The sequence below is a fragment of the Juglans microcarpa x Juglans regia genome, chromosome 4S, assembly GCF_004785595.1.
Source record: "Juglans microcarpa x Juglans regia isolate MS1-56 chromosome 4S, Jm3101_v1.0, whole genome shotgun sequence".
NCBI classification, from domain to species: domain Eukaryota; kingdom Viridiplantae; phylum Streptophyta; class Magnoliopsida; order Fagales; family Juglandaceae; genus Juglans; species Juglans microcarpa x Juglans regia.
In genome coordinates, this window is record NC_054601.1 from 20,181,886 (window position 1) to 20,326,064 (window position 144,179).

Below are 144,179 nucleotides of genomic sequence, written 5' to 3' on the forward strand. Positions count from 1 at the left end.
GCCCCAAAACTTAGGACCTATTTGGGATTGAGTTTGAAAGTTTAAAAATTACTTTTAACTATTTAAAAGCTCTTTTAAAAATAAAAATGATATATTTGATAAATTTATGAAAAGTACTTTAATCACCTAAAATTGTTGAAAGTGTACTTTTTTAAAAAGCACCAACTTTAAGCTTTTATAAAAAAGCTCCGGCAGATAACTATATATTTTTAAAAAATTAATGTAACTAATTTTAAAAGTGTTTTAGATACATGTTTATCAAACAGGGAATAACTTTTGAACTATTGAGTTTTGAACTATAAGGCTTAAAGTTATAAGCTATATCTTCCACCACAATCACAAACATGCACTTAGTTCAAGATACTAGAACATGCTATCAACCTATCAATTGATCTTGGCCAAAGCTTAAAACTAAGAAAAAATCTATTTACAAGTTAGTTTGCTCATTGACACTCTAAATGCATCTCTATGTAAAATCTAAAAATACTAATTGGTTTTTAGATTTATATATATATATATATATATATATATATATTGAAAATACCATATTAAAAAGCATCATTTTAAGTAAATGATGAATCCATGATGCGGGGGACATAATTAATTGATCACATACTCCACATAAATAGATCCCATGCATGCATATAAAAGGCTTAAATTATCTAATTTAAGCTTGCAAAAGAAGCGATGAGATATTATATGTACATCGATTATTGAATGGTTAATTAGAAGCTCATTCTCTCGAGTTAGATTGTTATATTTATACCTAAAATTTCACAATTTAGAATTAGAGTTAAGTCTACGTACAGTTCTCATTTAGGGATTACTCATATAAGCTTATACAATTATGTTTAAAAAAAATTTAAATTACAATAATATCTTTTTTAAAATGATATTTTTTTTTACCCCTATTTATCAATGGACTGCATACGTAGTCCCTCACTTAGAACTGTAAATAAAATTTCTCTTAAAAATTAAGCACCTTATTCCATCGGCACAATTGGCCGTGTCACAAAATAGACAGTTGCCAATCAATAATAAATTGACACGTGCACTCTTAGTCCACATCAGCAAAATTTATTAAAAATCTTTAAAAACTCTATGTTTAACTACTAAAAGAATTATCATTTTTAAGAAAACAAAAAAGAAAGAAAATCCCCCGCGGAATTCCTTTTTTTGATTGCAAATTAAAAAATAAAATAAAATGTTGGACGGTGGTGCTTAAACTTGAAGTATTAATTTTGACAATCGATCACTCCCCAAATTAAACTACTTAGAAATTGCAATATACCCATTTTACCCTTAAGAAGTCCAGAGTACCTATAAACTTCTAAAAAAAATACAAAAGACCCTTATTAAATTGATCATAAATAAGTGTTTTATATATATATATATATATATATAAGAAATAGTATTTTTCATTTTAGAACATTAAGAAATTAAAAATAAATAAAAAGTACACATTTTTCACTTTTTTTTCGTTTATCAAGAGTGTTTATGTAAAACTTTTATGGAAGGAGCATATTGCATCTATTTGCTAGTTTGAGGGAGTTATTGTCAAAATTGAAAGTTTGGGGTTGAGTTATTTGATGGTAGTTTCGAGGGATCTCTGTTTTTATCCCTAAAGTTTAAAAAAAAAAAAAGGAATATTAAAACCCTAAATCAAAAAATAAAAACCAAAACAATAATGGCTATTAAGCCAGCCATGTCTACTTGCTTGACAACTACCATATTCTCTCGTTTGTTTTCACGACTCTTCTCTATTTATCTCATCTTATCTAATTATTATGATTTTTTAAAATTTTCATACAAAGTAAAATAAATAATTTAATTTTTTTAAATTTTAAAATAAAAATAATATTAAAAAATATATTTTAATAATATTTTATTTAATTTTTAATTTTAATTTTAATGTATTTCATTTAATATAATTTTATCTCACCTATAAAAATAAACGAGACAATATTCTAGACAACACTCACGATCAGGCCACCTCAAAAAGGTATCCCCTGAGGCCACCTACATGGGCAGTCATATTGGGTTTGTAATTTTTTTTTTTTCGTTTTTCATTTAAAATGTTTTTAGCTTTAACATTTTATTTCTAATTTTATTTATTTATTTATCTTGCTTAGGGTATTAATGCTTCTTTTTTTTCTTTTTTTTTTTTTTTATCTTTTAGGTATTTATTTTATTTTATGCATTTCTTTCTAATTGTAATATATTCCTATAAAATTATAGTTAAATTTTGTTTTGCTTTTTATATGGCTTCCATATTTTAAGTTTAGTTTTTTTTTTTTTTCCCCCCTTACATGAACCTTTTTATCTTTATATTTTCATCCAACATGACAGATTTCCTCATACGAATGGTTCTATAACGTGGCAAATGAGAGACGCATGTAAGTCTTGTCAACTAGTTAATATATATATATATATATATATATATATATATAATTACAAATATCACATATATCATAATTACAAACATCACATATATCATACGTGATTAGTCCTAAAGTGGAAAATGAGTCACAGGTTAATAATTCCTAGATGGACTGGTCATTTTAATTTGAGAAATACTAATTGTCTACAAATTTTTTTTATAAAAATAAACATACATATTAATATTGTTTGATATAGTACGTCAAATTATAAAATTATTTTTATTATAAACTAAATATAATATTATATTAAAAAAATTATGTCAATTTGTAAGTTTATTTTTATAAAATTTTTTTATGACAGTAACCTTTCATTTTTATAATTTATAAACATTATACTATAAGCGGTGACATAAGAAGATTTGAAACCTCAAAAAATCACTATAGTATTTTTTATTTAAAAATAAATTAAATTTAATATAATGATGACCCACTTGTAATTTGAATAATAATAAAAAAAAAAAAGATTTATGGTTTAATATGATTTGATTCGAAAAAGTGACTACAATAATAAGAAGTTGATAAAGATGTTGGAAGAAATTCAGGACAACCTCCATTCACAATCAGCCACATATGGAATTGGACATCTCAATGCAAAACAGTTGTATATTGAATGAAAGAGACGTTTGTGGTAACAATCATAGTTGCCATGTAGACCATCTGTCTTGATGTATGTAGTGTATTATGCATGTCTATTACCCCAAAAGTCTACTCGATTTAAAATATAATAATAATAATAATAAATATTGCATAGTAGTGTTTGTATATCTTATCTTATATCTTATAGTGTTTGTATAAATCTCATCGAGTCTAAACATACTTTAAAGAGAAAAGTTACAAGCACAAAGAAATTATAAAAAAAAGTAAATCTACGAATTGACATGATTTCTTATAATTAATTAGATCTACTTTACAATCTAACGTGTCGCATCTAGCCACGTTATTTTGTGAGTTTATTTTTGTGTAATTCTTTTATGACTAAATTACTTATCTTTCCATAATTTTATGCCACCTTTTATAATTCATTTAGAGCTCTCAATATCAAATTAGTGTCTATGGACATGCATAATGGACTTTAATATTGAATAATAAGATATCTCTATAATGTGTCTATGTCTCTCTAAATAATCAAAAGTATATTTATTAAAAAATTTAAAGAATATTATCGTAAAGGTCTTCCATCAATTACCCCAACTATTGCCATTCTATTGAATGGTAGGAATATTACGACATCATCATTTATACTTTTGGGCCACGATAAATAGTTGGTCTTTCACGCAAAGTTGAGTTTTAGAAGCAAGGAAGGAACCTAATAATGGTCGAAGCACATGGTGTGTCATGCATGACTCTCTAGTTTGGATTTAAAGATGATTTTAGATGAATTAAATAAATTATTATTTTTTAATAATATTATTATTTTAGTATTTGAAAAAATTAAATTATTAATTATATTTTGTATAGTAATTTAGAAAATTTGTAATGCTGAGATGAGATGAATTGAGATGAGTTTTCAATTCAAACCGGGACTTAAACGACCATAGCACAACCACAATTAACTTTTTGTCATTCTAGATATAAATTTAAAGTGTGAAAATCTCGTTATTTTTTTTTTAAAATAAGATCTATAAATAAAAATTAATTTTTTTTATATGAATCTCAAATTTATATATTCTTTTGAAAAGGAATGCATGAGACTTATATATTTTAAGATTGTAAATATCATGTCTCTAAAAGAAAAGTTTAAAATTATAAACAATTGACTAAGTATATATGAGATAATTGAACCGTCTCTTTGTGTCAACTTGACAAAAATCAATCACAACCAAACTGATGGCTTTGATAGTTTTGTTGCACTCTATTGCTTTGCTTCTCACAATTTCTTGCGAGTCAATCGCACACCAAGATCGAGTAGAAGGACACATGAAGTACGTCTACTGTGCCCACCACACATTATATGTAGTTTCCACTCCTATTCATTAGAATATATGATCTCCTAGCTAGCTCTATATTGATATTGAAATATTATATATAGAAGCCACTGTTTATTGAAGCTAATTTTGCACACATTAGGTGTCAAAATATACACCACATGTTTGAGAGGAAAAACGAGAGAGAGAGTAGAGATGAGAAAGAGAACGAGAGAGAGAGAGCGACAACAGAGATGAGAGAGAGAGAGTGGAGATGAGAGAGAGAACGAGCGAGAGATGAGAGAGAGAGCGAGACGAGAGAGAGAGAGAGAGCAGAGATAAGAGAGAGAGAGCGACAGCAGAGATGAGAGAGAGAGAGTGGAGATGAGAGAGAGAACGAGCGAGAGATGAGAGAGAGAGAGCGAGACGAGAGAGAGAGAGAGCGAGAGCAGAGATGAGAGAGAGAGCAGAGATGAGAGAGAGAGACGGGAGAGAGACGCTGGTGAGAGAGAGATGAGAGAGAGAAGCCAAAGGAAGAAAAAAAAACAATTGGATGAGAGGCATTCACGTAGTGTGTGCATTGTGTACACCACTACAGTGGATGCCGTATAGCACTTCTCATTGATATTATCTGCCACCATTGTCAGATCGAGATAGACATTGAAAGAGGTCATCATCTTCATTTCTTGATATTCCCTTGGAATTTATATGTATACATATATAAATATATATATATATATATATATATATATATATATATTATATGGTGGCATGGCTTACAAATGAGCCAACGTTTATGTCAAATATATATTTTTAAAAATTTTATATGCAGTCACTTTTATTTATTCTTTGTGATTGATTGCTTCACTTTGTTTAATATAAAATAATTAATTTGACTAATCACATCAGTGGAGTGTATAAAAAATCTATAAAAATGACTGTATGTAGCAGAACTTATATATTTTTTTATACTTTTCATTTCCGTGGCCAGCATCTCACGCACGCCATTGAGTAGGATATAATTATATGGGAGTCTTTTTTTTTTAGGAGGAAATTAAAATGAAATTATAATTTACATCCTCGTACGACATAAGACACTTGAAGATTTATGAAATAATAGACTGAGTAATACAATCTAACAAGCAAGAAATATAGATTTCCAAATTTTTTTCTCCATTAAATTTTAATAATTTTCATTTAAGTTTCGGTTTTCCAAACATCAGCTCTTTAGTAGTCAAATTTAGGTCCAATAGGAAGAATAATGATATGGTCACTATCCTATTACAACTTATATATTACTCTTTTTGTATTTAATTATTTTTTACTTAATGATTAAGAAAGTGAGTATTAGTAAAGTTATATATATTTTTAATTTTTTCTTAGTGATTAAAGATGTTAAAAAAAATACTTAAAAGAAAATGATAAAAAAAATTGAAATATACTTAAGTAGTAGATAGGTAGTAATAAGGTAGTAAACCTATCAATACTCCATAAGAATAGTTTATATAAATTATGGCCAAATAAAGGCTCTCCGTATTTCTTTCTATGGATTTCCTTTTTCCATTTTCTTAATAGAAAATATTATATAAACTTAAAATTTTACATAAGTAATCATAGGTGCTCACATGTCAGTAATTAAAATTATAAAAATCTTAAAATTCAAAATAAAAATTAAAAAGTGATAAATTAGGAGTGGGCTCCAACTCTGATGGAGTCGGAGTGCCCACCTTCGACCTTTGACTCTAATTAGGTTTCGAGGTCAAAACACCATCGGACTCTGGCTCCAATTGGAGACGGAGTTCGACTCCGATCAAAGTTCAGAGCTCAAAGTAACAGCTAGGTTTTTTTAGGCACGGTTTCGTTTTCACGAGCACCTTCCCTGCATACACTGGTGCCATTTCACAGTGTTCCACTCCACTATAATCCATTCCATTTTACATTTACAAGCAACACAACAGCCAACAACTAGACTCAAAACAACTGTTATAATGTAAAACATCAAATAATTCCAGCCAACCCAACATCATGGCAAAAAATAAAAGTTGTGAAAATTAATTAATTTAGGGCTTGGAGTCTCGGACTACACTTACAAGTTACGATGTTGCAAAGTTTGAACGGCGCAGATGACGGCAAGATCACAACGACAAACAAGAACGAACCAACAGAGATGGAAGAGAGAAGATTCAGAGAATCAGAAGAAGGAAAAGAGAGTGAGGGGAAGAAGGAAGGAGAGTCCTGCGTTTTGGACCTCGTGAAAAAAAACGACATCGTTCCACATTATGTTTTTTTTTAAAATTCGGATGTAAAACGACGTTATATCTAAATTTTTTTTTTTTTTAAAAGTTAGAGTTTGGAGTTGGAACTTTGACTTCGACTCTGAATTCCAACCACTCAATCAGAGCGGAAATCAGAAGAAATCGGAGTGGACAGAAGATTTGCACAGATCTAGATAAAATGAGACAAATATTTGATACATAAAATATTGCGCGTAACGTACACGTAGCTATACTCTTGATGTACCCTTTGATGCTGTCAACTATATGGTATCTTTTCAAAAATCTTAATGATAGAGTCATGATATAATCACCGGAAAATCCACGGGATGCGGCAAAAACTTTTGCATTGATGTTCATATGATTTCCCCGTTTTCTCTCTCGTTTCAATCATTTTGCTCTAAAATATTATATTTTATAGGGATATCACATCACCAATACTCTCTAATTAGATAAAAACTAGCCAATAATTACTCTTAATTTCTAAACTAGACTTTAACATAATCAAGCTTGATTTGCAATAGAAACAACCACCGCGCGATTCAGCTCAAAAAACAAACCACACGCAGATGGTTCGTGGAAAAACAGTCACCGGCACGCATGCTTGAAATATTATGCTTCTGCAGACTGCATCTATTTACTGTACAGTACGTATCCGTCATAGTATATATATTGTATCATATCTGTCGTCGTCTTCACTCAAATCTGGATTCTGGATTAGTTTTCAACTCCATCACCAGCACTGGTCCGTTTCCCAGTTTCTGCGCGTGTAGCCGGAGAACCCCGAGGTCGCCGTCAACGGCCGGAACCGACGAAAAACCTTGCGATCGTAATCGGCGCGTTTCTCGGGGTCCGACAGGGTGGAGTAGGCAGCATGGATCCTCATGAACTCGCCAGCAGACGAATCCTTCCGATCGGGGGCGGCCACGACGTCGGGATGGCAAGTCCTTGCCAATCTCCGGTACGCCGTCTTGATCTCTTGAAAAGAGGCGCCCGTGTGGATGCCGAGGATCTCGTACAGCGAGGTGCACGTCGCCGTCGCGGCAGCCATATACGACGTCGTCCTGCGGCTCTCGGTAGAAGTGGCCGCGAAGGCGGACGGAGGAGTCAGTCTGACACGTGGCGAGGCTTGAGATGGAAGCTTTACCGAGAAATATGGAGCGAAGAGAATAGTAGGGGAAGGGACGGAGAGCATGGTACTGTGAGCTTTGGTGCTGTTTGCGGTGTTGTGAGAGAGAAAGAGAGAGAGAGGCGCGTTGGGTCTGAGGCTTTATAAACAGAGAAGAGTGCCCGGAAATGAGGAAAGGAAAAATATATTAATAGATTGGGCCCGGGGTTTAGTTAACCAATGTATATGGTTAAGTTGTGGGGTTCGATTGATCGACTTATTCTGTCACATCTCTGTATTAAAAACTAGAATAATTAATTAGCGTTATATGTATTTATAATTTTATTTATAAAATTTATTTTGTTACTTTCTTTTAAAATTTAAATTTTGAATTTCATAATTTTTAATATATTAATAACTGATACGTAGAGAAGTAAATTTTTTATAAGTTTTTCTTTAGTATATTTAGTATTTGTTTTTTAAAAAAAATAAAATCTATTATTAAAATATTAATTTCTCATATGAATTCTATATTTTTCCATTCAATCACCACCTGAATTTGCTCACTAGGTGTGCCTTCTAGTATAAATCATATTTTCTTTTTTTTTAGAAAAAATATTTTTTAAATATTTTTAAATATTTCTTTTTAAAAAATATATTAATAGTCATTTCCTTAATTATTAAATAAAAAAAAATTAAACATATGAGCGATGAAATCGAGAGAGAAAACTTATGTAGCATAGTATCATTTTTTAGTATATAATTGGTTCCAAATTTATTCGATTAATTTTTTTTTTTTTTTTTTTTTGAAGACTCGATTAAATTTTTTGAATCGAGTAGTTAATGTAAGCGACTTGTGGTGATTGAATGAGGAAAATTGTCTAATGGCTCACGCCAAAAGTATACCATATGTGGAATGATAATCTCAAATAATGTAAAAAAAACTTGCGTCCAAACTCATTAATTTATGATTTCGTATTGAGTGATACTCCTTTTTTTTTTTTTTTTTTTTTTTTTAGATAATAAGATAACATGTTACAAGTCTAAATTCTAGATTAATTAATTAATTCACTACAAAAAAAAATAAATATTTGTGACGGATTATTTGTGACGATAATAACTATTTACGATAAAAATAGATTATTTTTTACAAGAAATAGTCATTTTCTCAGAAAATAGTTAGTCACAAATAAACAATTGTTTTATAGTAATTGTATAATTCTCGTGCAAGCCTTTTGAAAAAATAAAATAGAACTCGTTATAAAATAGTAAATTTTTTTAAGATAGATCCTAATTTTTTCAAAAGACTTCCAAAAGCATGCACCTAGCTAGTGTGCTTGCATAAGATATTTTCCTCATCAAAAGATCACCATTAGATTAATATTATTTGACGTTACAGATTTATATTTACATTTTAATAGTATGTTTGATGTTTTCATAAACAATCCTCTTTTACCAAGTGAAGTATAATTACTATAAAAAAAATAAATATTTATGATATTTCAATTAAAAATAATCATTTCGTTAAAAATAACTGATCACAAATAAATAATTTTCTTACCGCGAATATAAGAATCATTTTGATCACATGGGAAGCAGTTTTGATACTCATAGCATTAGTGCAAAGATAAGATACTGTCGTTGAATAACACTAAGATCTTATCGATCTTATGCCTTGCACCCACAACGCACAAAGAATATAAGATCATATAGCGTACGTGGAAGGAACAAAGCTTTCAAGGATTTTATTACACGTAGTTAGCAGACAACCTTTTTTCCCCAGAAAAAACTTACTTTTGTAACAAAAGACATGTCCTTTCAGCTTGTCACGTTCATATGGGAAGACCTCCACTACATTGCTAACTTTTGGAGTAAGATAATGGGTTGGTCAAGTTCCAAATATCACATCTATTTTACTTTCATTGTTATCTTCATCAATTTATAAACTGATCTCACCACGTTGGATTTCAATTTTGAAGATAACTACATGTACAAATAATTATGAGGTCTATAATTTTTAGAGAAGCGCGTGCTACAGCCATAATTTTTTATTTTATTTTTATAAAAATAAACTCACAAGTTGTCGATATGGCTTCATATGATCTGTTAGATTTACTTTATAATAAAAATAATTTTATAATCTGATGTACCACTTCAGGCCCTTTTTGGATGTTGAACTGAGTTCATATGAGTTGAGTTCTTTGTAAATAATAGTGAGTTGAGATGGTAAAGTAAGTTTTGTGGGACCCATCTAAGATGAGTTGAGATGTATTTAGATGTTAAGATAAATTTATATGTATTTATGAAAAGTTAAAAAAGTTATGGATCCCGAGTGTAAAGAGATGTTGAGTTGAAAATGATTATAGGTCCTACGTGTAAATAGTTTTTGAGTTGAATTGAGTTTAATGATTTGAGAGTTGGATGTTTGAAAATTAGATTCAGTTTAAAATTAGATCAAATTGAGTTGATCTCAGTTCAATTTAAGTTTTAAACATAACCTAAAAATATATCAATTGAATTAAACTCACTACAAAAAAAAAAAACAAAAAACCCTTAAATATATCCCAAGAGAACCTAGAATTCATGAAGCTTTTTGTTTGTTTTATTTATTAATTAATTTATTTGAAAGTTGAGGCACCTAAACGAAAGAAAGAAAGAAAGAAAGAAAGAATAATACAATGGGAATGGTTAACGATTCTGATCAGCACTTGTTTATTGGGCATAATTGTAATTTGTCTGCTTTTGGAATCTCAACTTGCAAAAGGTATAAGAACCAAGAAGTCACCCAACTCGGCTTTAAAAATGAATTAATTAATAGTGGAAGAAAAGTATCAACCGTAAATGGTGCAATGTTTGGAACTTTAGACACAACCAAGGGTCACTTGACAAGTCCAAAGGCCACTAACTTTATTTTATACTAAAAAAATTAAAAAAAAAAAATCAATAAGATCATTGATTCTTTGAACTGACCCTATTTCCTTCCCCATCCCAAATCAAAGAAAATTAAAAAAAAAAAAACAAAAAAATACCCAAGCAAAAATGTTTTTTATTTTCTCGATTTAACCGAATATGTAGTTAATTTTTTTTTAATAGTTAAGACGTGACTATTATTGTATTTATATATTTTTCTTTTTTCTTCTTAAATATTTAAAGATGTTTAAAAATATATAAAAAAAAATGAAAAAAAAAAATACATATGCACTAGGGGCATACCTAGCAGTACATGCTGAGCGGCCGAGTAGCAGGATCTGATATTTTACTAGACCGGTAACTCAATACAAATATGACACAGTCTTAAAGTGCACAAACTATAAGTATCGTATATTCCTATTAAAAAATAAATTTTTTTTTATCTAAATCACAATTTTTTCCTTTTTTTTGGAATGGAGTACTTGTCACTATATAAATCATTTTGATAATATTGAGAAAAGTCTAGGGAACGAGTTTTTTTTTTTTTTTTTTTTATTTATTTATTTTTATTTAAAATGAAGAGGGACCATGCAAACACGTCTTTTATCCCATTAAAGTCCATAATAGTATAACAAGTTCACATCACACGGAAGATATTAGTAGCAAATTAATCTTATCTACTCGGAAAGAAAAGAAAAGGTAGGGATGAGTTAGATCATATTTATGTTAATTTGATTATCTTGTCTGCCATTAAATGGAATTGATGTGTGCTGATATTAAGGTACCCAAAAAAAGTAGTGCCAGTAAATGTATTTATAATTTTCCTTACAAAAATTATTTTATTTTATTAGTTTTCTTTTAAAATTTAAAATTTTATGATTTTTAGCATATTAATAACTGATATATAAAGAAATAAATTAAGTTTTTTTTGTAAATTTCTCTTAAATACATTTAGCATTTTCCACAAAAATAAGTTGTATAATCGCAAGATGAAGAAATCTATTGGTATTGATGAGTACTGACTTAGTTAGGTTGTGTTATTAAAAGAATTAACGTCTCGTTTGGTTATACAGTTCAGTTAAGATGAGATGAGATGTTTTGTTAAAAGTTGAATAAAATATTATCATAATATTACTTTTATTTTAGGATTTGAAAATTTTAAATTGTTTATTATACTTTCTCGTCTCGTCTCATCTCATCTCATCATTATAATTTTATCAAATTCTCACACAAAATATAATAAATAATTCAACTTTTTCAAATTCAAAAAAAAAAATATTTTTTTTAAATTTTTATTCGAACTCATCTTATTTCAACTCACCATCCAAATTGCAATTTAAACAAATCCTTTGTAAGTATTTATCATGTTTGTTTTGCCCTTTTGATTCCCAAACATTAAACTGCTCATTAGTAACAACGATCCTCTACACCCTTTTGTCATGACCCCTTTGTCTTGCAAGTTTATTAACGCAGAAGTCAAATTTAAAATCCTCTCTCTTATAAATGATATTCATTTTTTTCAAAGCTTATCATTAGGATTTGTTTGTCTACCATATAGTGTCTTGGCATAATACTAAAATCAGACGATATTTGAGTCTAATTTTATTTATCATAATGCAGTTAGACAATAGACTTGTTTTGCAGTTGAAACAAACTCTTTCGTTTCTATTTTCTTTTACAACTCCATTTTCACCTATAATTTAAGACAATATTAATTTACTAATGATAAATAATTTGAGAGAGTTTGCTACGAATTTTGTAAATCTCAACACTTTAATGGAGATAAACAAAGGTCAGCTCAAGTTCTTGTCCGGATTTAAATGCTTCAAATAAGAGAAAAGTAGATACGTTAAATGAGCTTTACGCCATTTATTTCTCATTTAATACTGTCCAAAATATTTATACAGACAACAATAAATGTTCAGGGGCGGCTCAATACAAATTGAGGCCTAAAACGAAATTTAGGTGAGTCATTCTTAATTATAATATAATAAAATATAAATTATTATATAGAATATTTTCAAAATTTTCAATAAAATGAGATTTTATTTAAAATCTTTAAATACAATTTTTGTGAATTTATATTTATAACAACTTAAAATGAGGCCTTTTTGTGCCTCAATTTAGCAAGATCTTAAAAAATTATTTAATATATAAATAATTCATTATATTAAATATTAAATTTAGTATTATGGGGCCTTGCACACATTGAAAAATATAAAAATGATTTAATGAAATGGTTTTTATTTTTTTTTTTCAAAATAAAAAAAAAAAAATCTCATTTTTATTTTTGGGGGCCTTACCATTGAGCCGGCCCTGTAAACGTTGTAGGTTCACTTCATATCTCTCTCTCTCATGCCGAAGATCTTTTTCCCTTGTTTCTCTCTAAAAAAAAGAAAAAAGAAGGAATTTAGTTCATATTCATCCTGATGGGGGGAGTTGCTCCATTGAACATCAATCACAGGACGTTTATAGAATGATTGCCAAGAATATAGGGCATTGTCTGTCCTGAATTGAAATAACAGATATGAACTAACACACGAGCTGAACTGCAGGCCGCTCAAGAAGTTGAAGCTGCTTTGTGTTGAACTCGAATCAAGATTCCAAACTAATTGTAGATTGGTTGCAAGTTAAAGCATGATAGAAGTAGATTTGGGGACAAGCTTTTAAAGGTTCCTTCAGCAGTCGAGGAATGTAAAACGCTACGACCCACCAAAATAAGATAACAGGATTTTATGGGCAACAAAAATGATATAAACATCAACTTCTGCACAATTTTTTGATAATATTATTAGTTTTAAAGTCAATTGAATTTTGTTTAATTTTGATCGGTTTGAAGCTAGAAAAAAAAAATATTTTATTGAAAAACTGAAAACTTATCTCAACATATCTCAAACCAATCATTGATAGAATACATTACTTTTTCAATTTTCCATTAAAACATATCTCAACCTATTTCATACATTCAAACACATCTTAATAGACCCACAAAACCCGCTCAAATATCTTAATTTACTCATATTCACATATCAACTCAAATCATCTGAAATCACGGCACCCAAATCCAGCCTAAATTATTTTTCCCCTACAATACGGCATCGACCACATGGGGGGGTCTTCGCAAGAAAATGACTTTTTTGCTGCATTAAAGCCATACTTGGTAGGCCAGAACCGCGGAAAAATATATATTACCAAAAGTGGCAAAGAGCCATTTACAAGGAAATCCTGCGAACGGATTCAAAATTTCAAGGAGTTAGGGGCATCCTACATATAAATTACAAGTACATTCGTCCACGCAGGAACTAGACAGCGTTTCAGAGTCACCCTTGCAACAGATCCGCAGAACTTTGTTTTGGAAAAATCGGTTAAATGACAGGGTCAAAGAAGCGACTCCGAGCCCTCCCAGTGCCAAGAGAACCACACCCCAATCACAATAATTCCTAACCAACAAAAGAAACCCATTGCTTTCAAAGTGGAGATTCAGTTGGAGGAGATATCAGAATCTGAAACTCGAATGTGAAAATACCATCCGGGTGTCAAAGCAGAGACATCGTTGAGGGTTTAGTAGTTTAAGACAGTCAGTGGATCAGACAACCAGAAAATTCTCAGTTTTTGGACTTTGGCACATCGCCCACGCTGTTGGAGGAGCTATCTTGAAGACCTTGAGATGAAGAATACCTGCTTGAAGAGCTATTTTCGGTTACGCTCCTTTCCTTCCTCTGTGATTGCTTGCCCTTTGTTCCTCCAGATGAGGAATCCTATATGAACCAATTCAGTGGTTCTTCAATCATGAATTTGCTGAGCATTTCTACAATAATTACTTTTATAACCATAAAACTAACCTGTTGTGCTGATGACCCAGGCATCTTCAATTCGAGGTCTGTTGCCACATCATTAGAATCATCACATCTTTCAACATTGTTGGCCCTTTGATGAGTTGACGATGACTTACTTTTGGATTCTTGTTTTCTTGAAATCTGGGACGTGGATGCTTGTTGGGCCGATGGCTGCTCCACTGGAGGGTTGGGAGGAGTCGGATAAGGGATGAAAGTTGAACAGGGATTATGAATGGCACCAGGATTCTGATTTCCAAAGAAGGAATATGGCTGCAGAGATGGGTGCATAGGGATTGCGCCTGGAGGGACAGGTACAGGAACTGGGTATGAATAAGGCGGACCCATTACAACAGAAGGATCAATGGCAGACCATGGGAACATAACCCTGACTCTTTGCTGATACTGAACGTTCATATTATCAATGTCAGTTTTTATTGAAGCCTTCTCTTCTCTAAGCTCATTCTTCTCCTGTGTTAGCTGTAAGTGGTAAAAAATTACATAAGATATAAGCACAAAATGGGATTCACAACCATGAGGTAACCTGAAGATAAAATCACCTCACGCGCTTCTTCAGTAAGCACTGCACACTCAGTTTTTAGTCTGTTGACTTCGGCAGTTAAATCCTTCAGCACTTGGACTGTGTCTGTAAGGATGGTTGCCTTGTCATTCTTGGGCCTATCTGGATCTGCATTTTGAATGTAAATTGTAATTATCCAAATTTGGCCTAACTTAACATCATCTCCAGTCGATAATTAAGATTCCAGGTACAATTACCAGTTATGTTTATTTTCAAACAAGGTAACTATTTATAGCAAAAAGTAATGCAACTACAAGGACATATTAACATGCAAACTAATATGAAAGCACAGCAAATGCATATGTGTACCTATATCCTCTCTACATGAATATTTATTGCACAAACTCAGCAGAAAGTCTACCGCTCACAGTCATTAATCACTAGCTAAAACTACATCTTCTGGAAAATCAAGAAATGGATCAAAGATTAGTTATTGAAACCACAGTATATTGTAGGAAAGGAGAAGATAAATTTTAGATTCATTTGAGTTTCTGCATGCAATTCATTAATATTATACCTATAACTCAATTCCTTTTCAACAAAATTATATTAAGCCTTTATATGTAAGTAAGTGAACAGTGTTCTATGCTGTGAGAAACCTAGTCAGCCAGTCCACAATCAAGTTCCCAAGTATAGGAAAGGACCTTCAAGGAAAAGAACAAAAAAGTCCCCTTGAGTTTAGCACCACCTTAAGATAGTTTCTGCCAGGAAAGAATAAGGCAGCAATGGTGTAGTTAACCAACTGGCACAGCGATCCAGAAAAGCTCATACCTTGCAAGTGAACAGACCCACAAATCAACTCACTCGCATGAAAACTTATTTCCCGGCCCCAATCCCTGTACGGTTGTACTTTATAAATTTGTAGAAGTTAGTACATTTTGTCGTGTATGATTCTTTTGGATTCAAAGATGAGTTGAGATGAGTTGAGATGGGTTGAGATGAGTTGTGAATAGTAGTGAGATTTGTGAGTCAAAGTTGATGAATAATAATGAATAGTAATGAGATGAATTGAGATGACTTGCGAATACAAACTGGGCTAAATGTCCATGAACCTATCAGTTTTGAAAGATTTCAGGACAATAATATCGGAGACTACGTGAAATTGGTCATTTCCTCAAGGGCAAGGAATTATTTTAAGAAACTTCTTTCAAGTTGTTAATTTGGGTTTCCCCATGTACCAAATCCTAGCGAGTTATAGGCATGACCCAAAAAGAGGTACTTAGGTGCTATACTTTACCTAATGTGCTTCCCAGCTCGAGAAATTGCTCATTCAGTCGATCCCTCCTCAGCTTTTCACGGTCAGCCTTCTGAACCTTTCTTGCCGCAACTGGATCCTTTATCTCAACATCAACACTTCTTCTGAGACAAAACCCCGCAAATAATATGTCAAACCGAAAAGCACAGTACGTTAATTAGAGCATTTCTTCAGCTCAATCACAAGAAAATCGAACACCCAGCTTTGACTCCGTTTGTGTGTGTCTATGTATCAAATCTAGCAAGGAAAATAATATAAACAACTTAGGCCTTCGAATTTTGAATTCAATGTTCTTATTGGGTTTTCAATTTTTTCCATCAACATCCTGCATGTGTACTCCCGTACTGCTCACTGGTTTTGAAAAAATCAAACTTCATTTTTTATAGATAACAAATAACTCAAACAGAAATTATTTTAAATTAATAAATTGTAGCGGAAAAGACCCAGAAACCTGGAATCGGGATGCAAGTTGTGGGAGCGATTGGGAGGCTGAGAGGACGAAGAAGGGGCTAAATCCGCCTTCAACTGATCGTCTGTCATCCATTGATCCATTCCACTGTTAATGAGGGCTTCTCACTCTCTCTCAAACACACGCATTAACCACCAGAGCTCAATCTGGGTCCTAGGGTTTTTGCCGGTTCTTATTCTTTTTGGGTATTTTTTTCTTCTTGGCTAAGGATTTGATTGCAGAAAAGAAACGTGATCTGATAAAGAACTCGGTGAGAGATAGAGACAGACAGAGAGATAGAGAGAGAGAGAGAGAGTGGCGACGGAAGAGGGACAAAGAATGGGCTTGTGCTTCACACGAGCCACGAGCATCTGCCTCACCCATCTGGAATTTCTCCTTTTTATTTCTTTTAAATAATTTCTAATTCTTTCTATCAAAAAAAAAAAAATTTGAATTTTTGTTAAAGGTGTTTTTCTTTCGGAAAGAAAAATATCATTTATTGAAATTTAATTTTTAACATCGTGCCACGTCATCGTCATAGTTGGTATTACTTCCTTAAATTATGAAATTTAATTTTTAACATCGTGCCACGTCATCGTCATAGTTGGTATTACTTCCTTAAATTATGAAATTTAATTTTTAACATCGTGCCACGTCATCGTCATAGTTGGTATTACTTCCTTAAATTATCAAAAATATTATAAAATACATTCAACTAAGTTTCCACTTAAACATTATTTTAAATTAGACATTTTTCATCTACTTTAACCTAAATGAATCAATGAACTGTGCGATTAGTAATGAGCTTCAACTCCAACGGCATTAGATTCCTCAGCCTTGATAAAAGAGTTGGAGTCTAAAAATTAGGGGTATAAATTTAAATCGAAAAACCGGTTCGGACCAGACCGAACCAGACTCGTTGATCCGATTTTGAATTGGTCCGGTCTGGAACTGATTCCTATATTATGAAAACCGGCCGGAACATTTCTGTTCCTTAGTTTCCAGGACCGGACCAGACCGAACTGAACCGGACCAGTTGAAAAAAATATATATATAAAAATTAATTTTATATATTATACAAAATATTTATATATATATATATTAAATATATATATAATATATAATTATATATCATATATGAAATAATTTTATATTATAATTTATAAATTATAATATAAAATATTAATCTTAAATATGAACATTTGTAATTTGTTTAATCATATGTTATTAATATAATTTTATATAAGATAATGTTATTATAATTTATAAAATAAAAGTTTAATCTTAAATATGAAAATTTAATTGATCATAGACTTTAAACATAATATATATATATATTAAATTATTAATAACATTTTATAATAAGAAGTAATACTTTATTATATATTTTTTACAATTTAAAAAAATTGAAAAACTAGACCGGACCTGACTGGAAACCGATAAAACTGGACGTACCGGTTTAGGAGGGTAACCGGAGCGTAATCGGTTTTGAAAAATGAAAAACCAGTACATACCAGTTCGGTCCTAAATTTTATCCAAAACCGGACCGGATCGGACCGGTTACACCTCTACTAAAAACAACTCCAATTCTGACTTTGAGAGAGAGTTAATTTGGGCTCCACTTCGAGAACTGAGAACTAAGAGCATTGTCAATGAATTAGTTAAAAGATAAATCTATTAAGTATCTAGCCGTTAAAAACCAAAAAATGATTACAATGGATTAGTCAAATTCCAAATAATTAAAATTTAGTTACAGTTATATTCAAAATAATTTCCAAATTTGAATGGTCTTGTTCATAGGCCAAATTCTTATTTTATGAATTATTTCTCTCTCCAGCAAACCAACATGTCCAATTTTTAGAAATGTTTGTTGAATGGATGCTCTCTTCAGGTGCACGGGTTTATGGATACTCTGTCCAAATTTGATAAAAAAAAAGTAGTTGGATGAGAATGATAGAAATTAGTAAAATATGATAAAATAAAATAAATTAATAATTAAAAAAATTAAATATTTTTTTAATTATTAATTACTCATTGCTATATAATGAATAAATAGGTAATCCAATATGAAAATTTGATGTGAATATCAAAAGCCAAATTTATTTTATATTATTTAATTGTTATATAATGAAAAAATGGTTATTTCAATATGAAAACTTATGTGAATGAAATAGCCAAAAGTTAAATTTATCTTATATTTATAAAAAATACAATTTAATTTTAGCTAATCCATTGAGAGTGCTGAGTCGAAATTCTTATTTAAAGTTAGGTTTTTGCTTTCTCGATTTGCACTTTTTCAGCATCCAAACAAAGATTAAGAAATTTATATACTACTAAATACAACAAGAATCTCATAGATTTCAAATATAGCAAGAGAATCAAGGTAATAATTAGAATCTCATAGATTTCAAACAAAGATGCAGAGGGAGTAGAGAGAGAAAACAAAGCGGTCGAGGAGGACGAAAGGCATAGGGTTAGTTCAAAGAGATGAATATGTAGGACGAGCAAAACAATGTCGTTTTAAGATTTTCTTAAAAAATATATATAAAATAAAAAATTGCATTATTTTAGTCTCATGTGGACTCAAACTAATGTGGTTTATAAAAATTGTTCCAACGATTAGGCTACTCAACCTTCTATCATTTATGTTACAATATTAAATATACCTAGCGAAGTCGGATTTTGTAGTCTGGAATCTTGTTGGACTCCAAACTCCGATTCCAACTCTGACAATTTTAGGAGTCAGGACTCTGATTCAAATTTTGAACTTCAAATTTTCCGACTTTGACCTCGTCGAAACTACGAATTTTTGCCCAGCACTATGTGCTTTGAATAATAATAATAATAATTACAAAAGAAAATCTAGATGTGATAATTTTAGATCCATGCTGGTCCTTATTAAAAATAGTAGTGTTACATGTACACACAATTTTATGCATAATATTATATGTACTGAGTAGTAGCCTCATGTTATTAGTATTTTTTATATATATAAATTGAATTTTAAATTTCAAATTTTAAAATTTCTATAATTTTTAGTAATTGACATATCAATATATACCGTTATCTTTTTTTTTTTTTTTAAGGGGACGACACTCTAATTTTATTGAAACTTTCACTTATGGTAGAAGAAAGCCGTGTAAACAAACCGGATACCTGAGGGTTACATATAAACAAAACATCCAAACCTAGATATCAAAATAAATCCAAACCATATTATGAACATTCCAGTGGGACAAAACTATTATCTACTTTGAACATAATTAAATAGCACTGTCCTACTAAAAAAATAACAATTTAGGAGTGCAAAAATATTTTTTTTTGTCATTTTTCAAAAATTTAAGACTTTTTATAATATTTTTAGATTTTATTTCTTAGAGGTATATAATCTTAGATTTATCTGCTTATTAAGACATAATAAGGAAAAGATATAATGAAGGAAAGAAAAAACAAAACAAAAACTGTATTTAAACTGTCTTATAATTGGACTAGTTTGGTTAGACCTCCGATTCTGAATTTTGACTTTAAGCTATGTTTTAAAAACGATTCATCCAGACTGATTCAATCAAATTTAACTTGAATAGGTTGGAAACTAGTTCAATATTTGTGCAGTATCTGATTTGCCCTCAGAACACGTTAAGTTGACTAATTGAAATTAATTATAATATGTTAGACTGATTCTAAGTAATTTTTGTTGATTAAAAAACCCTTGGATTGTATGAGATTTCTTGTGTTATTACCTTGCCTGCATAGACCTTAGACCAGTCTCCCATTTTAGTGAAAATGAACCAAAACCAGAATTGCAATGTTCAAAGTAGTAGACTTTTCAAATATGAGGCCTGTTGGAATGAAAGGGAAGATTGTGGTAAAATTATTAAAGATAGCTGGATAAAAAAGGGCCATAATTACAGTAGGCTGTTGTCTATCTCCAATGGCCTGTAGATTTGTAAGAAGTCTCTCATTCAATGGAATGAGAGGCCTGCAAGCAAGAGCAGGTGATTAATGCTTGATAAGCTGAAGGAGATTTCAAAGATGCAAGAGCTCAATAAGGGTGAGTATATAGCTGCCGTTAAAAAAACACATAAGGAAGTTGACTGTTTATTGGAAGAAGATTATATAAGATGGAAGCAGAGAGCCAAATAGAGATGGTTGCAAGAGGGTGACAGAAATACTAAGTATTTCCATATGTGTGCAAACCATAGAAGGAAAACCAATAAAATTAGCAAGATTGAAAGGGAGGATGGATCTTTGGTCACTTCTACTACAAATATCTCAGGGTTATTTCAAAAGTTCTATCAAGATCTTTTTACTTCCTATAATCCTATAGGTATCTCTGAATGTCTTAGCCCACCGATGTCAAAAGTTACAGAAGAAATGAATAGAAGATTAACCAAAGAGCTTGTGGCAGAAGAGGTTAAGAAAGTTGTTTTTCAGATGAATCCTATGAGCTCCTTTGGACCAGATAGGTTGACTGCTGGCTTTTATTAGGTACATTGGCATATTGTTGGCCATGATGTTTGCAGTGGTTATTTATATTGTGTTAATTCCAAAGAAGAACCCTAAGCAAATCTCAAACTATAGGCCAATCTCTCTTTGCAATGTGATTTACAAGATCATATATAAGGCCTTGGCAAATTGATTGAACAAGATTATGCCTGACATCATATCTCCTACTTAGATTGCCTTTATCCCGGGAAGCTTATTCTTGACAATGTTATGGTGGCTTATGAAGCCGTGCATTCAATGAATTCAAGGCTGAAGGGTAAGACATGCTACATGGCATTAAAACTAGACATGAGCAAGGCTTATGATAAGGTGAAATGAGAGTTTCTTCAAGCTGTTATGACTAAATTGGGGTTCAACCAAAAATGAATTGGCCTAATCATGAGATGTTTAAACTCAGTTTTTTATTCTATTATGCTCAATGGCTCTCCTCTTGCTCATTTCAAAGCTTCTAGAGGCTTAAGGAAGGGTGATCTATTGTCACCCTACCTTTTCATCTTATGTTCTGAGGCATTGAGTATCCTACTCAATCATGCCGAGGTGTCCAAAGCTATCACATAAATACCAATTGTTCGAGGATAAATTGGCATTAATCACTTGTTCTTGCCAATGACAGCTTATTATTTTGTAGAGCTTTGGAGTGGAGTAGTATGATGGGATTGCTGGATTGTTAAAAAAAACTTCAAACCAAAGACTTAATAAGGACAAGACCTCTATTCACTTTAGCAGAAATACAGCCAAATAAGTTAGGAGGATCATTCTGAGTATTGCTGAGGTAAGATCTTCGTCCTCCTATGAAAGAAATTTGGGGCTATCTGCTCTTATTGGCAGATCTCGTTACCAAGCTTTCACTAGCATACTAGATAGAGTAAGAAGCAGGGTCAGTAACTAGAAAAATAAGCTGCTCTCCAAAGCTGGTAAGGAGATTCTTTTAAAGGCAATGAGCTAAGCCTTGCCCACTCATTGCATGGGTGTGTTTAAACTTTCTAGATCCCTTCTAAATAAAATTACCTAAGTGATGAGGCAATTTTAGTGGAGCCAACAACAGAATGAAAGGAAGATTCATTGGGTTTCTTGGAGTCAAATGGTGAAGGCCAAGTCAACAAAAGGATTGGGTTTTAGGGATTTGGAGAGCTTCAATTTGGCACTACTTGCAAAACAAAGATGAAGGATTATGTAGAACCCAAAGGCTTTAGCTAGTAGAGCTTTCAAGCTGAAATATTTCCCTACAACCTCATTTCTTGAAGCTAAATTGGGTGCTAACCTATCATTTATCTGGAGAAGTTTGTTTGTAGCAAAGAATCTAGTGGAAGATGGCTCTTTACGGAGGATTGGTAATAGTGAACAAGTGAGGATTTGGAAGGATCGTTGGATTCCCCAACCATCTTCTTTCAAAATCCAAAGTATTCCTCTTGGGTTGGACTTTAATGCAAAGGTAGTAGTTCTCATTGACCCAGACGCAAAATGCTAGAATGTTCCATTATCAAAGATTGTTTTTCAAGCTGGGAAGTGGAGCTAATTCAACAAATGCCTGTAAGTGTTTCAAACTGTCCAGACAAGTTAGCGTGGAGGTGTAGTATGAATGGTTTTTTTACAGTTAAAAGTGCTTACCATTTACAGAATGAATTGATAGAAAGATGGAAAGGGTAAGGTTCAAACTCTAATTCTCATAGGCAAGTCTGGTCTCTATTAAATATTCCTAATGCAACTAAGGTCTTCATATGGAGAGCATGATTGGATTCTCTGCCAACAAACCTAAATCTGTTCAAGAGGAGGGTTGTTGAATCACCTTTATGTCCCATTTGTCTGCTAGAAGAGGAGACATGCATTCATGCAATATGGGAATGCTCTGTTGCAAAGGATGTGTGTGCAAAAAAGCTTCATAAGTGTGGATTTTCTGCTGTCAATTTTTTGGAGTTGCTTGCAACTATTTTTGAATTGTTCCACCAAGAACTAGTGGGGAGGAGATTGTCACAACAGCTAAGAAGATATGGCAAAGAAGAAATACATTTTTCTTCAAAGTATTATTTACTCATCCAACAGAAGTTATGGTTCAAGCAAAACAGGCAACAATCGAATTTCAAGCTGCTAATAAATTGGAGAGCAGGGATGGGGCAGGTTTGAATGCCAAGATCACTAGCTGGGAACCTCCTCCTGTTGGGGCCTACAAAGTGCACTGGGATGCAGCTCTTAGCCAGGACTACTGGCAAGGTGGGCATTGGGATATTAGTAAGAGATAATGAAGGGCAGGTTATTGCTACAAAGATGATGCAAAATTTTTTTGTTCAAGATCCTCATCTGGCTGAATCCTATGGGGCTCTTCAAGCAGTTAAATTGTTTTGGAGATTGGAATCAGAAAGATTATTCTTGAAAGAGATGCTTTAAATGCTATTAGAAACATTAATCATACTGTTGATTCTAGTCACAACTCGAGAGCTTTTATCTGGGACACAAAACATGCTCGAGTTTTGGGAAACAACTCATATAAGAAGAGGAGCTAATGTAGCAGTTGATGTACTTGCTAAAACTGCTCTAGGAGTTTCTGACGAGATTATTGATATGGAAAGCTGTCCTCCGTATTCTCTCCCTCATTTGAGGTGTTTAATCAATGAAGAGCATTTCTTCTTCTTTTTTTTTAAAAAAAAATCAACTAAAATCAGAGTAGGATTCGGAATTTTGCCTAGCCCTATTTGAAGTTTGATTTCAACATCATTTTTTCTTTACCCAACTCTGTCTCGAATTCTGAAACTTCAACTCCAATCGGAGCAAAGTCGAAATAGAGAACAGAATATCAGAGTTCATGTAAATCCCCAGTACCAACGCCATTACTTCATCAAATTTCACACACAAAACACAACATTGGAGCTGGATTATAAGAATTGATAATCAAATCAGATGGAAAAAAGTTGGAAGAAATTCCTGCAAATAAATTGGTAGAAATTACTTCTAAGAACATATTATAAACATAAATGAATTGAAATCCCGAATTTCCATCAAGAGTTCATTTATAGTCACATTACAATCTGCAGGGATGTACACAAGCATGACCATCATACCTGGAGTCATCTTCCATTCAGATCCACACCAACTCTAAATCGAAGATCTGGGCTGTAAGGTATTCACAATCCTATCCAGATTCCTATAATCACTTGACTTCAAGGACCCACAGGAGTGGTTATAGAAGTAATCGAGGAGGACATCTCTAGGATTAAAGTAGATGAAATAAGAGGAAAGGAACTCCGCCTATCTTGGCCTCTTATCATTTCTCTTGATGTTCAAAACTCCAGTTTGGATCTATTTCTTCTGGGAACTCTGACGAGCAGTAGGGCTAGCCACACTTCGCGATCTAATGCTTGCAGTTTTTAGAAGTCTACGGAATTCTAACAGACTTATTTTCCCATCTTTGTCAATATCAGTCTCCTCAAGAAGTGGGTCAATGGAACCTCTTAAACCCGTGTGCTACAAAGCAACGAAGTAATTTCAGTACTGGGATATCTTTGTGATGCTGATAGTAATGACAATGAAAATATATAGCTCAAATGTAGAACATCAGTTAGCACCCCCCAAACTCGTATGTTCTAGGGTTTTTTTTTCCACTTTTATATATGTACTCTTATGTGCTAGGATTTTATCATAACCAATTCAGCACGACTAATGAAACTGAGAAGCCTGTTGAGGATCAAACCTATAGTATGTATAACATCAAAAGATGAGGGTTGCAGGGATGAAGGCGATGTTAAAACTATCCTATAACTAAGCTTAGATTTCACCCAAAATCAATGCTGAACTATAAGAATCACTTGGTTCCCCAGTGTTCACCATCTAGTTCAGAAAATGTAATCAATGAGTATAATAATCACTGTTCATTTTGTGCAAACTTAAGTGCACTACAAGACCAGAACTGCCAAAATTCTAGTACTCTCTTTGGGGGAAGGGGGTCTGATTTTCCCAAAGCTAATAGTGAAAATCAATTAGGAAGGAGGAATGAACCCCATTCTTGTCATTGAACAAAAGAAAATGGGGATCCAACTCTTTCTTTTCATGTGGTCTCTCTTGTGTACTCTTTGCAGGAAGGGTGTCAGCAAAAATGAGAGGGTGGGCTTTTGATCCAAAGATATAATAACACTCACCAGTCTCAGTTCCTCCGGAGTAATAAAGCCATCTTTATCTATGTCGAATTTCTCAAAAGCAGCTCGAGACCGCTCCTGCCACTTCTCAGAGTCATGCTCTTCCATTTGATCCACATGTAGTGTGGCTGCTACAAACTCAGTGAAATCAACAAGGCCATCCGTGTTGCTGTCAATCTGTATTATAAAGAGACTATTACAATAAAAATTAAATGTAATCACAAGCCAAAGTTCAAGAAAAATTATGTGTATATGCTGGACTGCTGAAGGTCAGTTAAGAGTATTCTGATAGTCTCATTTTCAATTTGTAAAGGGGAAAGCTCACCGCTTGCAAAATCTCTAAGACACGTGAGTCTTTCAGCTTCCAAGGGAGATCTTTAGCAAGGGCCTGCATGAAAACAATTCTTGTTAGGACCAAAAAAATAACACGCAAGCAGATGAAGTAAATTTCATGTAAACCAAGCTGAACGTAAAGCAAAATTTTGAATTATGCTCGGGTGACCATTGTAGTTCAGGCATTGTAACAGAATATTTTGGTACCAGTGTACCATTTTAGAATTACCATTGTGTGTGTGTGTGTGTGTGTGTGTGTGTGTGTGTGTGACATGTTCATGCTTAATAAAATAAATAACACCTCATATCATTAAACAAATATAAAAATTTATACTTCCCAACTCCAAGTCTTAAAATCTAATACATTATTGAAAAACAAATGAAAAGACATTAAATAGATTAATATTGCTGATCAGATTTGAGTATCAATCCAATAGCCTTTATTTCTCCAAATCCAGAGCAACTGATGCCTATGTATAATATGTCATACAAGAATTTACCATTCTTCAGCCACCTAAGTCCTTATGGAAATTGTTTCTATCTTATTATTATTGCAACAGAAAGCTTGGTTTTGGGGACATTCTACAATGAATTTGAGGACACGTGCCTAAAGAACTATGCATAAGGTTTTGTCGTTATATTATTCATAAAGATGGCACAAAATATTTCATTATTTATCCTATCATTTTTTCCATTATTTCATTCTTCTTATCTTCTCTTTTCTGTATCTTTTCAAGTTTAAAAGAAAAAAGCAACGCCTTAAATCTCTTTAAAGGAGAGCTGTTGAAAATAGTCAAAAAGATCATGTGGAAGTCTTCTTCCAAATTTGCACAATCATAAAATGCTGTAGCATTATTGGTCAAAAATACCAAAAATCTCAAAAAGATAGAATATTGCGTAATCGAAAATAAGAAATGGTTAAACATGAGATCGTGCCATATGTGAGCTGTACTTTACGCTTCCAGGTGGGCTGTCTAATGCACAGGCTTTATGATGTACAAATCTTGTAGCATACCAAAACCAAAACTGTCAAACATAGCTCAGAAAAAAGCGTCTCAGATACTTTTGATAAACTTTTTTTCTCCTTTAATATTCTCATCTTTGTCTGCAACACATTCCAGGCCAAAATATAAATCCACAATGGCCACAATTGGTGAAATGCCCATAACAGTTTGAAACATCCAAGCCAAGAGCAAAATGAAACAAGTGGTAAAGATTACCAGTTACTGTACTGGTACACAAAATTTTGGCCATTCCAATCAGAATTTCAAACATTTATGTGAAGGAGAAGTTTTACCTGTCTCATTTCTTCTAGACTAATAGAACCATTTTTATCCACATCAATTGCAGCAAATTGATCTTTAAGATCAGCAAGCTCCTCTTCGTCAAGTGTACTAGCCAGTGCCTGCAAGGGAGTCAATTTTCAGAGAGAGGAAGAAAAAAAGCTCGTCTTCTGCAATAAAAGAACCTTTTAAAAAGAAATTATCTCACCCTTAGCGCGAACTGTTTCAAACGATTGTATTTTACAAATTGTCGCATGTTACTTAGAACAGATATATCCACAGGGATCTCCGATGCATCTCCTCCCTCTCTAACCCACGGGTGTGCTGGAAATTTTGAAACCAATCACAAGAGTTAACCTTCCCCCCTTCTAATGATTTTTCTTTTTTTAATCTCTTTTTTCCTTATAGTTTCTATGAGAAGAAAAAGAGGTAGTACATAACACAGTTATTGGCCTTGGTCACTATAATTTAGAGATAGGAAGAAAGCAAAAGGAATTTACTCAAGGCCACACAACAAAATATTTGTAATTACATCGGCCATATTCCAATATGCCAAAAATATTCAACATTGGTTTTCACTAAAGAGTCATGGTACATACATAGAGCCTGAGCAGCAGTTAATCTTGCCCTAGGATCCTTCACCAGTAGCTTTTTTACAAAATCTTTAGCACTATTGCTTATGCTCAGCCATGGTTTGCGGCGAAAGTCAGGCTTCTTTCGTAACACCTGCAAATATTAGACAGTTAAATGAGAAAACAGTCAAATTAGAAAAATGGTAAAAACTAAGACACAGCAATGATCTCCCCTCCCAGACACTGCTTAAGCAATGGTAATGATCCTTTAATATATAACAATTAAAAGTTACGGTAAACGGAAGGCCATAAAAGTTGTTTTGTTTTTGGGCAGTGTGCAGTTTTCCATCTGATACACAAGCTGGAGATCGAAACATATTGGGAAGATACTCTGAGGCGAAGAAAAATAACAATTTAGATAAAGATCGTACTCAACCTCCTTAAATATACCATCTTCAGTCTTATCCCAGAAGGGGCGCCTCCCACAGAGCAAAATGTAGGTAATAACACCAATACTCCAGACATCTGATTCAGGTCCTGACTTTCGTTTTAGCACTTCAGGAGCAACATAATAAGCACTACCAACAATATCTTGGAACTTCTTTCCTGCATTTTTGGGATTATATGCCTTTAGAGCTATCAAACATAAATAGCAAGAAATCCATGTAGAACTGCAGCTTCAAATGAACAGAAAGGCACATAGTTGGAAAATTATAATTATATACTCAAAGAAGATACAATATCATAAAAGCACTGTAACAGAAGCTCTACTTGCCTGGTTGAATGAAATCTGACAAACCAAAATCTGTGGCTTTCAGAGATGAATCCTCTCCAGTTGACTTAAATAGAAAATTCTAGATGCAACATATGTAAGGGAAATAGTGTCAAGCACTGTGACTACTTTGGCTAGTTGACTGCTATAGTGAAACCTACTATTTGCATTTCATTTAGATTTATTTTTAAATTTGAAAAAATAAAGAAAGTCTAGCAGCATGAGAGATCAGGTACTAAGCTGAACAACCCATGCCTTATAGTGAACCTGGCTATACCTCTGGTTTCATGTCTCGGTGTACCAGCCCATGTAGATGACATTCAGCTGCAACTTTGAGCATCTGCCGCACAACTACCGCCGCATCTTTCTCAGTATAACGACTGTCCTTCCTGAGTTAAATGAACCAAGCAGAAGTAATAGTGTTGTTAATAACCACTCTAAACACAAAAACGCAATAAAATGGCAATATGATGGCCATTGGTAAAACTATAACTGTTGACAAGATAAACACATTAGATGGCAGCCACCGCTGGCAGAACTAATGAACTAATGAATTATCCATTAATAAAGGGTTCTTACTTGGCCAATATCCGATCTAACAATTCGCCACCCTCACATAACCTGATAACAGCAAAAACAAGAAACCATCATTTGAAGATATGAACAGATTGTGGTGCAGAAAAATAAATTAAGAACAAAGGAGGTTAAAAAGCAAAATATAAGTGCAAAATTTCCTCTAACAGAAGAAGGTCAAGCAAGTGAATAATCGAATGGTTTGAAATGAAGCTCAAAATGAAAAAGAAATTCATAAAAGCTAAACTTACTCCATCACTATATACACATAGGAATCATCCTCAAACGCATTATAAAACTGAACCACATTCTCATGGCCAGTAAGTGCTTGCAATATCTTGACCTCTCGCTTCACATCCTCAACAGCAATAGGAAGAACCATCTGCCACGAGATCCAAGGGTTTTCTGAAACTTCATTAGAGATTTTAATAAAAAACAGAGGGAAGACAAAATTTCTGCATGATTAAAGATAATACAAGCTTATATTGTTTCCAGGACCTGCACCGATTAATTCTAGCACCACATTTTACCCAATAGAAGAAGAATACACAGCAATTATCTCAACACCAATAGACCTTAAGAAGATGAGAATCGTTCAGGTAAGTTTGCAAAACAATCCAATGAATTTACTATTTGAAAAACATGCCATATTTCAAACTGCTGTTCTCATTATCATACTTAGATTTAGGCCATGGAAGCGATCAAACAGACCAAGTTCTCTAGACCTATTACTAATGTGAATAGAAAAACTGCTTAAAACAGGTTATCCCTCATCAGGCATATGAACAATGAGTCGGACATATGTTCCCTGGTGATTAGCTTCATAAATGGGAAGATCGATATCCCAGACACCAGAAAAGACTAATAAAAAAAACAAAAAACAAAAAACAAAAATATCCAAAGACAGGTCAACGTAAAACTAAATGGAGGAATCCAGCTATCCATGGCAAAAGGAAAAGGAAATATTGGGCTGAAACCCACCATCCCGATCAGAAAAGGCCTCCAACTTCCTATAGCAATTTCTCCCAAACCCTTTGGCCTAACAACACCACAATGGAAATCCAAATTCTATAAACGTACAAGAACCAAAATTTATAAAGAACATAAGAACAGATTATAGATATACCTTATTCTTTTCAATTCTCTTCACTGCGACTCGATCCCCATTCTCCTTGTCCGTGGCAACGTAGGTGTAACCGAACTGACCGTGTCCTAACAACTTTCCAATCGTGTAGCGTTCGTTGAAATCCTTGGCATACCCGAAATCTGTGCGCTTCCCACAGGGGATCGTCCCGCTTTGCCGCCTCGAGACTGGCTTGTTTTTGGGCTTCAGCTGAAGCGAATTCTTCCCGTTCGCTTTGCTCTGACGCTGATGGGTCGAAGCCTCCTGCTTCTTCGTTGCGATAGTCCTCGTCTGGGGCACGGTGCCCTCATTGCGGTTGTGATTGACGGTGGTGCTGCTACTAGAGCCAATGACTTTGCTGGCAGAAAGGCAAGAACCCATGATTGGGAAACGGAGGTAGAGAGAGAGAATGGGAGAATGAGAGGTTTTGACGGATCAAAACCATGAAAGATTTCTCAATAAATACTAGCAGACATTTTTTTCTTGACAGAGGGAGACAGATAATGAGAGAATGAACGGATAAAAAATAGGAAAGGTAGGAGCAGACAGGAGGAGGAAGGAACGAAAGAGATGCCGGTCAAAGAAAGACACTTTTGCACACGAATTATTTTCTGATATGTAATTAAATTATCAAAATTCTTAATTTTGATCGTAATGTATTATTTTTTTTACAATTTATATCATATACTAAAAATATCATATATATTTTTTATATCATAGTTATAAATAAATGTGTCGCGTCACTTGTTGTTGGGATTGATAACAATATTTAGGTATTAATTGATGGTACAAATGCTCAAAATTATATTAATTTATGGTGTAAATTGAATTTCGATAATTTAAGGTGTATGTTGAATAATTAGGAGTGTTAAATATTATTTGTCTTTTAAGAATGTAGGCAAGAAACTGAGAAAGGTGTGCTCATTTTCTTAACGGTGAAGATTAAATTTGGTAAAAATATAAACAACAAAGTTGGATTTTTTTTTTTTTTTTTTGGTAATTTTAAGGTTTTATTATTTATTGGGTTAGAATTTTTTTTTTTTTTCATTTTTTTCCCAATGTTTTGTTCATCTTGGGTCTTCACAAACTCATCTTTGCAAAATTTATGAAAATTATGCAAAAAAAAAAAAAAAAGTAAATAGAACTTTGGAGGTTTTCTTTTTCTTTTTTATAATGCTCTACAACCATCGCTGGGAGTTTCCGCTGGTGTATTTTGGATTTTTTTTTGCTTTCTTTTCACTTATATTTTTTTAAAGCTTTTAAATATTTTTTTTAAAAAAATAAAATATTATTAAAAAAATATTTCCTTAATCACTAACTAAAAAAAATAAAAAATCCCAGCGAGAGCTATGGGCGGGAAGGGCAGCATTTTCCTTGGATTCATCTTTGATCTTTTACCAAGTCATATTTTTATGTCTTCAATGTGCATGCTAAGAAACTTGGGGTAATACATCCAGATATACTTTTCTGAATAAAAGGAATTTTATGAATAAACCTAAAATGATTTGACCTTTTAATGAGAAACTTTTAAAAAAAAAAAAAAAAAATTGTCATCATTTGACCATTTTGATACCAATTAATATAGATCGAGTAACTTAATATAGATGGAGTCATTCTCTATGATAATCTTAAGGGATAAGTATGAAAGGTTATCAGAGATTCAGAGCTCATGGAGAGAATAGTACTTATTCTAAGAAGTTTGCAACTAGATTGCCATATGAGTGTATAACAAATTTAATTATGGAAGGCTATGCACAAAGATTGGCAACGGATATAAATTTTTAGGGAAAACTTTCTATTTATAATACGGTGTGGATAATATATGGTAAATGTTTACATTATAAAATTTGATTTCGAGAAGAAATTTTAAAATTTGAATCTTACAAATCAAATCTTACTATTTAAATAATGTGGATGATATGTTCTACACACTGACTTGCGAATAGAATAATTCAGATTTTAACTACCTAGTTTTATCTCTGTTGAGAAACATTGATCAATGGTCAAGAGGGCTCGGTTTGGTTTTACAAAACTCTTAAACCATTTTATCTCATTTAAACATCTAAATACCATTCAAATACTTTTAATACAAACATTTTTCATTTTCAAATTTTTTATCTAATTATTACTTAATCAGTACAATTTTTTCAAACTTTCAAAATAAACACAAAAAAAAAATTTAAGTTTTTCAAATCTCAAAATAAAAATTATATTAAAAAAATAATATTTTAATCATCTTTTAACTTTATAATTTTTTTATCCTAACTTTTTCTTCCTCTTTTTTCAACTTTTATTTCAGATTTTTTAGGATTAAATTATAAAAATCCTATTTATTATAAAGTGTGAAAACTTATGAATAATATTTCTCAATTATTATTTTTTTAAAATTTATTTCTTAACGTTCCACAATTGCATAAGGATTTAATAAATATTATAATATATATATATATATATATATATATTTTTTTTTTCTTACTTACAACATTGTCTGGAATCAGAAAGCTAGAACTCAGTGTTGACTTGGTCTAAGAATAGCTTCTAAAGTCAGATCGGAATGGGTTAAGTCATCATGCATGTCACGTGGTATTTAATATGTTTGCAAATATATTAATTAATTAATTAATTAATTGCCGCGTGCAGTCCTCTTAATGGTGGACCACCTTGTTTTGATAATCGGACAGGGATCACGAGAAAGCATCAATTCTTCGTTGTCTCACACCTCACAAGATTTTTTTTGTTTGTTATTTTAGACTTTAAACGATGTTGAACTGAGTTGAATTGAGTTAATTTAAGTTGAGATGATAAAATATTGTTAGAATATTATTTTTTAATATTATTATTATTTTAAGATTTGAAAAAATTAAATTGTTTATTATATTTTGTATTGAAATTTGAAAAAATTGTAATTATGAGTTAAGATGAGTTGAGGTGAATTGAGTAACCAAACGAAGCCTAGTGAGTAATGTTAGAAATGGTTTTGAACTGTATAAGTTAGGGGTGTAGGGTGGCCACCTCTCTGCTAGGGACGGCCAGTGGGATCTGCCTCTCACTACCTCGTCCCTGTCTGTCCCGCCTTGCATGAAGGACCCTGGCGGAGGTGGGGGCAAATTGATCCAAACAGGGCCCCACCCTGCATCCCGTTCCGCATCCTCTCATATTTATAATAAAAAATATTATTTTTATACTTATATAAATAATTTATATAAATATATTGTATAGAAATATATACAATTTGTTAAAAACTTGAATTCAAGTTAATGAACTGTCTTGGCCTCCTAGGCCAACCTTTACATAGGAGGCCAAAGTAATAAAATAGTAATTCTTAAACAATTTGAGACTTACTGTTAAGTCTCACATTGCGTCTTGCAGGCTAATGCAATCCAAAATACAACTATAATGAATTTATTTATTTTTTGAATAAAATTTATAATTATATTATATTATAATTTGGATAAAAAAAATTATAGATCTAATGAATCACTGGGTTGAGCGTGGGGTGGGGTGAGGTACAGTTTTCACTCCAGCCTCCGCATCCCGAGGGCGAGGTACCCCACCTCGGCATCGCGGGGAGGGGGGGATGGAAGACTCCTAATTCGCCCCGCCCCGCCCCCAGTCCACTTCAATAATAGACTACAGTTTATTAGATCTAAAAGTTATTTCTAGGTAAAAAAATGATTAAAAATACATTTTTAGACTCAAATTGTAAATTTAAATTTATAAATATGACTATAATTTAAAAATTATGTAGTTTTTAAATTTGCTAGTACATATTTTGTGTAAGTTGTATTGTAATATAAGAGTCTTACATTTCTTAAGTGTGAGACTTGTATTATCAAGGCAACCTATAAAAAGGTTACTCTACTACACTACAACTAACACAAAGTATTAAGTAAAAGTTCTACTTAATACATATTAATATATTTATATATAGTAAAAATAATAAATATTTATATAAAAAAAATTTGGGTGCAAGGCGGGGCCCCATTGGGGCCATATCGCCCCCCGCCCAAAACAATATCTTAGCCTACGAGGCGGGGCGAACAGGGGTGGGGTGCGGGACCCCGCTGCCTAACCCTAGTATAAGTGCTGCACAATCGTTTTGAAAAATAGTGAGATTCACTAATATAAAATTAGTTTTTTTTTTTATATAGATTCTGTATTTTCTCATTTTTTTTAAATGATTGCGTAGCACTTACACGCTTACGATTGAAATAACATTTCTCTATTTTAAGTATTTTTTTTTGTTCAACTTCTTATTAAAGTAAAGAGGAAAAAAAAATGTTTAATGTGATAACCAGACAAATCAACAAAAAACTTTTGCATAACTTCTTAAAAGGGTTAAAGTTTTTTTCTCCAAATAAGTCTTTAGACACGTAGGAAAAGATGATTTCTATTAAGATTAATGGTGTTATTAATTGTTATTATTTCTCTTTAATATTTAAAAATAATAATATTAGATATAATCGTACCGCCTATATTAAATAAATAAGTCTCGCGTACTTTCTTTAAAAAAAATTAATATTAGATATAATTTTAGAGTGTTCAAAATCCACACACTATTTTTAAAAAAATGTGATCTAGTATTAAAAAAATAATTTTTTCATATAGATCTTAGATTTTTTTTTTTTTAAAGAGAATATATAGAGCTTGTATACTTTAGAATTACAAATATAATTTTTTTAGAACTAGAAATATAATTTTTCTAAAATATAATTTATAATATAGTATTGATTAACCAAACATATCAATTGTAGCCTGGAGTGACCGTGGGGTTCATCAGACATCTTTTCAATTTTAGGTTCCCAAATCTGCAACGGGTGGACTTGAATTTGCAGAATTAAAAATTAAAAACTTATTCCTTGGATCTAAACTTTTTATACAAACGACTGAGGGTTAAAATAAGCTTTTTTTTTTTTTTTTTTTTTTGAAAATGGGTTAAAAGAAGCTTAATTAATATGTTTTGTATTTTGCTAAAAAACAAAAATGGCATTAATGACTCGTCCGAGTTATAATGGTCCACTAACTTGAGTCAAATTTGACGTTCTAGATGTACAAACCCATATCCCATCGAATAATAAAAAAAAAAAGATGTCCAGACCTACGTCCCATCAAAAACTAAAAAAAAGATGAACAAACCTACACGTGAAATGTTACATGTTCAAAAAGAGATAAAATGGACTGCATTTAGATATTAAATTAAATTAAATTTAATTAAATTTTTTATAAATAGTAATAAATTAAAATGATTGAGTGAATTTTGTGAGGTCTATTTGAGAGGAATTTATATGTGTTTAGATCTTAAAATTAGTTTTGTCAGATCCACTGCTCACTTGACATTCCTTCTCACTGTTGGTGCAAAAGACAAAATTTTTTTGTACAAACTGCACTTGCAGCCATGGTGCCAAGTATGCATAAATAATAAACAATATGAGGGCACCAATAGAAAGATGGAAAACCTTGTGTTTGGCAATTAATGTTTGTCAGTTATGGATCCCACTATGAATTCAATTTTGAACTAGATTCCAATTGCATAAACCGTGTGTTTGGATGTTGAGGATAGTTTAAAGATGAACTCATCTCAGATGAGTTTAACATCCAAACGAGTACTGAACTAGACTCCAATTGTATAAACCGTGTGTTTGGATGTTGACGATAGTTTAAAGATGAACTCATCTCAAATGAGTTTAACATCCAAACGAATACTGAATATTGAGATGAGTTGAGTTGAGTTTTGAATATTACTATTTTGTGGGTCGTATTGAGATGAGTTTAATTTTTTTAGGTTAATATGAGTTTTACTTTTTAGGTTAAAATGTATGAAGTAGAGTTGTGTATCCTCAAGTCTAGCAATCATCAAACATGTTGTGCCGTCGTACCCAATGTACCCACTCGATCTTATTGTGCCGTCAAACCCCTCTATGCGGTCATTGTCGTTGTTGGACCATCAGAAGTCTAAACATGCAACCCCCGAACACTGTAGAGACAAGACGAGAGAGAAACAAGATCTGCCAGACATCTCGAACCTGTGGCCACCACAGACAAAACCGACGGGCTTCAACAACCCCTTGAAGGACACCCCGGCGACAACCCTCCTTCCGGTGACCGGGATCCTCATAGAAAACCTTCCTTTAGGCTTCATTGAGGCAAATCTAGTGTGCGATGTAGATTTGGTCCATCACAGACAAGGCCGAGCTCCAGCAACACACTCCGACGACAGATCTAAGAATTTTTTGTGGAGGGGATTTCATTTTGCATAGATCCTTATTCTTCAATCGTATTCCTCTCAATTTCGATGCATAGAAGGCTTCTGCATGTAAATGTTGCATGTTGTTATGCTATTTTCTAGAGTTGTTATGATGGAGGGTGATCTGCTTTCTATTCTTGTATAGAAAGCAAATGGATGATCCTGTGATTTGGGATAAGTGGATCATGATGTATGATGCAAATTCGCCTTAGATGGATGGTGAGAGGTGGAATAAAAAACATTCATTTTTACGAAAGACGAAGGAAATTGTTTTCACATCTCTGAAGGTAGTAAAAGGATGATATGAACCCGTGGGAATGGAATCTCTCGAACCCACAATCAATTTGAAAACTCACCCAAGAAAACTAAAAATCAAATCAATGGATGAAGAATCTAGACATGTTAAGAACTCGCTTCAAGAACTTAAATTATATTAAAATCTAAACCTCTTGAAAAACATGTCTCAAGAACGCAGATTAAAAGGAGGAACGCTACAAAAGTTGTGATTTACCTTTGATAAGTTCAAAACTTTAATCAAGAACAACTGTAGTAAACTCAACTCACAATAAAAATTCAATATTGTCTAGATAGTTTGTGTGGGATGGCTACAAGGTATTTAAATACCTAAATCCCAATTAACCCTAGGCCAAAACAAGACCCATTTTACCCAAAATGCCTCTGGATGAATAGTATTGCGGCAACAGTAACTCTTGAAACCCTAGTTTAACAAAATAAAACACATATGGGCCAAGCATCCTCAAGTCTAATTATTCTAGACTAATTCCTATAACTAATAAAATAAATCATTTAAATTATTTAAACAAATTGAAAGCCTTTAATAACAATAGGCCCAAACAATAATTCTAAGTCATATCTTCTACAGCTTGTATTAAGTAGATCAAAAACTGGTTCTCCTTTTTTCAAGCCCATCATGAGTATTGGGCTCTTGTTAGCTTCATTCCAAGTGGATTGCACCAATCATTGTATTGCTTCCTTGATCTTCTTGACTCTTGATCTTGTAATTGACTCATTTGGAGCTTGCAAATGATCTTTAAGACTAGGCTCACCTTGTTCTCATCATTCCCCATCTTCTCAAAAGGATTCGATCTCGAATCTCCACTTGCATCAAAGGGAAAAAGGTTAGTAACATTGAAAATAGCAGAAACATGATACTTACCTAGAAGATCCACTTGATATGCATTATCATTCATTTGTTCAAGAATTTAGAAAAGTCTATCTAAACTACTTCTGTTATCAACAGGTAAATGCATTAAATCTAAAGGAGTAAATGAATTAAGTCTATAAACAATTTCAAAAGTTGAAAATTTAGTAGTAGCATGAACACTCCAATTATATGTAAACTCAATGAATGACAAATGATACTCCTACAAATGTTTATGCAACACGTCTAAAATCTTCTTTAAACCAAAATGATCATTCCAATTATATGCAAACTCAATGAAAGATAAATGATACTCCTCCAAACGTTCATGCAACAAGTCAATAAATGGCAAATGATACTTCCACAAACGTTTATGCAACATGTCTAAAATCTTTTTTATACCATAATGACCCAACAAACCACATCCATGCACTAGTATCTCACGCATAAGATTAGTAGGCTCACAAAGTTTATTCTCTCTAAACAAATACCAATATAGTCTATAGCACTTACCAAATGATGACTTCTCACACGCTCTATACACACTAGCAAAATTATTATCATTAGCATGCAATTTCTTATCATATTCAAATCTCAATAACTTTGCATTTAAAATGAAGACAATGGCATACCTTCTTGCTAAAGTATCAACCACAAAATTTTTCTTATCATGTGTGTATTTGTTTATATGAGGAAAAGTCTCAATACAGTCCTCCCACTTAGCATGCATTCTAGTCAACAACTTACCTTGTCCCTTTAAGTGTGTCAATGACTCATGTTCTTCAAAAAAAGGTCGGGTTTGAATTATCGTATCTGACACAAAATCAATGTAATGCTTTATATCTCTAGTAGGTGGCAATCCACTAAACACATAGTTAAGAATCGTGACCTCATATCCCTACAACAAAGAAACAACAATACTAGGCAAAGAGTCGTTAAATTCGTTAGTATAAAAGCTTGATTTAACATAAAAAATCACTTTTATTTTTCTGTTTCTCCCTGCAATCTCTCATTCTTTTTCATCTCGTGGCTTCACTATTTTTTCTTGACTTTCAGCCACCTCTCTATTTTCTTTTACTTTATTTTTCTCTTGATGTTTCGCCCAAATTCTCTTTTTTCCTCTCACTCTCTTCTTCCTTTTCAATCTCTTTTTCTCTTTTACTCTCATCTTTTTTTAAACTTTCAGCCTTGCAATTGTTTTTCAATTCATTCTCTCTTTCTCTTAAGGTTTTGGCCTCACCCTCATCTTTTTTCTCTCTCTCTTTTTCGGCCTCACTATATCTTTTTTTTTTTCAATCTCACATTTACTCTTACTTTTTAGCTCAATCTCTTTTTCACTTTTTTTTTTTATCACTCTCACTATCACTCTTTCTTTTTTTATCACTCTCATTTTCACTCTTTCTTTTTTGAGTAACCTCACTTTTCAGTTTTAGTTGGTTCTCATAGACCTGTATTGGAGTTAAAGGAGCAAGTTTGATTGTTTTTCTATCCTTTTCAAAACTGCACATGTTCCTTAACCCATCATGGATCACCTTCCTATCATACTACCACAGCTTCCCCAACAAAATATGGCTAGCATGCATAGACACTACATCACAAACCACCACATCCTAGTATTTCCCAATTGAAAATGAAACTAGCACTTGTTTATTTACCCTAACCTCCCCACAATCACTCAACCACTGCAACTTTTATGGTTTAGAGTGTTTCAAGATAGGTAAACTTAATTTCTTAACTAAAGTAATGCAAGCCAAATTAATACAACTCCTCTAATCGATGATCATACTATATACCTTATTGTTTATATGGCATCTAATATGAAAAATATTCTCTCTCCGTTGTTCTATATCATCCATCCTAATTTGTGTATTGAGAGCACGCTTGGCAGCAAAAGAATCATTATACTCTTCATTCTTATACTCATGTTTAATACTAGGCTCATGCCTCCTCCTATCTCTTCCACCTTCCAGTTTTCTACACACCGCATCTTGTTGATCCATTCTATCCCTCACTTCACCCAACACTAAGTTCAACCGCTCAAACTTTTATTGCATGGCTTGCAATACAAAGGATGAGTTATCTGCCATCCCTTTTGGTGATGAGTCGCTCCTATGAGACATTGTAATGTGCTACACAAAAAGAATATTAGTGGAAAACCTCACACACTTTCTTACGTGTTTACACTCGAATAATGGCACTTCACTCGTGTTTTACTTGTGGCGCCCCCAATCCCCCTTATAAAAATACACAGAGATCGAGACGCCAGGATGGTGACAACACGGTCACACATCCCAACGAAGTGCCAGTGTGTGTAAATGCAACAGTATTCAAATAAAATAACGCAGCGGATAGTCAACTAAGTACCAGAATTTAATTACAATCAAACATCAGTAAAGATTTAAAAAGCAGTTATACAGTCATCCATAAAATAATTTACAATAGTTTTAAAAGCTACAAACGAGTGATCCCAGATCACTCCTCAGGCGGAGCCGTCTCCTCAGGCTCGCCCTCCTCCTCCTCATCAGCATCAAAATCTGCGACACCACAAAATGGTCTCGCAGGTAAGTATAACCCAAACAACAACGTAATACAAAATGCATTAAATGCAACTAACATGCATGCACATGAAAACATGCATTTTTTCACAAACATCATTTTTCCCGAAAATGATAAATTTCCAACACACACCAAAATCTCATTTTGATCCAAATTATCCGTAAAACATTTTCCCAGAAAATGATTTACCCAAAAATCAACTCGCACTATTTTCCCAGAAAATAGTGCATTAATACCAAATGCACCATGCATTATTTCCATATGCACCATGGTCTCCCCTATGGACCATCCGCACGTCCTGGCTTCGCAGCGGTGCTCAGTTCCGCGCCCAGCGCGTACATGGCCAAGCACCCACACTACGCAACAAGCGATGTCCAGTTCCGCGCCCAGCGCGTACGTGGCCAGACATCCTCTAGTCCCCGCCAGCAGAAGGACCACGGAGTCGGCACGAGACCATCTCGTCCGAACCCATTATCGCCCGGCGACAATCCAGGGGACGTTACTCAGTATATTCCGCAACCGAGTAACCAGAGGAGCTCCACCGAGTTAATGCCCCATCTCGGCTTGGGGTCGTGATACACACGCACCAAAAATATTAACACATGAAATCATAGCTTTTCAAAGCACATGAACAAGAATGCAATACACGAAAACCCAGTTTTCTTTTACAAACATGATCATGCATGAAATGATGAAATGCACATGTACCAACACAACATCCAAACCAACAAATACCAATCCAATCAAATCCAACCAAATAACTCCAATCACAAATCTATCCGACCCCCGAACTCCTCGGACTCAGTCCGGCATGCTAAAAACACAGTGAATTGGGTTAGTGCAAAAAATACATTTAAATTACGAAAGTTCTTTGGAGAAATACTTACAGTGCAATATAATAATTTTCCGAGGATCGCGAAGTTGAAAAAGGCGACGTTTGAGCAACACCACAGTGTAAAATACACTGTGGCCGTGGGTCACAAATACCAACTTTTCAACGAGGACAAACGAAGACCTAAGATTGATAGGGTAGGGCCTAGGGAGGTCGGTGAAGCTAGTGGTGGTGGTGGTTTGCCGTGGGTGGCGGCGCAAGGGGTGGTTTTAGGCCAAAAAAGTGCAAATCGGAGATGGACTTGGTGGGGCTTCACCGGTGACGGATCGGAGCTGGGGTTGGGTCCAATGGGTTGCCAAGAGGCCGGGGATGAAGTGGTAGGAAGATGGTGGCCGGAGGTGGCGCGACGGCGGCGCAATGGAGGAAAGTGTGCCGCGGCGTCGTGGGTTTCGTGGGCTTCGTGGAGGCTAACGGCGGCACGAACGGCGGTGATACTGGTGGGGTAGGACGGCCGGCGGCTGGGGAATCTAATGGGCTGGGCGGTGTCGACCACCGCCGGCGGACGGCGGCGCTGGGAGTGGACGAGGGAAACGGGCGGAGCAGAGGAGAGGAGAGGGAGAGATCGCGCGGGAGAGGAAAAAAATAAGGAGAAAAAGAAAAAAGAGGAAAAGAAAAGGAGAGGAAAGAAAAAGAGGGAAAAAGAAATGAGGTCCAATCCTCATAACTTGGGTCACAAAAATGATCCAACGGAAACGATTTTTAAAACCACAAGTTAAATAAAATAATTTAAACGTAATGGTAAAGTCAAATTGAAATAATTAAATCCCACGGTAATTAATTTAAATATTAAAAGTAATTTAAATGCATAATAATAAATAAATATTAAGAAAGCATATAAAAATAATTTCCACCAAATAAGAATCATAGAAATAAACTCACTAAAATCCAACCAATTTTAAAATAAGGGAAATTATTTTAATTACATAAAAATAATTCATTCAGTAAAAATACACTAAAATACGGGGTGTTACATTACTCTTAATTGATTTTTTTCCGATAATAGTCTCACACTCTCTTACATTTTACCTCAATAGTTTTTCCGCTCAAGTTCTTTAAAAACTAGTTGAACTAAATCAAGATAATACAACCTTGTATTATTCGAACTAACAATAAGTTCAAGAAATAAGAACAAGAAACAAGGAAAGAATAAAATGACACGAGACTGAAGGAGTTTATACTAGGAAAAGAGTAATTATAAAATAAAATACCAACTAGAAAGATGTATTCAGCATTTTTAATGATAAAGCTCAATCAACAAATGTCTTTCTTTTTCTTTATTGTAACTATGTAGCAACATTTGAATATGCTACATTTTCTTTTCTTTTATCTAATTAAATCACAAACAACAATATTTAATTGTGAAAATCAAGTAATTGAATTTAAACATACAAGAATTGACAATGAAGTAGAAGAGAATCAATAGAACAACACTCCAAGCAATTGACAAACTTAGAGATGCAAGAAACTCTAGAATTTTGAAACCCTAGGTTATGCAAATTTAAGCCAAACCAAAAACCCTAAGAATTTCAGCAGTCTACTTTTTGTTTTTGTTTTTGTTTTTTTTTTTTTTTTGCAAGCCTAGAATAATGAAGTTCTAGAATTAAATTTAAAAATGCAAGAATTAAAAGATAGAATCAGACCTGATTGGAAACCTTACTCTGAATACCAAATTATATAAACCCGTGGGAATGGAATCTTTTAAACCCACAATCAATTTGAAAACTCACATAAGAAAGTCAAAAATCAAGTCAATGGATTGAGAATCTAGAATCTATTGAGAACTCGCTTCAAGAACCCATATTAAAAGGAGGAACGCCACAAAGATTGTGATTTACTTTTGATAAGTTTAAAATTTCAATCAAGAATAAGATGAGTAAACTCAACTCACAATGAAAATTCAATATTGTCTAAATAGCTTGTGTTGGACGGCTACAAGGTATTTAAATACCTAAACCCCAATTAACCCTAGGCCAAAACAAGGTCCCTTTTACCCAAAATGCCTCTGGATGAATAATGACACAGCTACAGTAACACGACTACAATAACTCTTGAAACCCTAGTTCAATAAAATAAAATATATGTGGGCCAAGCATCCTCAAACTTGATTATTCTAGACTAATTCTTATAACTAATAAAATAAATGATTTAAACAAATTGAAAGCCTTCAATAATAATAGGCCCAAACAATAACTCTAAGTCATGTCTTCCACAGCTTGTATCAAGTGGATGAAAACTGGTTCTCCTTCTTTCAAGCCCATCATGAGTGTTGGGCTCTTGCTAGTTTCATTCCAAGTAGATTGCACCAATCATTGCATTGCTTCCTTGATCTTCTTGGCTCTTGATATTGTAATTGGCTCATCTGAAATTTGCAAAGGATCCTTAAGACTATATCCACTTTAGTTCCCATTAACGGATGTCTAAGTTCATATGCCTATGTGGGACAACAACTTTATGGGTGGCTAAGAGGATAGAGGATTGCTTAGAACTCATCTGTCATGAGGGATTCTTCAGTGAGCTAAGGATGGATAATAACGTTATCATCATTCAACATCATATTAATGTAAGGGGCAGTTTTTTGCAACTTTCAGATTTTTGGAATGGAATGAGGAAATGTTTGTTGGTGATCCCGGAAGGCACAAATGACATCGGATGGAAAAGTTTTTTGCATTCCATTCGAAGCATCACTGGGTCCAAAGCCGTTGTTCTGAAGCATGTAATCAATGAGGAGTTTGTTGATGGAAAGACAGTGGGAAGGCCTCCCTCAATCAAATGTGCGTCATACACCTCGGTGTTGAGATCACCAACAGGTAGTCTGGCAGAGAATAGCTCCATGGCGGAAGGAAAGGGTAAGGTACTTGGAGGAGATAAGGCTGTTAGGTGACATTGAGAGAAGTGGAAGGTAAGCACCATGTGTTGCAGGGTGGAATGGCTGCCTCTGTTGGGGGTTTGAGGGTGAGAGAAGTGGAGGGAATCCTGTGGATTGTAAGAGCTCAATTGATAGGAGTTATGGAGTATGTGAGAAATCCTATGATTAAAATGGATAAGGGGATGGACTTGGTCACTAGTTTGAGGGGTGGGTTGAAAATGGATGAGGGGAGCGGGGGGTAGATCTTATGGGTTTGAAGGCCTCAAGTGCGCTAGCACAGGGCATTTCGACATTTTCATAGATAGAGTCGTTGGATGTCGGCATCACAGTTCACGCCAGTATCACTCAAGACATCGGCAACTTGCTATCTGATTGCCCTCAGTCACCAGTTGCAAATAGGGTTGGTATCTTTTTCTAGGGTTCACTTTCAGTTGAAGATGAGGGTCCTTCCAGGGTTTTGAGTACTTTGAAAGAAGTAGACGAGCCTCTTTTAGAAGATGAAAATGAGATTACAGAAGGTAGTGCTTCCCCTACCTGTTCTTTGCCTCTTGAGGGAGTAGTAGGGTTTACAAAATGGCATAGAAAGGATCATCAGGGTGGAGGGGGGCACCTACAAGCAATATCTTCGTTGATGGAATGGCGACACCTATGCTGGAGGTGAAGGAACCTTTAACGGTGACAACAACATTGGACAACAATAATATAGCTGTTGAGGAGGTTCGGGATTTAAATGCAGTGCAGGATATGACGAGGAGGAAGTTATGGGTTTGTCCTTGGTAGTTTCTCTCCCTCCGATAAACAACATAACGAGTTCATCATCGGATTAGGTTCTGCATAAGGTCAAACAAGATTCAACATATTATGGGGCTTTCATATGGAGGATGTGAAGACCAATTTAAAGCACTACTCACTGTAATTGAGGCGGGCCACTCGTTTGAAACCAAATCAAGTTTTAAGAAAAGTAGGGAGTTAAAGTGTCTTTCTTGGGCAATCAATTAGGGCGCTAAGGGAGGTAATTCAAGTTGAGGGAAGACGAAAGGGAAGGGCTTTATGAAGACGTCCTCGTAGAGGGAGTTTCGGGAGGAGTATTAGTCTTAAGGGAAACAAAGGGTTGGGATGGGGAGGTGTGTTCTATTCCAATTCGAGCTTGGTGTATTTCCGATAGATTTCTAATTTTCACGGGTTTTTTGGATCATTAGGAGCTCTCTAGTATGGGTTAGGTGTTTTCTTGTATATGTCCAATGTACTTGGTTACTCCTATTGATATATAATATTTTTACTTAAATAAAAATTGTATGAACTAGGTTAAGATGAGTTAATTTTTTAATAAAAAGTTGAAAAAGTAGTGGTCCCATCAATTATTGGTTTGAGATGAGTTGAATTTGGTTCAACAACTAAACACAATCTTAATAAACATAAAATAACTAAAAAAAAGTGACAATTTTAGAACTACTAATTTTTTTTTTTTTTTAAAAAAACTTAACCTGACACAAATGAAACATAAAACAATAACTATAGAAAGTAAAATTCAAACATCTATTTAAAGAAAAATGGAGTGTTGGGTGTTTTTTTTTCCCCAAATTTCTTTTATAAATAAATTTGCATTAAACTAAAAATGAGGGGAGGAGCTGAGATATCTCCTAAGTTCCCCCTTGTGGAGGTTTGGGTTGTTTGTAGAGAAAGGCAAAAAAACTTTTGTTTATATAAAGAGAGAGATGGAACCAAGTTTATTGTACATATATAATTAAAAAAAAAAACTTGGCCCCTGTAAAAATTATAATTCCTCTTTATATAGTTGATAAGTTGCTAAAAAATTCAACACAATTAATATACAATATTTATTTTTATAATATACGTATAAAAAATAAAAAGAATGGAACAATCTTTCTTATTTATATATCTTAAAATTAGCCAATGAATTTCAATTGTATTAAATTGTTTTGCTCTGATTATTGCTTAATACAGTCAGATTGAGACATCTTATATCTAAGTTGGTTTTATATTTATGTTTTTTAGACGGATTTGATCAGCTTATATAAATACTTATTTTATATTCTCTTCAATCAAATGTGAATTTTGTTTACATTAACAAATTTTTTATGTAGTTGTAAAGAAAAATAATATAACTACTTTCATCTTAAAACATATAGCATTTTCATCCAAAAGTGTAGGTTATTATTCCCTATTCTTTTAATTCCGTAAGGTGGTCATATGCCTCTCTCAACCCTAAAATCTAGCTCAAGAGGTGATGCTTTCCTTCTACTTATAAACTAACTACCAGCTCATTCCACAACCGATATGGGACAACCCCAACAATCTCTCCCTCACACATCAGGCCCTGAGTTGGAGCACCGACAACCCTTTTCTTCTGCGGATTGCTGCATTGAGACAATTGGTAAACCCGATCTCTAATATTAGTGTTAGATAGTCATGAGTCTCTCTCAACCCCAAAAGTTAGCTCAAGGGTTGAGGTTTTCTCTTAACTTATAAACTGACCACCAGCCCTTTCCACTATCGATGTGGGAGAACCTGCACAAATTCTTGAGTTATACTATTTACAAGCTTATGTGTAATACACCACTTATTACGAAATCCATTATATTTATAAAAAGTAGTAAAGTAAAAGTACTAATAATTTTTTATGTAAGTTAATGTGACATGCTATCACATCAATAATATGATTGATATGTTGATAACAAGGCTTGTAAATAGTTTTATTTTTATTTTCAAACTCAAAATACGATAATCGATTAATAGATTATACGTGTAAACTTCATTTGACCCCTTAAGACAAGAGAAATACTATAGTCACAAAGAGGTTACACAAAAGTAAAATTATAAAGTGATGTGACTTGATGTAGTATATTAGATTGTAAAATTACTTTTATTATAAAGTATATCTAAAACGGATCACATGAAATTATGTCAATTTCTCAGTTTGCTTTTGTGTAATCCATTTGTATCTGTAGTACTACTCTCGAGACAATAAGCTCTAGTTCCATCCACACATAGAGAGAGACTTGGTACTTCAATCTTTTTTCCTTTCAACTCATCTCACTCCCTCCCAGCTGACTCTCCTTTTATCATCTATCCTTATCTGCCCACTTCACTTACTAGTCCCCTCTCCTCTAGCTCTATCATGTGGAGTCAATTCCTCTCTCTCCATGTGAAAGGAAAGTTTGAGAAGAAAGTGTATCTTCTATATTGAATAATTGTGTAAAAAAATATTACATAGACATCTATTTTATATATGTAGAGAATAAAGGTGGGAATAGAGGTCTACAAATATTTAACTAACTACTCTACTATTAACTAATTACACTAATTACGATTTCTACGGTTAATACTCCCCTCAAGATGGAGAGTAAATGTTTATAAGACCCATCTTGTGCAATAAGATAGAAAAGAAATTGTATCCCGAAGGTTTAGCAAGTAGATCTGCAAATTGATAGGCAGATGGAACATGTAGAGTGTGAATGAGCCCACCTTGGAGTTGATCATGAACAAGATGACAGTCAATCTCAATGTACTTTATATTCATGAAAGATGAGATTTTCTGCAATGTGAAGTGCAGCTTTATTATCACAGAAGAGTAATGTAGTTTTTGAGCATGGAGTACAAAGATCTTGAATCAAATGTCGTATCCAAGTTAACTCACAAACAGCAACAACCATGGAAGGTACAATGCTTCAGCAGAGGATCGAGAGATTGTCTAATGTTTCTTAGACTTTCATGAAATAAGAGAATCTCTAAGGAAGATACAGACCCCAATAATAGAGTGGTGAGTGTCAAGGCAAGATGACTAATCAGCATCAACAAAGGCCTTAAGATGAAGGCTAAATGTTCCAAGAAAAAACTAATCTTGTCTAGGAGTGGCTTTTATATACTAAAGAGTAGCATGAAGATGAGGTTCACAAGGAACTTTTAGATACTAAGGGCATGTACAGAAAAATTAAAGCTTGGACGTGTGAGTGTCAAGTATAGAAAATGACCTATTAAGTGTTTGTAGACACATGGATTAGGAAGTAGAGAGCCTTCAGATTTACTAAGTTTTAAGTGTTCTTCCACAGAAAATGAGACAAATTTAGCAACCAAAAAACTAGTATCCTCTAAAATGTTCAATGCATATTTCATTTGATACAAGGAAATACCCTTCGCAGATTGAGCCATTTCTAATTCAAGAAAAAACTTCAAATGGCCAAGATCTTTAAGTTGAAACTCATTATGCAGTAATGTTTTAAAGGCAGAAACATATCTTTCATTTTTTTCTAGCAAACAACTAATTTGTCATCAATATATACTAACAATGTTATGAAAGATTCTCCTTGTAGTATGGTAAAGAGAGAATAATTATATTTTGATTGAACAAAACCATGTTTGATTAGAGAGGAAGAGAGTTTAGAAATCCATTATCTGGAGGCTTGCTTTAAGCCATACAATGATTTTTGCAATTTGCATACCTGAAACTCCCCCTTAGTATCAAATTCGGGAGGCAAAGACATGTATACTTTCTCGGTGAGCTCCCCATGTAAAAAAAAGTTATTAACATCTAGTTGAATTAAACACCACCATGAATAGTAGCTAAGGACAGTAAGCATTGAACTACAACCATTTTAGCAACTGGTGAAAAGGTTTTCAAATAATCTAAACCCTCTTGTTGTGTATACCCTTTAGCAACTAATCGATTTGTATCTTTCAATGGCCCCATCAAATTTGTACTTAATACACTATACCCATTTACATCCTATGATAGTCTTACCACCAAACAGATCAATTAACACCCAAGTGTTATTTTTCTTTAAGGCTGTTATTTTAGCTGCCATAGCCTCACGCCAATGAGGGAATTTGATGGCTTGATGGAAGAACTTAGGTTCAAAATGAGTAGAAATTGCTATTTTTTTTTTTAGTAAATGGAGGACAATTTAGAATAAGAAAGATGATGAGAAATATCATAAGGTTTACCTAGACCATTGCTATGAGAAGACTGTATAGGCATATGAATAGAAGAAGAGACCAAATGATAGTGATAGTCATGCAAGTAACTAGAAATTTTCGAAGACGAGACGATTTTCTGATTGTAGGTATTATGTCAGGATAAGATTGCAAATTACTAGAAAGTTGAATATCTATAAGATGGAGTTATGTTTTTGGAAAGGTGTCGGTAGGTGAAGTGGCAGATGAAGATAACTCATTTAGGCCGTGATCAAGAATAATATGGGGAGAAACAACATTGCAAAATTTGGTAGAATAAGAGGATTGATGATTTGAAAATGAATAAAATGGAAAAATATGTTCCTAGTAATGAACATCACAAGAAATGAAGCTAGCAAAAGTATCTAAGCTACGTTTGGGTAGTGAGATAATCTCAGATGATCTGTGAATAGTAGTGAAAAAATTGTGAAAAAATAATAATAAAATATTGCATGGTAGTGGAGTGATCATAGCCTAAACACAGACTAAATCAAGAGGTTTATAACATTTGACTCCGAAAGGATAACCAATAAAAACACAATGTCTAGCTCGAGGATCAAATTTGGAACGATGAGAAGTCAATATTGATGCAAAATAGAGACAACCCAACACACGTGCATGGTTGTAAGAAGGTGTTTGATTGAAGAGTAGTTCATAAGGCGTTTACTATTTAATAGAGAGAAGAAGATTCGTTAATAAGGTAGGCAACTATTAATACACAGTCACACCAATAGGATAGAGATAAATTGGATTGAAATCTAAAAGCACGAGCAATGTTAAGCAAGTGTTGGTGTTTACGTTCAATAATAGAGTTCTATTAAGGGGTTTCTACACAGCTAGTTTGGTGAATAACCCCTTTGGATGCATAAGATTCAGTTATGGTAAACTCAAGACCATTATCAGTACAAAAGATTTTGTTTTTAGTACTGAACTGAGTTTCTAGCATGTTAAAAAAGGACTGAATTAGAGAACTGAATTAGAGAACGAGTGTTGGACTTAGATTTCATGAGAAATATGTAAGAAGCCCCAATGAGTAATCATCAACAAATGTTAGAAAGTATCGATACCCTTTAGCTCTTGGACATGAAAATATTCCCCAAATGTTTGAATGAACCAACTCATGAAAAGGAGATGCTGAAATGATAGAACTAGGTGGAAATGGTAATCATTTTTGTTCGGTAAGAGGACACAAAGTGCATAGTTGAGTTTTATTACATGTAAAAGAAATATTAGGTACAACTGAAATATTTTGTAAGAAAGCTAGGTTCTGAAAAGCAAGATGTCCTAAATGAAAATGCCACAGTTCAACAACATTATTGATAACAAGAAAAATGAGAAGAAGAGTTTATTATGGGAAAAACTGTAGCATATGTTCTATGGAGAGGATCTAGTTTTGCAATGACTTGTTGTAGTATGTAGAGGCCATCTTGTTTCTTAGCTATGCCAATCGTCTTCCAACAAGTTAGGTCCTAAATATAACAAAAGTCATAGAAAAATAGAAATAGGTAAGGAAGATTAGAGGTGAGCTTACTCACAAAAGTGAGATTAAATATGAAATTTGGAACATAAAGAACATCATGAAGGACATGTGATTGAGTAAGATGTATGGTACCTTTGTGTGAGATCGAAACACTCGTGCCATTCGACAAATAAACATAAGTATTTGTGACTGAAATAATAGTAGAAAAATATGAACTAGAAGAAACATTATGATCTGTAGTCCCGGTATCAAGAATCCAGGAACTAGAGATTAAAGATTGTAGAGAAACAAATAGAACATTAGAAAGTTACCTGAAAGACTTTGAGAAGAAGAAATGTTAGAAATTATAGTGGCTGCTTGGGGTATGGAAATAGGTGGATCGAGAATTGATTTGGACTTAAGAAGAGCAAGGAGTTGAGTGCATTGCTCAAATGTGAATAGCAATTGAGGCATGGTTTCATATGGAGATCGATCGGCAATTGGAGAAAACATCTTATTGGCAACTGCAATCTTCTGCTTGGTATGAAAACCAAAAGGAAAGCCGTGTAGTTTGTAGCATTTGTCAACATGTCCAAGAACCACAATGAGAGCAAAGAGGCCTGTCCTTTGTGTAGGGCTTGGTAGAATGAGGTACATCAACCTTTGCTAAGAGAGCAGTAGGACTAACAGAAGAAAAATTAGAAGATCCTATCTCTCTTTGACTCTATTCTTGCACCATAAGAGAAAAACCTTGTTGATAGTTGGCAGTAGATCCATCAATAGGATTTGACCACGAGCATGAGAAAAACTTTCATTTAAGCCACAAAAAATTGAAGAACACATTGTTGTGGTTGATAAGAGGTCAAGGTGCTTAATGATCGACATGCACACTCCATTTGAAAAAAATGGCTTTCACCAAAAAAAAAATAATAATAATAATAAAATAAAATTTACGCGGGTCACAAATTTTTACCATTCATTTAAAAAGAGTACGCATGACTTTCACAGTTTAAGATTATATAGAGTAATTAATATTAGATACAATCTTAGGGTGTGCAAGCTACACACACTCAATTTAAAAAATGTGTAGTCCACTATTAAAAAAAAAAATTATGTGGGTCCTAGATTTACTTATTTTTAAAAAAAGAATGTGTAAGACTTACATATTTTAATACTGCAAATAACATTTTTTTCAAAATATAATTTATAATATGGTATTGATTAACCAAATACATACGTCGTAGCCTGGAGTGACTGTTGCTGACCCATCAGGCACCTTCACATATTTATGTTCCAAAATTGCAAGGGGCCAAGTTTAAGTTGCAAATTTTATGGTCCACTAACTTGAGTCACATGGGACGTTTTAGATGTACAAATCTACACGTGAAATGTTATATGTCTAAAGAAAGATATAAAAAGATTTAATGAACATAAAATAACTAAAAAAAGGTGACAATTTTACAACTACTAAAAATTAAGAAAAAAACACAACCTAACATGACACAAATGAAACAAAAAACAACATAAACCATTCTAAAAATTGAAAAATATAAAACTAAAAAGCCAACTACTTAAGAAAAATATCAAAATTGTTAAACAATAACTATAGAAAGTAAAACTCAAACATCTATTTAAAGAAAAATGGAGGGTTGGATGCTTTTTTTTCCCTAATTTGTTTTAAAAACAGAGATAAAGAAAGAAGAGATGGATGCTCCAAACAAATACATCGTTACAATACTTGCAATAGTTTAAAAAAAAATAAAAAATGAGAGGAGGAGCTGAGATAGCTATTCCCGCCCGCCGCAGGCGGGCGGGTGAAGGTTTGGGTTGTTTTCTAGAGAGAGGCAAAAGAGTTTTTGTAGAGAGAGAGAGAACCAATTTTTTATTTTTTTCTGTCATGAACCAAGTTTATTGGACATATATAATTAAAAAAAAAAAAGCTTGCCCCTGTCAAAATTATAATTCCTCTTTATATAGTTGATAAGTTGCTAAAACATTCAACACAATTACTATAAAATTTTTATTTTATAATTTACGTATAAAAAAAAAAGAATGGAACAGTCTTCCTTATTTACATATCTTAAAATTAGCAAATGAATTTCAATTCTATGAAATTGTTTTGATTTGATTATTGGTTAATACACTCAGATTGAGACATCTTAAATGTGAGTTGGTTTTATATTTAAAGGTTCATATTTGATCGGTGTATATGAATACATATTTTATATTTTCTTTAATTAAATGTGAGTTTTGTTTACATTAACAAAGTTGTTATGTAGTTGTAAAGAAAAATAATATAACTACTTTCATCTCAAAAAATATAGCATTTTCATCCAAAAATGTAGGTTATACTATTTACAAGCCTATGTGTAACACACCACTTACTACGAGATCCGTTGTATTTATAAAAAGTAGTAAAGTAAAAGTACTAATATTGTTTTATGTAAGTTAATATGATATACTTTCACATCAATAATATGTTTAATATGTTGATAAAGATGCTTCTAAATAGATTTATTTTTATTTTGAAACTCAAGATACAATAATCCATCAGTAGATTATACATGTCAACGCCATTTGACTCTCGAGACGAGAAATATTATAACTACAAAGAGATTATATAAAAATATACTCACAAAATGACATGATATGATGTGGTATATCAAATTATAAAATTATTTTTATCGTAAAATAGATCTAAAATAGATCGCATAAAACCACGTCATCGATTTATTTTTATGTAATTCATTTATATATTTATCTATGTAACACTACTCTCGAGGCAATAAGCTCTGGTTCCATCCAGAGAGAGAGAGAGAGAGAGAGAGAGAATTGGTACTTCAATCTTTTTTTCCCTTTCAACTCATCTCATCCAGTACCAGCTTACTCTCATTTCTTCATCTACCCTCATCTGTCCACTTCACTTACTGGTCCCATCTCCTCTGGTCGGAGTCAATTCCTCCTCCACCCCATGTTATAGTCCCTCAATTTTTTTTCTTTATTTATATTATGTTTTATTTTTTGTCCTTATGCTTCTATTTCTTGTTTTGTTTTAGACTTTTTCATGTATTTTAGTATTTTTAAATTTTATTGTATTTGTTTATGCTTCTAATATAGTAGCATGTAACTAGATTCTAATAAAATATTTCATTTGTATTTGAATGGCTGGTTGTGTTTTCTATTTATAACTTATTCATGAGTGAATGATTAGATGATGGCTATATGATTGAACAATCGTTTTATTGTTTTCAATTGATTTTTATTAAACTCTAATATGAAGTTCTCAATGATGGTATATCTAGAATAGCCTAAAGGGCCTATTGCATATTTTTATTTTCTTTGAATCTTTATTTTTAGTTTTTAGTTTTGCATAACATATGAAATATTTTTAGTTATATTATTTGTTTTTTCTTATCTAAAGTCTTTTTTCTTTTTCTTTTTTGTAATGTTTATAGTAAACTTGAAACTTGAAAGTCTAAAAAAATGATTTGTTATATGTAAATCTTGTTTAAAAATTGGCTAAGTATGAAGAACAAAAATCGAAATCAATTCATCTCCAACTTTGATCCGATAAATTAGAATTGGAATCGGATTCCCTAAATACTGACTCCGATTTAGTCGGTGTTCAATCCTACCAAACTGGAGTGGAACTAGAGATTTGACTTTGGAGCCTAAAATGAATACCATGGTGATTATAAGTGTATATGTGGACCCATATGGAATAGTATGCATTTTGTTCGAAAAATATATCAAGAAAAGAAGTGAAAAATACATATAATATTATGTGTGACAATTAGCGTTCGCAAGTCATGTTTATATCGTGTCAAGTCATGAGTATTAAATTATATGGATCAATTCAAACACGATTCGGTTAGTTAAACATATCAGATCCTAAAATCCTAACACAACATATATGAATAACAGGTAATACGATCCACTTAATGCTTTAAGTAGTTAATTTTTACTGAATTGATTGGATATGATCCACTAATCTATTTCAATCCATTTGATTTGTTTCATATAAATAAATTGAGCTGATGCAATTAAACCGAATGAGCTCTTTAAGAATTTTTAGGAGGTTAGGGGTAGGGATGTCAATATGTGATACAACCCGTGAACCCAACATGAACAAAACACGAAATTAGTGGATTTGAGTTTGATGTTAACGGGTTCGGGTCAAAACGGGTTGACCAGACTCGATTTATAAACAGGTCAACGTGCTTTATACGAAATCAACCCATTTTGACATATTTAAATTTATTTCAAAATTAAAATTTTATTATTATTACATTGTAATATTGGTATTTTTCAATATATTTATATTTTTACTGTTGAGATTGTAATTTTAGACCTATATTCATATTTGTTATTGTATTGTTTGTAATATTGGTTTTATTATATGTTTAAATTTGAAAAATATTGATATATATATATATATATTTTAAGATATTGTGAGTATTAATAAATATAGATTTTAACTTTTATGTGAAATTATATATTTTAGTTAAACTCATTTACATAAAACAAACGAGTTTAAATGAGTCATGTCGTGTTAATATATTTTTAATTAATTATTAAACAGGTTAAAATGAGTAACATGATATGACCTGTTATTTAAATGGATTAGGTTAATGTTTAAAAATTTGACATGTTTAACTTAATAGATTATATTTGAATTGACCTATATAATAAAATGTTCATAACTTGACACGACATGAACACGAATATAACAGTTTGTCACCTCTAATCAGGGGTCCATGCCCCCTCTAGGCTCTATTAGTTCGGCTCCAACTGCTATCGAATTTATGCTAATGCTCGAGCGATTACTCTTAGTCGTAGGTAGAGCACTATAGCTACATGCCCAAAGAAAAAAAAAATAGAGCATTATAGCTACCAATCACTATTTATTTATTTATTGGTTCTAGAAGCTGGCTCTCAAAAACTAGTGGAAGATATATGGGTTTTCTTTTGTTTTATGTTTTTTTTTTTAAATTTCTCAAACGGTATTTATAATTTTATAATAATATACCCAACGTACATTCCTCACATTTTACAGCAATTTGTATCATTATGAAGGATTTATACTTCATTTGGTGGTTATTAGATCTACAATTTCTATTTTTCTTTTTTATTTTTTTAAAAAGAAAATTTCTCTATATAAGAATTAGAACCCACTATCTCACTTTCTCCTTTGTCACAACAAAAGAAAGGTATACTAATTGAACAACAAATCAACCATTAAAAATAAGAATTTTCATATATATTTTTGAAAAATGCAATTAACATTGGTCCCCTCCAAAGAGATTTCAACCTAACTTAACCTTTTGACTTTAGTCTTAATTTAGTTCATGTTCTTGGGATTGTCTTCTTCAACTTTTTTCATGGGAAATATATTTTGTATGTGTTGGGTCCTTACCCCAATTACGTGGAGCGGGATTGCGAGAGGGCTTTTCTTCCACATCTCACCTATACCCTATTGTGAGAGGTGGGTAGATGTAAGGTGTGATACGATCCGTGAATTTAATACGAATACAATACAAGATTTGTGAATTTGTGTATGATCTTAACGGCTTAGGGTCAAAAGAAATTGACCTGTTAAAACACGATTTATGAACGGACCAACCCGCTTAACCCGATATCAACCTGTTTGGATCCGTTTAGATTTTATTTCAAAATTATAATTTTATTTTTGTTGAGTTGTAATATTGGTATTTCTCATTATGTTTATATTTTTATTGTTGAGATTGTAATTTTGACCTATGTCCATATTTGTTATTATAGGATTTGTAATACTGATTTTATTATATGTTAAAATTTAAAAAATATTGATATTTTTTTGTTAATAGGTAGTGATCTTCTTTTCTTTAAAAAAAAATATTGTGGCTATTAATAAATATAGATTTTAAATTTTATGTGAAATTTTGTTAATCAATTCAAATAAGTTATGCGTATTAGTTTAACCCATTTAAATAAAATGAGTTTAGATAAGTCATATTGTGTCTACCTATTTCCTATTAACTATTAAACGGATCAAAATGACTAATACGACATGATCCGTTATCTAAATAGATTGGGTTAGGATTTAAAAGTTTGACATATTTAACTTAACGGGTCGGGTTTAGATTGACATATGTAGTCGAATGTTAATGACTTGACACGATACGAACATGATACAAAAACACAAATTGCCACCTCTAAGTAGACGTTGAAATACTAGTTAGTATATTATTGCATATGTGATAAATTTACCTTAGGTTTTGGGACTAAAGCTTACACGAGGATCATTTTGTAGGTTAATTATAAAATTAGTCCCTGGATTTTAGCCTGTTTGTAAATCATTCAATCGATTTTAATTTTTTATAATTTACTCACTGGGTATGCAAATTTGTGCAATTAGACCATTTTGTCTATCTCTTATCAATTTATCTAGTGGCAAGCTTGCCACGTGGCAATCAATAAGAACGCAACATATGAAACCGTTGTTAAAAAAATAAAAATCAGAAAAATAAAATAAAAACTTAAAAAACTCAAAAATAGATAAAATAGTTTAAAAAATTAAAAACAAAACTAATTAAGTTTATTTTTTTTAGAAGAAAAAAAGCTAGCAATTTTGGGGAGAGGGATCCCCTCCCCACGGTTGCTCTCCAAACCACATTTTGGTTTAGGGGTTGGTCTCAAAGCTCTAAGGTTATGGAATTAAGCAATGTTATACAACCTCCCAACCTCCACACACCACATGTGGTTAAAAGAGTTAGAAAATCGTAATGATGCGTAGAGTTGACGCACAGTATTAGCGACTCATGAGTCTGATGCACTGGTTTTTTTTTTCTTCCTTCCTTTCTTTCTTTCTTCTTCTAAGCAAACAAATATATTTTATTAGAAAAGATGATACAAGAGGAAGGGGTGAGATTCTCTAACAAACACTCTAGAATAGTATTAACAGTGAAAAGTGGTGGATAAAAAAGAAAAAAATAAATTTTTACGACCAATTTCTTGATCTTCATCTATATCCTACAAAAAAAGACGTCATTTTAAAAGATAGAAATAAGCTGTTAGACGATAACAATTATTCGCAAATTATCTTGTAGATCAACGTTTGGCATATGTAGTCTGGTGGCAAGCATAGACTTTCCCCGATCGTAAAATGGTATATTGAATATGGACAATGCTACGTACACAGATGAAGGCCATCAAACAGAGTAAATGTGTTTTTTTTCATACATTTTTTTTATACCTTAAATATTTTTTTAAAAAAATATAATATTATTTAAAAATACTTCCTTAATCACTAAAAAAAAAATAAAAAAAAGGAATCAGTGGCTGCTTTGGGTGGGTTTCATCTGTAGAACAAGCATTTTTCATTTAATATTAATCAACGGAAAGATAAAAAAAAAAAAAGAAAAAGGATAAAAAACAAATACGTACAATAGGAAGGAGAGAGAGAGAGAGAGGAGCTTATAGAAAAAACAAGAACAACTTTTTTAATTTTCTAAAATGAATGGAGAGCAAAATTTTCTAGAGTGTTGCGACAAAATGCCATAGCCTCTAATATTTTGCACGCTTGTGAATAGACAGCATACGTATTATTCAATTGAAAAGATGTTCTGTCAATTATTCACTTTAAAAAATCTGTCATGACCCGGCCCTAAATATTTCTCTTGAAATCCAAACCGACCTCCCGGACGGGTGCTCTCTCACCTCCAGATGCAGTTTTCTTAAAGTATTTAATTTTCTAGTCGATATTTTTATTTTTTTAGCTTTAAAGCATGGAGAAGCGGTTTTTGATAATTTTTGGTGGCCAACGATCACCACATGCCCTACTGCAGAGTTTCCAAGTAGTCGATCTTTCAAATTATTGAAGGTATTTTGTCAAAAGGAGCAGCGCGTGATCCATACACATGGGTCAAAGTGCGTGAATGGCCTCCACGTGCCACTACACAAAGGGTTCTACTGCTGTCAAGTGCGGCGTTTTCTAAGGTCAACGATATCGGATCTTAAGGGTGTAATTGATCCGGTTCGGTTTTGGATAAAATTCAGGACCGAATCGGTATGTATCGGTTTTGTATTTTTCAAAACCGATTACGCATCTGTTACCCTCCTAAACTGGTATCTCCGGTTTTACCAGTTTTCGGTCCAGTCCGATTTTTTAAAATGTAAGTTCGTCATTAAAAAATAAAATTCTGTTAATAAAAAAAACTGCTTCAAAAAATCTGTTCTAAAAGTCTGTTCCTATTACAAAATCTGCACTACTAAAAAAATCTGTTTTAATAAAAGAATTTGATTTACTAAAATCTGCTTTACTAAAAATTGTTTTTTCAAAAATCTACTACAAGCCTATAAATATAACTACAAAAAATCTGGAAAAAAAAAATCTGCAATAAATAGAAAAATCTGTTATAGAATAAAATTAGTCCAAAAGTGTAAATTAAAAGTCCAAAAGTCCAACAAATTACAAGAAAACTTTTAGAAGTTAAGACAATACCCATTACAAAGAAATTTGTGTGCAGTGGAGCCCCAAATAGATGAGTAGTTTAGCTTGTAATCTAGGTTTTTTTTTGTATTTATTAATCACAGTTGTAACTTCAATTTCATTAAATGAAATGAAGTTTATTTTCAAAAAAAATAAAATAAAATTGAAAAGATGTTAAAAAAATGAAGAGAGTTACTATCAATTATAGTGAGATCCATTTGTAAATCAAATATTTTTTTTATCAAAATCTTTAGCAGTCAAGGCCACTGGCCCTGTGAATGTCTATGCCTATGGATTTAGCCCAGCTGAATCCTTGAAGAAAGTTGGGCCCTTCACGTAGTAAAGGTCAACTGTGGGCCATGAGTCCAACTTAGACTTTCCCTGCTCCTTGGGTCTTGGGCCTAATTTGGCAGACTTCGGCTTCCTGGCCTAATAAAAATATGTGTTGAGAGTGAGCATGTGGCCAACGAAATTATATGGGCCATGAATCTCGTGTTATAAGTCTGGTAAAATGTGCCATGAGCTTGCTGAAAAAAGGATATGAGACCTACTAAATATGATTTGAGCAGGAGCTCGTTGAACAAATATGGGCCATGAGCCTATGGGGCCTAGGTGTGATATGGGCTACCTCGATGGACTGTGAGTATAAAATAAGATATGGGCCCTGAGTCCTGTCACATATGGTTGACATTTACGGTAACGGGTTTGTAATATTTCTCGTTCGAATGGTTTTTCAAAACAGATTGAAGATTCTGAAAGGGTCTGTCAAAATTAGGGGTGGTAAATAGTCCGGTCCGGACCGAGACCGAGTCTCTTTTGAAAAAATTTTCGGTACTCTAAAACATAGACCGAGTCTCGGTCTATGTTTTAGAGGACCGAAAGACTCGGTCTATGTTTTAGAGGATTGAAAAATTTCAGCCTAGTCCACGGTCCAAGATTTTTTCAGACTAGATCGAATAAAAAAAAATTATATATATTATATATATAATAATTGTACAATTAAAAATATAAAATTTTAAATATGTTATTAATACTTGTTAATATTCTATAAATTAATAATATTTTATATATATCTTTATCTAACCTATCACTATTAACAATATAAAATTTTAAATATGTTATTAACACTTGTTAATATTCTATGAATTAACTAATATATAATATCAATTAGTTAATTATATAGTAATTATATAAATTAATAATGTAATTTTTATCTAATTTATTATCATTGACCATATAAAATATTTTTTTATTGAGTTTGTTACATAATCTACATTAATAAATCACTTAGTTTAATTTAATATTTTAAATAATTTTTTTTATTAATTGATTTAAAAAAAAATGCCGGATAAAATGGACCGACCGGATCAATAGCTATTGGTCCAATCCAATCCAATCCTTATGAATGTTCGATTCGATCCGATCTGATCCAAAAAAAGTGATGTGACCGATTTGCATCCCTAGTCTAAATCAAGGAAAGAAATAATGTGAAAGAACAGCAAGATCGGTCAGCCAAGAGGGATGATTATCCGATAGTTGGCCTGCATTGGGGGACCTTGGAGACCCATCATCAGCCATGCGAAGCATGGTAGTCAAGCCGAGTGTAAAATGCTTGGGGTTAGAGTATTGGTAGTGAAAGTGGTTAAATTTTGGCGAAAATTTAGGTAGAAAATTCATCTTTTTCATTTTAGCTAGCCATCTTTTATTTTCATTAAATAATAAACTCTCTAAATATTTTTCTGTTTCATTAAAAAAAATTATAAATATAATTAAAGTAAGATAATCTAATTTTTCTTTTACTCAAATTTAAACATAATTAACATTTAGCAAATCAAGTCCTACTAAGGTATTTGAGTTGATTTGAGTTCAAGTCGAGTTCAGACAAATATATATGCTAATTATAAAGCTCGATCACATTTGTTCGAATTTGTCTTGACTTAATTTAATATAGGTTGCTCATAGACTAGCCAGACATGTGTGGTCTGTTGAGTCTATTGAGATGTGGCGTGATGGTTTTTTAGATTTTATTTCTCAAGCAATTTGGCTTGATAGTTGTCTGTAATGTCTTTTTCATTAATATTATGTTCTTGTTATAAAAATAAAAAATAAAAAATCCAATGGATTCCATATGTTGTTATTGAATTAAAAAATTATAACAAATCTTAGGGTTAGAGTGAGAGATATAAACATATAAATTAGGTCTTAAAATATTTATTATCTATCTGTGTGAATCTCAAACAACAATAAATACTGTAAGGGGTTGTTTGGCTGATGATAACTATAACAAGTAATTGCCAAATTTCAAATAATGTATTGGTTAATATCTTCTTCCTTCCTATTGTGTACATGAGAAAGATAGGTTAAAAAAAATACTTATTGAGTATTTATGGTCTGTTTGGGAACACAATTACTCTTAAATATTCTCAAATTATTTATTACTGTTCACAAACTATTAATTATTATTTCATTACTTTTTACAAATTATATTACTATAATTTACAAATATTTTAAAATATTCTTAATATCCAAACGAAACTTTAATAATATTCAAGACACTCAGATTTTTACTCAAGTTTGATCGAAAAGCAGATCAAGAGATGTCGACTTACAACCTGAATGCATGGGTGGAATTAATGAAGGCCACATATTTTGAGTTTGAGTCTTGAGAGGGATGGATTGATGAATAGAGACAAAAGTGTGGACCTCATCCAAATCATTAGCTCCGAGACCCCATTCTATACTACACATTAACTACTCTTTTCTGTTCATGATTGTAATATTCCTTAAACATTTCCAACAAGCTTATAAATCTAATAGCCCTTTTTCTCTTCAAATTGATTAAAAAAATATTTTAAGCATATTTTCAAGTAGTTAGGTCTAGAGATAATAAGGGACATACTTAATGATTTTTGTGCCTAATACGCCATATATAGTCTTATATATGTTATTCTTCGAGTATCGACAACTCCGTATTATTAACTCAGAAAAATTCTGCATATCATATTCTGATTCAAAAAATTCTATATATCATATTCTGATTCTACGTATCGTATCGTATCATATATATATATATATATATATATATATATAAGAGCTTGATCTATATATTTTATTGCAAAGTTTATAAAATGGAGCCCATGGGTGAGTTATCTATAAGATGGTACTAGCTAGAAATTAGAAGGGAGGTCCTAATCAAAGGCCGCCTAAGGGTATAATGCTTTCACATTATATTGAACTAACGAATTAATGAAGATAGCCCCCCAACCACCATTAATGTCAACTTCATTCAACAAAATACCAGTGAAGTGGACGCAAAGGAAACAAATCCAACCCCAGCAGCATGCCCGCCCAATGACTTTTACTAACTAATTTATTAACTTAAATTAGTTTAAGGAAGCAAAAAATGGGCACCACACCCCATTAGCAACAACTTAGCTAATTGATCAATATCCCAGCTTACTTGTATTAAAAGGAGACTATTGTCCCCCACAACACGTTCATATATAATTCATTCATCATCTTTTTCTTCAAGTTAAATTAATTTTTGTGCTGTAATACTACTTCTTGGAAAAGTGGTGCATGCTAGCTTGGTAGAGATGGAGAAGAGCAGAGATCAAGATCGGGGTGCAGGAGTAGTAATGGTCATGCACCGTGCAGAGATCGACACCCGAGCACCTTTCAATTCTGTTAAAGAAGCTGTCATGTTGTTCGGAGAAAGGGTTTTGGCCGGTGAAATCTACTCCAAGCAGCTCAAAGAGGTTCTCTCTCTCTCTCTCTCTCTCTCTCATACTTTTCTAAGCTTTTATGGTGTATTTTTCTTTTGGGTTATTAACTTACATTAATTGCTATATATGTTAGATACGAGCTTCAGCAAGTGGTCAAACTGGGAATGCTCAATCTAGGCTTGGAGCCTTGACAGCTGAGCTTGAAGAAACAAAGCAAAGCCTTCAGAAAGCTAGAGAAGAAGGTAACTCCATGGCAATGTGCATAAAATCCCTTAGAGAAGAGCTGGAACAAGCTAAGAAAGAAATACGTGAGTTGAAGAAGGTAATGGAGTTCCAAAAAGATCAGCAGGCTGAAACTGATCAGATCGAACACCTCAAGTTCATCGAAAATGCAATAAAAGTTGATCAGATCAAGACACAAAATACAGAAGAAGCAAAGGAGTTCCAGAGGAAGAGATCATACGTGAGATTTGCAAGCCCTCCTTCACTGGCTAAGGTTATAATCAGTGCTGCTGAAGACGATCAGTTTCAGGAGAGATCCCCTTCTATTAAGAAGACAAAGAAGAAGTCTTTGATACCACTCATAGGATGGCTTTTTTCAAGAAAGAAGGGAAGCCATGAATAGAGCTTGAGTCTCTCTAGTACTGGCTGAATAAGCAAAGTTCCTTCACACATGCATGTTAGTCATATATAAGTAGTAATACTTGAAGTCAGAATCATCTTTACAAAGCCATTAATGCCATTTTTTTTTTTTTTTTCATATCATACATAGAAAAAAAAAAAAAAAAAGCTACAATTTTTTTTCTTGTTTTGAAGAGATTCTTCCTATTCTCTATGGTTATGTGCTGCCAAATATATAGACCAGATATACATATTTAACATTACCTTCTGCAGTAGTTATATATGGGCCATGTTTGCTCGTTGATCAAGAAGATTCATGATCAAGAAGAGTCTCATTAAGGAATTATACCAATTTAGAATTTGAAAATACAATAATTAATAAATTTCCGCACAAAAAAAAATTTAGCTTTTATTTTTATTTCTTAAAAAACGATGATGGTAACTCGTAATTTTACTGAAAATTAAAGCGAATTAAACAAATATACCCCGACAATTGTATTGCAAGGCAAATGATTTATACAGTTTTAGAGTTTGTAAGCACCGTACGCACTCATTTTAAAAATAATAAAAAAATTTGAAAATCGTATATATAAAAAATTTATTTTTTAATAATAGACTTTATTTTTTTTAAAGAGATTACACGTGTTTGTACATCATAAATCTATATCTAGCATTAATACTCTATAATGTAAATAGATGCAAGAAATTTCTCTCTTCCTTCTGCATCAACAATTTTACCAGATCATGCACTTGGATTACTTAAGATTCCTATTCTGATAGTCATCATTTTTTGTTTCGAAGACTGGCATGTAGTTCCGATAACAGACATTAACATCAGCTTTCTGGGTAAAAACAAAACAAAAAGAGTACTAAAAATTAATTAAGGTCATCATGTACTGCAACAAAAGAATGAACTAAAAATGAGTACACTGATGCTGGCCTCCATACATACATATATGTATGTATGTATGTATGACTAACTAAAATGCATGGCCGTGTGTATATTATATATATATATATATATATATATATATATCTAGTTTTGTTATATATATTTACTTTTACGTATTTATTATGTACTTTAATACTGATGTGATTGGTCAAAATAATTATTTTATATTAAAAATATAATAATCAATTACATTAATAAAATATATAAAAAATACGTAACATTCACAACGCATCGAGTTTTTGATACATATTATGTACGAGTCTAGGCTGTCTATCTAGCAGCTAGCTATGATCATGATCATGATCATCAACTTTAATATCTATTAAGGCTTAGAAAAAGAACTTAACCCTCCACATGATGATTCGGTTGAGAACAAATGAGCGCCTTCAAAATAATTTAACTAACGGCCTTCACGTGTAACCATGTGAATTGCGACTACGTAGCATATCAATCAGGACAAAAAGCTGCTAGGACATAATATTTATATGATTATAAATTTTAGGGTTTTTGTCCGAACATTATAGCATATATAAAATGAAAGAAAGATAAGTATATGAAGGACGTGACTTACGATATATATATATATATATATAAGTTTTTGAGATAATATTAAATGTTTAATAAATATATATTATAAGAGTGATTTTATATGACTATTTCTTAAGTGAAAAATGATATTTACAGTTTTAAAATATATAAATCCGGTATAATTCTTTAAAAAAAAAGGGATAAATTTGAGATTTATATGAAAACATTATTTTGTAACGATGGATTCCACTTTTTCAAAATGAGTAAGCAGGACTTGCACAAACTAAAAAAGAAAATAAAAGGCTGTGTTGAAAGATTGCTGGCACCTATATGAAGATTGATACTTGTTAAACATGTCTTATCTTCTATTCATGTTCACATAATGGCAGCTTGATCTCTTCCAAAGGGAGTCATGAAGACTAGAAACTCTTTGATAGCCAACCTTCTCTTCCGCATCATACGGCTCCACCCTGAGCTTCCATCGTTGGCCCTTGTCATTAGACCACTATTTATTATATATCTATGCATCATGTATTTTCAGCCTGGACTCGAATTTTTTACTTCTCGAGTGGTGGCGAAGAATGCAGCTTGCATTGCGGGAGATGCCCGCCCTTAGCTCCTATAGATCATTAATGCTAGGCCACACGAAAGAAGCTGGAAATTGGTAGGTAGCCTCAAGGATAAGTGGTTGAGCAACCGAGAAGAGCTACTCGATCGAGTAAAATACAAGAGGAAGTGAGTGAAAAGTAAGGATAGGCAATATGTCTTATATCCTCCATAAGTCACATGGCCTTTTAACCAAATAAACTTCTTGCGCAATTCATACGTTTGTGTTTTTAATGATCAGAAATTGTTTTTTTATTTTCATTTCAAATTATATCTATTATTACTCTTCTTTGGTTATTGCATGATCTGTAATTAACTAGCTATACGGCATATTAATGTAAATTTATACTTTTTTATGCATACAGCTTAGTTGTCATATAAGACATAACAGGAGAAATGTACGTACACGACTCCCCAAACAACCTTGTGTTTATTGCTTAATTGCATGCAGCAGGCCTTATATATATTTCGTTCTTCGTGTTGACTAATTACCACTGATCATTCCTACCCTAATTTCCAGCTTTAATTTCGGATACGTTGTGATTTTTCTTTTGCAAGTTCTAGTTTTAATTAACACCACATGATCATTATTTAGTATAAGCCTTAATTTATTATATTGGCTATTAATTAATTGGCGTTAATTATTTGATCCGGCGCTATTTTCTTCCTAATATATATATTATATATACGTATGTATATATATTATATCAGAAACTGTGCAAACATATGTCTTTCATGGAGTTGGATTGTTTTAAATTTTTTTATGAAACTTTAGAGTTTAGATCAGGGAATTAAAGAGGTCGAGATACATATATGAAGTACGTAGATGTCATAATATTTATTAAGTATTTAATGTTGCTCGATAAAATTATTCAAATAGACTATAGTTATAAATATTGTGTACTGGTCGGTCATGATCTAATTTATGTGTCTATCTCTTTCATTATAATTTCTAAAATTCGATAAAAAAAACTATAGAGATCAATTTCAATCCATGTTTTATCTTCTTAGATAAACTCCAAATTTGTGTAAAGCTTCCCCAATATGTGAATATGAAAAATCATCGACTAATCAATAAGACGCAAACTTACAAATTATTTAGAACCAAGCTGCTAGCTAGCTATAGGTCTGTCATGACTATTTGACATGGAGAACAGCTAAATCACGTAATAACTTGTACGAAGAAGGTCATCATGTATACATATTTTCGTCAAACATGAGTACCGATCATATTCTAACAAGCTGCTCGGTTTCCATTCACATGGCGGAAGCCGCTAACCAGCCAAGCACTTGAACAAGATACGTACCTAAGATTTGTCCTTGCATGTGTATTAGATTCTCCTATAAATTAAGACCCCATATGCCACCAACGAAATTCACAACCTCAGATAATGGAGAAACCTACATCAAGCCCCAGAAAACCGAAGAGCAGCCTTTGCATCCCCAGGCTCAGAGGCAACGCTGCCGCCGCCTGTGCCAACAAGAACAACATAAAGGGCCTATCTCCAATGACCCTGCTGGAGCGTTTCCGGGAGGCCGTGCTCCGCTTGATAATGCTGTCCGCACTCTCCAAGGCCACAAGCCACGGTACCGGATCCACCGCCGACGCACAAACTCGACGATGCTGCTATCCGAATGACTCTCACCACAGCCAAGCCGTCGCCGACTGCATCGAGTTCATAAAGAAGAAGGCTTCTGCAGACGACGAGGAGAACCGCGACTCTTCTGCTAGTAGCTCTTCCATTCATGCGTCACCCGAGGCCTAATTTACTTGTATGATTTAGTTTTGAGGTTATGTTTATTTTGCCCCCCATTTCTTTTCTTTTTTTGTTTTTTGGGTTCTTTGCTTGAGATTAAGGTTGAGTGTTAGTTTACTGTCACTGATATTGTCATGGCAGGTGTGAGATACAGATCATAGAGATATTCTGTAAATTGATGTGCAGAAAGGGTAGATTTTTTTTTTCCTTAATTTCTCGATCCTCATGTGTTTTCTGGACTTGTTCTTCGATTATTACTCGAAAATAATCGTCAAAATGAATGGGAATTAGTTCTGTGTGTACCCCAGCTTGTCTTCTTGCATAAACTTCAATATTGTGTTCTAAATTCATGAGAGGAGAATGGATGTGTTCTGTTCAAATCCTAAGATCACAATGAAAAGTGCTCCCCACATCATCCACGTCCGGATCTATCAAGATCTGTGCATTAATTCTGCAGGCATTTCTGTGCAACAAGATGCTGCGTATAATAGCTAGCAATAATTCAGTACTTTGTGATTCAAGTTAAATGTTTCATTCCCAGTTTTTAGTTAGTCGGAAATGGCGATGGCCAGGATCCCAAATCGATTGAGAAGTTGGATCGTCGGATCGGGCCCTTTGCTAGGATTTTCCTCAAACTCGGTGGGTGATCTTTGTAAATGGGACCCGGACTTACGCTAGATATATAGACCTGGCCACAGCGTCCTGACCGGACCTCCGACAGTCAAGTGTGATTCATGTACTAGGGCTGATAATTTGTGTTGATGGTATTTGTATCTTTTCAATTAATTAAAAGGATCATATTTTAAAATTTTAATACGATACATGAAAATAATAGACAATACGATGCAAACTGTTTAAGTTTTTTAATATTTAACTTTTATTAGGTTACACTTTTATTACGTTAACTATTTCAACCCGATTAATATAAATGGTGATTCCATATATAACACATGAATAACTTTATAAATCATTCACAATTACAATTGAATTCATGATAAATTATTTGATTATCAGTATTTAAACCAATAATATATAAAAAAAAGTTAATATTTTTATAAAATAAAATTACATATTAACAAAAAACATTTACGGATTGAGATATTAAAGAGTCAAATATTAATACTAATATCACATCCTAAAAACAACAAAAAATCTAGGGCTGAAAAATCGACCTATCGGTTCGGTTTTGGGCCCAAACCGAAACCGACCGATCTGGGAGGAAAAACCGGCCTGTTCACAGTCGGTTTATCGGTTTGGGCCATAGTTTTTGGGCCGGTTTGAGCCACTCTGTTTGGGCCATTTTAAGACCCAATTCAACCTCTTTTTGGGTTCAATTTGTTATTCAAAATCATTTACATTTAGACTTTTTTTTGCAGAATTTTTAAAATTAATTTTATTTATTCAATTTCTTTTTAATTTTAATCATGCCATGTATATATTATTAGTAACTAATAACTACTACATATATACTACTTATATTTTATAGTCTTATTATTTTATATACTAAATTACTAATTACTAGATAAATAAAAAAAAAACTCTACTAGATGTTTAATACACATTACAAACAAAACCAAATTGTCTTAAAGAAGTAAGCAACAAATAATAATTGTTCTTGAATAAAACCTAGAAAATCTTCATTCTTCAACTGTAGTTTTCTACTCTTCAATCATCAATAGTTGTGATGTATGATGCTCCTAACTTTAAAGAAAAACACCAAATAATCAATATTAATAAATTAGGATAATGAAAAAAACTTAAATTAAATTATAAAAATAAATGAATATGAAAATTGAATGAGAAAAACACATTACCAGATTCTACTACAAAGCTCTTAACATTATCTATGGAGTCTTGAATATCAATTGCCGTTGACGGATGTCGCAACCAATTCTGAGTACAAATAAGTGCCTCAACAGTTTTCGGAGCTAAAGAACTCCGAAAATGATCGAGTACACAACCTCCCGTAATAAATGAGGACTCTGATGCAACCGTAGAAACAGGCATGGCTAACACGTCTCATGCAATCCTCGCAAGTATAGGATAGATAGGCTCATTCACTTTCCACCAATTCAACAAGTGAAAAGATGGCTGAATGCCTCACAACTATTTGATAAATACTGGTCAATCTCTATTTTGGTAGCTGTAGATTCAGAGGCAATCAATGTTAGCAACCACTCATAAAAAAGTGCAGACTCATGATTGTCTTCAGCATCATTTGGAAGTGCAGATGCCAGAGGGGAAACATGTTCTCTGCTACTCGAGGAAGAACCGAACGTAGTATTATACTCCGCATACATGTCTGATAATAATTGTCTCTCCCTCGACAACAAATCTTCAGCCCAATTCTGATCATAAATTTTTTTCAAGTGAAAAGTAAGAAGCTCCAACTTACTACGTGGATCAAGGACAACTGCAATTAACAATAACAAATTCATCTTATTCAATGAACCCCAATACTTATCAAATTTCATTCTCATGCTTATGTCCATGCTCATCAAACAACTATTCTCACTCTTACACAGTCTAACCAACTCTTTTTGGAGCATACAAATCTTCAAAATACTTGTGTTTGCCGTGACATGTAAAGAACCAGAAAATCGACAAGTAGCATCATAAAATGTCTTCAAAAATTTCACAAAAATCCACACTGTCTCCCACTCGTCAGCTCTAGGAGGCCCAATGTTTTCATCCTTAAAGTAAGAAAGAAAATTGTAGTCCTCACTCTCCATTCTCCTAAAAGCCTTCTCAAATTTCTCAGCAGCCTCCAACATCATGTAAGTTGAATTCCATCAGGTTTGCACATCAAGGCACAATATTTTTTTACAATCAATTTTCTTCTTTTCTGCACATCTCTTAAACTTGTCTAATCTTGCAAGGGAGAAGTGCACATATCTAACCGCATGTCTAACCATTGTAATGGCAACATCACACTCCTTAAGACCCTCATTTACGACAAGATTCAGAATATGAGCACAACATCTCATGTGCATATACTTTCCCTCCAACATATTTTTCGTAAAAAAATGTCTCAAATATGCAATTGCAGTATCATTTGAGCTAGCATTATCAACAATAACAGTAAATATCTTATCAATGCCCCAATGAAGGAAGCACGATTCAACATATTTTTCAATGGTATCCTTTCGATGATTAGGGATTAAACAAAAATTAATAATTTTCTTTTGCAATTTCCAATCACTATCAATGAAATAGGCAGTTAGGCACATATAATTAAGATTTTGTACCGATGTCCACGTATCGGTAGTTAATGAAATCCTTATTCCCTCATCTTTAAATAATTTTTTAAGTTTGGCTTTTTCAGATGCAAATAGTTTCATACAATATCTTGCAACTATCACTCGACATGACACTTTAAATCTAGGTTCAAGCAACCAAACCATCTTCTTAAATCCTTACCCTTCACCAATTCTAAATAGTAATTCATTAAGGATTACCATCTCCACAAGCGCCATCCTCACAGCCTCCTCACCATATTTATGAGTTACAAGATTTCTTAAAGAATTATCACTCTTTCCAAACCTCTCCGAGGATACCTCACCTGTCAATGTTGTTTGGTATTTATCTAAAGGCCCATGTTTATGAGGATTTTTGGGACATGAAGGTAGATGGTTTTGCATGGTTGAAGTTGCGTTCCTCTTCGAGTGATAAGCGTATATCTTACCACAATAATTACACTTGGCTTTAGGATTATCTACGGAACAACCCTCAACTTTTACAAAATGGTCCCAAATAATTGAAGGATCCTTCCCCTTCCGTTTCTTAAGAAGTAGACAATTACTACTATTAGGGGCACTTGAAGCAGGGGGTTTTGGTATTTGGGAGTTCAAATCAAGATCAATTAGACTTGACGAAGAATCCATCTAACATGTAAAACCAATAAACAACAAAAAAATCAACACAATTGAATTGTCAATTACACAACAGCTAGTTTACAACGTGGCAAATATCACAAATCTAAGATTCTAATCTACATTTTAGATCGCTCATAAATCTCACAAATTATTTTACTTTCAATAAATTATGAACATTTATTGTCAATAAACATAATAAATTATTTATAACACATCATAAATAAACATCCCAAATTATTTTACTTTTAATAAACATCACAAATTATTTTACTTTCAACAAAACTGTCAATCAACAAAACTGTCAATAAATTTATAACACAACTGTCATTTGTTAATAAAGTTATGAACATTCATCAAATTATATCTTCAAAATGACAAAAACCACCGATTGTTCATTGTGCAAAATCTATAAAACATCTTCAATCTGTGAATGCACACTGCACAGTCACAACATGGTGTTCAATCAACATGGTGTTCAATCATTTTCCGTTCATCACCGATTTACTATTTCACAATCCCAAACCAGAAAACACAATCCCTAACCCTAGACCCAAATACCACACGGCACAATAAAAAAATAAATTTCAAGAAAATCACTAATCACTGTAATCAAACTCATTAATTGACAGTCATCACTAAATTTAACACTATATTTTAGAATTTTCATCCTTATAAATCTCACAAAATCATACCTAAAAAATATACTGAAGGTTGCGCTGTTTGCTGGAGGAACGTGCTGACATGGAGCGGTGGAGGCTGCGCCGCTGCTGGACGGTGGACCGCTGGGCGTTAGTGAGTGGTTGGATCGCCTGGACTGGTCACTGGAGTGGGCGGCGTTGAGGGGGCTCGAAATCGAATGAGAAAATAGATATCAGAAAAGGGAGGGGGAAATGGGGATCGGGGCTGCCTGGGGAATAATATGCCCCTAGAAGTAGGAACGGCGTCTTTTGGCTTATGCCAAACGGCGCTGTTCCCTTTATTTTTTATTTTTAACTTAAGATGCAAACGACGTCGTTTCACTTATTTAAGTGAAACAGCGTCGTTTAATGAAGGAATATTTAAAAAAAAAACTGTATATTACGTCGGCCGGTTTATCGATTTTTGGATGGTTCAAACCCGGACCGAACCGGCCGACGCCAGTTTTGATAATTTACCACCAATGGCCGACTGGTTCCTTGCCGGTTTCAGTCGGTTTTGAGCTACGGCTGCCGGTCTGAGTCGGTCCCGGTCGGTTGGCCGGTTTTTTGTACAGCTCTAAAAAAATCATATAAAACTAAGCATTTATAAAATTTGAAAATAAAATTTATTCGTGTTATACGGGTTGATTGCGGATTTCGCAGGTTGATGCTTAATTGACCCGTTTAGTAATCGTGTCCTATGAGGTCAACCTGTTTTGAATGCTTACTTTGTGTCGTGTTTATATCGAGCTTACACACACTACAGGGAAGTGACTTTTCCTAGCAATTATTTTCGTTGAGAAAAGTCCTATAAATCGCTGCCATTGACTTTTCCCAACGATTTACACCTCGCTGCATGTTCACTGGTATTATTCTTCCACTTTTGCGCAGGGCTGTAATCGAGTCGAGCTGAGCCGATCTTTAACTTGCCGAGCTCGACTCGACTCAAAATACTCGAGCTCGAGCCCAAGCTCGAGATTTTTTTGTATTCTTTGTTCGAAATCGACTCGATAAGCTAAACTCTCAACTCGAGCTCAAGCTCGAGCTCGTCCCATAAACGAGTTCGAGTTGAACAGAGCTCGAGCTCAAGTTCGAATTGTTTATTTATTTTTTATTTTTTGAATAAGATTTAATAATTAATAAATTAAATAAAAAAATAAAAGATATAATATTAAATTTGTACAACTAACAAGTAGAACCTCTATTGAATTATAAAATCTTAAAAATTTATAAATAATTAATATTTGACTAGTTGACATTTATCTAAAATAACAATATATTATATGCCTACATATATTATTAATACATACACTTAATATAATAGCATATATCTATTTCATATATGATTTCTACATACTAGTATATGAAATTATTAAATTTTACCAACTAATTATTATAAAAATTATAAGATATACCTATGAAGTATATTCATTATATAAACATAAGTAATTAGATTATATATTATATATTTAATTATAAAAGTAGTATGCTTATATTATTAGCTAATACATATATATATATGTATACATACATAGGTGTGTATATATATTTATCAATACTTGAATGAGTTTTAATCGAGTCAAGCTAACGAATCGACTCGAACATAAACGAGCGGGCCTTAACAAGTCTTAGCCGAGTCGAATATAGTATTGTCGGGTATGTGTTATTTACAAATAGAGCAAGTATCTACTTTCACGAACAAGATTTTTTTTTTTCACGAATCGAGTTCGATTCGAGTTTAACCGAGCGAATACTGAGCGGGCTATCGAACAGACTGGTTCATTTACAGCCCTAGATTTACCCTAACGGAAGCCAAAAATCGTTGCTAAAAGGTTATCTTTTCTAACATTGTTTTTTTCGCCGCAAATTTCAAATAAATAAAATACTGCAAATACCCATTTGGTTTGCCTATTAAATCATTGGAAAAGCTTTTTGCGGTGAATTATAATTGCCGCAAATACTATAAAAATCGCCAGTAAAATTATTTTCAATGATATACGATTGCCGGAAATAAGTTTAATATGTGAAAAAAATATTTCCAGCGAATTTTACTCACCGAAAAATATATTTTACAAAATAAAATTTTAAAAAATAAAATCCACAACAAAGAGAACATAATCCTGATTTACAAAACAATATGCATACTGGCATAGATCCTTGCAGCTCAACTTCAACCAGATTTGGAACTTAGTCATGGTTTAAGCAGAGTATATGTATGATACTAAGGATCCACCAACAACTAGGTAAGAAGTTATGGGGAAGTCATGCCCGGCCTATAAGAAGTAAGGATTAAGGATCTGATATTCATCTTCAATACTATCATAGGGAGCAACGTGAAATATTCGGAAAATAAAATAAAAAATATAAATGAATTTAAGTGGAAGTATTCGTATGCATACATTTCAATTGGTTAAATAACTTTGTACCAAAAATGATGGAAAAGAAGACAATAAATTAAATGCCTCATTCTCAGATCTATTACTCCTGAAGGAATTGGACGATAAGGTTCATTTATTGCATCGACTTCTCGGTCATACCAATCATTGAGCGTCTAAAAAATGAAACAATCAAAGAAGATTACATTAGATGAGTTTGAAGTTCTTATGGTGTTGAAGTGGAGCATTTTTTATATCACTAGAATTATACCTATGTATAGCCAGTTAGACATGGGCCAGACATCATCATGCAAACAATTGATTTGACAACATCCTCCAAATTGCAGTAAAAATTTCCTAAATAGGCCCAAAGCATTTAGAAAATGAGAAGGTCCAAAGCGTTTAGGAAAAAAAAAATAAAATAAAATGCAGCTACACTCGAACAACTCATGAATATGTTTAGCCAAAACACGGGGAGAATGAGAAATACATCTGCAAACTTCATTATCACTTTTTCATTAAAAACCATTTAAACAAGGATATACAAACCATAAATAGAATGTTCATCCTATAATGTAAAGCTAAAGGGTAAGAATTCTTAGAAGTAACAATTCATCATACATCCCTTTTTAATAAATGAAAAGGGTATAAATAAAATGTTCATCCTAAGTGAATCATTTTGATGCACTTAGAAATAATTCGTGTTAGTAAATGAAATTAACACGGCTTATCAAATTTGGTGACAACATTGTTGATTAATTGTTCATCAAGAAGAAGGATATATATGAGCTATTTCCTGAGTGATTCATATATTAAACTTTGAATAAACTGAAGAAGGAGCTTAATAAGTAAGATTGGGGTTGAAGATAACCAAATATGGAATTTCACAAAGGATTGGAAGTTTACAGTCCAAGTGCATAAACAAATATAGTCAGATGTTTACATAAACCATTATTTGCTTTTTAGTTGAATATACTATCCAACTATATATATATATATATATATATATGTATATGTATATATATATATATATACAAGTTGACATAAAAAGAGGTGCCACTTAACCAATATGCATGCATACTCAACATGGTTGTTTCACCTTTTCACGAACAGATTCTTGAAAACAAAATTAGGTTACTACTTACTGATCTGCAGCTTGCTTATCCCAAATAAGCAGAATTCACGTTTAAGCTGCAGGTTGGGGCTCAGGCAAGCCAAGGCTCAAAGCATAAACGCTTAGAGTCTGGCCTTTTTGTTTCCTTTATCATCGGGTAGTAAAAACCACTGTCATTGTACATGAGTTTGTTAAGGACCTGGCTAGCTTATTGCTTTCCATTTTCCTGCTTTAATTCTTTAGCTAGGCTACTAATTAATGGCAGCTCGCTAGCATAGTTGGCTACATCATAGCAAACTCAAAAATTTTCAAATAAAAAAAGGAATGACAACTAGCTAGCTTGGTGGCTCGTACTTTAAACCAGATGTGCGAGAATTATGCAAGTAAGAAAATGGTATGTTATTCTCGTAGCAATAGCAATTCTACAATCAAGGGGATCGAAGAACTAACAATAACAGTCGTCACTACAGCTTTCACTTCGCCCCTATATATGTGCCATGGTCAACTCCACAAATCTATTAGAGATACTGTCCGTGAATCTTTGCCTCCCATTGTCAGCCAACAAAACTACAATAATTTATGAAGGATTACACTAATTACAGGCATTTAGCTTTTATTGCAAAAGAATGCAATGAAGCTACAGAATCTTCAGTATAATTTTTAAGTTCAACCACACAATGAGAACACCAACACTACCCTTTCCCCATAGGAGAAATTCTATTTGCAGTCTCCACTTGGGGACTGTACGTCTGTGCAGGCCTTTTATTAAATGAAAAAAAAACATCATTTTATGAGAGATATTTTTATAATTTTAAAAAATTTTAAAGATAAAATTGTCTAAACTTACATTGCAGTCCTCAAATGGGAACTGTACGTAGCGTTACTCTTCCCCATAGTAATAACAACAATTGTTACTACTAATATTGATATTCAAGAAGCAGCAGAAAATCCAAATTATCATAGCATAATGGATATGCAAAAGAAATTGTGAAACGGAGCCTAAAACTCATTTACCTCCCATTTAAAATATCAAATCCATTTTCTAGCTAATACGAGGCTTTGGATGCTATATATTTGACCCTACAGGCCAACGATGAATTTATCATCTCCTAAGAGTTTAAATTTTTTGGAGTTTAAATTTTTTAGATAAGTATGATTTAACTCAAAAAATGAAATTATATCGTGAGATTTTTCGAAATTAATTCCAAATCATGCTTGCTCTCTACTGGTTTTTCCCCTTTGAAGTCCTAAAGCCAGTGCATTGCGTTAATGCTTGCTCTCATTTATTTTCTAACCGATCCTCACTGGTTATTTTAAATGTTTCATATGATGCCATTTGTACTAACTGTAGATAGCAAAGCTCCTTTGTTGTTATAACAATATACTTAATGAAAAGAATGATTTACGTCATGATAGTTTATATCTCAAGGTTGTTGATGGAAATACTGTTTTCCAGGCCAACAAACACCATCAATAATACCCACCAAGAATGAAGATCACAGCTTGGAGAGACTACAAGTCAGTCAATATAAAAATTGGAACAAAATCTTAACTTCATGGTCATAACCCAGATCCATTAAAGTAGCAATCTAGTTCTAATTACCTCCATCACAGAGCACCTCACAACTCTAAGCCACCAACATAGACAACAAAGACACAATAATCGTTTTTATTATGCACTCTTGCAGCACAAAATAGAGAGATGAGAGATAGAGAGAGAGACGGTGGAGAAGAGATGACCTATCGACGAGGAACCAAATGAAGCCTTAATTTCTCAGTCTAAGTAAAAATATTATTTAATTTGTAATTAAGAAATTTAGATGAGTTTAATCAAATATTTTTTGTTATTAGCATTAAATGACTTTTGAAAATATGATTTTTTTTTAATATTAATTTAATTAGAAAATAATTAGTATTAACATTTAATTAGTAGAGCTACAAAATGTGATAAAAATAAATTAAATAAAAAATTATTAAATTAATAATATTTTAGTATTATATAAAAAGTGAATTGATAATCCAATATAAAGATTAAATTTAAATAAAATAGACAGATATAAAAAAATGTGATATTGATTAAATTTTAAAGATAAATTAAGCCAAGTCAATGAAGATGCTATTAAGCAAGTTTTACCATTTTTGCCATTTTCGGTCAGAACGTAGAAGAATGGGCCGGAGGCCCCGTATTATGGTCCATGATAAAATTATAAATTATTAATGAAGTAAATAAATAGTTTTTGAAGGGAATGAAGTAAATAAATAAATATGAAAAATTTAATTGTAAGCGATTCTATGTATTAATATGTGTATTCATTTAATATGATTAGTTAGAAAGTAAATTTTATTGAAAATAATACTAATTTAAATTTAAAATATAAATATAATAATATTAATACGTACGTAAACATAGTAAAACTCAATAAATATTAGGTAAATAAATGATTAATAAACATCTCTCATGATACCAATATTTGCTGCTCCGGATTCTAGAGGGTCCTGGTGGTGTGGTGCTCCGTTCTTATATTTTCCGGCGGTCGGAGATGTTAGTAGTTAGGGCTTCCGAACTTTCTTCAAAACTTATCCTTTTACTCTGAGCGAAACTTGCGAATCCGAGACCGAAACAAGATCAATAAAGAATGGGTGGTATGTGAAATTGCTCTATCTCTCTTTCTCTGAATGTGTGTGTCGTGCAATTGTTAATGTTGTATATGCAGGAACACAATCTGAGAGAGAAGAAAAGGTTTCCTTGGAGCTCAGTGAAGAAATTCTTCAGAGCATGGAAGTCGGCATGACCTTCAGAGACTATGTAATTCTTTTTCATTCAATTCCCTCTTCTGTTATTTTACCACTTCAAACATATTCGAATGATTTTTTCGAACGCTGTGATTTATCAGAATTCTATAGCTTTCAATGTGTCATGAGTTGAATTTTATGATTCTGATGCGCACAAGCAACGGACGGTGTCTGGTTTGCCAGTGTGTTTTTTGGGGATTCTTATTGGAACCCTAATCCTCTGTTTGGTAGCTAGATAATTTTAAAAAAGGAAAAAATTATCTTGCCAAGTCGAATAGCTTTCCTAGGTCTATCTGAATATGGTTTCTATGTTTTTACACTATCACTTATTGGAGATGTCTAACTTTATGTTTGATGTTTCTGCTTCATGGTTTTATTTTCCTTTACGGATTCTGCCTTGGTGAAGTTTTTAGGGTGAAAATTTACTGATTTTTCTGCGAGTATTTTTATTGCTATTCACAGAGTGGTAGAATCAGTTCGATGGATTTTCATAAGACATCAAGTTATCTCGTGACGGCTAGTGACGATGAATCCATTCGCCTTTATGATGTCGCCAGTGCAACGTGAGTGACTCATTTCCTTTTTGGCTTGTATATAAGAGTTCACTGAAAATCGTCCAGTTATGTATTAGTAACACCATGCTGTCCTCAATCCTAGTAGTGATACGTAAATTTAATTTCTCCAAGACTCTCAAAGCATTTTCAGTTGGTAGATGCTTAAAGCACAATGACCTTAAGCTTATCCTCAAAATCACATTATATTTTCTAAGGGAACCAAAAAAGAGTGATTAAGGGGAACTGTAATAAGACATCCTTGGTCCAGGTTTTAGACGCCAGTTTTGCTACTTTATTTGGTTTATACTAAAACAACTTTATCAATTGTGCCCATGAAATCCTCCCCTTGCCTTCTAAACTTTTATATTTTCAGTATGCATTATTTTGATTTTTAGGCCCTTGTTATCGTAGTGGTGCTAATTGTTGAAACGCCTTTTTTTATTGCCAGCTGTTTGAAGACAATCAACAGCAAAAAGTATGGAGTTGATCTGGTTTGCTTTACTTCTCACCCTACAACAGTCATATACTCTTCAAAAAATGGTTGGGACGGTAAGTTAATCCCCAAAAGAAAATTATTGTATGTGCATTGTTTATGTAGAATAATTATTTATTTGATTAACATAATCAGAATCTCTGAGGCTACTATCATTGCATGACTACAAGTATTTGCGGTATTTCAAAGGTCACCACGACAGGTTTGGTTTCTTGAATAATATTTTCATTTTTTCTTTTTAATTCTCAAGTGATTGCTCGCACTGAACATATCTGTGTTTTTAAGAGGACAGCTTCTACTCTTGTTTCCAGGGTTGTGTCACTCAGCTTGTGCTCTCGCAAAGAATGCTTCATCTCTGGTTCTCTTGATCGAACAGTTTTGCTTTGGGATCAACGAGCTGAAAAGTGTCAGGTGTAGGCATTTGCAAGTATTTTTTTTTTTTTCCTTTCTCATTTTTCCCCCCTTTTGAAGGTTTGATCCTTAACTGAGTAATCTATCATCTGCACTATAGGGGCTTTTACATGTACAAGGAAGGCCTGCTACGTCATACGATGAACAAGGGTTAATCTTTGCTATTGCCTTTGGAGGATACATAAGAATGTTTGATGCTCGCAAGTACGAAAGGGTTAGTGTTGATGCAAGAATGTGGAACTCTTAGATTTTTCTAGATTGCTAAATCGGTAAATGAATATTATTTGCTGCAATTGGAATTCTTTAGGGTCCTTTTGACATCTTTCCTGTTGGGGGGGATACATCTGATGCAAATGTCGTAAAGTTCAGTAATGATGGGAGACTTATGCTTTTGACAACTATGGATGGACATATTCATGTTCTTGACTCATTCCGTGGCACTCTTGTGAGTTTTCCACCTGCACTCAAAGTTTTGCCATAAAGTTTTCCATGCCTAACTTAAAAGGGAGCCATTTAACAGTGCTGGTCCCATTTGCATGAGGTCATAGCAAAACTTTAATCCCTAGATTTAATTTTGTGATCTCTATTGATGCAGTTATCTACGTATAATGTCAAGCCTGTTTCAGTCAATTCCACTTTAGAGGCATCTTTCAGTCCAGAGGGAATGTTTGTTATATCAGGTAATGCTTGTAACTTAAATAAAAAAGAAAGTCAGATACTACTTGTATCATGTCAGCTTTTCCAGGATAGTAAGTTGGAAAAATTAATTCAGAACTCGTTGCCTGTATGGATGAGTAGTTCCTGATTATGTGCTTATTATTGCATATTTGGTCGAATGAGCCCTATAATTTCCTTTCCCAAAACAAAACTGTGAAGTTTTGGAAGGCAGCTATAGGATCTGATCTTGCTGGTGAATAACATGGCTTCAAATGCAGAGCTTCTCCGAGGCTCTGTTTCCAGAACTAGTTTTGTTGGAATAACGTTTATATTTATGTTCATTGGGAGGATGTTCTTGATTACCTTGGCTGCACATGCTAAAAAAGGAGCGTAGCTTAGTCACCTGACTTGCTGTCTCTTCCACCCATTCTCCCAAAACTCCCAAAAAACTTTTATCAATATATTCGGTTGCCCTCTTGGTGGGTATTTGAATTTCTTCAGTCTGATTTCTGGCAGGCTCAGGTGATGGTAGTGTTTATGCTTGGAGTGTACGAAGTGGAAAAGAAGTATGTTCCTTGACCTCATGCATCTCTAATACCTCTTCACTTTATTTCACTTGTTCTCAATGTTTATTTAGCTGGTATGTAGTAGTGTGTTTCTACATTCTACTTGGTTATACATGATGCGGTATGCGCACACTCGTGCGAACACACACATACACTCTAGATCGAAAACAGAATACTTGTGATGTTAACAGACTTCAGTGCCATCATTTTTTTTTTTTTTTTTTTTTGTTCTCTTTGCAAGTGTTCTCCCTAATAAGAAAAAATGCTTAACTGAACTCGTGGAAATGGAAATGACCCACCCTGGTACATTTGCTCAATGGTGAAATTGTAAGATAATAGTGCATTGTTCTTATTTCATGGATTTAGATTGGCTAGTGTATGCTCATAATGCATGCCTTGTAATGCTACTGACTTCAGCAGCACATGTCATTTTTCTGTTTAGGTTGCTAGCTGGATGAGTACTGACACTGAGCCTCCAGTCATAAAATGGGCTCCTGGAAGTCTTACATTTGTAACTGGCTCGTCTGAACTGTCATTCTGGGTACCAGACTTGTCTAAGCTGGGAGCTTATGCTGGAAGGAAGTAGAATTGCTGTCATCTAGCCACAATTTCAAGCGTGAAGCATTTGTAAGGTATACCGTTTCTACTTGGGTACTTCTTGGTACGGCTTGAAATTACAAACAGGTTTTCCTGTTCCCTCCGTAAAGTTTTTTACTTTGCAGGGGACAGTTGCCGAACGGAGAAAGGAAAATGTGTTCCATATACAAAATCATATTGTTAAATCTGAGGAGCTCCATTTGAGAGGCGGCTGTAGATGCTCATGTTAGTTCTAGGATGGGAATTACTTTTTTGTCATCATTCTGAAGGAAAAAAAAATCTTCTGTACAATGGACGGCGGCAACGGGGTGGATTTGATTAGAAGAAAACCTCGGCTCAATCGGAAATACTCAGCCCTACCCCAACCCTACCCGGTCTCAGGTTTTTACGGGATGCCCAATTCCCGCTCTGTATGTATTTTTGAAAAGGTTGTGTATTCAGACGGATTGGAGAAATTGCCATTCCGAGTCTTTAGTTCAGGTATTAAAAAGTCATTTTTAGCCGGTTCTCGATCTTTTAAATTGTATGCGATACGAAATCTGAGTTTTGAAAAGGACTTGCTGTGTGTACAACATAAAGCAGCTCCCCATGGAAGCCGTGCCTAGTGTGTGAGATAGTCTGCTAATTGCTTAGCTAGGGTTGGCCACCCCTCCTGTAAATTATAATGGCTGTATGTAAAGTACGAGTCAACAACAAGATCTATCCTTGTCGAGTACGAATAAATAAAGATGTTGGGCCTAATCGTTATGAGAATAATAGATGCAGCACAAATGGTAGCCCTTACCTTTTGAGGCTTCCTCTACCCTAGAGATAGGGGGGAGAAAAATCAGTGGTCATGTATGTGTTATATGCATTCTCCCTAATAGCTACAAGTCCAAACATGGAAGGCTACATTGTTGCAGAGAAAGAGACTAGCTTATAAAAAGAAAGGAAATGAGAGAAATGAGAAGTACTGATTAGGAGGTGGATCGAGCGGGAGAGAGATTGAAGAGAGGTGTGTTGATGAAAGGCATTGCACATACATATACGGATATCCCCACGAGAAGGGCATTGCGTATACGATCGAACACTAATTAACAATCCCCGTGGGGCATTGGAAAATCCCTCATATTACTCGTAAAAGGCATTACGTACTTGAAGTCTTGAAAAGCTTGGAAGATCCTCTGGGATCCACAGCTAAATCTCAGTACTGTATCCCAACTACGTACTCTAGGAATAGAAGCATTGTCTATTGTTTCCTAAAGTCATCCTCATTGTCGTAAAGGACATGAGAGCCATTCCCAGACAATCAAAAAGTGTATATATATATATATATATATATATCTGAGACTTTTGTCTAACCAATTAATGGAATGCATCAATCCAAGATCTTTTTGATGGGGACCCTCTTTGCAAAATCATATATAGCTAGCTTTATATAAATAATATTCATAAAGGAGTTAGGCCGGGGAAGCTAAAAGACACACAAGACAATAGCTTTAAAGTATGCAGTTTCTGCATAGCCCATTTGAAAAAAAAAAAAGGAATAAATTTAAGATTCACATAAAAGTAATATTTTTTTTAATAATAACTCTTACTTTTTTTCAAAAAGAATATGCAAGCCGGACTGTATATTTCAAGATTGTATATAACATTACCCTTAATCCCGGAATCCCTGTTAAATGTAAATTGAACATGTTTCCTTATATTCTATAATGAGACGCATGTCCTATATCAAATGTGTCCAGTTGATCTAATAATAATTGAGTTCGAGCCAAATCAGAACAGAAAAGCTTGCATGATCATGAATTCACATGCTTTAGCTGTCTCTTTTTTTTTTTTTTTTATTATTATCTATAAAAATTATTTGAGATAGGTAATTGTAGAACACTTGATTTCTTCAAACAAATGCGGTCAAAAAAAGGGGGAAAAGAAAGGTGTGGCCAGATTAGGAATGATCACCAGGTTGTGAAAAAAAAGGAACTAACTAGTTGGGATATTACTTTGTATTGGAGGGGCTAGCTAAGGGAGTCAGGCTTCGTTTGTTTTTAAAGTTCATTTCAACTCATCTTATCTGATCTAATTATTACAATTTTTTTAAATTTTCATATAAAATAAAATAAACAATTCTATTTTTTCAAATCTCAAAATAAAAATAATATTAAAAAAATTATTTTATAATAATATTTTATTTAATTTTCATCTCAATTCAATTCAAAAAACAAACAAGTAATCCCATTAATTTACTTCACGTGGAATGAAATGACAACGCATCAATAAACCCACATGGGTACTGAAAAATCCTCCAAAATTTAGTCCTTTGTCAGTTTGAACTTTAGGATCACGAGAGACGCAAAGATTGAAAAATAAGATGGAAACGAGTTTTGGTCAACAATTTTTTTTTTTTTTAATTGGAAATCATCAAATAACTTACAAGAATTTTCTCACTCCTTTGAACAAAACCGGCCAATTACCATGTCACACTTTTGGAGAAAGAAATTAAAAAAGAGCTATGCTACAGCTAGTATTTTGAATACTGTATTTTATTTTTGTTATTTTTTTAATCATCATAAATATTTTTAAAAAAATAAAAAATTCATAATATTATTAAAAAAAATACTTTTTTAATTATTAAGTAAATAAATAAAATCATTTGGAAACACAAATTTAAGACCCAAATTTAAAAACCAAAGCATTTCTGATTTTAAAAAAATGAAATAATTTTGCACGAAGTGGGTTCAAACTTCAAAAAATATAAACACCCTTTTCACATTCTCTGAACACTCATCATCATCATGCATATACTTCACCTAACAGTTCCTTCTCATGGAGTTTATCCTTTATACCATTTACACAACGATCATTGGGCAAAAATCTTTTCGATCCAAGTGTACATGACAAATGTACAGCTAGCTCGATCCATATGATACCCGGAAAACTAGTATTTATAAACTGTGGCTTAGTGGGCCACCACCACACCTTCTTCCTATGGCCTTAGCCTATCCAAGGGTCCCACTCGTTCTCACCTCAAATCTCTGTCGAGAAAATCACTCACCCACGCGCGAGGGAGACCTACGTACGTAGTACCCCATGCATTGTTCATATATGACGTCCTTGAAAACAAATCTTCCACTATCTCATGATCTGATCTTTATTGATATTGATGCATGATCGATGAAGCCGAGATTGCATGTCTTGCAATTAATTAGACACCAATGATCGATGTTTGGTTTGGGTTTTACAAGCTGATGATCTAAACCTTATATATAAAGTAGGTTTTATCTCCTAATCATTTGCCATGATTGTGTTCTTAACCATCTGTTTTAGCAGAATTTCAACGAATGTTTCTAAAAATAGAGAAAAGGAAAAGTTAAACTAATCATGCACCCATTTAAGTTCTTCGCATTACACATGTCAACTTCACAATTAATAATTAGTAGAGTAGTTTGAACTGAAAAAGAAGAAAACAAGCCTTATTAATTAGCATATTAATTATATATATATATATATATATATATATATATATATATATATATCTGGATAGGTACCCAGAAATGCCATCTAAAACTGCGGTTAATGTTGAGGTGAAGATCTGCGAGAGTAGGAGTTGAGGCTGAGCTCCAGGGAAGTACGAGAAGCGCTTTTGCCGTCATCGCCGCCAGAGCGATACCAGTTGGTGTAGAAGCCGTTGGATGAAGGAGTACTGATGTTGCAGAAGCCATTGGTGTCATCACCATGCATGGGGAACAGTGGCAGTGTTTCTATCTCTGGAGCAGCTTCTTCTTCTTCTGCTTCTTCTTCTTCTTCTTCTTGATCATGATGATCTCCTCCGGAATTTTCTTCCATTGACATTCTCTTGTCAAGGAAAGTGTAGGACGAGGAGTAGGGATCATTAACCCCGACCCATCCAAAGTTGTGGCTGATAGATCCACCAACACCACCGCCACCACCAGCTGATATTGAGCAGTCCTAGTATTTGAGAGAGAGAGAGGTTATGCTTAATTCTCTCAACGGAAGACTTTAAAACTTCTTTTTTCTCATACAATATAACCCCATCTTTGACATACTTGTTTCTAGTTCACCTACTTTCTTGATCCCTCACCTTAGTTTGCCCCAAATTGGATTTTCTTAGTTCTTATGAAAACTTCCTTCAATGTTTGGGCTGCATGCTTAAAAGCAAACTGCAGGATTTATTCTTCTTTGTTTAGACATTTTTTAGGTCATGTTGAAGAGTAGAATTCTCTAGTTTGTGATCATCTGATCTCCCTTTAATTTTTCAGTTATCAGATAAAAAGATGCGACCTTCTTAGCGTATAATAAACTTGCCCTATGATCACATGGGTTCAAGTTTCATGTTGGTTGCTCACCATTTCACCATGCTTGAAAAAGAGAGCTGGTTTAGAGTTTAAACTAGAAAGAACGTTAATTATTGTGTAACCAACTTCAACGTCTCTTTTAAAACGCCAAAGTCTCAAGCCCTAGTCATTATCATTACTTACCCTAAAGCTCTTCTCCATCGTGACAGATCCATATCCATAGTTCCCCATCTGCCCCACAGAAATCACCCCAGATGAAGAAGACGAAGCAGGAAACCCTGCAAACATCAGATACCCGAATTAGAGAAGACTTCAAATTAAACATCATGAAATGAAGCACAAATTACAAGTACTGATCAGCCGGACCCACAAATTAAAAGATGGGTTAAATGAAGTGAAAGCGAGAGGAAAGGAAATGGAGAGTATAGTGGTTCACCAGAGGTTATGTTAGCCATGGGGTACTTGTTGTGGATGGATTCTTCAGGTTTCCAACCTCCATTACCAGCCCCTCTTTGCATGGGAACATCAGTATTGAACCTTTTCTTCTGCCTTTCACGAGCTTTGTGGTTCTGAAACCAATAAAAGACGTTCTTGCCTTCAATTTTTCCGTACTGTCTCAGCCTAGCAGAGATCCTCTGAATCTGCTCAGCACTTGGGGACCTAACTCCATTGTTGTAGTAAAGGTCCTTGAGAATTCTTATCTGGTCAGTTGTAGGAGTCCAACGTGTACTACTTGGCCTACATAGAAACCCCCCTTTCCCAGTACTGCCGCCATCCTCGTTCGGAGGTTGGTTTTGTTGTTGAGGTTCCATGACAGATTGAAAATGAAAAGCAGAACAAAACAAAGAGAAGCAAACAAAAACATACACACGCAGAGAGAGAGAGTGAGAGTGAGAGTGCATGAAATGGTGAGAAGGGTGTGAGTTATAAGAGAGTAGGGAGGGGTAAGGGGCACATGGAGGGAAGGAGATCAGAGGAAATCAGAGCAATATCTGGGAGAGAAGGACTGAAGTTGACAGAGAAGGGTTCATAAAAAGGGAAGGGACAAAAGAGGGCTTAGAAAGGGAGGGTTTCAGTGGAATTGCTTAGGTGAAAAGGCATGGCCAGGGATGAATTGATTATTAAACACTACTTTGTCTCTGTGTGTGTGTGAGGGGGGGAGAGAGAGAGAGAGAGGGGTAAGTTAAATGCAGAATATTAAGCATGAAATGATATATGGATAGAAAGAAAGAAAGAAAGAAAGAAAAGAGGAGAGGAGAGGGTACTTGTGAATGAATGAATGAATGGCAATGTTGATAAATTGATGGGGGAGTGTCATTTATAGACTCATGAGGGTTCTTCTTTTAATGGAGATATGGTCCTCTTTTTTACCAGGCCCCAGAAGCCAGACTAGAAGATATTCTTGTACTTTACCTATGGATGTGTCATGGGTAAACCTGTAAAATGACTTATGGATCGATCAATAGATCATCAACTCCTCTCACACGAGCCCCAATTAGCTATTGATCAGCAAGACTGACTATATATGAGGCTTTTTCCTTCTAGGGTTTCTGTTTTTTGTTCCTGTCAACCCCTACCTTGTTAAGCTGCCTGCTCGTAGCCTCTCAAGGAATATCAGGAAATTCGAGCTTTCTGGTTCTAGTACTTCTAGCTCAGACAACTGGGGGATTAATATAATTTGGTGCTAGCTAAGCTAGCTAGGAAAGGATATTCCTCTGTTACTTACTTACATCTTCATTAATATATAATTGCAGATACATACATATATATATATATAGCTTTCATATGCAGAAAAAAATTATGCAAATTAACTAAATTTAGGGTTCCTCATGGTCCTAACAAATTAAGAAATGCATGTTTATTAATGTAATACTCTCTCTACGAAAATCGATAAATTACAATGATCAAGCAATATTATTCATCGTGATCAACAATATGCATGCAGTTACGGATTAATGTTGCATGTGAACAATGCATGCATGGCTGCAAAATCGCAGCTATATATCTAGGCTAATTTGTTTCTATCAAACAATATTTAAAGCTGTTTTTCTAAGGAAAACTTTCATTTTAATCATTTTATTTTTTTTTTTTATTTTTTTGAGAACGAAACTTCCAATTTTATTAATAACTCTCTCTTGTATAGTGAAAGAGTACAAAACTGAGTTCCAGTCTACTATGAAATGCTTGTTATTATACATATATATATGAAAAGAGTTTTACTATCTACAAGCAAGTTTGCATACCAATCTGCGTACTAATCTTGTTGTCTTCATATTCTAAATTCAAATTAGCACTGTTTTCAATAAAATCTACTTTCTGACCAATCATATTGGTCTCGTTTGCATTCAAAACCCACCTCAACTCATCTCATCATTACAATTTTATCAAATTTTCACATAAAATATAATAAACAAATCAACTTTTTCAAATTCTAAAACAACTTTTTCAAATTTCCACACAAAATATAATAAATAATTTAACTTTTATTCTACTATTCATAAATCATTTCAAATCATCTCAACTCATCTCTGAATCCAAACCACTCCTGAATGGGTGTGCGTATTAGTGCGCATAATCGCTTACAATTAAATTTTTTCATATGAAAAATTCTTCTCATCAGTCACTATTCACTACCCCATATTCCACACCCTGTAAAAAAGTTATAGGCGTGAGGTATGTGAGTGAATAGTAGCTGATGTATAGCAATATTCATCATCTCTCTCTATATATAGATAGCTTGTTGTGTCATATATATATATATATAGATGTATGTATGCAAGAAAAACTTCCAATTTGAATGAGATCTTTCTACCTTTCTCGCTTTATTATATCATGGTTGAAGAAATACAAGACCTACTTAACAAAATGTACAAAAATCCACTTTAATGGAGTTCTGATATGGTTAAAATAGGATAGAAACCAGATCATGAGGAATTCAAAGATTCAGCGTTCATCTCATGTGCTTAATTAATTCTTGGACTCTAGTAGTTGGAGTTCTACTAGTACTACTGGTTCGTTCCATTTCTTCAAACTATGAGCTAAAACAGAGAGACACCCAAAGCTTGAGGGCAAAAGGGCAAAGAAACAAAAAAAAACTTAAAAAAAATAAATAAATAAACACAAAATAAAAAATAAAAAACCACTGTCATGATGTGTCTAGTCCTTGATGTTACGGAGCACGCGTCCCAAAAATAAATGCTCTCTCTCTCTCTTTCTCTCTCGAGCATTAAATTAGAGAGGGTTGAGGGTTGTCATGGTTTTTGTGGAGGTTTTATGTATGTATATGATGTGAGAGATCAATCATCATCAAAAGCTCCATCATTCCTTTGCCCTTTCCCACTGCACCTTTTTTGGTACCCTCCCCAATTCCCAAACACCCGCATTTCAGCAACCCAAGATCACCATCCCTCCATCGATCCACATTTTCTTCCTTTTTCTCATGATCTAAATCTTCGTTTTCCGCCGGCTAGGGCATATATTTATATATGATTCAGTGACACAAACCAGCAGCTGCAGCAGCTTTGATAACAAATAGATAAGACTAATCTCCAGGCTGCCACCACCAGTAGTGTTTGTTTTTTACGTGCGTGTGGAAAAAAGAATATAAAAAAAGGGTTCCAATTAGCAAGATTGGACTACTCCAAGTTTTAATCAGAAATGAGATTTATGTATATTAATATAACTCATCATGTCCTAGTTACAGCTAGATGTTATGTGTTACTTTTTTTTTTCTGTACATGACACATGAAGCATGCTCCAGGGTACGTAATTAAGGAAGCTAGCTAGCTAGGTATCATGTTAGACATTAAGTTCTGACGTTTTTTAATACAATACTATCGGTTTAAAGAAATATCAAATATTTCCGGCTAAAATGAAAGAATATGGAATGGGAATCTGATTTTATTGACAAAGAATTTACAATAATGATATATATGTAAGCTATATATACAGATAGAACCATGCTGATCTTAGATGTTTTTAAAAGATGAGAAAATACACCAAGAAATATGATTTTACCGCCTAATAATTATCTATTAAGATTGTGTTTAGATGTTGAGCTGAACTGAGTTGAATTCTTTATAAATAGTAGTGAGTTGAGTAGATGGAATAAGTTATGTGAAGCTCATCTAAAATGAGTTTAGATGTGTTTAGATGATAAAATGAGTTTAGTACTATTTATGAAAAGTTGAAAAATATTGTAGATCACACGTATAAAAATGTATTGAGTTAAAAAAAAGTTGTGGCTCCATGTCTAAGAAAATTTTGAGTTAAGATGAATTTAGTAATTTGAGAATTGAGTGTTTGAATGTTAGACTCAATTTAAAATTAGATTGAATTGAGATAATCTCAACTGATTTTTGCAACCAAACAGGACTTAGAGGCAAACAATTTTTAAAGACCCCGTACGTATTCCAATTAACTAGTTGATAATTTACTTTATTCATGTGATGGCCGGGGAAGCATTATACAAGTCTTAGTTTATAAACAAACTTAATACAAGTTGCATTTGCACGGCTTCTGAGAGTGTTTCTCAATCCATTATCTATCATGCACGCTTAGTTTCCAATATCTATCAAATAACATTTTAGATTATACCATGCATGCATGCTGCATGCAGGGCTCATATATATCGAGTACAAAGGATGCCTTTGCGTGGTACTAAGGTGGATGATCACGGCCTTAGCTAGCAGTACATGAGTATGTTGCTGGAAGCAGGCACATGAGTTGGTCTTTGATCATCAAGTTCATTAATCTTTCTTAAACCAAAGATTATTAAAGCCTTCTATAAGCAGAGTCTATTATCTGTCATCTCATTTTTGTTCTGTGATTTGAGGCATTAGTACTACTACAGCTAGCAGCTTGTCGTCTCATCTTGCTAAAATTGGGTCTCATTCATCATGATCACTTGGGAAAATAGATAAAAAAAAGCCTTATAACTACAGACCAATCCATGCAAGAGTTTGAATTAATATTATCTATTTTGTTTTTAAGTTTCTGGGTAAATGGAAATATTCAATATCTCCTTGAATTCTATCTGTAAACAGTCTCATTCCCTTTTTCCTACAATTCTGACTGTTTCAGTCTCTCTTTCTCTACCTCTCTCTATATGTCCCTCTCAATTTCAACTTTTACAGATTGCATAATTTGTTTGATTTTGACATTATCATCATGAGATTTGCCTTTCCTTATCATGCATTTACATGGGGTTTCTCTCTCTCTCTCACTCTCACTCTCACTCTCACTCATCCAAAATCCTGAGCTGCTTACCTCATAAGGGAGTGCCCTAGTGTGCACTGTGCACAGCCGCAGTAGTACACTCCCTTTTCTTTCGGGTAATCATCCTCTTGCCCTTATTTTCTACCCATATCTCTCAATACATATCACAGTATTATTTCCATATCTCTCTCTCTCTCTCTCTCTCTCTCTAGACTTCTACTAACCTCATTTCCTTCTTTCTTGCTACGTATAAGATCATACAGACCAAACCCTAGCCACAACCTGTCTTGTTTCTCTTTTTATCTTGGAAGTTGGCATTGGTTTAATTAAATTTATCTCTAAAATTTGATGAAAATTACATATTTTTTATAAATCTAAAACATTTCTAACCATAACTCCACATTAGATTAACTATTAGATTAGTCAAAATAATAATATAATATTATTTTTTTAATAATAATATTTTTAATATATTTATTTTTCATATTTTATAATTATACTAACTATATGTTAATTAATAATTTAATCTGATACTTAAATTATTATTTTCCAACTTAAGTATATTGGAGCTCAAAATTGAGAAACAATAATTTAAGTAAATAAAATAATAGTAATAGAGTCTGAACAATTAGTCTTCAAATTTGGTGATAAACTTAAATATATTGTAGTTCAAAATTGAAGATTTTAGTATATGCTGAATCCAATGCAGTGATTTTAAATACAAATTTATCAAATTTTAAAGATGGCACTCATTTGATCATGAGTCCACTGCCAATACTCTTACAAAATAAAGTTCATATATAAACTAATACGTATGGTTTGTTGCAGTGCTTCAAATTATCAAGCACGTTAATTTTACGATAAAGTAAATTTAATATATTATATGATATAACCATATTAATTTATAAAATTTACTTTTTAAAAGTTTTTTTGTACAGCCTATATATATCACTCCTAATTTGTACATAAAATTAAAGATCTCTAAAATTCTCAATTTTTATATAACTCAATTTAAAAATAATGAAATATATAAGCCTCAAATGTACATATAAGTCTTGCACATGCAATTCCTATATAAAAAGTAGACCTCACTATATAAAAAAGTATAAAAAATTTAATTTATCTTGATGGAACTCATTTTGTTACAAAAGAAACTTACGTAAGTTTTGTACATTTAAGGTAGCTTGTCCCTGACATGATTATTCGAATTTAAATGAGTTGTTAGAAATTCACACGCTGTAATATTTTCGTTTATCACCCCTTAGATTTTAGTATCACATTATATATATATATATATATATATATATATATATATTTATATATCATTATGAATATTCATGTCAATCAATCAAAGCGCGCGAATATATGTGATATTTCATTTCCACGTTAACCACTCAATTAAATAATTATAAAAAGTTAGATTTTAAAAGCTTAGAACTTTAAAACCCACGAATATGTTTTGGTAAAAAAAGAAAAATATAAAGAATCAGGAAAAATTATAAAAGTGAAAAAAATAAGAACCAACTATAATAATAATAATGCAACTAAAAATTAAAGAAAAAAATAATTGTATAAAACATAAATAATATAAAAAATAAAACTATAAAACAGCTTAAAAGATATATATATATATATATATATAAATATATAATTTTAAAAAAATATAGGTTAGAAAAGAGGTTAGGGATCTCACCTTTCCCCTAGCCTCCCTCAAGGAAGTAGGCCTACTACTCGTCCTATGTGGAGGCAAGCAGTCGGCCATTTCGCCCCCGCACCCACTTGGGTGGAGGGGCCTTCTATTAAATCCGTACTGTATGGGTGGGTGGCCTCACCCAACTGCCGAGTGGGCAAATTGGCCTATGGATCGTCCACTCGCCTGTGGGCCACAATGGGCCTATAGACCCGTTGAGCCCATAACTTGTTTTTAAAAGCCTTTATGGCTATTTGTAGGTGCATAACCTGTTTTTAAAGGCCTTTTTGGCTATTTGTGGGCCCATAACTTGTTTTTAAAATTTTGACTATTTGTGGGCCCATAACCTATTTTTAAAAGGCCATTTTGACTATTTGTGGGCCCATAACTTGTTTTTAAAATTTTGACTATTTGTGGGCCCATAACCTATTTTTAAAAGGCCATTTTGACTATTTGTGGGCCTAATTTTTGCTATTTATGGGTTCCAAAAACAGAACACATATTAGGATTTCTTTCATGAGGTTGCATGACAGCTGCTGACTCAGATATAGGTCGACGATCTCTCGTTGATCTAGTCTTAGTAGTGCCCCAACCTCTCCTAAAGATGACAGTGGCACATCGAGCACCGACGAAACTTATTGATGGGGAGTTGTGTTTTCAATTTTCAAAGGAAGAGATCTCTCGTTCAACATAAACTTTCCATTTCTCCATTGTTTTGAAGTTTCTCCGGCAGCTACCATCGTTGGATGCCATCCGCTCATTCATTCATAGACGTTGGGGTCTAGCAGGAATGTCGGTTATATCCACTATGCGACGTCTATGGAATGTCTTTGTTTGTATGTCTTTGGAAGCGGATTTCCTGAAAGCATTATCTCGTGAAGCATGCGAGGTTGATGGTGTTCCCTATTGTGCATTTCATTAGAAGCCTGATTTTAATGAAGATGAAGAGCCTTCCTTTGTTCTAGTGTGGATCTTGATGCCAGGCCTGCCACCAAACTTTTATCATGATCAGTCTTTTCTCAGAATCCTTACGGCAACCAATAGGACGGTTCATTCGTCGTGATAACCCTACGAGATGTGCAACTCGCACTGATGATGCTCGGCTGTGTTTCGAGATGGATGTTGCCAAGGAACCAATTCCTTATTTCTGGATTGGGTCCCCGGGTTTGGAAATGAGTAGAAAGCAGGAGATTGTTTATGAGACTCTTCCTGCATTTTGTTGTCATTGCAAAGTGTAGGGATACAACGCACGTACATGTCGTTCTGGTAAGGTTGCTACTGGGAAAAAGGTCTGGGTTCAAAAGAAAGATCCCGTTGCAAGTGAGTTGAAGGAGGAAAACCTTAATATGGAGGAGGACATGAAGGCCGTGAAGGAAGGTGATAAAGGACAAGAGGACTCAATGCTTGCTCTTAATGATGTAAATCTGGTGGATGTTAATGAAATTGGTGGACTGGAAATGGTTGTTCGTGATGAAGTGGCTGATACTCAGGTTGAGAGAACTATTTCTAATTTGACAAAAGATGATGTACATCCAGTGATCCAGAGCAGTTCTAGGGATGTGGGGAATGAGATCTTAGGGGAAGGGGATTAGGAGAATATGCTAGGATATCTGTCAGGAACAAAAAATAACCTTGAGGGGGATGGTGCAGGTAAGTCGGAACTAGAGATATATCACAGGGAAGAGGAGATTGCCTTGGATCCAGAACCAAAGACAAATACTAGGATATTTTCTCAGCATAAAGACTATGCCACTGAAATGGAGGGAGACGACATAAAAAATAAAGCTACAAAAAAATAACTTAAGAAAGCAAGGAGTTCTACACAAGTGCTCACCCGTACCACTAAATTGTCTTTATGATAGGCTCTTTGTTTGCATGGAATATAGGGGGGTTGGAACTTCAAGGGGCAGGTTGAAGGCATTGATTTTCAAGTATAAACCAATGATAGTAGCATTGATGGAACCTTTCTTACAATACGAAAAAGCAAAAGGTTTGATAAGAACTTTAAAGTTTGATAATGTTATCTCTAATGAATAGTATGGTGGGAAGATTTGGGTACTCTGGAAGGATGAAGTGTCGGTACAGGTCATTCGAAAGGGTATGCAGTTTATATTGTTGCAACTAGGGGATGGTGATCAGAAGTTTTTGTGTATTTTTGTTTATGTGAAGTGTAATATGCATGAACGACATGTTCTATGGGAAGAACACGGTTATCAAAATTTAAGCTCTGAGCCTTGTATCATTGCAGGTGACTTCAATATAATTCATAAAGATTCAAAACAGAGGGGTGGGAGGCTGAGACCAAGAGCTGCTATGGAGGATTTTAATAACTGGATACACCAAGTGGCTTGATTGAATCAAATACAAAGGGTAGGAGTTTTACTTGGTGTAACGGTCAAGGGGGTTTATCCAGAAGTTGGGCTAAGTTGATGCAAGCTTACTCACCAGGTTTTATAATGCAGTTTGTTCTTATTTACCGAGGTCTATGTCGGATCACTCCCATATGCTCATTGATTTTAACCAAGATCCTTTTCTATATGGTCCTTCCCCAATTCGGGTCCAACAAATGTGGGCTGGCCATCAGGATTTTTTTAGTTGTGTTCAGAATGTTTGGAAGGATGCTGCTAGTGGTGTGGGGGCTCCTTAAGCTTGCTGGTAAACTAAAAAAATTGAAGGTGGCCTTGAGAGAATGGAACAAGGTGGTTTTTGGGAGAACTGAAGTGAAGATTTGGGAGCTCGAGGATCATGTTGAGGGGTTGGAGCGTAGTCTTTAGCTTGGTTGGGATGAAGAAGTTGAGAGGGACCTGATTCAGTCGTGCATGAAACTGTCTTGTTGGAGATGTAGAGAAGATACATGGCTTGCTCAAAGAGGGTCTTGAAGATGAGATTACAGGATGGCATTTTTTTTTACTCGTCAAAGGCAATTCACCAAGGGGTCATGGATTATTTTTCTGGTTTCCTCAAATAGGCTCATCATAGGGTGGTTCTGGATCCTTCTTCCCTCATTTCGCCAGTTATTTCGATGGAGGAGAGTGAGAGAATATGCAAAGATACATCTATGAAAAATGTGTATGATGCCCTTATTTCTATTCCCTTGAATGGTACACCGGGTCCAGATGGGTTTGGATCGGGGTTCTTTAAAAGTTGTTGGGATGTGGTGAAGGAAGATGTTTTAGAAGCTATTACGGAATTTTTCTTGCAAAAACAATTGCCCAAAGTTTATACCGCATCTTACGTGGTTTTAATTCCAAAGGGGTTTGATAAGTTTAGGCCTATCAACCTTTGTTTTGTGATTTATAAAGTTTGTTCAAAGGTGATTGTTAATCGTTTGACAGGTCTCCTCCCAAAGATGAACTCTCCCAAGCAGAGAATCTTTATTCCTGGACGGAGCATTTTTGAAAATATTAGTCTCATGCAGGAAATGGTTCAATCCATTCATAAGAAGACTCATGGTGGAAATGTCATGCTTAAAATGGACATGGCTAAGGCATATGACCGAGTTGATTCGAAGTTCTTGCTGGCAGTCCTACATTATTTCGACTTCTCTACACAGGTTTGTGATTTAATCCAAGCCTGTATTTCACTGCCATGAATTCAATTATGATGAATGGTAATACAAAATGTTTCTTTCAAGGAGGCCGAGGATTGCGTCAAGGGGACGCTCTTTCTCCTTACTTGTTTATTATTTTACAAGAGGTTCTTTCAAAACTCATAAAGCAAAGTGTGGCAGCGAAGCAGCTTGGGCAGTTTTCACAAGCTAGAGGTGCGACTCTGATCTCTCATATCATGTATGCAAATGATGTGGTTATTTTTACAAATGGAGGATTGAGATCTATTCGGGGACTTTTGGTATTGTTGGCCAAGTATGAGGAATGGTTAGGTCAAGAGTTAAGTAAAGAGAAAACTGTCATATTTTTCCTTTGGCACGGAAGAGAGCTCTAAAGCGGATGACAGGGTTTTTGAAAGGCAATTTTCCTTGTAAGTATTTAGGGGTACCATAGCACATTGTTTAGTATGTATATATATAAATATATAATAAAAATGCGAGCAGGCAGGTGTGGATCCCCACCCCGCATTTTTTTTTCTTCCCTTCAACCGTTGTGATCGTCGCGATAAAGGAATGCCGCCTCTCCTAATTAGGAGGAGGGTCTCTTTTGACCTTAGTGTCACTCGAGTAGGATTCCCTAAACCATATTAGTTTTACCAATGGGAGTAAAAGGGAAGATCGCTGGCCTCCCATTGATTTATGTTTTAGAATAAACTTATATGCAAGTATCTCTATTGATACACTAAACACACGATTGTTTACACGGAAGTATATATGACATATTAGGTTTTTTTTTTTTTTTTTTTTTTTTTTTTTTTTTTTTTTTTTTATGAATACAACGGATTATATAATAAATGATGTTACATACATACCATATTTTTTTTAAGTAGCGTTACATGATTGTTGCATGCTTTTGAGTAGTGTAATTTTTTTTAATATTTGTTTTTTATTCAGATTTTTAATATTTTATTTTTATTTATTTATTTAATATTTTAATTAGATTTTTTTTAATTTATTTTCTTATCTTTATTTGTTTGGTGTGGTTATATATATTATTAATATTAGCTTTTTTACTTGTTATTTATTTAAATATTTTTATTTTTAGATTTTTTTGAAGTTTTAATAACTTATGGTTTCAGAATATATTTAATATTTTTTATAAATACTTTAATTGGAGCCATTGACGTGGAAATAAAATGTGTAGGCTGAAGGCAATATAGTGAAAATCCAAAGACTATTTTGTATGTAATTAACCCTTTTATCTAATTTTACACGTGATCACTTTGAAAGACTGACCTCGCTAGATGCATTAATATATATATACTTACAGTTTTATATATTACATATGAAAGACTGACCTCGCTAGGTACTACATATACTTATAGTTTTACTTACAAGATTTATTTTGTTAGTTTTCTTTTGAAGTTTAAATTTTAAATTTTAAATTTCATAATTTTTAATATATCAATAACTGACGTATCGAGAAGTAAGTTTTTGTAAGTTTTTCTTTAAATATATTTAACATTTTCTTATATATATATATATATATAGAGAGAGAGAGAGAGAGAGATCAGCAAATCAAAGTTTTTTTTTTTTTTTTTTCCAGATGAGATCATCAAAAGCTTTTTATATTAATAATCATGCATGTTGCGCAACACAGATTTCTGGATTTTGTGATATATTTAGAACATACAGAAGTATACTAATGGTTTGTACATGTAATATTAATTACTCCATCCAATTACCATCATGTACATAAACAAAAGTCATGTGCTGCCAAATTAATCATACTGCATGTAGTTCCAGTGGTCAAATTACATCATCCAACTAATTCATGATCATTTTAATAATAGAAATTAAGTACATTAACTCACCCAGTTTACAAATTTCATTACTCTGAAAAAATGCCGGAAAATAAATCAAAACATACCAACTTAATTAGTGATACATACATTTTAGCAAATTGACCATAAGAATCCTCAATAATGCACACTAGCACATAATCAGCCAATCCTTCGTCAGGATACAGGTCGAATCAGGATTCAAACCGTCCATAGACTCCGGCTACACAAGTGATCAGAATTTTCTCCGGCCAGCTTGTCCACCACATTAGACCAACTTTATTACCTTCACAAGCTTTGCCTCTGCCCTTGGAACTGAAGTATTCTAAAAAAGACCGCATCCAAACAAACAGCAACACACAGTACATAGCTGAAATCAAGAGGCTTGGCTCTTGGTAATGATGCAACCATCAGCTGCCTAAGTTCACCCTTCTCTCCTCCTGTTTGGAGGCACTCCTCGACTCCAATTTGATTCACGAGGCTCTCTATAGGTGTCACCTCCCTCAGCAGGTCCCCTTGATCTTGTGTTAACTGGTCTCCAACTTGATTCATGAGGCCGTCTATAGGTGTCACTTCCCTCGGCAGGTCCCCTTGATTCCATGTTAACTGGTCTTCGAAATGACTGCTTCATATATCGGTCGGGCTTTGGAGCATTTAACCTTTTCTCTTTCTCCACTTGATATGGCAATGGTTGAATATCCAGCAAATCAGGTTCTTCAACATACCCAATCGGCCTTTTGGATTCATCCATTCTTCTAAATGTGATTGATATCCTAAAAAAATATAACGAAGGGACACGTTAGCATTAAACGAAAGCCACCTGTACAACATCTACAAGCAAACAAGAATTATCCTATATAGTTTTAACACCTACCTCTTTGTAGGAACTGCAGGCACACAATGCTTAGCCACGTCAGCCCCATTTCCATTCAAGACAAGAACAGATCTGGAGAAAATATACTGACTCAATAATTGTTCTAAAATTTTAAAAAAAATGGAATGATAAAGGTTCTACTTCGGCAAATGTAATGTCAGTTAAGCTGTGAAGAGGCCGAGAGAAAAACAATAAAATAATAATGAGAAAAGCGGTAGAGAATATGAGAAAGGACAGAAAAACAGGAAAAAATTTCAGCATGTCATACTTACCCAACAGGGAGTGGGATTGCAATGGCACCGTCAAAATCGCCAGGACCCAAAATCTTCAAGTTCGATCCAAAAATGATATTGCATTCACTTAGAAAAGACACAGTGCAGAAAGGCCGCACAAAATCATGGTTGTCAATGTGCGGAGGTATACAGTCCCCTTCTTCATAGATGTTGACAATGCAACTATCAGGTACACAGGTCGGAGGAAGTACATGCCATTTGACCAGCCTTTTAATGATCATCTTGAAAAGATAAGGCATAGGATCTACAGTATTGTCATGGAGGATACCAGGTGGGTTACCATTTTTATCCTGGCACCAATAGAAAACTAATTAGCAGTTTATCATCAAACTTTTTTCTGTAATTATACTGATGACACCAGAGTTAATGAGAAACTAAGAGTACTGGTAGTTGGAAAAACTAACCGTTGCATAATTGTAACAGCACCCAAATTGGATAGTTACACGTCCCTTCCCCCTCATCCACTTAGTGGGTGCCGTATATGTCCGTTCTGAAAGAAGTTTAGAGATACTTAAATACCTCGGAATATGTTCCCAAATCAGTTAACAAAAAACATCATAGAAGAAAAAACAAAGGAAATAGAAAGAAGAACTTTGTTTCAGAGAAAGAAGGAAAAGAAAGTCCAATCCAAACCAATTCAGGACAATAAAATTGTACATATTTTCCTGACTCAATGAAAGAAACACGTGCATAAAATCAACATTTGATCATTGTGCATTTAGAGCTTCCAAATCAACAATCAGTACCTATTAATTGTCTCGGTAGCCAAGCAATAATAAATAGAAGGAAAATTTTGAGGTAAGAATATATCACATTGGCACTTACTATCAGGTGAGAAACATTCCTACAAATGGAGAAGATGGCAAACCATGGTACAGATTACATTTGGGCTACAATATTATTTGCATCTGCCAAAGAGTATATACTTGTGGGTGAAGCTCCTATTTGGCATTGTCTTTTTACAGCTATTACACACCAAGATAATAGTAGTAGTAGTAGTAGTAATAGTAATAATAATAATAATAATAATAATAATAATAAATTCCCAGATAGGAAAATAGTATCTTTTCTGTTTAGCACTTGATTGTACAAATGTGCCTCCAATTAATATTAATGAATAACTACAAGAGAATGGAAATTATTAGTATAAAAACCGCAAGCACCTCAACCAATGATGCTGCTCAAACAACATTAATAGTAAGAAAATATGTAAAGTCTAATGATTCTTGGATCTCTACATTACATATTGACCCAATTTCCATTCAAGATGCCTAGGTCAGAAACTCCTACTTGCTCTATGATATCAAATAAACAACAAAAGGACCAAACTCACCTATCAATAAACCAATGATCGCTTATACTAAATACAAGATTGCACCAATATGGAGAACGAGAATCCACCACAACCATCAACAGCAACCAATGCAAAGCAATCTATGTGGAAGAGCAATCTGTGAATAGAACTGGAACGAAATGATTAAATTGATATATCTTTATGTGACGAGAGTGGGTGAATACAGTTTAAATTGTAGAAATCTATAAAAACTGTAGGTTCACCACATGCATCTCTAAAACTATAGAGAACACGAGTCTACAATGTTGATGCCCGCACACGCATGTATGTGTGAGAGAGAGAAAAAGAGTGCAATTCTAGATAATATACACGGGCAGTATAAATAACAGAATAACCACAACTATAATGCCTCGCCAAACAAACGAACAATCTAACAATTAACACTTCCTAATACCATTTTTGGGGCATGCACATTGCAGGCATTGCAATAACAATGAATTACCACAAAAAGGAATGTTCCTTTCCTAGTTACAGTGACCATTTTATTTTATAAGTAAGAAGAATTTATTAATTCACATAATTAGGCATAGCAGTTACAGTGACCAATTAATATAAACACACCCACGAATGTAAACTTCAATACCAACCTTCATTAGCCAATCGGAGTAATCCAAACAAAAAAGTAAACAAAACTCTGAAGATTTGCAAAAAACAAAAAGACCCAGTAATCGAACTAACCTTTTAATTCCCCTTTCCTCCCCTTCTCCTGAAATATATACACAGTATCCACTATCCTCTTCTGCTCCGCCGCACTAAAGATACCAGTGTGAAGCTCAAGTCCCTCAAGAATATTAACAATCTTTCCCCTAAATCTTTCCAAGCAAATAAAGTCTTTCACTCTCTTCACATTCATGAACCGAGTGTACTCCCTCTGTTCCCTTGACAGGTTTGTCTTCGGCTTCTCAACTGCCTTCATCGATATCCTCAATTTCCCAGTGGCAGCATTCACATCGACCACCCGTTTGGTCGTTGTCTCAGAGTCCTCCTCCGCCTCCTCCACCACCTCACCCTTCTCCTCTTCCCCGAACTCGTCTTCTTCCTCCTGTGCTATGTCGGCCCAAGACATCCGATGATGGCTCGGTGATCCGCTCGTAGACTGTTCCCGAGCCACAGGTCCAGACCACCCGTCTTTCCAACTACCGATTGAATTGGTGTCACAGTTCTCATCGTGATCGTCACTCACCTCTAGCTGCACCTCTTGATTCACCTCTTGCTGCAATTTGGGTATATCCGAATTTAAAGGATCTGAATTCTCATTCGGGCGCTCAGGTCCGGCATCGGCATCAAGTTCTACAAGACCAATTAACAATTAAAATGTCAATAATAAAGATGAACAAAAACCCTAATAGAAGTCCCAGAAAAGCACAAGCAACCCTGAGAAACGAAATCCATCGAGAAAAGCAAAATTCTAACGTTATCATGTAAAAGACGCTAATTTAGGAAAAATAACGCTATCCAAAAAACATAGAAAGATCGAAGAGAATAAAAGGAACCATATTTTCAAAAGGAACAATCCCTTCCCAATAACTTCACCGCGAAGCAATTTGGGTTAACTGAAACGCAGAGAATAATAAAATAAAACCCAAAACCAAAATCTAAAGTTGAGGTTAAGGGTGGGTACCATGGCCGAGAGAGCGGACGCGATCTGAGAGGGTTTGGGAGCAGTCGGGGCAGAGATCTCTGGAGAGGAAGGGGAGCCAGGTGGTGAGGAACTCGGAGGCGGTTCGGAGCTCGGAGGGCTCGAACTTGAGGAGTAAAGGGTCGCTCGGTGGGACCGAGCGATCATCCATGGCTGAGTCGACTCGGACGGGAGTAATCGGCGACAGAATATATTAAGTGAGTGTTGGGAACAATAGGAAAAAGGGTTTTGTTGAGGTTAAGGTCGAGAATCGCTTTGCAAGTGGCTATACGACGAGGATACAGATGTATTTATAGGTAATGCAAAGGAAAGATTATCGGTTAATTCCTATTCAGATTTGTACTACTTTTTCTATCGGATCATCCGTGTCAGTTATTCGAATTTGTATTTTTCTATCGGATTATCCGTTTCAGTTTTCTATTAGGATTTGTACTGCTTTTTGTATTCGAATTATCCGTTTTAGTTTCCTATTAGGATTTGTACTACTTTTTTCTATCGGATCATCCGTGGCAATTTTCTATTCGGATTTATACCACTTTTTCTATTCGAATTATCCGTTTCAGTTTCCTATTAGGATTTGTACTACTTTTTTCTATCGGATCATCTGTGGCAGTTTCCTATTAGGATTTGTACCACTTTCTATTCGGATTATCCGTTTCAGCTTCCTATTAGGATTTGTACTACTTTTTTTATCGGATCATCCGTGGCAATTTCCTATTTGGATTTGTACATCTTTTTCTATTCGAATTATCCGTTTCAGTTTCCTATTAGGATTTGTATTTTGTATTGACTTGGACTCTTGCCCACTAGATTTTTGTCCCTAAAACAAAAATGAATAATAATTATTAGAAATTTTATTTACAGTCCTGAGTGAGAGATTGCATACGCAGTTTCATTGATAAATAGGAATAAAATGAGAAAAAAAATTATTTAAAAAATGATATTATTGTAATTTTAAATTTTTTTTTAAATATAATTGTATGGGTTTGCACGAGCAATTTCCATTTAGAGACTGTATTTAGACTAACTCAATAATTATAAGAGAATCAAGATATGTCTCGATTCAATTTTTGAATATTCCTTTAATTTTTGGCTATACGATGTGAGTTGTATAATAATAATAATACTATTCAAGAGAGAAGTATTACTACATTCACAAATGAATTATATAAAAATAATCTTACAAATTGACGTGACTACATTTGATCTATTTGATCTACTTTACAGTAAAAGTAATTTTATAATTTGACGAATCACATCGAGCCACGTCAGTTTATGATATTAGTTTTGTATAATCTCTTTGTGATTAGAGTATTTTCCTTAAGAGAAATACTAATTTTATCGAATTTTTCATCGAATTGTATTTTTATTTTTATTTTTTTAATTTAGTAATTAAGGAAATATTTTTTAATAAATATGTATATTTTATTTTAAAAAAAAATAAGTGAATTTAAAAATATTTTAAAAAAAATTACACCATTCAGTACTTTTCGGTGGGAGTAGCACCGCTCTACTATTTAATTATATGTTTAGGCTAACAAAAAAAAAAAAAAAATGAATGCAGTAATGCTATATGTAAATTTAGGACGTATAATACTAATGTAAGTCTTTTGAAAAAAAAAGTTTGATTAATTAAATTTACATATTTTAAATTTATACAAATCATTTTTCTTATGTAAATATGCTAAATCGGAAGAACTTTTATCAAATTATCAGAAAATTGTCATGGTTTTTTTTCATCAATAAAATATGCTTTTCTCACGTGATCAAAGGGTATATATTAGCTCCGTTTTTAGAAAACATCTCATCTTATATCATCTCATCTCATCTCATCTCATCTCTATAATTTTTTTAAATTTCAATAAAAAATAAAATAAATAATTTAATTTTTTTAAATTTCAAAATAAAAATAATATTAAAAAATATATTTTTACAAAATTTTATTTAATTTTTTAATTTTAATTTCAATTCATATCATCTCTTCTTCGAAATCAAACAAGTCGTAATATGGAGATGTTTGAACAAAAATTCTGTTCGAATATGGCTGTATGTCCTTCCACGTCTTCTTTCTACAGGCATTATCTTTCTTTACACCGCCGTATATTTAGTTTAGGAAAATAATCTATACACAACATTTTATAAAACATATTATACAATAATATATAAAATAAAAAGTATTTTTGTAAAATATCTTATAAAAATAACATAATTTTATAAAAATATCCTCATTTTATAACATTATTGTATAATATATTATATAATTTATTATATATATATCATTACTCTTTAGCTTATCATGCTGTTTCTTTAAATTTTTCATCAAGTTGTCAAAGTATCAAAAAAGTGTGAGGCAATGGTTGACAAGAATTTTAGCCAATTTTCATAAACATTTTAAATTATTTCATCATATCTCAATATTTAAAATCATTTAAATATAAATATTTTTTAATAAGTACGTATTGCTACTATATAACTCAAGTTTACTCATTTGGTGTGTCCCTACTGCACATTGTACTTTCCATTTTTTGCTTTTTCTTTTAAATATTTTTTTAAGCACCTTTAAATATTTTATTTAAAAAAATCAATACACTAATAATTACTTCTTTAATTATTAAATAAAAAAATTAAAAAATAAAATAAAATAGATGAGCAGTCAAATTGAGGAGACAAACTTAGACATCATAGTATCATTTTTCTTTTTCAATTTTAATTCTTCAATTTTACATTTAATCATTATCTAATCATTACAACTTTTCTAAATTTTCAAATAAAATACAAAAAAAAAAATCATTTTTTTCAAATTTTAAAACAAAAATTATATTAAAAAATTATATTCTAACCCTTTTTTAATTTTATAATTTTTTTATTCAAATTTTTTCTTTCTTATTTTTCAAAATCCCGTAAAATTCTTAACTCAAATCATCTCATTACTATTCACAAATTTCTTATTTTATCTCATTTCATCTCATTTATATAACCAAACGAAGCCTACACTTACAATAAATACATACATAAATGTGTGTATATATTAATGCCTTATTTACCTCTTGGTTTTGCCATCTAAAAATTCTTTAATTATAATGAGATCTCATAAAAATAAACAAATAAATTGGTGTGGCTTGAAATAATACATTAGATTATAAAATTATTTTTACTGTAAAGTTAATCTGATATATCATATGAATTTATAAATTTATTTTTATAAAATTTATTTATGATTGTAACACTTTCCATTGCTATAGAATAATACATTAATCTGGACTTTATGGAATAAACAAACTTTTAAACGAAGTAAGTTTTAGAAAAGGCGTTTTTAAGTTTTTAGCAACAGTTTTGAACTTCCACGTCACGATCTCATTGAATTAAAATTAGATTATTGTAATGTACTAATCTTAGAGGTTTAAGAAGTTAATTATTGTCACCTGATAATGAATTTCAACAATATTAATATATTTTTTAAATCTAAATATATACTTTTAAATACTCCAAACCAAACATATATACCTCTAATTTAATTAACCACACATAATCATATATCAAATTCTCAATACCATAAATCAAATAAAATAGATTAACTTCTCTACATATTTCAATTAACGTAATAAAATGAAAAGAAAATGATACCCTTTCTACGATGTACTATCCGTTTATTTTTTTAACTCCTTTTGCCTCAGCAGTGTTGCACGCTCGCTGCACTTCAGAATTTATTGTCGGTTTTATCACTTCTTTTGTCCACACATTTTCGGTAAGATTTGACATAAATAAATGGGCACAAAATCTTTTTTTTTTTCTTTGTGCTACGTCCACAGTTAGGTATAATTGGTCTTTTGTTTTTGTTATTTTTTACATATGTTTTTTAAAACTTTTAAATATTTTTAAAATAATTTATCAAAAAAAAATTTAAAATAAATAAAAACTCACAATATTATTAAAAAATACTTTCTTAATAATTAAGAAAAAAAATTACAAAAATTCTAACAAGAGCTGTAAGAACCAGTGGTGAGAATATCATTTTCTTTAAATTTTGGGCGGCATTACAGCTACTTCTAGTTCCCGCTAATTATTTTGGTATATATATATTTTTTTACTTTTTTTTACATTTATTTTTTAATACTTTTAAATATATATTTTTTTAAAAAAAATTCACAACATCATTAAAAAATACTTCCTTAATTCAGAAGTAGAAAACAAAAAAATAAAAAAAAAATAAAAATGCAAGTGGTAGCAGGAGAACTAGCATTATCAGTTTTCTAATATAAATTTCACATTTCTAATATATGACTGGGCATGCTTATTAGTATAAATTTCATATTTTATTTTTTTCATATTTTTTAAATATCTTTAAATATTTTTAAAAAATAAAAAATATATCAATACATAAAAATTCACTTCTTTAATTATTAAATAAAAAATAAATAAATTAAAAATTAAAATTAAATAGATGAACAGTGAAAATGAGAAAGTAAACTCGTGGGCTACCATTTTCCTTTGAATATTGATATAAAGGAATTTCATTTTTTTTTTTTTTGTCAAAAACTGACACTTTTCTCCGAGCCTTGGTCAAATCTTTGACAGAGTGTGATCTAAGCAGTGAGCAGGATGAAATGGACTTATGAAGTCCTGACCTGCAGAGGAAAAAAATTAAAAAAATAAATTAGTAGTAGACTGATAGTATAGCGTGGTAAGGATATCACTATCCAAAATGAAATAGGATTTACAAAAGTCTTCATAACCACCTAAACATAATGAAATGCGCATACTTTATAAACAAATCTACCACTTGAACTAGTACTCCAAGGTACTTAACTACTATTCTCAGCTAATCTTATTCATGTACTCTATTATTGATCCTTAGCTAAACCATCAAAGCCATCTAAAATATTGTGAAGATAAATTGGTAAGTTATCAACAATTCAGTAAGTAGAGAATATATATTAGTATGTAAATATATAAATATGAGTATTTACAAAATTCAGAATACGAAACAAAACATTTACTTTTAGAATGCAGAATCAAAACGTGTTATAAAATATCAGGGCAAATCTTTTAGAAAACATTCTTATTAAAAAAAAAAAATCATTTGGCATATCAAAATCTGAAACATTATCTTCATATCATATCAAATCATCACATCGGGACAAATATTATATTTAACTCATGTGGTAGTATTATAAACTACTATTATACTTATGGTGGGGCCTTTTGCTACTATTATACCTATGGCGGGGCCGTATACTACTATTATACTCGTGGCAGGTTGATAGACATCCAAGAATGACCACTCGTAATGCCACTAGGAGGGCTAGGTGTGCCGAGACTAGGAGGGCATTGGGGTGCATGCATGGCTCTGGTGATGAGTCCTTGGGCACCCAAGAGAAGGTCAACTAGAGGAGGATCAAGTTGTTAGCCAATTTCTTTGTTTTAGGAATTGGTTGGCAAATCTCTTGAATTTAGGGGAGGAGGCAAACCCCTTGATTTTAAGGGATTGGGTGGTTGCTAGAAGGTTGACTGAATATCTCATTCAAATTAGAGAGATTATCTATTTGTTAATTTGTTTGAGTTTGTTTCCTTTATTTTAGGAGTTGTTGTGATTATTTCCTTAATTTTATAAATTTGACTTGTTTTGGGATTGTGATTTCAAATTTCAAAAGAAATTGTTAGAGGGAATAAGTGGGGAAAGGCTAGCCAAACCCTAGTACTATTTATTTCGGGTTTGCATTGTAATGGAGGTATTATGCTATTTTCAATAAAAGTGAAGCTTATGCTTTGTCACCCTAATATTTTAGAATTGAGTGCTAGTCCGAGTTAGTCTTAATTTTCACCATCATACCAATCAGATCTTGGTGTTACCTTGAGGTAACCCTAAATTTAATCACTCAACACGTCACAAACACTTGAGTGAGAGTGGGGCTTCCTTCATTGGTGCTTTCGTTGAGAATATCCAACCCAAGGAGAGGAATCTATGGGCAATCGACAACCAACTCATAGGGAGCGGATTGAGAACCTTGAAACCACTTTGGAGGCACAACACACCGCCACCAATGAATGGCTTGAAATGTTAGAGGAGGTGCCCCACCAATTGGTGAATTGTAATAACCCGATCCTAAGATTAGGTCATAAGATAAATTTTATATAATTATATATATTTTATTATTATTATTATTATTATTATTATTATAATTTTATCAGATCTTACATTTATTAATTTTAATAGCATTATTATTATATTATTATTGGTATTTTATGTATGACCCGATTTTGCAATAGTAGTTTGTTTTGAATTTAAACCTTATGTCTCCATATCTCCACCCATAAGCCTCATTCTTATCTCTTGATTTGATAATCCTAATCTCATTTACACTTTTATCTCCTAATTGATCAACCTAATGGAAAACCAACTCTGAAATCCTATCATCACTTCTCATTTTTCCCTCTATAAAATCCCACGAAGCCCTTTCAAATAAACACATGAAACCTTCTAAGCCAACTCACGCCACTTCCCTCCCCATCTTCTATTAAATCACTGAAACCCTTTGTATAAAAACAAGGAACCTTACACACATAGCCATCATCACCCACGTTCTTCCGCAGCAACTCCACGCCACCACCACTTTCAGATCACGTCGGTGCCAGCTCATGGACCACCATTACTCGAGGAACCAACTCAACCACGCTACAACCTCTTGCACCCGTATACGAGCATCTTGATGCAACTAGTCCAAGTGGTTTAGCCAACCACCTTAAGGACGTCGGAGTACCTCTCGGGCATCATAGAAACCGCCGGTGAAGACTTTCCGTCACCCCAGGTTCGCCACATGCCACCTCAGCCTCAACTGCCTCACGATGATCTCCTCTCCCTCTGTTATTCTCGGCTAGGCAGTCCTCTTTCTCTCTCTCTCTCTATCACAGCGTCGCACCACCCTGCCCAAAGACCTAGTCGCGTCGCCGACCACTTCCAGCCGCCCAGAACTGCCAAACCATGCCCCTCTCGGTGAGCCCTCTGTTTCTCTCTTACGCATGGCCAATTCCTTCCTTGTTCTGTTTCTGTGTGCTTTAAATCTCCAAGAACCTTTGATTCATAACGAGCCTTGGGCCTTAAGCCCATACGGCCTGTATTTTTCCTAAGACAAAAGAATGTTGGGCTTACTTTTAAAAGGTCGTGTAATTTTAATTGGGCTTGGACTCTTGTGGGCTTGAGTATTTTATTTGGTGATGGGTTGAGCTTATTATTTTAAAGGTAAGTTTTTACTTAAATAAATATATTAGTCAAATGCTCATTTTTATAAGAAAGTGTTGAAAGAATTTGAAATATATTTTAAAGTATAGTATTGAGCCTAATATTTTGTTAAATATTCCTTTGCCTATTTAGTAGAATTTTAATAAAATTGTTATGTTAAGAATATTTAAACAATATTAATATTTATTAGATTACTTATAAGATTGAATAATTATGTTAAGAAAGGAAAACCTTATTTAAGAATTGGAATTTTTATCACTTATTTAAAATAGTCTAAGTATTCTACTAAATTATAATATGTTATTAGTATTTAAGTAATTTAAAATATCAGGATTTATTGATTATGATGTTAAATAAAAGATTTATTTGACTATCTTCGAGATTATGAATTTAATTAAATAGGATATTAGTACAGGTTGTTCTTAGACAGATTTAGTGATAGTTAATATCGCGTATAGGTAACGAGTTACGAAGTGAGATTCAAGAAGAAGCACAATGAGGTAAGTAATTTGATAACAAATTAGGATTATCACAGTTCAGCTTATATATAAGAATTATTCAAGCCAGTTCATTAACAATCATTATTTATGCACCACTCATGTCATATGCAAACATGTTATCCAACATACCATATGATCATATCATTCTGCATCATGTTCAAATTCAAAAATTATAATTATGTATATATTATGTCGTGCATCTCTAGTGTATAAGATACATAAGCTATATTAAGTTCAGGTGCAAGATAAGATCATATTAGTTAATCAGATGGTCATTCAAATGCATTTACCAATGCAGTTTAGTTTCAGGGTAGATGTGCAAGCCACAGACTCAAGTATGGTTCACCATAGTATGTCAGAATACCATCAATTGCTCCTCTCGTGACCGCGGGAAGTGGGGCCGATGCACAACCTCACACACAGGGTTAAGTGTGTTGGCCAGTCAAATCAGTCAGTTAAGTCAGATCGATCAGTTAATTCTGATAAATCAAGTCATGCATAGTATAAGCATTAGTACGAACAATCATGATTTTAAACTCTCAACATGAAAACTTTTTATGAAAACCTTATATTTATTATGTTTATGTTGTAATGGATTTATTGCTGAATCTCTGACTCATTTTAGTTTGTTTTAATGCTTTTAACCACCCAGGTGAAGATGATGAATACGAGCAGACAGGCTAGGATTAGAAAGAGCAGTTAATTTAGTTTCAGACCTTCTAGAATAAAATTGCTTTTATGAAAAATTTTATTCAGTTTATTCATTTAATATTTTTGGAAGACTTTTTATTAGACATTTTTCTACAACATAAATCCTAATTTCATTTATTAAATATGAGATCTCTTGCCAGGTTTATTTTATGAAAAACACCTAACACTCTTAGCCTACGGGAATGAGGTGTTACATGGATCAAAGGAGGAATAGAGAGAGAGGAGGCGGCATAGGAGAAGAGCCCATAGTCCAAAGGGTTCCGTTGGATCTAGAAGAAGCCAACGCCGAGAGAGGGTGGAAAACTCAAATTCATCTTCTCAAGATTCCTCAAACACTCATGAGGAATCAACCGGTTAAAGTGAAAGAGAAGGAAGGAACCGTGATGAGAGGAAAGGAGCACGTATGGGGGAAGTTCTGAAGCCAAAGATGGACTTTCCAAAGTTCAATGGTGATGAATTGAGCACGTGGGTTAGTAGAGCTGAGCAATACTTTGAACACAACCACATGAAGGGTCATGCAAAAGTGTCCTATACCGCCTACTTCCTTAAGGGGGAGGCCAACCAATGGTGGCAATGGATGAGGAAGACGTATGGGGCTCAAAGGAAGAAGTTGAAATGGAGGAAGTTTGTCAATGAGCTTTTAAGGAGATTTGGGCCAACCGAGTATATGGATTATCATGAGACTCTCTCAAAGATCAAGCAAACCGGATCTTTAAGAGATTATCGAAAGGAATTCGAATACTTGTCCACTAAAGCACATGGGTGGTCGGAGAAGGCCCCATTGGGACCTTTGTGGGTAGCTTGAAGAGTGAGTTGGCAGTGAAAGTGAAGCTGAAGAAACTAAAGACCTTGATGCAAGCTTTGGAAGTTGCACAAATCAAGGAAGATCAACTTCAAGATTTGAAGAAGAGTAGCCGGTTGGAGGTGAGAAAACCACCCCCAATGGTTTCCAAGTTTGATGCAAACCAAACTTTTAGCAAAGACTTCTCACCGGGAGGTCCTAGTGGAGGTGCATCAAGTGGAACCAAAGCATTACCCACTGGAGTAAAGAGGTTACATTGGGAAGAGATGCAAAGTCAAGCAAAGTGAGAAGGGGCTTTGTTTCAATTGCAATGGGAGGTTCACAATGGGCCACAGATGCAAAGTCAAGCAAAGTTTTCTCATAGAGATGGAGTCGGAGGAAGAGGAAGACATAGGGGAGGAAAAGCAAGGGCGAGAAGAGCAAGAACAAGATGAAGATGTGAGGGGAGATCCTCAAATTTCTATCCATGCATTGACGGGTGTTGTGGGGCCTAAAACGATGAAAGCACAAGCACACATTGGCAAGATGGAGGTAACAGTTTTTGTTGATAATGGTTCATCTCTAAACTTCATCAACTCTAAAGTGGCCAAAAGCTTGGGGTTGCCTATGACTTCTATCACTCCATTCGAGGTCATGGTAACTAGCGGGGAGAAGATGAGGTGTAGAGAAGTATTTAAAAAAGTATGTTTGAAAACACAAGGCCTTCAAATCATAGTGGATTTATATTATTTGCCTATTGTGGGGTTGGACGTTGTGTTGGGTGTGTAATGGCTAGAGGAGCTAGGGAAGATAGTCTCAGACTATAGAAAAATGACTATGGAGTTTATGATGGGGGGTAAATGGGTGACCATTAGGATGAATGGAGGATGTAAGGTCGTGGGGCCTAATGAGATGGAGAAGCTATTGAGACAAGGGGGAAATGTTTTGCTGTCACATTGGCCTCCCAACTGAGGAGCTTGAGTGAGGGATATGAAATGGAAGATGGGGGCATAGAGAGGGAGTTAGGGGCCAAGGTTCCTAATGACTTGAGGGAGTATGTGAGGAAGGGTGGCCAAGTGACAATAGAAGTCGTTCAATGGAGGGGGCTCCCAACCGAAGATGCTACATGGGACAGTGTTCGAGTTCTCAAGGATAAATTCCCAAATTTGGACCTTGAGGACAAGGTCGGTCTTGAAGGGGGACGATTGATGAAGATCCAAGAAGAGCCATTCGTAATGCCACTAGGAGGGCTAGGCCTGTCGAGGCTAGGAGGGTGGCATTGGGGTCCATGCATGGCTCGAGTTATGGGTCATTGGGTGCCCAAGGCAAGGTCAATTAGAGGAAGATCAAGTTGTTAGCCAATTTCTTGATTTTAGGAGTTGGTTGGCAAATCTCTTGAATTTAGAGAGGAGGCAAACCCCTTGATTTTAGGGGATTGGAGCGGTTGCTAGAGGGTTGACCGAATATCTCCTTCAAATTATAGAGATTATCTATTTGTTAATTTGTTTGAGTTTGTTTCCTTTATTTTAGGAGTTGTTGGGATTGTTTTATTAATTTTAGAAGTTTGACTTGTTTTGGGATTGTGTTTCAAATTTCAAAAGAAGTTATTAAAGGGAATAAGTGGGGGAATGCTAGCCGAACCCTAATACTATTTATTTCGGATTTGCATTGTAATGGATGTATTATGCTATTTTCAATGAAAGTGAAGCTTATGCTTTGTCATCCTAATTTTTGAGAATTGAGTGCTAGCCCGAGTTAGTCTTAATTTTCACCATCATTCCAATCGGATCTTAGTGTTGCCTTGAGGTAACCCTATATTCAATCATCCAACACGCCACAAACACTTGAATGAGAGTGAGGCTTCCATCACAGAGCCGTATACCACTATTATATCCGTGGCAAGGCCATATACCATGTTTAACCCCTAAGGTAGGGTTATAAACCACCATTATACCCATGACAGGGCCTTAACGAAAATAGAACAGAAGCAACATCGGAACCAGATTATAATCAGATACAGAATAAAAAATTCATGCCAAGGTTTTTAGGTGGCACATCATTTCAAAACAGTTTCACATATTCAAAATAACAGAATTAAAGCATATTCATTTAATCAAAGCAAAACTTTTTAGATCTCATATTCGCTCTTTTTCATAGTTCAAAAAATAGAATGTTAAAATAAGCTCATGTCTATAACAGTCATGACAGAAATATTTCATTCTTATACAGATTTATTGAGTATGCAGAAACACATATCTGAGGTTGTTTTCAGATTTCTTTTTAAAACAAACATGCATATTTTCAAATCAACCCCAGTCATTTTCTTTTCTGCAAAGTCTAGTATAGGAATCCTGTTTGCCTAACTTACGTGTATTATCTACGCCTTGAGTCCGCACTCTAACTGTATCGCAGTAACATAAATAAAAATTTAATCGCTTGTAAGTTAAACATTAATCCCCACGCAAAACTTGCTAATAAGATTTGCACAAGTTTACACCAACAAACACAAGTCTCTAATTAGTTTGGTTTATAGACCACCCAAACAACCATCTCTCTCCATTAACTAGCACATAACATTACACAGTCACTCCCTACATTTCACAAACAACCAAACCTATAAATTCTTCAGTCCCGAGCATCCACATAACTTGCCATAGTGCAAATACAACCAACCCATTATGATCAATCCAAAAACAATCATATAGTAAACCTGGCCAGCCCCACATCTCAACCTAAACCACCATGCTCATCAACCCAGCATCCCATTTTTAACCCAACAGGTCACACCAGCTCAACAATCCTCCACTTGACTTCAATAGTATCTTATTGATTCACAACAGCCAAATCCAACTCAAACAATTACTACTCAAACTCGGAACAACCAACAAAGTACATAAGTACCCCAGGCAACCACTTAACTCCATCCTAATTAGCAACAAACAACCTGAACCTTCACATCTCAATTAAAAAACAACCACATTAATCCATCCAGCTACTCAAATAGCCTCAAACTCAACCCAATGTAAACACCAACAACACTACCACAAATAAACACCATACTTTCCCATCATTCAAAATTATAAATCTATCATCATAGTAGTACATTGCAAAGATGAGAGAAATTACGATACCTAATTTTGTGCAATGATACGTGGGGTTAGGGAGTGACACCCACTGCCTAAAGATGTGATTACTTCACTACTATCAAGAAAAAAAGAAAATTGATTTCATTTAGTGGGAAAACCATATTGTAGCATGGCCAACTTGAATTCTCCTAAGAGAGGGAATTACATTGGCAGCAAGAATCAAGGAGATTCACACTATCTGACCAGAACATGGCAACCAATACCCAACGAGAGTAGCATTGCACAACTATACAACTGAGGAAGTATACACATTAAATAAAATATAAAATAACAAAATAAAACAATAATAATAAAAATACATTTATAACACCGCAGGTGGATAGATGAACACCAAGAGAATGATAGACTCAGATTTAGAGAGAGAGAGAGAGAGAGAGAGAGAGAAAGAAGGCTAGACTTACCAGTGTTTCACACACAGTAGCTAAAATCGACTAAAGTGAAAAGGGACTCTGAAAAAAACTGTGCTATAGTTTTTCATAAATTAACAATGAGAAGGAAGGATAGATGGGGTGAAATAGAAGAGAGGGTGTGTGAGAGTGAAAACAGAGAGTGCATGGAGGTTGAGTGTGTACTTTAGAATCTAAACCTGTGAGAGAGAGAGAGAGAGAGAGAGAGAGAGAGATCTAAAATTAAGAGAAAAAAAATGAATTAAAGTGGGCTTATAGGCGTGGAGGGAGTCTGGCAACGATGATGACCATGGTGGGTGGCACAGCTCGACAGGGAGGGACAATCAGTGTCGATGAGGGCCACTTGCAACAGAGCCTTGATGGTGATGGTGCCCGATAGGGAGGAGGGGTGAAGATGCTCTGCGAGGAGGAAATCTGTGAGGATGGAATACCAACCATAAAGAGGAAAAAATAGGTAGTATAGAGAGAGAGAGAGAGAGAGAGAGAGAGATCTGAATGATGGGGAAAAGAAAAGGAAATAAAAAAAAAAAAAAAACGGCATAGACGTGGGGGAGTTGGAAATCGGGAGGGAGAGTTGAAGAAAACTGATAAAGGGAGAAGAAATCTGGGCATGGGGGAAGAGAGTATCAGGGAGAAGAAAACTGAAAAGGGGGAAAATAAAACTTCCCTAAACGACACCATTTGGGTATTCATGGTTAGGGCCTTCGTGGGCTTGGGCCTGGGTTGCAGGCTTGGGCATTGGCCCGAGTGTTACAATTATTCAATGTCAACTCACATGCAAGGATATTTTTTTTTTTTTATGGCCTTGGTGGTTTATTATTTTCATAACTAATTGAACTTGATACTTGTTCAATGAACAAATTAAAACTATTAATCTCAAAATAATAGCAATATCACAAAATGATATAATTAATATATGCACAAAATAGATCATGTCAAACTCCTTCATACATGTAATTTAAGAAAGAAAAATAAATCTTAAGATTTTTTTTTTTTAAATTTAAAATTAAAAGTACCAAACTTGAAGTATTTGTTTAGTTAACAATCACATAAAATTCAAGAAATACATAAAATAACAAAAGAAAAACTTATTTGTATTGATATAAAAATTGAGATTATGATTCTTCCTCACAATTTTTTTTTCTTCGATTTATAATATTTAAATATATATAAATAAAAAAAATTGGAATCTTTTTAAAAAGTCGTCCCTGATCGGGTGAATATTAAAATAGGCTAGATAAGTTGAAGGCCATTACTCCCATTGGCTACACTTCTCTAAGTAATGACAATTCTAATCCTTTAGTCAGAATCAAGCAGCCATTCTGGTATTATTATAAAGGCCCCATTAAGGCAACACCAAGACTTTCACTGATCAATTGTAATGGAAACGAAAACCAGTATTTATATCTTATATGTAATAAGCGTCTATAAGCAGCTGTCGTCCACTTTTCTTTCTCATTTTTCTCCTGCCTTTAGCTTGTTTTGCCGCGTCTGATGTGTTGGGTATCTGTTGTTTATCTATTTTACCATTTTGCCCTGCCTTTAGTTTGTTTTGCCGTGTCTGATGTGTTGGGTATCTGTTGTTTTTCCATTTTCCCATTTTGCCCCTACCTTTAGTTTGTTTTGCCTGCGTCTGATGTGTTGTGGTATCTGTTGTTTGTCCATTTTCAATGTTCTATTTTTATTTTTATCCTTTGTTTTAATCTATTTTTCGATTTTCCACCGGCTTCTGGACCGCATCCATCGCTAGGTTATTTTTATAAGAATTATCTTCGTTTTTACATTTCTACCGCTTAAGCAGATGACTACCTCGTATAAGAATAGCTTCCCTCTCCTTTAATTTCTACTGTTTCCTATCTCTCCTTTTAATTTTCTGAAATCTGTTTCTTTTAAGTCTGAGTTGTACATTTGTCTTCCACCTTTGGAATCTTACAGGTCAGTTTTTTTTTATCTCCGTTTGCTGACTATGAGTGTTTACTTGCGTTATTTACATGTATGAAATGGTTGGGAAATAAATAATTTACATCATTATTTGAATTTACTTCAAAAAGAGGACTTATTGTGCTGCTGTTGTTGCTACTGGTATTTTCTGAATCTCGATTTCTTCATGCTCTCTTTAAGTTCCATTCTCTGTTGGTATCCACAATATTTGAAAAATTACTTTCTGCTACTTTCACATTTCATTCTCAGTTTATGTATACAGTATCTAAAAAAAAAAACACAAGAAATAAACTGAGAGAAATAAAGTTATAAACTTCAAAACGTGTAGTTACATCTGTACATCTACAAAACATGTAGTTGCATAGTAAAATATGCAAAAACAACACAAAAACATATATGTGAATAAATCAGAAGATAACAAATAAAAGCTTCAAAAGATGATGTACATATGTACATGTACAGTAAAGTATGGTAAAATAACATAAAATCATATCTAATAAATCATACAATGAGAAATAAAGAGGTAAAGATTTGTAAACATTAAAAAAAACTTTCAGCCAATATATTCATCACAACAGCCTTACACATAAAATAAAATGAGAAAACAAATAAACAAATCAAAATCTCATCAATGTAATGTTACATCTGTAGTGTTGCGAAGAATAATCTAGATATCAGCATAGATAGCGAGAAAATAGATCACGAAGAGTAAATCTCAGAAGATATAACAAGGATATAATGACCTATGTTCAGATATGACATATATTCATCATAAAAGATATATGTTATAACATAATACAGGTTTGTTCATATAACATACACATTTTCGTGATGATGTAACATATATTCATCACGAAAAGGTGTTAGATATAACATAAACAAAAAATATCTAATACGTTTTCAGATCTATGCATGAAATAAAAAATTCACAACTAAAGCAACTTAAAAGATATATATATATATATATATATATATATATATATATATACACATCCACTCAGACCTGTAGCAAAAAGAAAAACTCAGAAAACAACTTTAATTCTTTGCAATGATCTGTAATAACTTTAATTTCTAGAAAGCAACTCAGAAAACAAATTTATAACCAAACAGATTCCCTAAATTTGTACATCAACTCAGATCTGTAATAAATGAACAAAGTTTGTTCATTTACATACAGATGAACAATGGAATGACCAAAAAAATGAGTAAAAGAAGTGAAAAAACCAGATTGAAAAAAAAAATTAACATGGAAGAGAAAAAAAAAATACAGGAAGAAATCACCACTGCAACCCAAAATGCAAAAATAAAACAAAATAGAAAAAAAATGAAATCAAAGAAATAAATTATTATCTCTTGAGAAAAAATTACCTGCCAAACAAAAATACCATCCCAGAGAGAGATCCGAAGAAGAGATCTAGAGATCTACGTGCATTTGAAAAAAAATAAACCTGCAAGCAAAATAAAGATCAGAAGATAGAATGTGAGATCTGTGTATTTGAGAAAATTTTTTTTATGCGAAATAAAGCAACGACCACAGAGAAAGAGACAAAACAGATCGAGAAGAACAAACCAGCACACATCAAGCGAGAGAACAAAATTATTAATAAAAAAAAACCCAGGTCTAAAACATGGAGCTTCAAATTCGTAGACTTTCGAAAAAGAAACTTGAGAAAAATTAGAAAATAAAAGAAAAAGACAGGGGTGGCGATTTTTACAGATCTAGAATCTGTATATGCATTCGTAAAAAAAAAAAAACCACTATACAAAATAATCGCTACAAGAATTCATGGCACAAAAAAAATTATAGAAAAAACCTGAAATTTTAAAAAAATATTCTGAGATCTGTGTTAAAAAAAATTGAGGGAGATAAATAAACGACCACAGATAAAAGGAAAAATGAGATCAATGCAACACACCAACATTCATCAGCCGAAAAGGAAAAAAAAATTATATTTGGAAGATAAGCTCCAGATTGGTAAGATTTCAGGAAAAAAAAACGTGTTAAATATAAAAAAAATACAAATAAAACAAAGGTGTTGATTTTTGTTTGTGTGTTGAGAGAAAAATCTGTGAAGAACAACAATAACAGAGAGGAAACATGAGAAATTAAATGAAAATTGAGAAAAAAAGAAAAGAAAATTGAAGGAACAAGAGGAAGATGTCTTGCGGCACATTCAGAGAAAGAAAGAAGGAGATGAAGATTTAGGGTTTTCATTGAATGCACAAAGCAAAAAAAAAAAAAAGGGAAAGAAGAGAGAATGGAGAAGTGGGGTGGACGGCGCAATGCAGGAGGAGAGAAGAATAAGATGGAACCCTAGGTTCCATTTTCTTCTTAAAGCCCCCAAAACGACTTTGTTTTGGGTGTGGGTCTAGGGGGGCCCGGGCTTAGGGGATTAAACGGGCTGGGCCGTAATTTATATTCCTGTTGGGGTGGATCTAGAGGGGCTGGGCTTAAGGGATTAAACGGGCTGGGCCTATTTCACACACATACTAATAACCTAAACAAACAAATCTCACTCAGAACATTATATATAAATTGTAACACCACGTATTTTAGTGTATTTTTACTGAAGGATTATTTTAATAATTCAAAAATTTATTCTCTTGTTTTAAAATTTATCGGATATTTTAAATGGTTTATTTTATGATCTTTAAATTGTGGAAATTAAATTTGATATGTTTTCTTAATATTATTTATTGTTATGCATTAAATTGTTCTTCTTTTTAAATTAATTGATTGTTGGATTTAATTATTTTATTTTCATTGTATCATTACGTTTAAATTATTTTAATTGATTTGCTGTTTTAAAATCATCTTCGTTGGATCATTTTTTTTGTGATCCAAGAGGTGAGGATTGGACCTCTTTTCTTTTCCCCACTTTTCTTTTTCTCTTTTTCTTTCCTTTTTCTTTTCTTTTCCCGCTGCGTTTCCTTCCCCCGCGCGACACCCTTCTCTCCCCTTCCCCGTGCGTTGCTTCTTCCTCACCCAACCCACCGCCGTCGCGCCGCCGTGCAAGACATCGCCCCTCCCTTCAGCACCCCCACTGGCCGGCGACCACCTTCCTCCGTTTCCAGCTCGTCCATCTCCGCCGATAGCCTTCACGCCCAATACTAAGCCGCGGCACCCTTTAAGCTTGCACGCCGCCGTCGGCCACCATCTCTTCACCACTTCATCATCGACCTCATATCAACCCAATGGACCCAACCCCAGCTCCAATCCGTCACCGGTGAAGCCTATTTATCTCCATCTCCGATTTCGACATTTTTTGCCTAAAACCACCCTTTGCTTCGCCACCCACGGTAAACCACCACCACTATTGGCTTCACCGACTTCTCTAAGCCCTACCCTATCAATTTCGGGTCTTGGATTGTCTCCGTTGAAAATTGGGTTTTTGAGACCCACGGCCACAGTGTATTTTACACCGTTACGTTGTCGTGCCGTCACTTCTTGCAGCTCCGTGATCCTTCGAAAATTATTATATAGCACTGTAAGTATTTTTCCAAAGAACTATCGTGATTTAAATATATTTTTGCACTAACTCATATTATTGTGATCTGGTTGGACATATTGACTGAGTCCGAGGAGTTCAGGGGTCGGATGGATTGTGGACGGAGTTGTGTGTTTGATTGGTATTGTGAAATGTTGGTTGTTGGTATGGTGTTGTTTAGATACATGGCATATTGCACGCATGATCATGTTCGTAAAGGAAACTGAGTTTTCGTCTACATGCATTCATGTTCATGTGTTTCATGAAACTGAGTTTTCATGTGTTAAAGGATTTTGGGTGCGTGTGTATCACGACCCCAAGCCGAGATGGGGCATTATCTCAGTGGAGCTCCTCTGGTCACTCGGGAGCAGAATATACTGAGTGACGTCCCCTGGGTTGTCGCTAGGTGACAACTGGATCGGACGAGATGGTCTCGTGCCGACTCAGTGGCCCCTCTGCTAGCGGGGCTAGAGGATGCTTGGCCACGAACGCGCTGGGCGCAGTACTGGGCATCGCTTGTTGGGTAGTGGGTGCTTGGCCACGAACGCGTTAGGCGCGGAACTGAGCATCGCTACGAAGCCAGGACGTGCGGATGATCCCTATGGGAGATCATGGTGCATTGGTTAATGGAATAATGGGCCGTTTTCTAAGAAAATAGCATGTGTTGATTAAAAGAATTTTATGTGATTCATTTTCTGGGAAAATGATGTTTTATTGATTTGGGTCATTTTCTGAGAAAATGATGGATTATTATTTTTGGGCCAAAATGAGATTTTGGCGTGTGTTGGAAAATATCTATTTTCAGGGAAAATGATATTTTTGAATCTGATGCATATTTCATCATATGCATGCATATTAGTTGCACTAATATGTTTTTATCTCGTGGTTGTTTGGTTTATACTTATCTGCGGTACCGTTCTATGGTAACGCAGATTTTGATGCAGAGAAGGATGAGGGTGAGCCTGAGGATTTGGCTCCGCCCAATGAGTGATTGGGATCACTCGTATTCTGGTTTGAGACTTGTAATGTATTTATTTTGGATGACTGTATAACTTTTTAAAGATGCTTTGTTTTGAATATTTGTATTAAAATTCTGGTACTTAGTTGACTTGTTAAATTTATCCGCTGCATTGTTTATTGTACATTATTGCATGTACACACACTTGGCACTATCGTTGGGATGCGTGACCGTGTTGTCATCATCCTGATGTCAAGATTTCTGTGTTTTTTTTTGTACGTGGGAGTCGGGGCGTCACATAAATCACTACAAAACAAAGATCCTACGAAAAATAAAAGACTTATATGGTAAAATAAAATAAAATAGAATTTACATCAACCATAATAATGATAAAAAATAATATCACAGCGATTGATAATAGTAATAAATAAAAATACACTCAAACCCCGAACTCACCGGCTAGCCCATAGAAATTAATATACTACAAACCATTTGAAAAGCCCAATAAAAGGGTAGGATATTTAACACTTAGTTAAATTATTATATGATTAAATTTCTATGATAATAATAAATTCTTATATTATTAAATTATAATTATATGATTAAATTATTTAACACTTATTTAACAATTATAGTTATACGATTAAAAAGTATAATATATATATATATATATGGAAACAAAAGAAAAAGATTAGGATATTAAGCAAGTTTTATTTCCAATCTCACAAATTTTTCTTATTATATAGTTATTTATGTTTATGACAGTTAGATAACCACTTATTATAATTGAATTTAAATAAAAAAAATATTAATAGATTATATTCTAATATGTTAGTGCAGCTTTATTTAACAAAGTACAATGTATTATTAAAATAATTATGTGATCTTATATAATATATTTATTTATAAAAGGCACTTTGGTTTTGTCACTTTATGCTTGTCTTCTTGTTCGTTGTTTGGCTCTATTTCCACTGATCTTTTATTTGCCCATATCTCTAGGTATGTATTAATATTGTTTATACAAATAAATGTTATTTTTATATTTTATAATATTTAATGCATTTATTTCTTCAAAGAATCTTGCAAATTTATGAAATTGTCATTATTAATTAGAATTGCTCAATATTTGTTCTATCTGTCATAACATTTTTAATTGTAAATAATTCAATATTATATTAAATAATTTGGTTTTAATATTAAGCATATATTTTTTTATTGGATAATATTTATTTATGTTTTAAATGTAGATAATTGTACTATTTATTTCTTCGAATCTTCTTCATGTGCTTTTTATGTTTACATGTTTGATAAATTGTTATTGATTTTTTATTAGTTCGTAAGATTGTTGCGATATTCCTATCTTGTCATAAAAATGCCAACTGGTAGGCCGATCTTATTTTAAAAAAAAAATTCAATTTTTATTAAGACTTTTTTAATTAATTTGTATCTAACATTCTTTAAAATTAAATTATGAAGAATATGGAGAAAATGCTCCAAAAAAATATTGGTACAGTGCTCAATCGGAAGAGAAGAAAGAAGAAATACATCGAAAGAAGGGAAAAATGTATGCTGAGCTGAAAAAAAAATCAAAATAAGAGAAATCAAATATAAACAAGTTCTCATCATAATTTATCTTATACTTCAAGGGATGATGGAATTGTTTTTATAAGAGAAATTAGATCTTCTTCAAACACTCACGGTTTTGACAATACTATAAATAGAAATGGATCTGCTCTAGAAAGACTAAAGACTTCTGTTTCTAACTGTATTGTCAGTGTTCCAACGGGGAATACTTGTTTTAGGCAAGTATTGAAAACTATATTTTTGGAGCCAAATCATCTACCATCAGTTATTTCATGTCAATATTGTGGAGTAAGAAGATTTTATCATGAGCCAAATGGCTTCTGTTGTGCTGACGGGACAATAGCGTTGACTTGTAATCGAATTTCAAACAAGCTTTATTAATTGTTTACTTCTTATTCGATTGAGTCTGAAAATTTCCGTACATATGCACATACATACAATAATAAATTCGCTTTCACGTCTTTTGGAGTTAAATTTGATACAGACTTATGTAGAAGAAACAGAGGAATTTACATGTTTAGAGTTCAAGGACAAATATATCACTACATTAACAATCTAATCCCTGAAGATGGACATCCTTCGTATTTACAATTGTATTTCTATGGCACTGAACATGAGCTAAACAACCGTATAGACAATGCAGAAAGATTGAATGCTTCTATCATTGCTAAGTTGATGAGTATACTTAATGTTAATCCATACTGTCGCTTCTTCCGAACTCTCAACAACATTCTAAATCTTGAAAACCATACAATTCATATAAGATCAAATGTTGGTTTAGATCAGTGTGTTTATAATGCTCCCTCAGTATCACAAGTTGCAGCTATATGGATAGAAACTGACACATCTACTGAACAACAAGATAAAGATATTATTGTCTTCAACCAAACAGATGGTAGTCATATTGTTTAGTATTATTTTGGTTGTTATGATCCGTTACAATATCACTACCGTTTCCTTTCGGTGACTCGGGTTGGCATCAAAGAATCAAAAAAATCGAAAGAGGAACAATATCATTAAACACCCAAACATTAGAATTCCATCATATTGAACATTCGAATAGCGCAGAAGAATTTCTTGCGAATGAACAAATAGTCATGGAAAAAAAGAAGAAATTGCCTACAGTTTCTTGTCGGGAATACTACTGTTTTAGACTACAGACACATATAGATCAATTTTATTATTATTTGGTCGTTTGTTACAACAATTTGTTGTTGACATGTACATTAAGATAGAAACATCGAGATTAGATTATTTCCGTTCAAAATAACATGAAATTAGATCAGATGTATATCACGGCATTGTAGATAGTATTTCGATCGGAGAAACTAATACTTCCAAAATTGGAAAACGCATTATCTTACCTTCGTCTTTTATTGGAAGTCCAAGAGATATGTGTAAAAGATATATGGAAGTAATGACTTTAATTCAACATTTCGGCAAACCTGACATTTTCTTAACTATGACATGCAATCTAAATTGGAATGAAATTTTAGAACAACTAAATTCACATGAAGAGGTTCAAAATCGTCCTGATTTAATCGCAATAATCTTTAGAGCAAAATTAGAAGACTTAAAAATTGATCTGTTCAAACAACAAATTTTTGGCAAAGTTGCAGCATATGTTTACACTATTGAACATCAAAAAAGAGGTTTACCACACGTACATTTCCTAATTATACTCCAGAGAGATTGGAGAATTTATGCTCCTGAAACTTTTGATGAAATTGTTTCAGTAGAAATACCTGATAGAACAAGTAATTTACACTTGTATAAGGCCGTGGTTAAACATATGATGCATGGTCCTTGCAGAATATTGAATCCAACCAATGTATGCATGAAAAAAAAAAGCATTTGTAAAAATCAATACCCCAAAGAATTTGCACTTACAACAACTGTTGGAACAGATTGTTTTCCATTGTATAGGCGTCGTAACAACGGAATCACTGCTAAAATTAGAGGACAAAATTTAGACAACCGATGGGTCGTTCCGTATAATCCGTACCTTCTTTCCAAATACAACTGTCATATTAACGTTGAAATCTGTTCTACAATTAAAGCTGTTAAATATTTATATAAATATATTTATAAAGGACACGATCGCATTGCTTTCAATGTTATGAATGAAGAAAATAACGAACAAATTGATGAAATTAAACCATTTCAAACAGGCAGATGGATTACTCCACCAGAGGCAATGTGGAGGATATATGGTTTCACACTTAATGAAATGTATCCATCAGTTTATAGTTTGCATTTACACCTTGAGAATCAACATTTAGTATCTTTTCGTGCACATCAAAATCTAAACACTGTTTTAAACTCAAGTCTGTCGAATAGATCAATGTTAACACAATTTTTTTATAGGAATCAAATCGACGAAAATGCACGAAATTTGTTATATAGAGAATTTCCAGAAAAATTTGTTTGGAATCCAGAATATAAAATTTGGACTCCAAGAAAGAAGAAAACTGTTATAGGTCGAATTATTACAGCTAATCCATTTGAAGGCGAAAGATATTATTTGCGAATACTATTAAATCATATTAGAGGACCAACATCGTTTGAAAAATTAAGAACAATTAATGACGTCGTCCTACCAATATATCGCGAAGCAGCTACTTCACATAGTTTGTTAGATAAAGATAGCAGTCTAGAAGATTGTTTAGAAGAAGTCTGTCTATATCAAATACCAAGTAGTTTAAGATGTCTTTTCTCAACAATTTTAACATATTGCAATCTTACAAATCCAAAAGAACTCTGGAAACGATTTGAAAAAGAAATGTCTACAGATTTTCTTGCAACAAACATACCATTAGGAAATGTTAGAAGAATGGTTTTTCAAAATATTGCTTCCACACTTGAATCTATAGGAAAAAATATAAATATGTATCATTTTGATCCTGTTGATACATTTTATGATGTCGAAGAATTTATCAATAGAGAAACTGATGACGAGCGAACTGTCACAATTCCGAAAGAAGACTTACTTGCATCAAATTCCTTAAATTCCGAATAAAAGAACGCTTATGACTTGATACTACAAACCTTACTGTCAAATGAATCTGGTGCTTTTTTCATTGACGGTCCTGCTGGTACTGGTAAAACTTTTTTGTACAAAGTACTTCTAGCTACAATCAGATCAAAAAATATGATAGCACTTGCAACTGCATCATCGGGCGTTGCTGCATCAATCTTACCTGGGGAACGAACAACAAACTTAAGATTTAAGATTCCATTAAATGCAGATAAAGATAGCACTTGTAATGTCATCAAACAAGAAAATCTTGCTAAATTGTTACGTCTTGCAAAGTTGATTATATGGGATGAAGCACCTATGTCTACAAAATATTCCATAGAAGCATTGGATAAAATGTTACGAGACATAAATGATATAGATCTCCCTTTTGGTGGCAAAGTTATTATTTTTGGTGGAGACTTTCGGCAGGTATTACCTATAATTCGTAAGAGTACAAAAGAACAACAAATTGATGCAAGTTTGGCTTCTTCTTACGTATGGTCTATATTAAAAAAATCAAATTAACAGAAAATATGAGAGCCAGATTAGATCTTGATTTCTCACGATATCTAATCGAAGTTGGCAATGACAATGCTCCAATAACAATCGATGAAAATATCAAGATTCCAGAACAAATGATTGTCCGTTATAACAACGAAGTTGAATCTCTAAATTCTTTGTTAGACGTTGTTTATGAAAATATGTCAAACTATTCAAACAATTTAACAGAGATGGCAAATCGAGCTGTGCTAACTCCAAAAAATCGATCGGTCGACGAAATAAATGCTATTCTCATTGACAGATTCCCTGGCGATATAGTACGATACTATAGTTTTGAAAAGACAGTTGATGTATTTGAACAGAGAATTATGGAAGATTTTTTAAATACATTAACACCGAACGGATTGCTACCGCACGAATTGTTACTTAAGAAAAATTGTCCTATTATGTTAGTTAGAAATATTAATCCTTCAGAAGATTTATGCAATGGAACACGGTTGACATGTTGTAATTTTAGTCGTAATATGATTGACGCACAAATTTCATCTGGCCACTACAGTGGTAAAAGGGTTTTTATACCTAGAATTCCATTTTTACAAGAGAGAAATGAAACTAATGGCTTCCCATTTAAAAGAACATAATTTCCTATTAGATTGAGTTTTGCAATGACAATAAATAAATCACAAGGACAAACATTAAATTATGTTGGAATATATTTACCAGAACCTGTTTTCTCATATGGCCAATTGTACATTGCACTATCGAGAGCTAGAACTTCTGATTCAGTAAAATTGCTTATAAGACCAACATCAAGTACTGTTTGTGAAATAAATTATACAAAAAATATTGTATATAGAAATTTCTTGAAATTAACAAATTCATTGTGATATAATGTAAGTGTTTAGATTCTTTTAACGTCATTATTATTTATAAACTTGCTCATTTGTTTTATTAATATTATAGATTTTATGTTATGTATTAACATTTCTTAATTTTCTCAGTTTTATTTGTAGTAAACATGCGGACCATCTATAAAACTATTAAATATATCACTCAAAACACCAGAAACTAAAAAATAAAAATGATTGTTGCTGAGAAGTCACCAAAACGTGCAGCTCAAAATTCACCTACAAGATATCAAAATTTGGTACTCATGGATGTTGAGGTATGAAAAAAGTCTGTTTCATTACTTATCATTGTTTTATTTGTGATTTAGAATTAAACAAATAAATTTCATTTTTATATTTTTATAGGAAAATCGTGTGCAAGCAGTCATTTTTGGGAAAGACATTGACTTACGTGATGACACGCTCAATGTATACCAATCCTACTACATTGCTAATGCCTTCGTCAAACCATTAGATACAAGACATAGAAGGGAGACATATGAGCTTCAGCGGATAATTAATTCTCGAACCATTGTCGAAAATATTGAATACGACGAATCATCGCTTAAACCACCAGATTATAATATTGTTCCTTTAAATCAACTTGAAATGTACAAAGATACAGATGCAGAAGTATGTACGAATTATATAAATATGTCAATATCTTTACATGTTTATCTTATTACAAAATAATAATAATAATAAGTTTATAAATTAGATATTCTGGCAATAGCAATTAACACAAATGCCCCAAGAGAGGTTAACACAAGCCATGAAAAATCATTGGTGCAAGACATATATGTGGTCAATTCAAGGTATGAATATATATATTTTTATATTGATAAAATGTTTACTTTAATATCTTATAATACTCTTATTATTGTGAATCTAACATTATTTTTATTTTTTGTAGTTTAAAGGTTCTACGCTTGGCAATGTGGAACAAATTTGTTTATGATGAATGCACTGAAATTTGTAATGCTACTATGCAAAAGCCAATTATTCTTGGAACAAAAATCAGAGTCTCTTCGTATAACGGTATTTTTTCTTAATATTGACATTCTTATTAATTATTTATCTTGCATTTATATATTTATTCATACATGTTTATAATGTAGGCTTATCGTTATTATCGCGACCTTCAAGTGTTTTCACCATTCAACCCTTTCTTGCATCTGCCGTTTCATTACGTACATGGTAAATTATATGCTTAAATTGATTTATTATATTTGTTATTTAAATGCAATATAAATTTTATATTAACCTTTATCAATATATTAATCTTTGTCGTTATGTTATCTTATATATTTAATATATATTTCTTCTTATTTAAATGTTTTACTTTATCTATCAATTCAAATGTTTAGGGCAATAGAAAACAATTCGTTACTTGAAGAAATAATTGCCAAAAATTTGAATAGGCCAGGCGCATCAACTTCAGGCGGTTCTACCAATCCATTAATAAAAATATCAGAAATTGCAGAAACCTTAAAGTCTATACCAACAATGTGGAACAAATTTGTTATAAACAATTATCTTTTTCACTTCTTTGGATTTCTTATGTTTTTTTCAAATTTGAAGATTGGAGGTTGGTCGGGATGAAATGGAGATGCACGATGCGAACTTTTGATTTGTGTGTTGTGAATTTCAAACAGTGCATGTTTATAAATTGTGTATTGTGGATTTGAAAAAATATGAGGATTGGAGGTTGGTCGGGATGAAATGGAGATGGAGGATGAGAATTTCTCAATTGTGTCTTGTGGTTTGAAACAGTGCATGTTTCTATATTAGGTATTGTGGATTTGAAAAAAATATGGAGATTGGAGGTTAGTCGGGATGAAATGGAGATGGAGGATAGGAACTTATGAATTGTGTGTTGTGAATTTCAAACAGTACATATTTCTAAATTAACTATTGTGGATTTGAAATATAAATATTAGAATTTGTTCAGAATGAAATGGAGATAAGGGATAAAAACTTGTTAAATATATGTTGTGAATTTGAAAAAATGCATGTGGTTAAATTTAAAATATTAATTGTTTCTTATGATTCAATTAATATAGTAATACTAAACTTTTATTGATACATTTAATACATACATGATCGAAGTCAAGTTTACGATGTGTGATTTACATTTGTAATTTTTGTGTTGTGAATTTGAAACAGTTCATATGTTTGAACTTAGAATATTGATTATTTATTAGTTTCAATTAATGTGATAATATTAAATTTTTATTGATATATTTAATTGCTAATTTTAATGCAGCGATCAACATTTCTGATTAGAGGGAAATTTACGATATCTGATCTGCATCAACCATTTTTTTACTTATCATGTGCAAACTGTAGTAAAACCACTGGATACGAGAAAGATGAAGAGTTTTTATGCTATAATTGCAAAGAACTAACAACTGCACAACCAAGGTAAATACTCATCGTGATATTTTCAAGTTAACAATTTTTACATTATAATTATAATAGACTATTTGCTAATACCTAGAGATAATAACTTATTTATTATTCCTAAATCTCGTGTCTATTTAGAGGCATTCGATGACAGTAGCTCGATCGCAGTAGTAGCCTTTGAACGTACAGTAGAATGAATTCTTGATTGTACAACAACAGATATTGTACAGCATGCAGAGCAGGTAAGATTTATACTTTTAGGCACATTTAATAAATTTAACAAATTATTTTTTTATATGTTTTTGTCATTACAGGAGGATCATTCGTACATAGAGAACATTACAAATAAGATTCAAGATAAACAGTGAATGATTGTTTTGGGTGCATCTATGAATGAATTTAGGAAACTGCATCAAAACAAACTTAACGTATTATCTGTCAATGACATACCTGAGATAGCAGAATAACTATTTCAAAAAGTTTCTTCTAGATTTCCAGTTATTAAAATGTATAGCTATAAGAATTTCATATGTAATTCTGAGATAACTTTTACTTTTTATTTGTAATTATGATGATAATGCTTTAGTTTCAATAATCACTTTTTTTTTCTACAATAGAACATTGTGTAATTATAAATATGTTCGTGTAAATTCTTATGTTATAATATATTCATCAAATTATATATATAATTATTTTTATAATCAATGAGAATTATAAAATATAAACAAAACTATTACATTTTATAATTATATGTATTAACTTATTTTTTATTATTACATATTCTTAAATTTCATAAATATTATTTTTTAAAATATTTTTATTTTCTCACAACTGGGCACACGTGCAGTGCACGTGTTTGCCCTTTACTAGTATGTATATATATATATATTTATATATATAATAAGTGCCAATAAACAGTTGTCGTCCACTACTTTTTCCAATTTTACCCCTACTTTTCTAATCGTTTTCCATTTCTGTCTTTCAATTTCGGTCGTCCAATACTTTTTTCCAGGATTGCCCCTGTTTTTATATTTGTTTTCCCATTCTATCTTTCAATTTCGGTCATCCAATATTTTTTTACACGAATTGCCCCTGTTCTTATATTTATTTTTCCATTCTATCCTTATTTTTGTTCCACCGCCTTCTGGAAAAAATAAATAAAAAATCAGATCTGAAAATGATCTCTTCAAATTTGTGAGCATCTGTTCAGAGAAAAACAGAGATTAAATAGACGGAGAACGAGAAAACACAAAACAAAAATCACAGAAATAAAACTACTTAAAAAAAAAAACTACACTTGTAGAAAAAAATACAACAAAGAAAACAAAGAAAAAAAGGGGCTCCGAGTTACACTTAAATATAACTTTGACAATCACAGAAAAAAAAAATCACTTTCGTGTTGATTTACCTACAAATACACGATGGAAGAAAAAAATTCCTAGATGAAGGAATAAGTGAAAAAAAAAATTGACATCACTCAGATCTGAACACGATGACTTAAAGTATATGAAGACTCGTTCAGATTTATAAAAGAAAAAGAATATTTAATGGACTTCATTAAAAAATTACACCACCTGGGATCTGTATGAAGAAAAAAAATTAAGAGAAAAAAAAATGAGCATTGAGTTGGATCTGAAGATCTGTAAGGGGGAAAAAAAACCCACCCAGATCTGAATACCAGGTCTTCAAATATATAAAGATCTATTCAAAACTATAGAAAAAAAGAAATCAGAGATGGACCAACTTGAAAAAAATTTTACATCGATTGCTATCCGTATGTACAAAACACCAACAATGCACAAAAAGCAGAAAAATAAAACAATTTCCAAAAAAAAAAAAACCCTATAGACTAACGAAAAAGTAAAGATAAAGACATGAAGACGAAATAAATATCTTCTGCTCTAGAGAGAGGTAGAAGAGAGAGGTAGAAAGAAATGAACTGATGATAGGCAAAATGGTGAGACTTTCTTGCTGTTGATCTGCCTGAGAGGACGAAGTAGAGCTCTGTAGTGCTACGATGGAGAAGAGAGAGAACGAGAAAAAGAGAGGGCGGAGAAGAAGAGTCCAGAAGAAAATGTGAGGAGAGAGGAAAGATTGAGACAAATGAATGAACACAGAAACCTTAAGGGCGGCAAGTGAGAAGGAACAAGTCAAAAGAATCCATACACCGTTGATAAAAAAAGGACACGAACACGCCAACACTTTAAAGTGCTAAAGCTTCTGGAAGAGACATTTCATTTCATTATAATTGCATTTACTTTACATTTCATTTCATCTTCATTTACTTATTATTTCGGTAGTTACTGTTAGCACATACAAGTAGCATGGGACCCACTACATGGTAATGGAAAGCTATTCAGAATTATTAATACATTTTACATTTTCTTCATCTCAATACACTGCACACAATCCACTACACCACAAAGGCTTAAATAAAATAAAATAGAATCCACATCAAGCATGACAATAATAAAACAAAACAGCACGACCATTAATAATAATAACACATGTTCTATTTAAGAATTATAACCATACATTTTTCTTGTTTATTTTTCTATTTTTGTTTTTTTTACACATTTGCTACTTTTGTTCTTCATTTACTGTTCTTCAAGCTGGTTGTTGTCAATCTCCTCAATTTCCATTGCTCTTTTACTTGTCTTTTACTTTCTGGTATGTTCTCTTTTATATCATCTAAGAAAATATTATTTAATTTTTTTATATTTATATAAATACAACTATAACTAAAATAAATTGTTGACATTATATATTTGTTGTATGAATATCTTATTCTCTCGTCGTTTTAATTTCTTTTAATAAGTTTGTTCTATTCTAAAGTGTAATATCTCATTTAGTTCATTGAATATAATCTATATGAAATTCTTATTTGGAATTAATTGATTTTTTTCCAACTTTATATATATACACATACTTTGATACCTAGGTTATGATACTAAAAAATTATAAAAGTCGGTCGCATACATCTTAAAGTTGTCATTTGATTCTTGTAGATCGTTGTATTATAGTTACAAATATTATGCACATCATGTGTATAATATGTATTGTAAACAATAAAAAAATTCTAAAAATATAGACATAAATTTATCTATTTATAGTTGCAAAAAGAAAAAAAAAAAGGTGGTTTAAAAAGAAGATGAGAAATATTATTTTTATAAGAAAAGTCCATGATGCATATACTCAAAGTTTTATGTCATGCATATGTGTCCATACATTTATTTGTGTTTACTTTTATATGACTCTATGATATTTGTGGTATATTATTTTTTTACTTATTAAGATTTCTTAAAATCTCACTGTGATAGTTTTCACTACCATTCTCCATCCAGAATGGTAAAAGTTATAACATGATTAGAAAATTTCGATGGAAAATTACAAAATAACAGTAACTCCTCTGAAAAGGATTGTGCCTAAAATGGTTATAAGCTCGCCCAAGCCCTCCATCTTGGAACGCCTTGAGACAATTGACCAAAGTATCACAGAAATACTTGACGATATAGAGAATTTCAAGCGTCGTCACAATCGAAATAAAAATTGGAATCTAGAGAAAAGTGTAAGGAGTGGTTTGGATTCAGAGATGAGTTGAGATGGTTTGTGAATAGTAGAATAAAATATTTTTAGAATATTATTTTTTAATATTATTATTGTTTTTGAATTTGAAAAAGTTAAATTATTTATTATATTTTGTGTGAAAATTTGGAAAAGTTGTTTTGAGATTTGAAAAAGTTGAATTATTTATTATATTTGTGTGAGAATTTGAAAAAGTTGTAATGATGAAGATGATATGAGTTGAGATGAGTTAGGGTGGGTTTTGAATTCAAACAGCCTCTAAAGCTCAAAACTTAAGATATTTTGTCCTACTTACTTTTGAACAATATTTTGATAAATCCTGTGTTTTTGTTTTAGATTTTAAACTGTGCATATACTTAAATTTTATTACATCAACCATTTTATTACATGTCATAAAGATTGCAACAAAACAACTAAATATGAAAAAAAAAAGAACGTTTTATGTTATAATTGCAAAAAAATAGAGACTTCACAATCAAAGTAAATATTTTTTCTCATATTCTAGAGTTAAAATTTTTTACATTATAATTAGAATATATTAATGGCTAATATCAACAAATAATAATTTATTTACTATTTTTAGATATCAAGTTTATTTAGAAACGTATAACGATAGCGCATCAACTCCAATAGTCGCTTTTAGATCTGTAATAAAAAATTATGTAGCTGTAAATGTATTTGTATGAATTTTTATGTTATAGTCATAGCTATTTTTCAGATAATATATGTGATATTTTTATGATAAATGAAAAAATCTCAAAATATAGACAACTATTTTTATAGCAAATTCTTATTTTTAAAAATATTTTTCATATTTTTGCTACAGGGCACACGTGCAATGCATGTGTTTGCCCTTTACTAGTGTGTGTATATATATATATATATATATATATATATATATATATATATATATATATATATATATCTTATATGTAATAAGTGTTAAGCAGTTGTCGTCCACTATTTGTTCCAATTTTAACCCTACTTTTCTCTTCGTTTTCCATTTCTGTCTTTCAATTTTGGTCTTCCAATACTTTTTTTCCAGGATTGCCCCTATTTTTATATTTGTTTTCCCATTCTATCTTTCAATTTCGGTCATCCAATATTTTTTTACCAGAATTGCCCCTGTTCTTATATTTTTTTTCCCATTCTATCCTTATTTTTGTTTTTCTTCTGTTTTTTACTGCCTTCTGAAAAAAATAAATAAAAAATCACATTTGAAAATGATCTCTTCAAATTTGTGAGCATCTGTTCAGAGAGAAACAGAGATTAAAGAGACGTGGAACCAAAAAACACAAAACAAAAATCACAGAAATAAAACCACTTGAAAAAAAAAACTACGCTTGCAGAAAAACATACAACAAAGAAAAAAATGGGCTCCGAGTTAAACTTAAATATAAAAACTTCGACAGTCAGAGAAAAAAAAATCACTTTTGCGTTGATTTACCTACAAATACACGGTGAAAGAAAAAAATTCCTAGATGAAGGAATAAGTGAAAAAACAAAATTGACATCACTCAGATCTGAACACGATGACTTCAAGTATATGAAGACTTGTTCAGATTTATAAAAGGAAAATAATATTTAATGGATTTCATTAAAAAATTACACCAACTAGGATCTGTATGAAGAAAAAAATTAAGAGGAAAAAAAATGAGCATTGAGTTGGGTCTGAAGATCTGTAAGGGGAAAAAAAAACCCACCCAGATCTAAATACCAGGTCTTCAAATATATAAAGATCTATTCAGATAAAAAAAAGAAATCAGAGATGGACCAACTTCAAAAAAATTTTACATCGATTGCTATCCGTATGTACAAAACACCAACATTGCACAAAAGCAGAAAAATGAAACAATTTCCAAAAAAAAAAACCCTATAGACTAACGAAAAAGTAAAGATAAAGACATGAAGACGAAATAAATATCTTCTGTTCTAGAGAGAGGTAGAAAGAGAGAGATGAAAGAAATGAACTGATGATAGGCAAAATGGTGAGGTTTTCTTGCTGTTGATCTGCCTGGGAGGACGAAGTAGAACTCTGTAGTGCTACAATGGAGAAGAGAGAGAACGAGAAAAAAAGAGGGCGGAGAAGAAGAGTCCAGAAGAAAATGTGAGGAGAGAGGAAAGATTGAGACAAATGAATGAACACAGAAACCTTAAGGGCGGCAAGTGAGAAGGAACAAGTCAAAAGAAGTCATACACCGTTGATGAAATCAAAGGACACGATCACACCAACACTTTAAAGTGCTAAAGCTTCTGGTCCTCTGGAAGACACATTTTATTTCATTGTAATTGCATTTACTTTATATTTCATTTCATCTTCATTTATTTATTATTTCGGTCGTTACTGTTAGCATATCCAAGTAGCGTGGGACCCACTACTTGGTAATGGAAAGCTATTCAGAATTATTAATACATTTTACATTTTCTTCATCTCTTCTTCATCTCAATCCACTGCACACAATCCACTACACTACAAAGGCTTAAATAAAATAAAATAGAATCCACATCAAGCATGACAATAATAAAACAAAACAACACGACCATTAATAATAATAACATATGTTCTATTTAAGAATTATAACCATAAATTTTTCTTGTTTATTTTTCTATTTTTTTTTTTTTTTTTTACACATTTGCTACTTTTGTTCTTCATTTACTGTTCTTCAAGCTAGTTCTTGTCAATCTCCTCAATTTTCATTGCTCTTTTACTTGTCTTTATATATTTGTTGTATGAATATCTTCTTCTCTCGTCGTTTTAATTTCTTTTAATAAGTTTGTTCTATTCTAAAGTGTAATATCTCATTTGGTTCATTGAATATAATCTATAGGAAATTCTTATTTGGAATTAATTGATTTCTTTTCCTACTTTATATATATATATATAGCTATTTTGATACCTAGGTTATGATACTAAAAAATTATAAAAGTCGATCGCATACATCTCAAAGTTATCATTTGGTTCTTGTAGGTCGTTATATTATAATTATAAATATTATGCACATCATGTGTATAATATGTATTGTAAACAATAAAAAAAATTCTAAAAATATAAACATAAATCTATCCATTTATAGTTGCAAAAAGAACAAAAAAAGTGATTTAAAAAGAGGATGAGAAATATTATTTTTATAAGAAAAGTCCATGATGCATACACTCAAAGTTTTATGTCATGCATGTGTCCATACATTTATTTGTATTTACTTTTACATGATACTATGATATTTGTGGTATATTATCTTTTTACTTATTAAAATTTTTCGAAATCTCATTGTGATAGTTTTCACTACCATTCCCCATCCGGAATGGTAAAAGTTATAACAAGATTAGAAAATTTCGATGGAAAATTCAAAATGACAGCAACTCCTCCGGAAAGGGTTGTCTAAAATGGTTATAAGCTCGCCCAAGCCCTCCATTTTGGAACACCTTGAGACAATTGACCAAGCTATCACAGAGATACTCGACGATATAGAGAATTTCAAGCGTCGTCACAATTGAAATAAAAATTGGAATCTAGAGAAAATAAAGCTCAAAACTTAAGATATTTTGTCCTACTTACTTTCGAACAATATTTTGATAAATCTCATGTTTGTGTTTTAGATTTTAGACTGTACATATACTTAAATTTTATTACATCAACCATTTTATTACATGTCATAAAGATTGCAACAAAACAACTAAATATGAAAAAAAGAGAATGTTTTATGTTATAATTGCAAAAAAATAGAGACTTCACAATCAAAGTAAATATTTTTTCTCATATTCTAGAGTTAAAATTTTTTACATTATAATTAGAATATATTAATTGCTAATATCAATAAATAATAATTTATTTACTATTTTTAGATATCAAGTTTATTTAGAAATGTATGACGATAGCGCATCAACTCCAATAGTCGCTTTTGGATCTGTAATAGAAAATTATGTAGCTGTAAATGTGTTTGTAAGAATTCTTATGTTATAGTCATGGATATTTTGCAGATAATATATGTGATATGTTTATGATAAATGATAAAATTTTAAAATATAGACAAAACTATTACATTTCATAATTATATATATTAATCTATTTTTTATTATCACATATTTTTATAGCAAATTCTTATTTTTAAAAATATTTTTCATATTTTTGCTACAGGGCACACGTGCAATGCACGTGTTTGCCCTTTACTAGTATATATATATGGCCCCATTAAGGCAACACCGAGACTTTCACTGCTCAATTGCAATGGAAACGAAAACCAGTATTTATATATATATATATATATATAATATAATATAAACAAAGAAAGAAAGGGAGAGAATTGGTAGATCTACAAATGAATCTCATAAAAATAAACTTATAAATTGAAGTGACTTAATATGATACGTTAGATTTATTTTACAGTACTTTACAATCTGACATATCAGATCATGATACATCAATTTTACATAAAAGAAATTACATAAAAGTAAACTCACAAACTGATATGAATTTACTTCACACGAGAAAGTCGCCAATAATAGAATAATGATAATGTTTGGAGTTGTTGTAGGTAACAAAGCTTTTCATTATAAAAGTTCTAAATTATAGAGTTTTGTTAAAAGTATTACTATTGAAAATTTGTTTATTATTTGGTATACAAATTACATATGATTAAAGCGCTTTTAAAGTTAATTACGGTACTTTTTATAAAGTTCCAAATTGATGCATTTAAAAAATGGATTTTTTAACCTTTTTTTTAAGTGTTTAAAATATTTTTTTATAAATTTATCAAATATATTATTTACTTTATAAAAAAAAACTCTAGACTGTTGAAAACACATTTTAAGCTTCCGAATTCAAAACCAAGCAATTGCTAAATATGATAGTGGTAAAATAAGTACAGATCCTGATAATATTTATATGCTAAAACAATTTATCAGAGTGATTAATTACATAGATATAATTTCAAGAAATTATATAAAATAATTATAAGCCACAGCCTTTATCAAAAAAAAAAAATTCTATACACAAGACTCACACTCCTGCCTAGTACTTAAAAATATGTGAATTTATTCTTTTACTCTCATGTTTTATGAAATATGAAATATGAAACATGAGGATAAAAGAGTAAAATTATATATTTTTAAAATGGTATGCAGAGTGTAGACTTCTGTATAGCACAACTCTAACAAAAAACTGGTCCTTTTTATTCTCTGTCTCTAATGATCTCTATTTGATCTCAACAGCCAAATCGGCCTATTCTATTTGGATGTTGAATCTTGGACAGTGCCATATCTACCGCGCGGCTTTTCATAAGTTATCTGAAACGACAAAGCCGCTTAGAATAAAGAAAAGGATGTGAAAAGATGATTAATGCAGAAATGAAAATTCCAAGAATTGGGTGATGGAAGCATGCAGCTGGGGAATGATCCTACAGTGCAGTTACATACTTTGTTATCCCTTTCGATCAACCAGAACGACAAGCCGGCCTGTGAACATGAAACCACCTCGTCCGGCCTTCTTAACGATAGCAAACTTATGTTCTTCCATCGCTTCATGTTGTTAATTCAGCAATATATATATATATATATATATATATATATATATGTATGTATGTTTGTATGTATATAAGCACTAAGAATTGTTTCCTTCTATCTTCTATGAGTTTTCCCTTTTTGGCTCTTTGAAATACAATTCACCCGCGAGAAAACTGAACCCAGATCCGTTGAAATTTGAATGGAAGCCAAGCTGAAAGCAGAGGAAACAAAGTCCGGGGGCTGGTTTTGGTGGTTAATGGTGTTGGTGATTGGAGCTCTTGTAGTCGCAGCGGCTACACTGACTATTGTAAGAGATTTCCGTCGCTCAGGGCCAGCTTCAAGAATCCCCGGCCACCCCGGCGCTATTGTTGAATCATACGCCTTTGCTCTCGAAACAGCTCTGCAATTCTTCGACGTTCAAAAGTGTAAATACGACCGATCCGTCACCACCCCCACCCCCCGCGTCTTGATTGCTGATATTATGATATATATCGGTCTATGGCTTGAACGTACGCTTTCTGTCCTGATGATCTGTTGTTGTTGTTGTTGTTGCAGCAGGTAGGCTGGAGAACAATAGGATTGCGTGGAGAGGGGACTCGGGGTTAAGAGATGGGAGTGAAGAGAACTTGGATTTGTCGAAAGGAATGTACGATGCAGGTGATCTGATCAAGTTTGGATTCCCCATGGCTTTTACGGCAACAATGTTATCGTGGGCGATTCTTGAATACGGGGATCACATGAGTGCAGTGAAGCAACTGGGACATGCTCAGGACTCACTCAAGTGGATCACTGATTACCTTGTCAATGCTCATCCTTCTGCAAATGTGCTTTATGTTCAGGTGGTTCACTCAATTTATGTGTTTTTGAGTATAGTCTGTAGATAGGTAATTGCTTGATCTACAAAGAAATCATATCAAGAGAAGCTATCAAATTAATATAGTTTAATATAGTACCTTAAATTGTAAAAATCTTTACATTGTAAAGTCGATCTAACAATCACATTAAGTGATATTAGTATGTAAATTTATCTTAGATCTCTTTATAAACCTAACACTTAATGAGATATACCAGGCCTTACACCCTTTCTGCACACATGGTGGCGGGTGTATATTCCCAGAATTTTTGAAGCCCCTCAAAACTTTTGTGTCACCATCTAATAATGATCATGTCAACTATCTGTATAAGGAAAACAAATTATCCTCTGATTTGCTGTCTGCTTCCTTGTCTGTGTGATTAAAGGTGGGTGATCCTGAACTAGACCACAACTGTTGGCAAAGACCTGAAGCCATGACTGAGAGAAGACCTCTGGTGGAGGTTAACATGTCATTCCCTGGAACAGAAGTTGCAGCAGAAACTGCAGCAGCTATGGCATCAGCATCTCTGGTTTTCAAGAAAATCAATTCTACTTACTCTAGAATGCTCCTTATGCATGCACAACAGCTATTTGCTTTCGCTGATACTTATAGAGGTTCATACAGTGTCAGCATCCCCCAATTGCAGAAATACTACAACTCCACAGGATATGGAGATGAACTCTTATGGGCAGCTACTTGGCTCTATCATGCTACTGGAGAACGATCATACCTCAGATATGTAACTGAAAAAAACGGCAAGGGATTTGCTAACTGGGGTAGTCCAACTTGGTTTAGTTGGGATGACAAGCATGCTGGAACTCATGTATGCATTGTGAAGAAAAGCCTTCATTGTTTCAATTCTAGTTTTCAAATAATTACATCAGAAAATGGATAGCCTAATATCAACAATCATATCACTTGTTAATATAGCTCCTTTGTTGGTTGATTACTGCTAATTAACATGAAATATGCATCTTCTTGATATTTTTTTTTTTTTTTTTAAAAAAAAAGAGCACTCTTTGAGACCATACAATCAACCTAAAAAAAATACTCATCGTGTCATAATGTCGATTTAATATATTACTTGATTTGTATATTGGGGAGGTGTATTATATAAGAAGAGAGAAGGTAGCTCAAAGTTTTACATGGAATATGGTAAGGCGTGTCGTGGAAATTAGAAGGGGATGCAGATAGTGCTATCCCTCACCAAATAGTTCCATAAAGAATAGAGTTAACCTGATATGAACATTTTGCAATTTCTGGGCAGATTCTCCTGTCTAGGATAAATTTCTTCAATGCAGAAGATGTGTCAATGGCTGAGAATCTTGATCTCCAGCTGTACAGGATATCTGCTGAGACCATCATGTGTGCACTTCTACCAGATTCACCAATGGCCACTTCTGACAGAACAGATGGTAAGGTTGGGATGAGTTCTGTCATGTTTTCGCAGCCAAAAGTTCTACTGTTTTCTTTTGATATTTTGTTTATTTATTTTGAAACAAGAGCTATCAATCAACCAGCTGAAAATCTATGATATCACAGCGGGCTATGTGGTTCTCCCTGTAGGGCTCTTTACTTTTCAGGTTTCCTCCCTTTACTTTGCAAGCTACATTAAACAATGCCCAGCAAAAAAGAAAAAAAGGCTCTATTGCACAAAAATAGCACTGACTATATAAGAAATCGAAACATCAATGGGGGCAGGGAAAATATAAAAGTAGTGCGTACGTTCAGTCAAAATTTATCAAAGAATAATCGAAAAATTTTGAGTTGTAGAACACATGCATTCTGATAGGAATCTTTTAACTTATCCATCTTCATCAACCCTTGTAGATGGAGTACACAATCTTGTAAATTATGTTTATGCTTTGATTCCTTCAATTTCTATTTATACTACAGTTGACACTCTTCCATCAGGGGATGCTACACTTGGTAGATATCACCAATGGATACACCCTTTCATAAGTAATTATCTTTAGCCGTCACTCATAACATTATATTGAAGTAGGTGGTCTGATATGGGTAATAGAGTGGAACTCTCTACAGCATCCTGTGGCATCTGCCTTCCTGGCTGTTCTTTATAGTGATTACATGCTCACATCCCAGACTGAAACTCTATATTGCAGTGGTAGATCATACAAGCCAGAAGATCTTCGTAAATTTGCCATTTCTCAGGTAGGCAATCTGCTGTGATAAGCTGCAATAATTTTGCATCTTTAGATGGGGTTGGACTTGAAGAATTCATGTGTTTCCAAATGAATTCCCAACACAACCAGCCTGCATTGTGTTGGAGTTCCAGTTCTTGTTTGCATGCATGTTTTTACTACATTTCTTTGTTTTGCTCCTGACCACCTTCTCATATACTTTCAGGCAGATTATGTCTTGGGAAAAAATCCAATGAAGATGAGCTATCTTGTTGGATATGGGAGTGATTACCCTCAATATGTACACCACAGAGGATCTTCAATTCCTGTTGATGCTGACACTGGCTGCAGGGTGGGGTTTAAGTGGCTTAATTCTTCCGATCCCAATTGCAATGTGGCTATTGGAGCACTTGTGGGTGGACCCTTCCTAAATGAGACCTATATCGATTCCCGAAACAACTCAATGCAGGGTGAACCAACCACTTACAACAGTGCTCTCATCGTTGGCCTTCTCTCTGGCTTGATATCCAGTTCTTCAGTGGTTAGGAATTTTGCTTAGATGGTAATTTAAGTATCTCAAATAGGAGAGAGGTAGATAGATTAAAGTGAACCCTAAAGAGCCCACTTCATGCATATGTTTCTGTCTCTCTCCCACTCGAAAACCGTTTTGAATTAGCCAACAATGTATAGGACCCTCCATGAAGTTTTGTTTCGTAGTGTATATATATAATGAAAGACTCGCGCAGTAATGAAATGAAATAGAAGAAAAACTTGTGCTTAAGGAGCCTGTTCCAGATGCTTGTGGCTGTAGGCACATATGGTTCTGATTTCCATTGAGTAAGATCAAGTGATCAACAATATTTATAAAGATTAAGTACTAAAGTTGTAGTTTTTAGTTTTATTGTTTTCTTCTGTAAGCTTAACAATTTTTTCGGCTCGTTTGGATAGTGAGATGGGAAGAGAATTATGTGAATAGTAGTGAAATTGTTTGAATTGAAATGTTTTATTGTATTTTGGAAAATAAGAGAGAAAAAATTGAATAAAAATATTATAAAGTTAAAATATTGTTATAATATTATTTTTTAATATTATTTTTATTTTAAAATTTGAAAAAGTAATACTATTTTTTGTGTTTTATTTGGAAGTTTAGAAAAGATATAATAATTAGGTAATGATTAGATAAAAAAGTTAAAAATTTGAAATTGAAAAGTATTTGTATTTGAGTGATGTTTAGAAAAGAAATTATGAGAAGTTTTGAAATGAGATGAGATGAGATCATCTCACTTCCAAAACATTCCCTAAATGGCCATCATCAAAATGGGTAGAGAAAAAAGAAATTTAGAATGGACTAATCACCATGAAGTAGATTAATACACTATTTGAAGAACGTAGTATTTGTTAAATGAAAAATTTTATACATCACACTACTATCCCACTATGTTAGATGTGACACATTAATTACTATTGGATGATATTTTAGAATCATCCAATGATGATAAATGTGCTATATCTTATATAGTGGAATAAAAATAAGATAAGAATGTGGTACATAACATTACTCTTTCTAAATAACCAGTTAGCTAGAAGAAATAGTGTTTACAGGAACTAACTCTATTTCCTCTCTCTCCAAGAGCATTCCCATTGGATTTCCCATATGAGATCTATCCCTATAATTTGGGGATAAATTTAGGGTTTTAGAGAAAAATCCCTCCCCATTGGATTCTCCATTTTGCGGTTTAAGTTTATGGTGTATATATGGGGAACGACGGTAGATCCCCATCGCATTCCAGAGGCCTTCCGTCCCGCGTTTTCTTCTCTCTCGGCGTTGACTCCTCCTTCGAAACACCAACGATCGCAGCCCCTCTCCATCGGCAAATTTTGTAAATTTTGATTTCGGTTTCTTCAAAATTTTGTAACTTTGATTTCGCAACACCAAATTTCGCAGCCCCTCTCCCTCATTTTCGAAAAAAAATTCTCACTTCATACCTCCCTCCTCCTCTATTTCTCTATTCCCCTTTTTCTTCCTCCTGAGGCCATGATCAAGGTAAGTATGCGATGGAGAGCCTACAATTTGGTGCTCTGCGTCGGCGATCTCTTTGTTGTTTGGCTGCCAAGAATGTTGAGATGCGTTCTTCAGATTGGTTCAATTTTTTATTTTTATTTTTTGTCACTCTCGTTTAGTCATTCTCATTTTGGGCTTTGTTTGAGGAAACTGGTTCTCATTTTGACCTTGCGTTGCCATTGATATGTCTATATTTTGGTTGGCTATGTTGAGTGTTTGGTTGCTGAGAAAGTGATGATGTTTCGTAGATTTTTTTTTAAATTATTATGTATATATGTTTTTTCTTTAGATGTGACTTTCGGATTTATGTGGTTGTGAAATTTGTTTTATGTTGTGATTAAAGTTGATATTTGAAATTTTGCTCTCATTTTTCTCACCGTTGTTTGGTTGCTACGAAAATCCAGTTAGATTTATTGAATGAAAATTGTGTTTTATGTTGTGCTTGTGTGAGATCGTTTTGATTTTGCTCTCATTTTCCTTCATGGACTATTTGTTTACTGTGGAAATCTCTAGTTGCAGAAAGAAGAAGAAATTGAATAGCTGATGTACTTTTTTTCCCTTTTGCTTTATGATGATTTTAATTGGAATTGATTGCGGTTGGTTTCATTTTCATTTGTATTGGTTTTTTATGCTTTATATCATACAATATATGCCTCTTGGTTTGCTTGAAACTTAAAATATGTACCATTTTTGTGTACCATAAGCTTAAAAAAAAATTACCGTTGGAAAAAAGATAAAAAATATTACCGTTAGAGGTAGGAGT

At 33.2% G+C, this 144,179-nt stretch overlaps 8 protein-coding genes and 2 long non-coding RNA genes across 14 annotated transcripts; 5 read left to right on the plus strand and 5 right to left on the minus strand.

Moving 5' to 3' along the window:
• Positions 1-7,078: 7,078 nt before the first annotated feature.
• LOC121262481 (chaperone protein dnaJ 11, chloroplastic-like) lies at positions 7,079-17,100 on the minus strand. The gene is made up of 2 exons (XM_041164967.1): positions 17,046-17,100; positions 7,079-7,856 (listed from the first exon to the last, which is right to left on the minus strand). The coding sequence occupies exon 2, from the start codon at positions 7,811-7,813 to the stop codon at positions 7,352-7,354; it is 462 nt and encodes a 153-aa protein (XP_041020901.1). The 5' UTR covers positions 7,814-7,856; positions 17,046-17,100; the 3' UTR covers positions 7,079-7,351.
• LOC121262479 (transcription factor bHLH121-like) lies at positions 13,798-17,060 on the minus strand. 2 transcript variants are annotated; one of them, XM_041164965.1, is made up of 5 exons: positions 16,756-17,060; positions 16,287-16,408; positions 15,030-15,157; positions 14,479-14,949; positions 13,798-14,394 (listed from the first exon to the last, which is right to left on the minus strand). In XM_041164965.1, the coding sequence occupies exons 1-5, from the start codon at positions 16,854-16,856 to the stop codon at positions 14,242-14,244; spliced, it is 975 nt and encodes a 324-aa protein (XP_041020899.1). In that variant the 5' UTR covers positions 16,857-17,060; the 3' UTR covers positions 13,798-14,241. The 2 variants fall into 2 exon arrangements, with proteins under 2 accessions (XP_041020899.1, XP_041020900.1); XM_041164966.1 differs by having other exon boundaries at positions 16,287-16,405; positions 16,756-17,035.
• Positions 17,101-24,181: 7,081 nt separating the features above from the next.
• LOC121262482 (calcium-dependent protein kinase 16) lies at positions 24,182-30,596 on the minus strand. Of its 3 annotated transcripts, none has more exons than XM_041164968.1 (12): positions 30,042-30,596; positions 29,167-29,297; positions 28,922-28,963; positions 28,620-28,731; positions 28,346-28,424; positions 28,007-28,176; positions 27,598-27,724; positions 27,207-27,322; positions 27,013-27,120; positions 25,708-25,770; positions 25,386-25,559; positions 24,182-24,714 (listed from the first exon to the last, which is right to left on the minus strand). In XM_041164968.1, exons 1-12 carry the CDS (start codon positions 30,417-30,419, stop codon positions 24,550-24,552), a joined length of 1,665 nt encoding a protein of 554 aa, XP_041020902.1. In that variant the 5' UTR covers positions 30,420-30,596; the 3' UTR covers positions 24,182-24,549. The 3 variants fall into 3 exon arrangements, with proteins under 3 accessions (XP_041020902.1, XP_041020903.1, XP_041020905.1); XM_041164969.1 differs by having other exon boundaries at positions 29,167-29,326; positions 30,042-30,180; XM_041164971.1 differs by having other exon boundaries at positions 29,167-29,320; positions 30,042-30,179.
• A 6,701-nt stretch (positions 30,597-37,297) lies between these two features.
• On the plus strand, positions 37,298-49,631 carry LOC121262483. Its single transcript, XR_005940108.1, has 3 exons — positions 37,298-37,421; positions 45,485-45,490; positions 49,622-49,631. It is a non-coding gene; the product is annotated as an uncharacterized LOC121262483 (long non-coding RNA).
• Positions 49,632-62,091: 12,460 nt separating this feature from the next.
• On the plus strand, positions 62,092-63,153 carry LOC121262484 (WEB family protein At2g17940-like). 2 transcript variants are annotated; one of them, XM_041164972.1, is made up of 2 exons: positions 62,092-62,416; positions 62,517-63,153. In XM_041164972.1, exons 1-2 carry the CDS (start codon positions 62,255-62,257, stop codon positions 63,006-63,008), a joined length of 654 nt encoding a protein of 217 aa, XP_041020906.1. In that variant the 5' UTR covers positions 62,092-62,254; the 3' UTR covers positions 63,009-63,153. The 2 variants fall into 2 exon arrangements, with proteins under 2 accessions (XP_041020906.1, XP_041020907.1); XM_041164973.1 differs by having other exon boundaries at positions 62,094-62,413.
• A 14,172-nt stretch (positions 63,154-77,325) lies between these two features.
• Positions 77,326-81,459, plus strand: LOC121262485 (protein ANTHESIS POMOTING FACTOR 1). Its single transcript, XM_041164974.1, has 12 exons — positions 77,326-77,531; positions 77,603-77,694; positions 78,144-78,244; positions 78,684-78,784; positions 78,864-78,930; positions 79,040-79,139; positions 79,240-79,353; positions 79,447-79,584; positions 79,735-79,819; positions 80,313-80,362; positions 80,805-80,994; positions 81,085-81,459. The coding sequence occupies exons 1-11, from the start codon at positions 77,525-77,527 to the stop codon at positions 80,946-80,948; spliced, it is 999 nt and encodes a 332-aa protein (XP_041020908.1). The 5' UTR covers positions 77,326-77,524; the 3' UTR covers positions 80,949-80,994; positions 81,085-81,459.
• Positions 81,460-84,308: 2,849 nt separating this feature from the next.
• LOC121262486 (protein WUSCHEL-like) lies at positions 84,309-86,377 on the minus strand. Its single transcript, XM_041164975.1, has 3 exons — positions 85,691-86,377; positions 85,438-85,532; positions 84,309-84,907 (listed from the first exon to the last, which is right to left on the minus strand). The coding sequence occupies exons 1-3, from the start codon at positions 86,154-86,156 to the stop codon at positions 84,512-84,514; spliced, it is 957 nt and encodes a 318-aa protein (XP_041020909.1). The 5' UTR covers positions 86,157-86,377; the 3' UTR covers positions 84,309-84,511.
• Positions 86,378-97,789: 11,412 nt separating this feature from the next.
• Positions 97,790-101,983, minus strand: LOC121262487 (RNA demethylase ALKBH9B-like). Its single transcript, XM_041164976.1, has 6 exons — positions 101,692-101,983; positions 100,749-101,360; positions 99,121-99,206; positions 98,696-99,006; positions 98,424-98,495; positions 97,790-98,322 (listed from the first exon to the last, which is right to left on the minus strand). The coding sequence occupies exons 1-6, from the start codon at positions 101,858-101,860 to the stop codon at positions 97,974-97,976; spliced, it is 1,599 nt and encodes a 532-aa protein (XP_041020910.1). The 5' UTR covers positions 101,861-101,983; the 3' UTR covers positions 97,790-97,973.
• A 27,461-nt stretch (positions 101,984-129,444) lies between these two features.
• On the plus strand, positions 129,445-129,661 carry LOC121262488. The gene is made up of 2 exons (XR_005940109.1): positions 129,445-129,517; positions 129,590-129,661. It is a non-coding gene; the product is annotated as an uncharacterized LOC121262488 (long non-coding RNA).
• Positions 129,662-138,028: 8,367 nt separating this feature from the next.
• Positions 138,029-142,129, plus strand: LOC121262490 (endoglucanase 2-like). Its single transcript, XM_041164977.1, has 6 exons — positions 138,029-138,784; positions 138,915-139,198; positions 139,599-140,036; positions 140,481-140,628; positions 141,219-141,385; positions 141,581-142,129. The coding sequence occupies exons 1-6, from the start codon at positions 138,559-138,561 to the stop codon at positions 141,911-141,913; spliced, it is 1,596 nt and encodes a 531-aa protein (XP_041020911.1). The 5' UTR covers positions 138,029-138,558; the 3' UTR covers positions 141,914-142,129.
• Positions 142,130-144,179: the final 2,050 nt, after the last annotated feature.

What these genes read in the sequence shown, in the direction of transcription:
- LOC121262481 (XM_041164967.1), bottom strand. Translation starts at nt 7,813, where the DNA reads ATGCTCTCCGTCCCTTCCCCTACTATTCTCTTCGCTCCATATTTCTCG.
- LOC121262479 (XM_041164965.1), bottom strand. Translation starts at nt 16,856, where the DNA reads ATGGATCAATGGATGACAGACGATCAGTTGAAGGCGGATTTAGCCCCT. An exon ending in AACTTGCATCCCGATTCCAG is followed by an intron (nt 16,409 to 16,755) that starts GTTTCTGGGTCT and finishes GTTTTGTCTCAG; the next exon opens with AAGAAGTGTTGATGTTGAGA. An exon ending in TTACTGAAGAAGCGCGTGAG is followed by an intron (nt 14,950 to 15,029) that starts GTGATTTTATCT and finishes TACCACTTACAG; the next exon opens with CTAACACAGGAGAAGAATGA.
- LOC121262482 (XM_041164968.1), bottom strand. Translation starts at nt 30,419, where the DNA reads ATGGGTTCTTGCCTTTCTGCCAGCAAAGTCATTGGCTCTAGTAGCAGC. An exon ending in TTAGATCGGATATTGGCCAA is followed by an intron (nt 28,732 to 28,921) that starts GTAAGAACCCTT and finishes CATTTAACTCAG; the next exon opens with GAAGGACAGTCGTTATACTG. An exon ending in GTCTAGAAGAAATGAGACAG is followed by an intron (nt 25,771 to 27,012) that starts GTAAAACTTCTC and finishes GTTTTCATGCAG; the next exon opens with GCCCTTGCTAAAGATCTCCC.
- LOC121262484 (XM_041164972.1), top strand. Translation starts at nt 62,255, where the DNA reads ATGGAGAAGAGCAGAGATCAAGATCGGGGTGCAGGAGTAGTAATGGTC. An exon ending in ACTCCAAGCAGCTCAAAGAG is followed by an intron (nt 62,417 to 62,516) that starts GTTCTCTCTCTC and finishes TATATATGTTAG; the next exon opens with ATACGAGCTTCAGCAAGTGG.
- LOC121262485 (XM_041164974.1), top strand. An exon ending in ACTCATTCCGTGGCACTCTT is followed by an intron (nt 79,585 to 79,734) that starts GTGAGTTTTCCA and finishes CTATTGATGCAG; the next exon opens with TTATCTACGTATAATGTCAA. An exon ending in GTGTACGAAGTGGAAAAGAA is followed by an intron (nt 80,363 to 80,804) that starts GTATGTTCCTTG and finishes TTTTCTGTTTAG; the next exon opens with GTTGCTAGCTGGATGAGTAC.
- LOC121262486 (XM_041164975.1), bottom strand. Translation starts at nt 86,156, where the DNA reads ATGCACTCTCACTCTCACTCTCTCTCTCTGCGTGTGTATGTTTTTGTT. An exon ending in CATGGCTAACATAACCTCTG is followed by an intron (nt 85,533 to 85,690) that starts GTGAACCACTAT and finishes TGATGTTTGCAG; the next exon opens with GGTTTCCTGCTTCGTCTTCT. An exon ending in CGATGGAGAAGAGCTTTAGG is followed by an intron (nt 84,908 to 85,437) that starts GTAAGTAATGAT and finishes CTCAAATACTAG; the next exon opens with GACTGCTCAATATCAGCTGG.
- LOC121262487 (XM_041164976.1), bottom strand. Translation starts at nt 101,860, where the DNA reads ATGGATGATCGCTCGGTCCCACCGAGCGACCCTTTACTCCTCAAGTTC. An exon ending in CGTCCGCTCTCTCGGCCATG is followed by an intron (nt 101,361 to 101,691) that starts GTACCCACCCTT and finishes TTGGTCTTGTAG; the next exon opens with AACTTGATGCCGATGCCGGA. An exon ending in GCTGTTACAATTATGCAACG is followed by an intron (nt 99,007 to 99,120) that starts GTTAGTTTTTCC and finishes TATTGGTGCCAG; the next exon opens with GATAAAAATGGTAACCCACC.
- LOC121262490 (XM_041164977.1), top strand. Translation starts at nt 138,559, where the DNA reads ATGGAAGCCAAGCTGAAAGCAGAGGAAACAAAGTCCGGGGGCTGGTTT. An exon ending in ACAAGCATGCTGGAACTCAT is followed by an intron (nt 140,037 to 140,480) that starts GTATGCATTGTG and finishes ATTTCTGGGCAG; the next exon opens with ATTCTCCTGTCTAGGATAAA. An exon ending in GTAAATTTGCCATTTCTCAG is followed by an intron (nt 141,386 to 141,580) that starts GTAGGCAATCTG and finishes ATATACTTTCAG; the next exon opens with GCAGATTATGTCTTGGGAAA.